This window comes from Salminus brasiliensis, chromosome 11 (assembly GCF_030463535.1).
Source record: "Salminus brasiliensis chromosome 11, fSalBra1.hap2, whole genome shotgun sequence".
In the NCBI taxonomy this organism is placed as follows: domain Eukaryota; kingdom Metazoa; phylum Chordata; class Actinopteri; order Characiformes; family Bryconidae; genus Salminus; species Salminus brasiliensis.
Window position 1 is genome coordinate 20,648,079 of NC_132888.1, and position 144,179 is coordinate 20,792,257.

The following is a 144,179-nucleotide window of genomic DNA, read 5'->3' on the forward strand; positions in this document are numbered from 1 at the left end:
TTGTTGTCTTCACGTCAACCTCAAAATGTGGGTGCTTCATTTACTGGAGTTGAAAAGCCTTGAGAACCCCTGTACAGTTCAGTTCTTCTCAGCCATGTTGAAAGATGAACCTTTTTTGTGGATACAGACTTGGTTGGCATCATTTATGAAGTGGTGGGAGGTATCTGAAGCGCTCATAATCATCATCATCAGCATCAATGCTAAAATAAAAGCATACGATTATTGTTTGCCAGCTTGTTAGAGGACCAGATGCCCACACTCTTCACTGCCATGACAGCTTAACTCTGTGACTCGAGTCTTCCTTGATTGATAAGAACACCGTCAATATTTCAGCCTCTGATATTACCAGTGTTTGCATGGCCTGTTCAACATGGGTATCTTCTGGTAGTTTGTGATTTCTCTTTAATCTACGGGCAACAGCTTGTACGTTTTGCTGACGTCTGCAGTTTGGCTTTCTCTGTACACTTCCCTTAATAATTCTTTTAAAACTGATCAGGCACTCCAAAAAATTGAGTAATGTTAGAAGAACCAGGTTTGGTTCCATTAAAAAAAACATTTTGGTAGAAAGATGTGGATGTGATGAACCTTTTAAGTATTTGTAGACCTTTTTAGATATTCTTCACGCTTCCACACATCTATTACAAAGGTCATGGTTCCTTATGACACCACAAGTGTTTCTAATGGCTTCTCTACGAAGGACCATTTGAAGCACCTTCATTTGAGCGTATGCAAGTGCGCTCAATCACGGCCGTCTTGGCCTGCACTAAAGTTTTGAATCAGGGATTGGGTAAAGGTTAGTTATTCTGTCAAGTCAGGGTAGAAAAAATATGACTGAAGGAAAAAAAAGATGCTGCTTGTTAACATAATCTCCATGATGAAGTGTATTCGTAAAAGCTCAGACTTGCAAATGAGCGTCGTCACCAAGTGTTAAGAATCTGCTCAGTCAGATTTTAACGCACAACTTCGCTTTGAGTCAAGTGATTTGTCTTAAACCTCACCAAAATAAAGGCGGTTTTATGGATTGTGTGGTTTATTGAAACTAAGGTTACTTATTGGTGCATCATTGTCATCACAGGCTCAATCTAAAGGCTACATACATACATCAACATATGACCAGAAATGCCAACAAAGTAGCGTACACCTTGCTACCTCAGTGATAGTCCTTGGGTAACATTGCTAATGCTGCATTCTCCTACCTGTCTAACACAATTACATGTAAGTCACTCTGGATAAGAGTGGCAGCCAAATCTTTAAGATGTAAGGAAGTTTCCAATAGGCCAGGTCTTGTCCTAATAATTAGTGAGGGAGCTCAGAGATTAGCTGGTCGATTTCCTGGCACTGGACTCATAAGCCCTTGTTAAAATCAGTAGCTGAATGTTCTGACCCAGTGAGTCAGGATTCAACTTCTGAAGCCTCAATCTGAAGTTTTCGTCAGAGCCTGTAGTCAAGTCAAAATTTGTTTAACGCTTTTAATAACTGTAACTTTAATAAATTTACATAATCAGTAATTAGTAAAAGTAAAATAAGTAACATAAAAAGACCTGGTAGGTGGAAGCTTGTCTGACGCAGGTAGAGGGGACCTTCGCGGGCAATCTTCCAGCAGGTCGGGCTAGGCCACCCTGCATTTACTCTGAGAAGGTAAAGAGACAGTTAGTTCTGAATGGATTTAAAGAGAGCAGAGGGTGTTGAGCAGTATCAAGAGTGTGTCTGATGAATCGGGCAGGTCTGACTATATTAGCCGAATTTAAAAGGAGAGAGCCAGAAGGTAACACAGACACGGGAACACCCTGAAACGCCAGAGTAGTCCCATCCCATGCCGTTGAAAAAATGAGAATGAATAAGCCTCCAGATCAGTATGTGTACAATAATAAGTTAGATTACTGTGGACCACTGTTCCCTGGCTGTCCCCCTGCACCCCTGCAGATTGTGCTAATGGCCATGTCCCATTACTCACACTTGCACCCTCATTTTGTGTGCACTTGCTAGGGGTGCAAGACAGTAGGGTGTCCCATTTTTTTAATTTATTTCGCCAATAAGGGTGTTCATGACTGTCCCCTATTGGCACTTGATGCGCCCCTCTAGTGAATCTGCATCAGGTCAACACTTTTGTGAAGGAAGTTACCCGCGTTCCACTTCAATCCTGCGAAATGGAGACTGAGTTTTAGTGATTTACTCTAGAATAATTAAATTTATACTGAAGTATTAATATCAGTATATGTACACTTCTTACATTTTTCCTGCTTCCAACACATCACTTCCAGAACTAACTGTTCACTTCCTGGCACCCCTTTATAGGTGCCATTTGAACCAGATATCATCAGTATTATTCACATCATCGGTCAGTGGTTTTATTATTATGACTGATCATTGTAGTAAATTAGCTGACTAATTGTAGCATGGTCAGTATGCTAAGATTACGTTGGTCTACAACAACTGGACATCTACTGAATTGTAAGGAGGATGGGTCCCCCTTTTAAGTCTTGGTTCCTCTCAAGGTGTCTTCCTCTCAACCCGAGGGAGTTTTACCTTGCCACTGTTGCCACTAGTTTGCTCTAAAAAGGCTTGGACCCAGATCTCTGTAAAGCTGCTTTGTGACAACATTCATTGTAAAAAGCTCTATATAAATACATTTTGGTTGGTTGATTGATTAATAATCAGAATTATATAATTTTATTTACATTTGATTTATTTTAGGCCACACCAAAACCTCTCAATGTTCTCAAATAACTAGGAAGAAGGCCTACTGGCATAGACCCTTATAGCAGAGGTCAGGCCAGTATGTTCAGCTTCTATATTTAACTAAACTGATAACATAACCAGTGCACTCAGCAGGTTAAAGGAGGTTGACAAACTCAAAGACAGAAGCAGCTTTAACAGCTTGCATCAGTGTTGCAAATTTAGAACAACAAATCACACTCTTCACCAAACTGCCTTCATGCTGAATAATGCACCCCAGGGACTCCATGATCAGCACCATAACTTGTGTAATGCAATTTTTTTTCGCTTGTGACTGCGGGGAATTCCCAGGCAATAACTTACCTTTTGTTCAGCAAATTGCTTTCGGACTATAATTAAAGGATTGGCTATGGAGTTTTTCAATTGCAATGGTTTACCATGGTCAGCTTTTCAACCGGGTATGAACCCACTGACTGAAAAAACACAATCTTACTGTTTAAAAGAATGGACTTATCTTTAGCGGACTAATCTAATCTAGAAAGAATGTTTATTTTTATTATTATTATTATTATTATTATTATATAAATGTTTATAGACCACTGAGAAGTTTTCAGGACTAGACAGTGGACAGTTCCTTTGTGGTCAAGTTACCTGATCTAAATTCCATGCTAGAATTCTTCCAGGCTAGAGGCTCTCACACATTAGCAGAAGCTGAAGCAGTTTTAACTCAATCTCTGATCTGAAATTTTCGACTGAGTGAAATGACAATGCAGAGAGTGTCATGTTTATTTTAATAAAAGTTTTCTTTCCTTTGTTCTTAATACAATTTCTATGCAACACTATTTACAGCCCTGTCCCTATTCATTCTATTTTTGCGTATTTGTCACATTCAAATGTTTCGGATCATCCAACAAATTTTAATAAAAGATAAAGACATGAGTAAACACACCAAGTTAGAGATTTATTCAAAAGCTATCCATGTACAAAAGAAAATGCACACCTAAACGTAACAACTTGTTGTGCCACACTTAGATGTAACAAGACAAATGTTTGCGATAACTGGCAATGAGGGTTTTTTTTTACATCTCTGAGGAACAATTTTGGGCCAGTATTCTGCAGAATTATTTTAATTGGGCTACATTGGACATTTTTTGTGCATCAACTGCCTGTTTAAGGATTAAGGCCATAGTATTCAAGTTCAAGTTCAAGTCAGAGCTAGGACTTATCTCCATTTTGTTTCTTTTGAGCCATTCAGAGGTGGTGGTGTTTGCATTCTTCAGATCATTGTCCTGCTGCATAACCCAACTGTGCTTGAGCTTTAGGTTACCAAATGACAGGCAGACATTCTTCTGGCAGTGATCGTGACTGGATGTGGCTTGTGAAACTAAAAACCCAATTGGTTGAATCAGTAGCCAACAGAGCAACTACTTTTCATTTAAAAGCTGTATTGTATGTTTACTCATGTTGTCTTTCTCTTATATTACAATTAGTTGAATGATCTAAAACATTTAAATGTGACAAAGAGGCAGAAATAGAAGACATTACTAAGGGGCAAATACTTCATATACACAACCAAGTCAAGTCAAGTCAAGTCAAGTGGGTTTATTGTCATTTCAACTACATACAGAGTACACAGTGAAACGAAACAACGTTCCTCCAGGACCATGGTGCAACATAGACAGTGCATACAAGACACAAGTGCAACACAAACAAACAAGTGCGGACAGACAACACAACACAGTACAGACAGAGGATAATAAATAATGACGGTAGTGTGCAAGTTGTGCAATGTGCAATAAATAGAGTCCAGTGAGGTAGTAAAGTTATTAGTGCAAATGCTTGTGCAAAAAATGCTTCCCATGTTATCTGGGGTAAATGGTTGGAAAGAGAGAGAGAGGGAGAGAGAGTGTGTACATGTACCAGAAAGATATCAGTTCAGAAGTTGAGTTGTGTTGAGGAGTCTGATGGCTTGGGGGAAGAAGCTATTGCAGAGTCTGGTCGTGTTGGACCGGATGCTGCGGTACCTTCTTCCTGATGGAGGGAGAACAGTCTGTGTGAAGGGTGGGTGGAGTCCTCCACAATGCTGGTTGCTTTGCGGATGCAGCGGGTGGTGTAAATGTCCATGACGGAGGGGAGAGAGACTCCGATGATCTTCTCAGCTGTCCTCACAATGCGTTGGAGGGACTTGTGAGGGACAGAGGCTGTGCAGGTCCCAAACCAGGCAGTGATGCAGCTGCTTAGGATGCTCTCTATGGTTCCCCTATAGAAGAGGGTGAGGATTAGTGGAGGGAGACGGGCCTTTCTCAGCTTCCGGAGGAAGTAGAGACGCTGTTGGGCTTTCTTGGCTGTAGAGCTGGTGTTCAGGGACCAGGTGAGGTTCTCCGCTAGGTGGACACCAAGGAACTTGGTGCTCTTAACGATCTCCACAGAGGAGCCGTTGATGTTAAGCGGAGAGTGGTCCGGTCTTGATTTCCTGAAGTCAACAACCATTTCCTTGGTCTTCTCTACATTCCAGTGAAGGTTGTTGACTGTACACCAGTCTGTCAGCTGCTGCACCTCCTCTCTGTATGCTGACTCTTCACCTTTGCTGATGAGACCCAGCACAGTTGTATCATCGGCGAACTTTATGATGCTGTTAGAACTGTGTTTCGCAACACAGTCATGTGTCAGCAGGGTGAACAGCAGAGGACTCAGTACACTGCCCTGAGGTGCCCCAGTGTTCATGGTGATGGTGCTGGAGCTGCTGTCCCCGAACTGGACTAACTGGGGCCTTCCTGTCAGGAAGTCCAGGATCCAGTTGCAGAGGGGGGTGTTGAGGCCCAGCAGGCTTAACTTCCTGGTGAGGTTCTGTGGGATGATGGTGTTGAATGCTGAACTGAAGTCTATGAACAGCATTCTGACGTAGGTGTCAATATTATTATTATAATCTTTCTTATTATTTATTTATTCATCTTTTTAACTGGTCTTTATTCTGTGTCTAATGCTATATACCATAGCAGGTGCTGTCTAATAGGGTCTAATAATGTGAGTGCTGTGTTGGCTTACACGTAATGGCAGCAGTACTACAGTATTTTGGCTTTCCATAGCAGAAGAAATGTTCAGAAGCCCAGTGTTCTCAAAGTTCAGGGACAGGCAAAAGTGGAGAAGTGGCGGATTTTCTCCTGTCTACAAGAACACCATGTATCTACTGGAAAACACCCATCATTAATACTCTACCTGCTACAGGACACGTAGGGCCTTGGATCTTTCCTGCTCTAGTTTTTCTTACAAATTACTTCAAAGAATATTAATAATAAAGAATTTAGTGTCTGTGCCTCTTGTGATCAGTTCTATCAACGGCAGAGCTAATTAGTAGATCTTCCTGTGGAATTCTGTGCGTTGCAAATATGTTTTTTCTTCTCATAAATAACGTCTTGTTTGTTGTTGGGATTTTCCTAACCTGATTACATCGATGTCACCCTACAAGGCTGTTAGTTCTGCCAGTACACACTAGCAAAACAATTCTGAAATAGAAATATGTACATTTTGTAATTTTCTGGTTCATTTTATGTGACAGCATGCAATTAAAATAGTCTGCCTGCCTCTTTATTGTGTATTCTTTTAGGAATAACCCAAACCAAGGACTGTGTGGAGCAGTTAAACATGACCCTACTGACACCATGCCCAAGGCCAGGCGTTGCCTAAAGGGATATAAAGGCCCCCAGCTTCATAGCTTTTGGGCTGACACAATCAAATCCTCACAGCAATACTCTGAAATCTAGTTGAAAGTCTGCCCTGAACAGCAGAGTCAGTTACTCCAGCAAAAGCAGGATAAACTCTTTTTTAACACTCTTCATTTCAGTAGAAACAATGAAAAAGTAGGTGTCCCAATACTTTTGTCCACATATTGTGTATGTTTATGTATACACACCAGATAATTTAAGAATAATGTTTCTGCAGAATTGTCTTACTGGAGGATCACTAATCTTAATGGTGTTAACAGGTGCTTCAGCACATCAGCATTCACCTGGGGACGGTATAAAGGGCTGAGAAAATACGTCTCATGTAAATCCAACAAATAACAGGTTTAGAGGGCTTTGTACAGTACACTGATCAACTGATCAACTGAATATGGCATATAACCTAATTAATGTACTACCCGGGGACACTTAGGGCCCCTCATTCAGTGTTGCATAAATGTCACATGGTGGGACAAGGCTCGCACTCAATATAAAACAGCCCCAACAGCACAGGGAGTTAACACAGCCTCTCTCAGGCATAGGTCTCAGCCGGCATCAACATGAAGACCAGCAAGCCAACCAGGAGCACCATGAAGAGTAGCAATCCGAGTGAGTTATAATTTGCTTCATTCACTTATCTTATCAACTTATCGCTCAAATTTGCACAGCAGCAGCCTGCAACAAACCCAATGATGCAAGGTCATATTTGCGGATCTTTGTCTTGTCTCGCCCATAGGCCAGACGAACACCAAGTCAAAGAAAGAGAAGCAGTATTTCACAGACGTGCATGGTTTGCCGTGCATTGAAAAGCTGGTGTGTTCTGTGGATGACACCCCACAGCCTATCTCCACCAAAATTAGAGGAACTATTCCTTCATGGATCCATGGAAACCTCCTCAGGAATGGACCTGGAAAGTTTGAGTTTGGGAACACCCAGTGAGTACGGATAATATTCTTCTGCAATCCCAGAATGATTACACCCTAAGGCCTTAAGACATTACAACCATGCAAATGAGCCGACACATTCTTACAGTATAGAGGTGTCTAATACATGTAGAATTGAACTTTCCTGATACACTATATAGACAAAAGTATTGGGACACCTGCTCCTTCCTTTTTTTTTCTTCCAAAATTAAGGGTATTAAAAAAGTAACAGTAACAGTCTCTACTGTCCAGGGAAGGCTGTCTAGGCATTGCTGGGGGGATCTGATTGCATTCAGCGACAAGACCGTTAGTAAGGTCAGGATGTTGGATGATCACAACCCCACCTCATCCCCAACTCCCCATCACATCCACAGGGGCTTTATACACCTCTAGTCCACAACTGGCATTAGGTTCATGTTAATCTGCTCCAGAGAGTCCTATTCTATTGGCAATACTGATCCACAGGGGTCAGACAAGCTGTGTGTGTGCATTTGCACATCTGCTTTAGCAATTTAAAATAGCTGAATGCATTCGTTAGAAGGGTTTTTTTGGACTTTTGGACAAACTGTGTAAATGGAACACCATCTCTGTCCCTCAGATTCAACCACTGGTTTGATGGAATGGCTCTTCTGCACCAGTTCAGAATCGAAGGAGGAACAGTGACCTACATGAGCCGCTTCTTGAATAGCGACTGCTACAAGACGAATGCTGAGAACAACCGCATTGTGGTGTCTGAATTTGGCACTCTCGCCATGCCAGACCCGTGCAAGAACTTCTTCCAGCGCTTCCTCTCACGCTTTGAAGTGCAAAGTAAGATCAGAATTGGAGGGGGGGGGGGGGGGGGTAGGTTGGTCCTGGAGGCACTGGTGCACATGACCAAAGCCTAGGGTTTTTTGAAAAAACTAAGCGTACAAACTTTGCTTCCAACAGAACCAACAGACAATGCAAGTGTGAGCTTCGTCCAGTATAAAGGAGACTACTACGTCAGCACAGAGACCAACTTCATGCACAGAATTGATCCTGAGACCCTGGAGACCAAGGAAAAGGTAAGTACCTCAATTGGTCTTTGGTTCAGTCTTGCCAAAACATTGCAAACCTCTGAGATTAAATGAGAACTGAAGATGTTGATGGTCAACTTGCTGAAATGGCTTCTTCTAAAAGGTGGACTGGAGTAAGTTTATAGCCGTCAATGGAGCGACAGCTCATCCTCATATAGATCCGGATGGAACTACATACAATATGGGCAATTCCTATACGTCTAAAGGTCAGTTCTGAGACTGAGGGTCCAGACTATACAGGACTATACATTGGCTTAAGTAAAAGCTCTGATTATTCAGAATAGGAAATGTCAGCAGAGGCCTTTTCTTTCCAGGTGCATCTTACAATATCATCAGAGTACCTCCAGAGAAAATCAGCCCAGATGAGACATTGGAGGGAGCTACTATTATATGCACTATCCCATCTGGGGATAAGACAAAGCCCTCGTACTACCACAGTTTTGGTGAGCCTTCAAACACTTACAAGGCTTTTCTAGAAGGCTAATGACCTCCTTCTCTTTGGCGCTGTGGACTAACCGGTTTCTACATGTTTAATTTCAGCCATGTCAGAGAACTATGTGGTGTTTATTGAGCAGCCCATCAAAATTGACCTGCTAAAGGTTGTGACTGGGAAGCTACGCGGGAAAGGCATCAGTGATGGGCTGTACTGGGACCCCAAACAGCAGACGGTTTTCCATTTGATCAACAAGCACACCGGCAAGGTACTGACTGGAAACTGACCGCAATTAGATTAGTAAATGTAGCAGTCCTGACAAAGACGGCACCTAGATTCATTCCCCTCCTCTCTTACAGCTGATTCCCATCAGATACTATGCCAAGCCACTGTCCACCTTTCATCAGATCAACTGTTATGAGGAAGATGGCTTCCTAATCATGGACATGTGCTGCTCTGATGATGGCAAAGCTATCAACAATTTCCTGATTCAGAATCTGAGGAAGTCTGGGGATGGCCTAGATGAGGTAAAACACCTGCTAAAATCAATAGTACTACACTTTACATAGGCTTAACTCTACAAACTGATCATTGATTATCTATTAACTTTCTGTTCTGTGGCAAGAATTTCAACTGAGTCTCTGCTGCACTTTCTCCAGGTTTACAACACAATTTGCAGAATATTTCCACGCAGATTTGTCTTACCGCTCAACGTAGGGAAGGACACACCCTGTGGGCAAAATCTGAACACCAGACCGGACAGCCCAGCAACTGCCATCAAGACAGGCAAAAACAAGGTTGGCTGATGTTCCTACAGACAAGAATTAGGCCTACAAACAAACAAAAAAGGCAGACGTAAACACATGTAAATGTTTTTGCAGGTGCGCTGTACACCTGAAGACCTCCATGATGATGAGCTCCATGAATACGGCGGCCTAGAGTTCCCACAGATTAACTACGCAAAGTGCAACACCCACCCCTACCGGTACTTCTATGCATGTGGTTTTAGGCACCTGGTTGGAGACTCCCTCATAAAGATGGACCTTCAAGACAAACACATGATGGTTAGTCATGGATATCCTTACATGTACAACCTCTAGTGGCGGCATGCTTTAGTATTTAGTGATTTGTCCACTAAATGGACATATGGACTGGTGGATAGCAGGGTGCGTTTCTGGCAACATTTTGTGCTTTTTGGCAGTAATCGGTCTGTTACTTCTCAGAAATCACCCTGAAGAGTGTACACACAGTGAGATCTAGCCAGGCTAAAGTAGTATAGCCTCCACACGACAGGGTTAGTTGTGGCAGAGTTACAACCAAGCCTCCCAAAGAACAAACTGAGAAAAGCCCACATATCTCGCATGTAAATTCAGAAAATGTCAATTTTTAAAGGATGTGTTTTCAATAGAAATGTGCTAATATTAGCTCTTTACTTTGAGGTCGGAATTGTACCATGTTTACCATGTTACCATGCAATGCTTGTGTTTAGGTTGAGAAGCTTCTCTTCTCTTCTCTCTCGTTTGGATGAAATTCTTTGTGCTTACATTATTTTAGCAGACTTTTTAGAGGCTGTAATAAATAGCCCCTCAGGCTGTACCAATGACCCCCACCTCTGGGGCTAGTTGTGACACTTTTACTCACAGACAGTAGGTTAAACAAAGTTTGCGTTCACTTGAAGCTGAGAGAGGTGTAGATTGTTTGCATATATAGCTTAAATAAAGGTAAAAAGGATAAAGGTGCACGTATTCGTCACTGTACAGTGTGGACTGTACAGCGAAATGTGTCCTCCGCATTTAACCCATCTGGTAGTGAACACACACTCACACACACACATGTGTTAGGGGCAGTGAGTACACACACACACCCAGAGCGGTGGGCAGCCAACTCCAGCGCCCGGGGAGCAGAGAGGGTAAAGGGCCTTGCTCAAGGGCCCAACAGTGGCAGCTTGCCGAGCCCGGGAATCGAACCCACAACCCTGTTATCGATATCCCGGCGCTCTAACCGCTGAGCCACCACTGCCCCATGCATTATTCAGCAAAAATCTAAATGCACATGGTTGTGTCCTGCTCTCCCTTACACCCTGAGAATCATTAGTCAGTCATTACAAGCGTGATGCTTCATGCTTCAGTTAAATGAGGAACCCATGTTTACTTACAGTAAAAAAAAAAAAAAACACACTGACTTGACGATCTTCTCCTAGGTTTGGCAGCAGGAAGGATATTACCCCTCAGAGCCGGTTTTTGTCCCTTCACCTAATGCTGTGCAGGAAGACGATGGAGTCGTTCTGTCAGTGGTCATAACCCCTAATAAGGTCAAGCATAATACATAGTGTATAAAATGAGTGTACTATATAAACATATACACTACTAAAGACTCATTATTCAGTTTAATACATCTCAACAGGACAACAGCACTTTCCTGTTGGTTCTGGATGCAAAGAACTTTGAGGAGCTGGGCCGAGCTGAGGTGCCTGTCAACATCCCATATGGCTTCCACGGAGCTTTTCAAGCTGGAATCTAAAGAACACAGACGGAACTCCACCCACACACAAACCAGGCTTTGCCTAGACACAAACAGGACTATATAAACACAGACGGGACTCCACCCACACAAACACAGGACTCCACACACACACCAATGGGACTCCACCCACACGCAAATGAGACTCAATCTGCACAATGGGACTTCACCCTCACACAGATGGGACTCAAGCCTCACACTGACAGGACTCCACCCACATACTGACATAGTTCCACCCACACACAGATGGGAATCGACCCTTACACTGACAGGACTCTGCGAACACACAGACGTGACTTGACCATCACACAGAGGGGACTCGACCCTCACACTGACAGGGCTAGACTCACACAAAGATGGGATTCAACTCTCACACACACAAAGACATAACTCCATGCCTACACGCAGACAGAACTCCACCTTCACAGTGACAGGGCTCCACCCATGCAAAGACATAACTCCATGCCTACACACAGACCGGACTCCACCCACACATATTCAGTGGGATTGCATCCACACACAAAAGGGACTGACCCGCATACAGATGGGGTTCCATCCACATTCAGACAGGACTCCACCCACATACTGACGGGCTTCCATTTATACACCGAGCGCTTTTCAGAATGACCAGTTCAATGTAAAGATTTGTCTGTAATATTGTCAGGGGGCTGGTAATGGTCTCAACGAGCAAAACATGGAAAAATGTTGTAACAATTAAGGCAGATAACCAGATCATGGTTCTGGAACTGCTCACATGTGTGCTGAATGCTTGAATGAACTGCTATTGAACAGATTCTACAGAAACTACAGAGTAAAACAACAGAACTGAGCTTTTATTTGCTTTCTATGTTGGAGGCTTTGACATATTTTACACTTGTATAAGATATGCTATACAAACACCTATACTGCAGTAGGCTAAATTAAATGTCTGTAGACACAGTGTCATCCTCTTGAAGATTACTGAAATTTGCCAGAACATCTCATTTTGTTTTCAAATGTTACTTTTCACAGAACATGCACAAGCTCAGAACTAAATATCATGGACAAAACACATTCAAGTGAAGTCAAGTGTTCAAAGCTGAAATCTACCCCTGCAGTTTGTCTGAGATGATGGCCAGAGATCGTCTCAGATGTTCTTTCTTCTCTTTAAGTTGTAACTCCAAACTCAAAGCCTCAGATAGAACACTCTCCAGCTGATCAACCTGTGCTGCATCCATCGCAGCTCTCTCTCTGAGGTGTGGACATTGGACAGGAACAACATAACAACTTATATATAACTTAATGATATATAAACAGTGTCATGTCAAACTGCATCATGGTTTTACACTTTTATTCTAAGGAAAGGCTAAACTTACACAATAAAAATATGGTAAATCCTAAAGTGTCTCCAAAACCACATACTTACATACTATATATAGTTTAGCAGCTTTAAGTTTCCTTGTACTACGGTAGTATTTTGGACGCAGCTCGGCTCACAAATTCATAATTCGCTCTGCCTGTTTGGGTACCAAATGGACCAGATACACAATATGTTCAAATCGTGGACACCACTTCTAATGAATGCAATCAGCTACTTTAAGTTGCACCCATTGCTGACACAGATGTGCAGAAATGCACACATAGAGTTTGCCTAGTCACTGTAGAGTACTGTAGAGTAGCAAAGTACTGCTAATAGAATAGGACTCTCTGCAGCAGATAAAAATGAACCAATTGGCACCATTCCTAACGGCAGGTGTGCGCTAGAGGGTTTAATTAAACCCAGGATTAAACTGTGAAGCAGTGGAACTGTGTTCCTGTGTTCTCTGGAATGAGGGTTTCTATCCCTGTAATCTATGGTTACTCTCTTGTCAGATTTAACTTACGCTCTAAGTTAGTCTTAACTACCACCTGTTTTCCACCTTTCTCTGATTTCTGCATGTACCACCTTTGCCTTGAGATTGATCTTGAACTATCACTGACCCTTGGCCTTTATAATGACTTGTCCTGCACTTGCATTTAGCTCCTCTGACTTATTGTATTACAGTTACTTCACTCTTAAAACTAAAGGTGCTTCACATGGTTCTTTGAGGGATGTCATACTGATGCCATACTGAGTTTTTCACTTTTTTTTAACAGCTGTCACTAATTGTAAGACTGACAGTCTCTGCATACTTACCGCAAGACCTCAGAGAACTTTGAAAAAAGAGCATTGATCTCCCTGACAGCATCTAAAAGAACGACAAAATAAATGCACGTTAGAGGTTGTACAGTTGTATGGGAAGGCTTGATCATCTTGACCAAATGGCACATTTTTCTATTAAGTCGTAAACACAGCTTCTGCAGCTTAACAAACACAGAACACAATATTTTTGACAGATTCTAATGCACAAACAATGTCTTTCGTGTCACAAAAAATAAGAAACCAAGATCACACTTATTTTTTAAGCAGCTCAAAGTCTCAGTTCTTGTAACTGGAATTTATCCCACTTGTCTCTGCAGAAGGACTCTAGTTCTGAGATATTGGCTGTATTTTACGGCCTTCCCCATCCTTGTGAGTATCGATCACTTTTGTTTTCACATCTTAAGATAGTTGCTAAGAGGAGCCTATGGTTGCTAAATGTTAGCACAAGGCTGGAAGAGTCAGAGAATTTATGAAGCTTGGAAATTTAAATTTTAATTACACTAATTACACTTGGTGACATTTGCTAAACAATCTAAGCATTTGAAATTGCTTAGTTTTTTTATCTAAACTTTTGCACAGGCCACATTAAGGATTGCAGTTGGGGTAACTGTGCATTAGTGTCACAGTTTGTAGGGGCTGGAGATGGAGATGGATGTGCACGAAGGATATTTATTAATAAATAAAAATTTAAAAAAAAAATTTTTACCAAATAAAACCATACAAGAATCACACAGAACCAAGTCAAGTCAACAAACCATAAAACAGATATGAAGAAGACCAGACAAACGAAGGCTGAAACAAAGGGGTACTTATAGGTAGACTAATGAACAACTCCTGGGAATGACAGGGGGGCGTGGTTACAAAGGAGATACATGAGGGAACACTAATGGACAGGCAGGGCTAGGACAGACAAGACAAACATGGGAGCACATGGCAACACAAAACAGAGGCAGACATGACAGAACAGGTGCAGGCATGACAATTAGGATAAAAAGAACATTTGTTTTTGTTTGTTTACTACTTCTCAATTAAAAATCAAAATGTGTGCCAAGGTTGCCCAAATGTTTGCATTCAATTGTATATTAAATGACTTGCCTAGCTGGTCTTTACATACCAAGACTGGAGCTGTATTTAATTCATAATAATTACATTAATTAATTCATTATAATATTGAATTTAAACACAATAAAGCTAAAACTGAACATACCTGCCCATGCTGTTTCAAAACCATCAGTCACATCTGCAGCTGATGGTTTTGTACACTGCAACTTTGTCTTCTTTGCAGGTGAATTATCAGAATATGGTATTGCAAGATCAACCTGAGAAACAACATCATCATATTCAGCACAAAAACACACACAGCTGAACTATTTAATATAACTGTAATTAGCAATATTAATGTCATCTTAAGACCATGTCATGCTGAAAGTAATTAAAAACCACAACACAAAATGAAATATCTCAGAACAAGAGTCCTTCTGCAAAAAGTGGTGCTCCATGGGCCTTTGATGCCAGCGGGGAACAACGACTCCCACAAGTGGTACAGAGTGATCGACATGCCGCTGTGGACCAGTTGACCTCTATAATGAACCCCTTTCCGTCATCTAATACAGCTATACCGCAATGTCTTGCCAAGGCTGTTTTTCACACTATTAGATAGGTGGGCATAATATTCTGATATGATTGTGTTTAATAGCATAATAATGCAATAACCCTTTTAAAGAGCAGTAAACCTTTTCATTATTAGGAATATTCAGACATATTCAGAAACTGGAATATAAATAAATGTTTAAATAATAAAATATCATAAATAAATAAAAGCTAAATAAAATAAAGACACATTTTTTTTAAAAAGTTGACATACCGACTCTTTTATGTTAACAGGCTCTCCTCACTAAGAAAACACAAAATGGTCATAATCGAGGTCAGGGAAAATAACTGGTCAGTGCCTAAAATAAGGTTATACACATATATTGCCCATACATTATTGTGACAGGCCTACATACTGCAAAAGAAAATCATTTTATAGTCTTACTTTTTTACATTTGGGATGCACCACATTTTCACCCACTGAAACATTTTAACTTTCGTTTTTTGTCTAAGGAAGAAAATACTTTGGCCAAAAAAAATAAAATAAAAAAATCATAAAAAATCTAATACAACAAAGTGCCAAAAGTTAGAAAGAAAATTGGGGCCTCAAGTGGTCCAGCAAAATAAGGCGCTGTCACTATGACCAGAAGATTGCTAGTTTGAATCCCCATTATGCTGTTAGCCATCAGCAACTGGGGCCCTGAGAGAGCACAATTGGCCTTGCTCTCTTCAGGATGGGTAGATGGCACTCCAGCGCGACGCTGACCGGCCAATGTATCAATGCTGGCATCTACCGGCCAATGCATCACAGCTTTTTCTTCTGAGAGTGTTGGGTGCATGGTAATGTTGCATTAGCAGTAGTTCGGAAAAAGAGGTGCTGGCTGGCTGCACAAGTGCCAGAGGAGGCGTGTGGCAGTCATCACACTCCCACTGTCGGAAGCAATACACGTAATCGAAAAAAAAAAAAGAGAGTGAGAGAATGAACATGAAAAAGAGTCATAGCAACTGAAAAATGCTGGGTGGTCCCTAACTCTCCACTGCCAGTCAGTGTAAACACTTTCAGACAGTTCAAACAGAACACCAGCAGATAAGCACTGGGGGGGAAAGTCTGACAGTTTCTACAAGGAACAACAGAGAAGCTGTTTGTCACAGAAGAGGATACAAGGCTCAAGAACCTCTCCACTACATGCTTAATCAAGATAAGCAGATCACGCTAAAGCAACAGAAACTGAAAGACACCATCTGCAGCCACTGGTTTTTAATTATAAAAACTAATGGAATTCATTTCATTGAATGGCAAAGCTGTCCTCTGTTGTCAGGGCACATGCTGGTCTTCATACTGTAATCACTTCATTTATTGTGAGCTCAGGTATTGTGAGCCCAGCTCTGCCCTTTCTACATCAGATCTGATCAATAATAAAAGTCTATTTTCTTCATTATCTTGTAGTCTCTAGTACATTTATTCAAAAGCATAAATAAAACAGCCAATTAAAAAAATAAAATAATGAATTCACTTTTGGACTAGTTTGAACACAGGCATAAGAAAAGACTTTAATTTGATAATAGACTTACGTCTGTCATCTTTTGTTTAGATCCTTTGACTTCTGTCCCCTTGAGAGTCATCGGCGAGCCTTTCCCAGTCATTGTTCTGTCTTTTGTCCTGTTCGACCAAAGGGATGCAAATGACAAATGCCAGCGTTGCTTCTTACAAACAAGGAAAACGGGTGAAATCAGTGTAATATCAAAGCAGCAACCGCTTTCATAAGAATATCATCAGACGTGAACAGCACAGCACCTGCCTCGTTTACTTTCATTTATACCTGAAAAAGAAAGACTGCACCTGAAGAAAGATTCGCTTCGATTAGATTCTTTATTATCCTCCAAAGAAGAGATCTGTTTTCACAGCCTGTACCAACATACAAAATCAGACATTAGAAAATTGTGCACTTTTGAATAAACACTATTCAAACCAAACACACTGTACAGGCAACAATACTCATTCATAGAGCACATGTAAGCACACAAGGCCTACACATCAGTTAGTTCCTTTAAAAGCAAGCATTCAAACATTTCTTTCAGCCTCCGAAATCTAAAGGAATGTTTACTCGGGTACATTTAGAGCCAGTTGCAATCTGTTGGTGATCGTAGCTGAACTGCTACACACGCCTCTCTTTTTGAAATTTAGCAATTAGTTTTACCACAGGAGTCCCAAAAAGTAGGACAGTGGCCAACAGACTTCAGTTCTTACAGATGCTGACAGATGCCTCTGCTGTTCTTTAGAAAACTTTTGTGAGTCGTGACTCGTTTTATGTACTTTTTGTATTTCCACTCAAGTCATTACTCCTAACTTAGCTATGTACACAACAATACTTATACTTGGGTTACCTACAGGTTAGTGAGGTATAATGCAGGGACCACATTACTATTCATACACATCTCCTAAGAGATGAGATGTTGAGATGTTTCAGTCAGTCTCATTGACACAGGTGTATAAAATCCAGCACCTAGCCATGCAGTCTACCTTTCCAGACATGCACAGTGAAGGAATGGGTGTTTCTAAAGAGCTCCACTGAACTCCACGTGGTTCTGTAATAGGAGCCACCGCTGCAACAACAAGTCAGTTGGTGTCATTTCTTCCCTCCTAGATATGAAGTGGAAGTGTTTATGAACCACAGCAGATCAGCCATGAAGCTGCAGACCACGTAAAAGTACAGAGCCGGGTCTCTGAGAGCTGAGCTCACAGCACAGTGCATAAAAGTTGCCAATGCTCTGCTGACTCATAGTTCTCTGCATAGTTTAAGCCTCCTTTAGCATTAACATTAGCACAAAATAGACAGCTGACTAACTGTGCTCATGTCCAGTGATTGATCTAGTTAGCTAGCTAGCTACCTGTTATAAAAATAAAAATAAAAACATAGCTAGTTAAAAAGCTAGCTAGATAGCTAGGACAAAAGATGTGTTACCTGAAAGTAAAGTCCTGGACTCTAGATATAGCTAGCTAAAGGCCTCGTGTAAAGGCAGGCAACTTTTAGCTAGCTAGCTAGCTAGCATCCAGTTTCTTCGTTAGTGCTAGCACTAGCAATTTAGCTAGCTAGTAAATAGCTAGTCGTTTAGCTCGCTATTTACTGTGCTGGAGGGATAGTTCGAGCTACAGAGAGGAGTGTTTGAGAGGAGAAGTGTATTAGTGAGTAGGTTAAATTAGTCTGGATACACAATCATCTAATATTACCACCAGGTAGTCTTCTTAACCTTAGCTAACTAGCTAGCTAGCTAGCGCTGTATACGCCTGTACAAATAGCTTGTTGCTATGCAACCAGGAAACGTTAACAAGGCCTGTGTGGATCATGTAAACACACACGAGGGTTCATGTTTAGCCAGATTATTGCCTGAAAGTGTCAAATGTAACACATAAAAATTGCCCTGTAAAAATGGCCAAGTATGTTCACACACACACACACACACACACAAAACATTTGTTTCCGGCTGTTAGTGTCTCTCTAGTATTAACAGCTACTATAATTTACAACAGTATCTATATTAAACAATATACAGAGAACAGTAGAACAATAGTAAACACAGTATACACAGACTATACCAGGACATTTCTGTACAGTGTGCTTTACAGTGTTATTGTTATTCACAGAACAGCAGTAAGCGACACTATACAGAATAAAGCACAGCAGTGTGAACATTAAATGAGTAATGGTGCAGTAGTGCAGTAACTGTAGGATACCAGTGATGATAGTTTATCAGTAGTATCTATGGCCTGTAGCTGATGATGGTGATCAGCTGCTGAGGAAGGTGATGGCCTGAGGGTAAAAACTGTTCTTGTGTCTGACAGTCTGAGTGGGCATAGTTCTGTAGTGTCTGCCAGACCGGAGCAGCTAAAAGAGGTTGTGACCATGCATACTTTTACATAATTTCTGTGGAGGTGCTGCTGTGTTTTTCTTAGCAATAAAAATGCAAAAAAGAAAAAAAACGTACTTTATTATTATTATGAAAGTCTGTATTTACCCTGTTTTTACAATAAAAATGCAAAAAAAGAAAAAAAAACGTACTTTATTATTATTATGAAAGTCTGTATTTACCCTGTTTTTACAATAAAAAGGCAAAAAAGAAAATAAAGCCTAGTTTTTACTCATTTTGTATGAAGGTCTGTAGCTTGTGTTTTCAATAAAAATGCAAAAAAAAAGAAAGAAAAGAAATTAAAGCCTTTTTTATTTTGATAAAAGTCTGTATTTAGCTTGTGTTTTAAATAAAAATAAAAAAAAAGAAAAGAAAATAAAGCCTAATCTAGTTACTCGTTTTTATTTTTTATAAAAATCTGTATTTAGCCTGTGTTTTCAATAAAATACAAAAACAGAAAATAAAGCATGATAAAGTCTTTTTATTGTTTTGTCTATGGAAATGGTATTTTGTAGCTATAAAAATAAAAAAACAACAACATTTCTTTACTCTTACTGAAACTTTCAAGGGACTGAAAGAAGCACTAGGTGGCGATGTTGATCACAAAGCTTAAAGGACATCATTTCAATTAGTCCATGGTAACTTTTAAATGTGGAGAAAGAAGATCAGGTGCTGGCTTTCCAAGAACAGATCATGCAGGAAAAATATTGTATATTTAAAAAATACCATTCCATACATACCATACCAACAGTTTTTTCTCTTGTTTTGTTATTGATTCCTGTTGTAATAGTTATGTTCACCATCCTTCTTATTTCCGACTCAAGCACATATTTACTTCTGCCCAATTAATAAGTTAGGATGATTTACTCCTTCTCAAACAACTACATGTATCATTGCATTTCTCCTTTGTGTGTGTGGTTATTTGACTGTATCTAAGTCATCTCTTCCTCTGCAGTGTAATGCCACCTCTTACTAACATGCCGCAGGCCGTGGATCCTGTGTTGGTCATCTCTTTCCATCTCTTATTCTTATGTGCAGCTTTTATGGGTTGCATAAAGAAAAGAAAGGAGACGTAGTGTCCTCCAGATCAGAAGCAGTTAAGGAAGGAGTGACTGATGTCCATATCAGCCATTGCTGGACAATTTCCCCTTACATATGGGTCACGTTATGTGTGATTCTCTGACAAACAATTGCTGCTCTGATACAGGGGCTAAAATGATGCATTAAAAGATAACTCCTGAACACACAGAGCTACTAGAACCCTTTTGATTTGCAGAATATCAGCTGTTAAACACTTGCAACTGTTGTTGAGTTTGATCCCTGGTGATGCCACAGCCATCCGTGGCCAGGACTTCATCACTCAGCATGATGCTAGTCTGCAAGGGCATCTGATAGCTGACGTATTAGGCTGACTGCTGACTGGCAGTTAGTGCTCTCCAACCCCGGCCATTAACGTGGGGTTAGCAGGAGTTTATAAAGAAGCAGCTGGCTGGTTTCACATGTCTCAGAGGAAGCATGTGCTGGCCTTACTAACCCAGAACTGGTGGCATCATGCGATTTTTGGGAGTGCTAGTGAGTGGGTGGGAATTAGCAATGATTAAACTGGAATACAGAAATAGAAATAACTATGAAGAGTTGAGCTGAATCAGACTAACAGCAGTTTCCCAGTGTGAGTTTGGTTCCTGACTGTGTTTTTCACAGCAAAGTCTCTTTTCTGAGTGTGCTAGAGATTCTCTGTCGACAGCGTAATTTAATCAGACTAGGCCCAAAGGTAAACAGTGCTGACCCTGCCACTCGGTTTTCAGTAAATCTTAAAAATGTACCAGGGTTTATTTCACCGTCCAGGCAACAGCTTCAAGAGTAAACAAGAACCTGAAAGTCACAATTAAATGTTTATTAATAAATAGATAGATAGAAAGATAGATAGATAGATAGATAGACCGACAGACAGACAGACACAGACAGACAGACAGACAGATAAAAAGAAATATAGATATACACATAGATAGACAGACAAATATATAGAAAGATAGATATACAGACAGACAGACAGACAGACTGTGTTCAATTGATGAATAAATGAATAAATAGATAGATGGATAGATAGATAGATAGATAGATAGATAGATAGATAGATAGATGGCTATATAGAAAGATAGAAAGATGGATAGACAGACAGACAGATAGAAAGAAATATAGATATACACATAGATAGACAGACAGACAAATATATAGAAAGATAGATATACAGACAGACTGTGTTTAATTAATTGATAGAATTGAATAAATAGATAGATAGATAGATAGATAGACAGACAGACAGACAGACAGATAGACAGATAGACAGACAGACACAGACATACAGACAGACAGATAGAAAGAAATATAGATATACACATAGATAGACAGACAGACAAATATATAGAAAGATAGATATACAGACAGACAGACAGACTGTGTTCAATTGATGAATAAATGAATAAATAGATAGATAGATAGATAGATAGACAGACTGGTTTATAGAAAGATTGGTAGACAGACATATAGATAGATAGATAGATAGATAGATAGATATTTAGTTAGACAGACAGACAGACAGACAGACTGTGTTCAATTGATGAATAAATGAATAAATAGATAGATGGATAGATAGATAGATAGATAGATAGATAGATATATAGACTGGTTTATAGAAAGATTGGTAGACAGACATATAGATAGATAGATAGATAGATAGATATTTAGTTAGACAGACAGACAGACAGACAGACAGATAACATTGAGTCCTGAATATTGCACTGAACTCCAGAGGTAATCTGAGAGCAACTGTCCTCAAGAGTAAATATAACAGACATAACCCAAATCACATTCAAAGCTAAGTGGACTCAGATGTTCCGCTGTGTGGTAAGCAGACACATAGCTTTGCAAAGTGTGAACGTAATGGACTGGATTAGATAAGACACAGAGAGAGTCAATAAGGAGGAGAGACGAGCAGAGCGAGCTCATATCAGACAGGCAGCAAACAAAAATAAGGAAAAGAAAAACGAAAAGAAACAAAAGATGAAATTAACCATATTAAACTAGCCTAAAATAAAACGAATCCAAATGAAGCTTCAACAAAGGTTTCGAGGGTCGGTTCCTGTGGTGGCCGCAGGCGGCGCTCTTCCTCACACAGCAAGAAGAAACACAAACATACACAAACATGGCGACAAAGCAGACGTGCAGGATGCTCTCTCTCCGCCGCTGTGCTGTTTTCCTCGTCCTGTGGTTCGTCCCCGGCTCCTTTTCCGTCACGCTTCGTCTTCACCAGGACCCCCGGTTCATGCTGCCCCAGGACAGGGGCTTTTCTCTGGTCAGCGCCTCCGGCCGGTTCTCGGAGAGCTCAGCGGGGGGAGCGGCTGGAGCATCAACCGAGCAGAGAACTCGCAGTCGGCGGAGCGCCGCCGAGAGCCCCGTGCCCAAGGTCTACGGACGGGTGAGTGCAGCGGTGCTCTTCTCTGTCCACCAAGAAAGCGACGACTGAAATGCCCCCCTTTACCGACCTCCACCAACCTCCACAGTTGTTCACCCCTTATCTAAATGCCAGCTGTTTTAGTGTGACCTGTTTGCCTTCTCGAAACGGTTTTCCCACGCCCCTTCACTACCACTGCAAATGACTGGGGATGCTGGTTTTAGCCTGTTCTGGTGAAAAGGTCAGCTGTGGATGCCCCCATATTCATTACCGTGTGGTTTACGAGTATTTCATCTAATAGATTGCACACAGGAGACGTGTAAACGCCAGGTCTCACCCAGCGTTGTCTTCTTCAGCTAAAACACCCAGCTCCAGGTAGCAGAACATACCTTTGCTTCGACTGGCCTTCATGGATTCCCCTTCTGTCTCAGCTTCCCTGAAGACAGCTGTCATTTAGGAAGCACCACAGTGAACCTGAAGCCACCTGTGTTCATTTCTGCACCAGTCCTCTGCAGATAGTTAAGCTTGAATAGGGGGTAAAAAGCTTGATGCTGCAAAATATACATATATAAATTATATATATATATATTATTTAAAAAAAATTATATATATATATATATTAATCGTCTGGGATCTTTTTTTTTTATTTGTTATTCTGGCCCCTTTGTCCTCTCGTTTGTGGTGCTCTGCTGATGTAACACGTCTGCGTGGTCTGAATGAACTGTACGTCTTCTGAGAGGAGCACACTTTGTACAAGAGGCATAGGTTAATAGACTGTGCTGTCTCTTCAGTGCAGAGGAACAGGACAGGTTGTATCTAGGCTAGATGAGTCAATAGGAACGGTTCTGCGGAAGTGTGTGGACCTCATCGGGCAATCAAGTTCCTCCTTGAGTTTGTCGGTATGAGATGAAAATGACATTGCAGATCAGAGTGTTTTTGTGTTGTTGTTGTTGTTGGTTTTTAGTGGGATTGAGGTTCTAGGCCTTCGTGAGCCATGTGTTACTCTAACCATGACTGTTGAGCAACGTATAATTCAGTGTCTCCGCTCTTGGACAGCAGGAAGGCCATAAGCAAGGTGTTTTTCGTCATCAGTGGTTGATCTGTAAATATTAATGAATGGTGGAATTGAGCAGACTGATTTGTCGTTGATGTCCTTGCTGATCTGGAACTCAAAAAAAACAGATGCTGTTCAGAATAACCCTGATGCTTCGCTTTAGCTGGTGTTGGCATTTAGACTGTTCGCATGTTTGCTAGCAGTTGTAAGAGGTGAAGGTCTTTAGCCGTATGCGGAAATTCCTCTATGATTGTTGGAAGAAAACGATTGTGTGGGACTAAGCTCAGATGGAATGGAAATCAGGGACCACTCTGTACAAGTTGTGGCAATCTGTGAACGAACAACACATCCAACCTTGTGGCAGATAGAGGACTACAACAGCAGGAGACCACATCGGGTTCCACCGCGGTCAGCCAAGAACAGAAAGCTGAGGCTGCAGTGGGCACAGGCTCACCAGAACTGTACAGCTGAAGACTGGAAAATGTAGCCTTGGCTGAAGGTCCTTGGTTTCTGCTGAGACACACAGATGGTAGGGTCAGATTTTGGCACCAACAGCATGAATCCATGGACCCAGCCGGCCTTGTGTCAGCAGTCGGCTGGTGGAGATGATGTAATGAAATGCTTAATGTCACAAAATCACAATAACGATGAATATCATCTCAGATATTAAAACAATTTCCCTTGAAAGGGAGTAGAGTGGAGTTTCCAAAAGCCTTATGAACATTTTAAAAAGCTTCTTTAGGAGCACCAACTACCAAAACATTGCTGTGGAAAGTGTGGGCTGAGGTCAATTAACAATAAATAGTGTATTGTGGTCTTTTAATGTGTTTTTTTATACGTTTTGGGGTTTAGAGGAATGGCAAAGCACACGATTTATTTATGTATAGCTGCGTATAAGACTAGCATGAAAAGGGTTGGAGCAGCCAAATGTAGACTAGGAGGAAATAGAGGAAATCCTCTATGAAGTGTTCTTAGAGGCCTGGCTAGAGGTCATGTCTGGTACTACTCTCTGAAGTATTGCGTTCCTCAGATGGACTAGTTAAGATTTCCGCTCTGTGTTGATCTCTCTTTCCTTTCTGTGAGCACTTGCTTGTTGTACCAGCATGAGCCGCAGATCAGTGAGAGATCTAGAGGTTCTACTGTTTCAGCTCGATGATAAGAATTAAGGAAGGGACACCAGTCGCTTGGTAGAAGAAGAACAACACTGCTATGAGAATGAAAGCATGCCGTCAGAGATAGTTCTGTTAGAAAGTGCTTAGAACTGTTAGTTTTTACTCAAAATGACTGTACAGCCAAGAAAACAGGAGTACTGATGATGGTCATGAATAAAATATCTCCATATTAACCAGCTCCACCCACAGTGGTGTACTCCTAAATGCTTATCAGCCAATCTGGAGTGTAAAATAATTGGAGCTGCTGGCTTTAAGCATGGGCCAGACCCTCTCCTGACATGAAGAGATTCGCGTTTACAGCCTAACCCAGCAGACGCCATTTCAGACATGCTCAAGACTCCAGACTGAGAAGCTTTCAGGACATCCACATGCACTTCTGTTTGATTGTTTCTGACAACCGATTGCTGTTTGCATGTGGGAAATTGATTGGAATTCAATGCTCTTGTCTCGAAGTTCATTTCAAGGCAGGAATGCCTACGCTGTGGGAGGGAGGAATAAAAAGCCTTTTTAATTCAGGCACCCTTTGTAAGCTTAGACCGATTTCATAAATCTTCGGCTACAATCAAGTCAGTGTCTAATCCCATTTTGTAATTACTTTCCGTTTTTCTCATTTTGCTCCATCTATCCTTTTTAGCCCTGGAAGAACTTCACGTTTATTAAGATTTCTGATTCCTCTGGAAACGGCTCCAGTCATAATTTCCCCCAGTTTCTCTCAAAGCTGTTTTCATTAGATTCGGAGTGGCTATTGATTTTGGATACAGGATCGGTTCAAAGCAAGCAGCTCCTGGAGGCTCATGAATACTAATGAGTAAAAGGCCTTCTCAGAATGTCGAAATGAGGGATTCGGGAATGCGCACCACTCTGCGATGAAGACAAGGAATTTGTCATGTTTATTGAAAACTTTAGGCTACTTTGTCTGGCGTGCCTTTACTCGCGTTATAGTGAGTTCTGTTTACACTGGGTTTTTTTCATTTTCAGCAGAGGTATTTGAAGCAGTGCTCCTTCCAAGAACAAGAACAAGGCTGGGTTCTTGCTTTCCCTGCTTTTAGAACAGGCCTGAATTTGATTAGAGAACTGCTGGCATCTAGGTTTTGCACTAAATAAGAAATCAGAAAATTTGCAGATCTGGTCTGCTGCTTGACCTGAGCACGACTGACAAAATCTGGGCATTAGGGGCGGTTTACGTGTGTGATCTGGCCTGGGTCAGCCTCAGGTTGGTTTTCTGAGAACTGTTTTTAGGTAGTTTTGTCATTTAGCATTTATTGGAGGATCGTGCCATTCATGCATTCTCTCGCTTTCTCTTTCATGTGCTCTCTCACACACTCGCGCACTTTCTCTCTCGCTGTCTGTCTCGCAACCGTTAAGCCTGTTGCTGCATTCTGAGTAGCGGATTGGGATCTGGTTTCAGATTTAGTGGTACCACTCGGGCCTGGTCGTTTCGGCTAAGTGTATGGGTCTGGTTTGGGGCTTAAATTTCTGTTCCAGTTTGTTTGAGGTTAAAGTATTAGACCAATTAACGAGCAGATCATGCTTTTTTAGGGATGTAATGATCCAGTCAGCCCACAGTTGCTGTATAGACACTAATGAGACTAAGGCTGGAAGGAGTGTGGCACATGGCACTGCTAACATGGAACGGGTTGTTTGTAAACTGTGGACTGTGGTGTTCAGGCAATGCAGCTGCTTTAGGTATGGTAAGTGCTGTAGCTGTCTAAGCGTTGGGCCGGTCATTGGTACATTGCAGATTCAACCCCAGTGATGCCACGGCCATCTGTGGCTGGGTATCCCAGAGAGCCTTGTCCTCACTTTTTCTGGGTGGGGAGGATGGCTCTTCATCTCCTGTGAAGTGTGTAAAGGCTCTGATGTAACAGAACTAGCAGTTAGTTCACTCCTTTAAGCGTGTTTAGCTGGTGGAGCTTAATGAAATGACTCAGAGGGAGAACATGCTAGCTTTCCAATAGGGGGAGAACGGGCTAGCGGGTGAGGATTGGCCGTGACTAGGATAAATAATTTTTTTTTTTACTTGGTTTTCCTTACCCAGTTCACTTTTAGGACCCCCCCCCCCCCCCCCAACCCCACATTCATATGTACTGCTTCTGTCACTACGAGGGTAAGAGCTGGCACACCAGCCAACGCCTCTGTTCGAGCTGCCTCTGAGGCAACGCCAACAAGGCTACCAACGTGCCAGGTACCCAGCCAGAGAGGGTTTAAGTTACCACTCACGCAAGCAAACCACACTACACCCAATACGAGTCCTTGTTCAAGACTACCTTCTCCAACGTGTGTATCATAATTCCATCAAAAGTCATTCTGAATAAGAGCATCAGAAAGGTGCCATCAGTGTAAATCTAGAAAGTAGTGGGAATGTGCTAATGTGTGTCTCGTACTCATTTAGCCTAGACAGTATGAGGTTCAGGTTAATAAGCTGTCCAGTAAAACAGCCATCAGACAATTTGCTTGTAAATAAATTGGCCATAAAAAAAGTCATGGTCAGTGCATTCTTACTGTGGATGCTTTATGCCTGCTTTAGTGTTTTGCAGCATTTCGGCCAAGTTGGAAATCCGTTTGCGAAAGAGGGAGGGCTGCAGAGGAAGACATCCAGAGTGAAAAAAAGCACGAGGATGGATAGCACCAATAATAATCCGAAGGTGGGCGGGAGGTGGGGAGGCTTTTATTGAATTCACGCTGGGAAGTGTGAGAGGAACCTGTCTGAGCAGTCTGCTGGCTCACGCTCGCTCAAGACGAGGCCGCTCGTCCCTGCAGGTACGAGCCGTCAGCCAGAACAGGCCGTGAGTCACCGCTACAACAGAAGCCGCGTGTGCCTTGTAGGCCCGCGGTGCGTCTTCACGACGTTTCCTACCTGCCCTCACATCAGTAACAGAAGGCACGTCTCTGTGACTGATTCACGGCAGTAATACCCAGCACGCAGCTGTCATTAACACGGAAACGGCTCCCCGGTGTCCGAGCGGTTAAGTGTTTACCAATGCCACTAAACGATATTAAATGGGCGGTTTTTATTTATTTATGGAAATGGGGGAGTGTTTTTTTGGTTGCACGCCAGTCATAAAACCGGTAGATTGCATGCTAATTGAAGCGCTGGCCCTGGTGCCCGTGCTGCAGGGATGATGTCATTGTTTAAGGTCTCCACCGGCAAAGTGCTTGCAGTGGCGGCAGAAGCTGCACTGGCCCTGTCTTTCCCTTGCGCTCGCTCTCTCTCTCTCTCTCTCTCTCTCTCTCTCTCTCTCTTTCTCTCTCTTTCTCTCTTTCTCTCTCTCTCGCTCTCACACTTCCTGCTGTGTTGAATAAAATACAGTGGCGTGAATCATTGTAAACACGCACTTCTCTTTTAATACCCCCCATTCCCTCATTTTCATTGGCCGCCAGCTCACGGTCACACTTGCAGCTGCTGCAAGGTCAGCTAGTTGTTCCTCATATATGGCAATGTGGAGTGGCCCTGCTCGTTTCACAGAGCTTTCCGGACTGTCCGCAAGCATAACAGCCAGAAATGTAACAGCCGGCATGTGATTGGCTCGTATTGTTTTGGCAGGAGGAGATGAAGGCTGCGGCGACCTTTTCGCACTTTCACAACGTTGGCAGATGATTCTGAGGCGCAAGCTCCGCAACATTCAGGCTGCGACCCCCTGATTGAGAGCAGCTTTTCTCTGCTGAAGTGCAGCATGTCAGCGGGGCATGGAGAGGGAAGAAAGCAGTGATTTCCTCATTTCGGAGCACAAGTGTCCTTATTCAGCAGCCAGAACGTTCCAGCTCCTAGACCGCAGAACAAGGCGGCTCTGAAAGCCAGCCGCTGTTCACTTATGGTAATGAGGGCCCTGGTATAATGACGCGTGAATGGTGGGAATAGAGGAGAAGTCTTGAGCTTTGGAAAGCATGCTTTTTCGTCAACAGGGAGGAAAGACGGCCTAATTAATTATTTATCGTAATGAACCGAATTTGACTTTCATGGACTATTGCAAATAAAATTCCTCTTTTAATATTTAATGACATGAAGACACACAGTTTCCCCCTCTAGTAGTTCCTTCTTCTTACATTCAGACCCAGAAGCAGTTATCTAGATCTGAAACCTGCCTCCAAACACGAAGCAGCCGGACCAAGTTGAACTTCCGAACTCGTTAATGAATGTGTAGAAAACATCTGTGAAAGCAAGACCCTAGGCCGAACGTCTTGCACTAGGACATTGCAATGAAGCATCGAGCCAGAGCTCTCCGTCTTAATGGGCTCCATCAGTCTGCGTGGAGCTGTGTCAGTGGAGCTGTTCTGGAACACTGCTCGTGCATTGCAGGCGCTCAGGCTTAAAAGCTTGGGAGATTTACTGCAGAGTCATGGCCCATTCAGATAGGCCTCTGTGTTTGGGAAGCGCGAGTTGAGCGGAGGGAGATTGAGCATGTGTGGTTACAGTGTATCCAGTCCAGTTTGGATCATAATTGATGAGATTTAAGGCTCGCGTACTGCTTTATCGCCTGATCAGGTTTTTCTAGGGCCTTGTTCCAGTTCACCATGGAAGTGTACTTTTCTTTAGTGGTAGGGGTGTCTCATTTAGAGTGACTGACTGATTTAGAGTCAATTACTTGATTAAAAAAAAAAAACCAAAGAAAGCCATTCAGGATGAGCCAGCAGTGATTAATTGGCAGATTGATGATGAGGGTGATGGTGTGTTATTTAAGCACAGCCTGAGAGACACACTCAGGGGTGGCTGATCAGTCTTGATAGGTTGTTTTGTTTTTTCTGACATTATAAGTTGGAATGGGTAGAAAAGGACCCGTGAGGCTCAGTTAACCAAATAATATGAACATGTCGGTGCAGTGATTGTGCTTCAGGGTTTTACAGGGTGCTGTAGGGTGGTGCTGTAATGCATTGTAACTAGGGATGCACCGATCCGATCTGATGTTTGTGGTTCCCATAGATAGATACGATACATAAACTTTGCGTATCTGTACCAATCTGATACCGTTGTTGAATTAATAAACCATATATCTATAACCATATATATAAACCATAAGGTATCAGGATCGACCTGAACGTTACTTGCTGTAACTTTGTAAAACAAACTTTAATAAGGTGACACACATTTAAATAATCCTAATTGCTGTTTAATTTTCACTAAAATAAATAAAAATAGTGGTGCTGGACGTTGATGCAGTGTTGTCTGGTCTCTGTGAGACAAAAAAAAAAGGATAGCAGCTCCTCCCTTCTCGGTTCTACCTTCTTGGAAGACCACCTGTGGCAGTGATGTCATTACCCCCTTCTTCCTTGCTCTCTGCTGTCTTACATTACAGGCACAAGCAAAGCTGTGGCTTTTAAAAACGGCGCCAGGGAATTTACCTCTGGAATTGATTGATTTTTCCTGAAAAAACATGTGATATGTTGATTTCGGACACTTCCGGGACTCAAAACGTAGTGTTCGGACATGTTACCTGAATGTGTACATGTGTCTGTGAGAGATCCCCCGCTGGCTAATTCAAATTCAGTGGAAAAACAATACATTTACAGACATTTTCTTTAACGTTGCATAATTAAGCCATGTCCTCATTAACTCACCACAGTACAGTATCTGACACTGTAAGTATTAAGCTGTGTATGATCGCTATGGCTCGTGGCAGCTATGTGATTTGGGTTTGAGGTTTGGGTTCCTCTAAGTGTCTGAATGGCACTGAGTCGCTCGCTGTCTTGAAGCACAGACTGAAGACCCACCTCTTCCAAGACTACTTGGGTGAAGTGTGGTGCAGAGTGTTGTGGTCTTCATGCTGATTTTTTTTAAATATTTTTTTTTTATGTAGTAGCGTCTAAGCTTAGAGGATCTTTTGGGTCCTACTCTACACGAAATAGCAGTGAAGCACTTTTGTAAGGCGCTCTGGGTCTGCTAAATGCCTTCAATGTAAATGTCATGTAGTGCACCCGAACGTTTGCTGACAGGAGCCTGGTGCGGCCTGCCTTCACCACATGTTTTTCTTTGTTGAGGTGGAATATCAGTCTTTTATCAGTGATTTTGGCTGTCCCTTTATTAACGCCTGGTGGTCGTTGTTAGATTTACAGGTGAGTACGGCAGAGCAGTGTTTGGGGTTATATTGTGGTTATAGTGAGATACCTCTCAGCCAATCACACTGCAAGGTTGGAGCTAACTGTGGTATAATGATTCAATGTTGGCTGCTTTTCCACTGCAGGGCCGAGCAGTTCTGAGCACGGAGGGTAAGCGTTCCACATGGAAAGAGTTCGGCATGGAACGTACTTGGGGCCACAGAACCGCTCAGTTGGAGGGCTTAGGGATCCGCTGATTGGTTCAAGATCCTGGGTGTATATGGTTCCTAAGAAGTACAAGAACGTTTGTTCCATTTTAGCATCTCTTCATTCATGTGGTGACAAGTACACTTTAGCACACTGTAGCATAATGAAGTTTAGCATACTTGAGTCGGCTGTGGCCTCATCCAGCATCGCTAGGGCGGCATTAGCAAGGCCCAGCTGACGGCAAGTCTAGCAGCGCTACCGCACAGGCCCTGTTCTGGGCTTATGAATCATCAGCTAGTATTAGACAAACACTTGAAAGGGAACTGCAGGGTTTCTGTGTTCATGACTTTGTGACTGGTCTTATATGTCAGGACCATAAGTGGATTCCAACACTATTCGGAATCCTACGTCTATAAAACGTCTCTCCTTGGCGTGGTTCGAGACGACTGTGATTTATGCATGCGGGTTACGGCATGCTAACCGACGGATCACGGCCTCTCTGAGTTAATCGGTTAATCATCACGGTAGTGGAGATTACTCAATTACTAAAATAACTGGTGGTGACAGCTCTAATTATGTGTACTCTTTCTGGCACTAATTGGAGGAGAATACGCCGAGAAAAGGAGGGAAAGCCTTCACAAAGGGAGAGGCTGATGGTTTGTAATATTTTGCTTTAACGCCTTGGAAGGCATATCAGAGGAGCACTCATCTAAAAGGTTCATAGTCCCCTCAGAGTTGTGAATTAAAGATGAGCGAGGCTGCGAGGCTCGGAGCGCCGAGCACGAGGAGAGGAAATGAAAAGTTGACACACTTTTCTCCTTCTTCCTCTGCCGCTCGCTGAGCCGTAGCTAGCGCCTGCTTCTCTCTCTCTCTCTCTGTTTTTATAAGAGGTTTATGGGTGGTTTACGTTCTTGCGTAAGGTCAGGTTGCTAAGCAGGAGTCTGGGCTGATGTATCACCTGCATGTCTGCAACAGGAGCGAACTGAGCAGGTGTTGGGGATGAGCGCTCCGATAGGCATTGTGTGTTTAGCATTTGTAATGGTGCCGTTTAGTTACGTTGAGAGGAGGGGAATTCAGTGGACGGCGTCTACGAAAGCCCTCAAAGTTTGTGATAATATACACTATATGGACAAAAGTATTAGAACACCTGCTTCCTAATTTGTTGGGTTTTTTTCCAAAATCAAGGGTATAAAAAAAACAACATTTTTTGGAGCATTGCTGTGAGGATGTGATTGCATTCAGCTAGTTAGTAAGAGCGTTAGTAAGGTCCGGATGTTGAATGATCACTACTTCGCCAGGACTTTGCCTCGACTCAAAAGTATTGGATGGAGCACCAGCCATCATTCCAGAGAACACCATTCCACTGCTTCACAGCTCAATGCTATGGGCCTTATTCCCCTCTAGCCCACGCCTGGCATTAGGCATGCTGCCAGTAGGTTCATGTTTATGTTCTCCAGGGATTCCTATTCTAATGGCAGTACTTCTCCTCAGAGATGAAACGATCTGTGTGTGTTTATTTGCGCATCTGTGTCAGCAATGTGTGCAGCCTAAAGTAGCTGAATACATTCATTACAGTGTGTGCAGAATTATTAGGCAAGTTGTATTTGAGAGGATTCTTTTTATTATTAAACAATAATGATGTTCCCAATCAACCCAAAAGACTCATAAATATCAAAGCTTAATATTTTTGGAAGTTGGAGTGTTTTTTTTTTAGATTTGGAGATCTTAGGAGAATATCTGTTTGTGCAGGTAACTATTACTGTGCAGAATTATTAGGCAACTTAATAAAAAACAAATATATACCCATCTCACTTCTTTTTCACCAGGTAAACCAATAAAACACACAATTTAGAAATAAATGTCTGACATTCAAAAACAAAACCAAAAACAAATCAGTGACTAATATAGCCACCTTTCTTTACGATGACACTCAAAAGCCTTCCATCCATAGATTCTGTCAGTTGCTTGATCTGTTTACGATCAACATTGCGTGCAGCAGACACCACAGCCTCCCAGACACTGTTCAGAGAGGTGTACTGTTTTCCCTCCCTGTAGAGCTCACATTTCATGAGGGACCACAGGTTCTCTATGGGGTTCAGATCAGGTGAACAAGGGGGCCATGTCATAATTCTTTCTTCTTTTAGACCCTTACTGGCCAGCCATGCTGTGGAGTATTTGGATGCATGTGATGGAGCATTATCCTGCATGAAAATCATGGTTTTCTTGAACGATACCGACTTCTTTCTGTACCACTGCTTGAAGAAGGTGTCTTCCAGAAACTGGCAGTAAGTCTGGGAGTTGAGTTTCACTTCATCCTCAACCCAAAAAGGTCCCACAAGTTCATCTTAGATGATACCATCCCATACCAGTATCCCACCTCCACCTTGCTGGCGTCTGAGTCGGAGTGGAGCTCTCTGCCCCTTACCTATCCAGCCTCGGGCCCATCCATCTGGCCCATCAAGAGTCACTTGCATTTCATCAGTCCATAAAACCTTAAGATATTTCTTGGCCCTGTCTTGATGTTTTATCTGATGTTTCTTGTTCAAAGGTGGTCGTTTTTCAGCCTTCCAAAAGTTTGGCAATTTCAAGACTGCTGCATCCCTCTGCAAGACATCTCACAATTTTTGACTTTTTAGAGTCCGTCAAATCTCTCTTCTAACCCATTTTGCCAAAGGAAAGGAAGTTGCCTAATAAATAAGCACACCTTATATAGGGTGTTGATGTCATTAGACCACACCCCTTCTCATTACAGAGATGCACATCACCTGATTTACTTGATTGGTAGTTGGCTTTCAAGCCTATATAGCTTGGAGTAGGACCACATGTATAAAAAGGATGATGTGATCAAAATACTCATTTGCCTAATAATTCTGCACACAGTGTAGAAGGGGTGTCCACAAACATTTGGTCGTAGAGTGTATGTAACTTGAGACCCGAGTCCCAATAAGCAGTCTGTAAATAGTGTTTGTGCCATTGGTTCTTTGTTCATTTGAATCCAGTTAAATGACACTTGTGTTTCTATCTGCAGGCCAACCTGAATGATTCACATAACCAGATGGTCGTCCACTGGGCCGGAGAGAAGAGCAATGTCATCGTAGCTTTGGCCAGAGACAGCGTTGGAGCAGCTGACCCCAAGAGCAGCTCGGTGAGCCGACATGTCATGCGCTTTTTTACCACATCCTATTTATTGTAACTGAAGAGCTTGACATTTCCTGCGACTGCTCCCCGGAGTCTAATGACACTCTCTCAGCCCGCCGTGTCCAGTCTTCTGTTTAACTGATTGCCATTTATTTAAGTCAATATTAATGACTTGGTAGTCGCGAGAGAATTTTGTGGCCATATGGAACTTGAAATTCAGATGGAGCAGAGCCTTATCTACAGCAGGTGGTACCAAAAAGCATGAACATGCCAGAACATGGCAGTGACAGCTGGAGCCATTGTGACCAATGTGTGTCTCATTTAATGCAGGGGCTCATATTCAGTTATTATTTGCGTGGCATTAACCACATGTTTCATGTCATGTCCCAGCATTTCAATAGGGTTTAGGTGGGGACGTTGATTAGGCCATTCTCTTGAAGAATTCTGTTATTAGTTATTCATCACCCCGTCAGGAATTCTCTCTGCCTACATGATCATCAGAGAACATGTTAAACGTTTAAGACCCATATTCTATGGTTTTACAAAGCATTATTAGTAAGTACGAGCCTGCCTTTGTTCCTGAAATACTGTACTCGGCCTGTAAGTAAAACCCATTCCCAACCAGCACTCCAGGCACCACATCTCACTGTATGACAAGAATGGCAACGCTGCACTTGAGCGTCAGACTGAAGACACCTCGTGCTCATGGTGTTCCGCTGCTCTCGGAAAATAAAAAGCTCCATCTGTTCCTCACAGCTCTGTGCACAGCTCTGCCTTTGATTATATCATCCTAATTCCCGTCAGACAATCAGCAGCGCGCGATCACCTCTCCAGAAGTACCATGTGCTGTTAAGCCCTGTTTTCTATCAGGTCTACAGGAAGCATCATGTTCAGCTGTTGATGTGGAGCGTCGTTTAATGCAGGCGCAGAAGCCTGGCGATGTTGGTGAAGGTATATTCATACAAGAACAAGTTTAGTTAGGAGTAGATTGATTGGTGTATTTACTCAGTCCTATTCCTTCAGTGTATTCAGAATTGCTCAGAGTAGCTCAGGGCTCTAATGCAGTCACAAGGTCGAATCCCGAGCCATGCCACTTTGCCATCAGAGGCCAGAGTCTGAGAGAGCACAATTGGCTCTCTCCCCTAATCACTCTTAAGCAATGTTGGCCAACACCGGTGGAGGCATCTGTTAGCTGGTAGCTTTCCTCTGAGCCTGTCAGATGCATTGGATTCCTTTCCCCACCTAGTGTTGGGAACATTGCATGTGCTCGGGCAGTTATGAACAGGTGGGTTAATTGGCAGAACCAAATTGGGAGAAAATGGGAAAAATGTAATATAATAATAATAAAAAAAGGTAGCCTGCATTGTTTTTGATGCATCACTCTCCAGAGCGAGTCACTTTTCACAGGCTTCTTTACATGAGTAAGCATTTCCCCTTTACAATAAACGAAAGGGTTTGGGAGGAAGTGGTGTATTTCCAGTCAACTAATTATACCAGAAGTCTCCAGTGAGTTGAGTATTCCCAAGATTCCAGAGGTTGTGAGTGAAAGGGGAGTCACAGTCACAGAACACAACAGTCTGGATGCACAACCAACGTTCAGAGGAGTAACATGACCTCCTATTCATTTTATTCTGGTTTCTTGTTGACATTGGCAGTCCATTATTATCAGCATAGATCTTACTGTTTGCTTCAGTACAGTACATTGGACAGGACACATGGTTAGCCTGAGCAATCATTCTATGAGGTATTATAATTTGTTTATTTATTAATTGAATGCAGGGCTCTTTTATGCATGTGTGCTATTTGTGCAGAACATATTAGCTATCACTTATTTAAGCTGCTTGTGGTTCTGCCTACTACTGCCTTCCCCCTTAGGAAATTAGAGCAGAGGGTGGCAAGTACATTTGAGGTAAGAGGCTACATTACACGCAGTCCAGTGTCAAAAGTAACGCCCGCTACTGTCCAGGGAAGAAGGCTTTCTACTAGATTTTGGAGCATTGCTGTAAGGATTTGATTGCGTTTAGCTACAAGAGTGTCAGTAAGGTCAGGATGTTGAATGGTCACTACTTCCCCTCGTCCCCTATCCCCCGAACTCATCCCAAAAGTATTGGATGAAGCACCAGCCATCATTCCAGAGAACACACTTCTACTGCTCCACATCTCAATGATTGGGGGCTTTATCCCCCTCTAGCCCACGCCTGGCATAAGGCATGGTGCCAGTAGGTTGATGGCTGGTTTATCTCGCTAACATCTCTGGAGAGGGTCAGTTCTTATCTCAGTGAGGTAGCAGTATAAAATGCTGTGATGGACGTTTAGTAAATTCCACACACTGTGAAACACCAACTGTGATGAGATGTATGAATATTTAGCTGGGGCAGTTCTCGCTGGATCAGAGCTTGCACTGGTTTTACTTTTTGGGAGAAGTCCTGCCCCTCCCTGAAATGAAGATTCTGATTGGTTCTCCCTCTAAATTTGGTTCTCTGTTGTCCCACATCCATTTGATATGGAGATTCCGATTGGTTGTGCTGCTGTGTTTGACTTTGTTGTCCCATCCCCAGCTGAAATGGAGATGCTAATTGGCTTTGTCTTAGCGTTTGACAGTCTGTTGTCCCTCCCCCAGCAGAAATGAAGATTCTGATTGGTTTTGCCTTGGCGATGTCACACTACCCAACTGAAATGAACATTCTGATTGGTTCTGTCCCACCCCCAATTGAAATGGAGATTTTGATTGGATCTTCTACTGACTTGTCTGTCTGTTAATCCCAGAGACCGCAGACTTTAAAGAGAAAGACATCTTTGAGAATGCGGATTCTAAATTTATTTAAAGAGCCGTCTCTGCCCCGTGGGCTGAGTATTTCCCACCCATTTGTTAGAAGATCTCTCAAAAAATGGCTTGAGTAAACTTGAGCACCTTCCGATGGTCAGTTTATTTTTCAGTTTTAAGAGACCTTCTTTAACAAAAGCAGCAGATACGACTTCCTCAGCTAAGACAGAGGAAAGATCATTTACCAGCAGAATAACACTGTTTACACTCTCGGGATCAGGTGTAGGTGTGAGAAGACGCAGCACATAATTTACTGTGCCGCAGTCTGTGTTCACAGTCCGTGTAGCTGGAGAAGAATTACACCCCTGTAGAGTCTTGTGGTGGGAAGCGTTCATTTATTAGCACTGGTATTTCTTGGCTGCTGAACTTTCATTTTCTGTTTTGTTTGTTTTAGCTTGTTAAGGGCCACGCCTTTTAAAGCCTGAGGCTTGGGAGCGTGACGCCAGAAGGCAGGGATCTGTGGTTGCGTAAACACATCTTAAGGCTTGTTCGTGCATTTGGCTCCCAGTGCTTCATTCGATCTATTCCCATCTATAATGTTGCTTTCTTCTGATAAGTGTAGAACGCAGTCTTGGAGACCCAATCACCCTGTTCACCCTTTTCAACTACCATGTGGTTTGAAAGGCTTCTTGGAGCTTGTTGCAACACATTTGCCTTAAGCCCTTGAACTGCAAGGGCCTGTATGTGAGGCCGCACTTTAGACCCATTCAGTTCAGCTCCTCGTTCCTCACTTATGTAAGTTCTTATGTAGCTTGCGCATGAACTTCACAGTACTTACCTAATAATCTGTAATCTGTAAATAAAAAAACTCATCTGACCTGAATGATAAGCCTGTTGTTTGAGGAATAATCGTACGTCTTCAACAGGTCTACGTGTCCTATGACTATGGAACCACCTTCAGCCATATTTCGGAGATGTTTAAGCTGTCTGGTGGGAAGGAGAACAGCAAGCAGGTGATCTCCCAGTTCTACCACAGTCCTGCCGACAACAAGCGGGTGAGTATTTCCCTCTTCCCATTCCCTTTAAAATAAACGTATTCATGGGCCAAAGTCTCTGTGTCGTTGACGCACATCTGCTGCAGTGGCCTGTCTGTCAGGGCCCTGTCAGAGTGGCTCTTAAGCTCTCTGCAGTTCTACTTGTGTGTGTGTGTGTGTGTGTGTGTGTGTGTGTGTGTATGTGTGTGTGTTTCTGTGTGGGAGCTGCTCTCATAAGACCCGGCGCGACGGGCTGAGTAATAGCCCAGTGCTGTCGCCCTTGGCACCCGGTGTAATTGTCTACTCTAGGGAGGAGCTGCCAGGTGCAGAGGCGCATGGGAGTTGTAGTACTGTTTTGAGAGGATACTGCAGTACAGCAGCGTGACTCTTCAGGCAGGGAGAACGCGGCAGCGCTGCAGGAGGACCATCCAGCAAAAGGACTTCACGCCGCGCAGCACTAGCGCTGTTATTTGAAAGGCAAACATCCTGATTGAATCAGCAGAGAGCTATGCGGTTGTGTTTGCATGGATGAATTGCCCTAGATTAGAAAAGCTGACAAACTGGTTGTATAAAGAACGACCGAACACCCACACTTAATGCAGAACGAAGATGCAGACACCCCACTAAGACTCAGGCCTGACTGTTCGTGGTCTCTTCTTCCTGTAATAGCAGCTTCGCTTGTAAGCTGTGGGTCCCTGTGGAGACATTCTGTCTTAAAGCACCTATAGAAGAAGCCCAGTAGAAATTATAATTCATCTTAAGAGCCCTTGCCACACTCTTACCCTCCAGTAGCGATTTTATTCCCCAAACCCTCATCAGATGGTTTGGTTTCTAGTGTTTTGCTCTGTGGAGCCTTTGTTTTGGAGTAACCCCGCTTCCAAATCCAGGCCACTGAGAGCAGAGAGAGGTTATGAGGAAGGCACATGGATATAGGATCAAACAGAATATGCAGACAGAGAATTAGGACTGCGTAATTGCTTCATAAGAATGGCTATTTCTCTCTTGAATATAGCTTAAGGACATGGTTTTCTATGGCTAGAGCGTTTGATGTTTCTCTTACATCATCATGTAAAAAGAAAAAAAAAAACAAGAAGCCCTGCAATGAGATCTTTATAAATGTGGTTCAACTGTACTGAATCGTTGTGTTCTGTTCTTCCTCCCTTTCCCTTTTAGTACCTTTTTGCGGACACCACAAACAGTTACCTGTGGAACACCTTTGACTTCTGCAAGACAGTGCAAGGCTTCTCCATCCCGTTCAAGCCCACGGATCTGCTCCTGCACAGCAAGAGCCCCAACCTGGTCCTGGGCTACGACAGTTCCCATCCTAATAAGCAGGTTTGTCAGAGACAATGGCTTAGAGCTTTGTGTCACTCTCCATCTTTTGTAGTGAGGGTTCTTAGGGAAATAGCTGCTGCTTCCAATTAAGACTCTAGATTCTGGTGTTTTAGTATTCTGACTCAGTAGTGAGTGTACCCTTTTAAATTTTGCATTAAACACGCTTAGGAAGATATTGGACTGTCAGCAGTTATCCAAAACCTGCACCGCTGATTCATCAGTGTAGAAACTTCTTTTGCGAACCCCCCCTCCCCTCCCATAACAATGTAGTGGCTTTTCTGAGGTTTGTACTAGTTTCTCATTCTTGTACCCTGTTTCCTATTCTTTCAAAGCTCTGGAAGTCAGATGACTTTGGTGAGACATGGGTGCTGATTCAAGAACATGTCAAGTCCTACTTCTGGTAAGATCTGTGACTACATGTGTTGATGCAAATCAAACACCCCACACACTTTCAGATCCTCTAAGAGCGTCTCCATTAAGCCCTGTAGTCTCTGAATGCAAGATTGTGTGTATGTGAATTAGATTCTGTTGGACACAACACTGTGTTTCAATGTGATGCATTTTTCTATACAATACGTTAAGCTGTATCTTTTAGGATTCGGTTCAACTGTCAAGCCTGAGGCCTAAGTATGGTTTAATTTTTGATAGTTTGACCTTCATACTTCTTTAACTATGCCTGTAGTTAAAAAGACAGCATAACCCCTTAAAATCAACAGCATACGCCCTAAAATCACAACCTCTAGAGTTTAGAATTGTTTTTTTTAAAAGCCTAGAAATTTGAGCATGTGTCCCTCCCCCTCACTGCCCACTTTACTCTGATTGGTTGCACTCAAATGCATAATTAACAGTGGTGTTCACAAAAGGTGTCGCATAAGAGACCCTCAGAGAGACAGAGGGCTATATCTTTCAAATTCATTGTAATTGTGGGAGCATGTGCACGTGTTTATACTAAAGTGGACCGTGAGTGGATGCACAAGGTGGGTGTTTCTAAAAACAAAGTGGCCAGTGCTTGAAGTATGGTGTTATAAGGCACATCTGGATATTTTAAAAAACAACAACAACAAACAAAAAAAACGGAGCTTTCCCTCCTTCCGTTTCTGAAAATATTTCTGTCTACACAGATATGAAAAAGCATGCTAGTCTGGTATGGGGCAAAAGTCTGGTATGGGGCAAAAGTGACTCGCAGAGAGAAACATCAAACCACTACAAAGAAGGAATGAAACACTTCCTTCCTGAGGTTAAATCCCAAATTACACACTACTCCCTTTGTAGTGTATTAAGCAAGTCATGAAATGATGGATTCATAATCGAAATGGAGCATTATATATCTGTAGTAGAACAGTTTTTAGATTTGTTCATATGTTTTATGACTTATGTTTTATGACACTATGTAGACAGTAAGGAGGTATTCCAGGAAGCCAGAAACATGCACAAGTTATAAGTGTGCTTGCTTTTTTACTTGGGGTCATCTTTAGCTTGTAAGGTAGGCTGGTTTTAAATATACTTCTAACTAGATTCTGCTAACACTCTTGTCTTAAGGTTAACATAGAAGCTTGGTGCTCACTAGTTGATTGAGGTGCTGATTCAGGTGTAGTTTCAGGCCAGCTAGAAGTGTGAATTGCAGAGGAGGAGCCAAGTGCCTCCAATCTTGATAAATTAGGTGTTGATTGGCTGAATGAGGTGTGTTTGAGTTTGCTAAGGTAGCTCCCAGGAGAAGAGTTTGGAAACCTCTGTTATAAACACTATACCTGTGTGTCTGTGTTAAAGCTGCTGACCATTGTTTGGATTTCTTTCACTGGCAGAAATGTAAAAAAAGCCAGGAGATGATTGTGAGGCAAAAAAGTTGTGGTGTATTCTTGATGTTGTCCTCTCTGCTGCAAGAGTGGGATCTTCTCAGTTCTTCTCGGTTATAACCACACTTACATATTTATGTAATTTACATAGCAGGGGTCAGGGGTTGAGCAAGGCCTTCCTGGGTGTGTGGTTCTTTAACAGATCTAAGACAAGTTGTTCTTCTGAAGTTCCCTGATATGCCTGGGGGAAACTCTAGGAACCTGATCACCCCAACACCTCTGTTACTGGTTAAACGGTGCCTATTGTGAGTGGCCCAAGGACTAACCCCCTGTGACCAAGCAAACCATTTGGTGCAATGTGACGTTCGATTGTAAGAAAACCGTAAAGGAAGGAGAACTGAAACTAAGATGCCAAGCCCTGTAATTAAACCTCAGGGCCAGGGCTCAGTATGTGGGCGTCAGATATACTGTGATATCTGCTCAAGATCTTTGTGGTGTTTTAGTTAGTTGGTGCTTAGTAGAAGCCTGTAGCTCTACATCTTCTCTTCCTCATTCTAAAGAGAAGCAGGAGATTCCGCTTTAGAGCTCGGCCAGTCTTTCCATTCTTGCTGGGAACACTGATGTGGTGCTAGGGGAAGTCAGACTGATTTCTGAGCTCTTGATTCTGTTTCCAGAACAACACCACACTATTTCACTAGCTTGTTTGGGTGGCAGTGCCTCTCACACCCTGAGAGCCCATCAGAGATATTTAGGTGGTTGTCAGGAAATCAGGACCCTGGAGTGCCGCGTTTCTGACAGCATTACATCACGTTGTGTTATTCCGACCTGATTACTGTGCTTAAAACTTTAATAAGGCTTATTGATCCAGCCCTGTGGGTTGAAGCAGTCTTAGTGAGCGTGCTCTAGGAACCAATCCCCTGGCTGTTCTTACCCGTTTATGGTGTGTGCTGAATTACTAGCAGTGTTACTGAGCTGCCAGTGTTGCTCTGCTTTACGGACCCTTCTTCTAAGCTTTCCGCAGTTGCTGTAGATTGTAAGGGATAAGCCGATGACTGTGTAGAAAGGCTACGCTTGTTTGTATGCAGTGCACTGATCACGGTACTTGAGCAGACGTTTGGAGCGGTGGGCGTCTTCACTGCCTCCCTCTGATAGATGTCTGGCTGGACTGGGTTAACATCATGTCCTGGAGTGGCATGCAGAGAGTGTGAGAGTGTGCGAGACAGTGTTGCACAGCAGAGGCGTGTGGCTAATGACTCTCGAGCGCAAAAGCCTCTTCTCTCGCAATGCTGATAAACCTTATGTCTGGCTCAGCAGCAAGGCAGTGTGAAATTGATTGTGGTCGTGCTTTGCATGACACACTAGGAGCCCATTCTTACACCCTTCCGCCTGCATCATTCATTGGCAGTGAATTGTCAACACGGGCCCATGCCCAACACGTACACCTCAGATTTGCACCATTAAAATAGCAATCCGCCAAAGTCCGAGTGCATCTAAAGGGAATGGTAAGTGACGATGATGATTGGTAAGTGATGATTGGTTCTTTGCACGTTACGCCCAAAACACACCCATGATTAATGCCTTTTGCGCATTTCGAGCCACGCAATGTGTACTTTTCCCATCGTTACGATAGCAGAGACACACTGACCCGCCCTAAATCAAGCTGTGCGGTGCTCAATAGACAGCTTGCCAAAATATGTATTAAATGGGACCCTGGGTAGCTTTTATATAGAGCTGTGCTACTGGGGAATTTGGTAGTTCCAGCTGACCCACTCGTTCTTTCGTAGCTCCCCCCTTAGCACTAGCAATGCTCCCGACACTAGCAAAACACTAGCAAAGCCAGCCACTGACTGTTTTCGAACTGCTGCCGATGTGGCATCACCAGGCAGCCGGCACGTGTGGAGGAGGGCCCCAGGTCCCCATCTGCAACGCACACCTGTGCTGACCACCATCGCTTTTAGAGTGATGAGGGAAAAGAGCATGGCCGATTGTGCTCTTTTGGGCTCCGGACGCTGATGGCAAAACAGCGTGTCACAGGCATGTGCTGTGGCTGCCCATCGCTCCGGGTGTGTGTCTTCACTGTCCCAGGTCTCTAGTGTACGTATGTATGTGTGTGTGTGTGTATTCAAAGCCATGGATGGGTTAAATGCAGAGCTGGGCAACTACATTACAATACAGCAATAAGAGTCATTTGGGAAGACTCCTGCATTCACCTGCCTTAGTGATGTAAGTCAAACGAAAATAATGAGGAGCGTCAGCCAAGTTCAGACGTCTTATCATCTATGCCAGTAGTTTGCCGGCTCCCCACTGTATGAAGCCTCTTAAGTGTTGATACTTTTTTTTTCTGTTGTTGATCTTCTGAGAAGGCACGCTTTAGCCTGGAGCGCCGCTTTAGGCTGGTTGAGGGTTCCGTAAGCCATAAGCTTTTGTCTGCTCGACATCCCATTGTTGAATGAGTTTGTCCCTGTCCCTGTCCTGATTTATTTATTTTTTTATTTTTTATTTTTTGTGGGGGGGGTTGCATATATATATATATATATAATGATTTTTTTCCCCTCACTCTAATCCTTTTATCCTTCTGTTAGAAGCTTCAAGTGCCAGTCTCAACAAACAGCCCAGTATGTTTACAGAAGGAGGAGGCAGGCCTTTGTGCCAAGGAGCTTGGGAGTAAATCCCCAGGCCTCCAGGCCCTCTAAAGCTACAGCCCATACTCTCCTCTCTTCCAGGCTGTGAAGCCCTAAAGCCCAAATTGCTAAATCATTTAAAACGAAGAAGCTTCATGTCACCTCCATTTTGGTTGCCAGTGTGTTGCAGCATGGAGAGCAGTGTAGAAAGCTGGTCCTGAAGGGAAAGTAGTGGCGAGTAGCTTCAGTGTCTGTGGAGGATTTCTATAATCCCATAGTGTGCTCTTGCAACTTTTGCTTGTTGTTTGCTCTGTAGATTCAATGTCTGGATACGGATCTTTTGGTGGATGTGGGGTGTGCGAGTAATGTTGATTTCTGTGTGTGTGTGTGTGTGTGTGTGTGTGTGTGTGTGTGTGTGTGTGTGTGTGTGTGTGTGTGTTCTCTCAGGGGCGTGGAGCCATATGACAGCCCCACCACAGTGCTCGTCCAGAGGAACGAGCCCCAGGGCATCTCCAGCATCCTCAGCAGCACCGACTTTTTCCAGAGCGAGCAGAACCGCCGCATCATCCTGGAGAGGGTGGACAGCTTTCAGCTAAGAGACAAGTACATGTTTGCCACGACCACCAGGGTAAGACTCTGATTTTGAGTGCCTATTCCTTTAAATGATAATGAGCCACTACTCGCGATGCTGTAAACGATGCCCTCCACTCCACACCCCCAATCATTTTTCACTTTTCCTGGCCACACAAAGTTAGTCTAATTTCTCTCTGCTTGCACTAGCCTGCTAACATTTACTTCACCTTGAGTTCACATCTCTCTCTCACACAACATTATAGTCTATAGCTGCATTCAAAGTAGCAGGTTCAGGTTTCAAATGGACCTGTACCAGTCTGTCCCTATCCGGTTGGGTCTCAAACCTGTGAGTTCCGATTGGTTTCAGGCTTCGCTTTCATGACCATGTAAAATTACAATGATATAACAATGATAGTGAAATGTCAGGGTTTTGGCTCATTTAATGACATACAGATGGGTCCAAAACTGTGAGACCACTTTGAGAAGCTGGGATTTTTTAATTTGTATATTTTTTTCATTTTAATAATTATTCATGAAAATTGATAATACCATTTCAGATATTGGGTGAAGTGGAATTGACCGTGGTAGCGCCTGTGTATAATAAGATCATATTGTTTTTTGAGTCTTATCCCTGACACTGGAGCTTGTGTTTTGATGACTCTCAGGTGGAACCAATCTGCTCATCAAAAGGCTTTTACACAAGCTAGTGGAGTCGTTTCAGCTTGTGTACACAATATCATTAAAGTGAAAGTAGGACACATTGCCAAGATTCAACTTTTTGCTTACATTGTTGAACTGATAACATGTTTTTAAAGACAAATATGTGGAAGATTAAAAAGGAATGCCAAAATGAAGCATGTTCTGTAGCTGTCTCAGACTTTTGGACCACATCGAATGTACAGATAATAGAAAAACTGACTAAACTGGTCATTTTCATTGGGGAAATTGCATTGCAAATCACAGGTTATTGAAGCAAAAGCATTGCTATATAGGGTGAATAAAAGTCACCATACTTTGTAAATTGTTGACGAGAATGAGCTGATGGTAACAACCTACCATCCGCTCGCGGTTTCCTCTCATCTCTCTTCATTTGAATGTTTAACTCTTTCACAGCTGACCACTGCAGCTGATCTAGCATACTCAAATGGTCATCAAAGCTACAGGAACCATCTGTAGGACATCTGGGACATATAGACTGCCATCTGATGTCTGACTGTTGACTCTGCTATGGCAAACTGAAGGCTAGGCTACAGTGGCCAATACCGACTGCCCCCCGTAAATCAACCCCCAATTAAAAACCTTTTGAGTACTAGCCTGTGAATTTTTATGTAGAACCCATGCACTGTTTAGCTTACAGTGGGATCAGTATCCCATGTTTTTCACAGCTGCATTGGATATGATTCCTTTAGCTTTCCGACTGTTGCTGCTGTACTTTCTGTACTGGTCAAAAGTTGTCTGCCCAGTTTGCTGGCTTTTTTAGTGTCGTTAGTGGACTGAAAATCTGCCGATATCCATACACCTCTATATCAATCTTTCCATCTGTTGTAGTAAACCCTAACCACCCCATTTTTTTTTTTTTTTTTTTTTTTTGTATTTTCTGCCACTGGCTTCTTTCCTTTAATCAAGTCCTTGTTTCTGTTAAGGCTTCATTGTTTATCTTTTTCAATAATGCACTGTATCTTGGAGTCTTTGCATTCCAGAAGGTTAAACATTTATTTTTAATGACTGAGTGAATGTCGAAGAAATGACTTGCGCTCAGCGGTGTGTAACGGGGCTCAAGGAGCCCTGTCAGTTGCTGAAAGCCTGTGTCCTTGACCACAGAAAAAAGACTGGGTATGTAACCGGTGATGGATGATAAACTCTCCAAGTGATGCTTTTAGCTGTTGTGCTGTGTGGGTTACATTTTCTTGCAGTTTTGAAGACAAGGCATTAGCATTAGCATTTGCCTGGAATGAAACTCTGGCATTTTTGGGTTGCAGCAGAATTGAATTTGAGTCATTCTTCATGATGCGTACAGTATCAGGCATGTTATGTTATTTTGAATGGTTCATTTTAGTCACTGCATCATGGCTCAGCCTTGTGTGCTACCTATTTGTTGTTAAAGGGACCATCTCATAAAGCTCATAGCTTAACTGTATTGTCTTTTTTTTTTCTCCCCTACAGTCCACATAAGATAAAAATCTAAAATCACTCACAATTCATTTTGTGTCTGTTAAAACCAGAACCAGAACCAGGGCAGTGGCAGTGGTGGCTGAGTGGTTCGAGCACCTGGCTGGGTTTAATACCCGTGCTTGACAAGCTGCCACTGTTGTGCCCTTGAGCAAGGCCCTTAACCCTTCCTGCTCCCTGGCTGCCAACCGCTCCGGGCTTGTGTGCTCAATTTCACTGTATGTGTTTGATTGCTTGTGTGTGTATGTGTGTTTACTGCACTGATAGATTTAAAGGTGGAGTCCAAACTCCATCTGTGTCTAAATAATCAAGTAGTGAAGATGGTTGGCTTGTGGCTTGTTCCCCCCCCCCCCCCCCCCCAAAGGCATAATACCTACCCAGATTTATGTAAACAGGCAGATAGCGATCTATCGGAGTATGGCAGGATGATGTTTTACGATACTATATTGATTTTTAATGAATAGTTTACATGTAAAGACTGGTGGTTCATTTTGTGGTTAAACTCTGACTGTTAGATTGCATCTGTGTATCGGATTGGATTAAAAAAAATCTGATTTTATGATTATAATGGTGTGTTTTTGATACTATGAAAATGCTTTCCTAAAGTTACATTTTTAAAATCCACCGTGATTTTATGATTTAGAATAAGTTGGAAATGGGCCAGAAAGTCAGTGAAGTACTTGGTCATTATAAAGGACTTCTTCTACAGAGCAGTGAAATAGTGAAAACACAGTCAATGCACCAATAAACGAAAGAGAGCTGCAGTGACAAAGATAGAAGAGGGGAAGGGGGGGGGGGGGGGCAACAAAACTACAGTTACCATAGCAGTTCCCACATTACCATGCAAATCCCAAACTTCACTTGCTAACAGCCTACAGGTTAAGGGTGGAACTCCTTATTCTTCATTCACCGTGTGGACATTTCATTTATATCTTACCTTGTATCACATGTTCCCTGTACATCTGCATACACTGAACCGTGGTGTCCGTACCGTGGCAGTTGGCTCTGAATACGCGTAGCGATATTCCCCTGGTTGATGCTGTTGATACTGCATCACTGTTTAAGACCAGGCTGTGAGTGTGTGAAGGGTTAAGTGTCCAGAAGACTTGTTCTCTTTAGAGGGAACATTATGAATGGGTGTAAATTTCAGAAGGAGTGCTGTCAGAATGAGGCTTTATTGTCCAGATAAATAAGCAAGAGAAATGTGGCTTCGGTTACACAGCAGCTCACAATGCAGAGGAGCTAGCATTCGACTGTGTTTGTAACTGCCACTGTGTTTGTGATGGATGTATTTAAAAAGCTGTATTGAAATAAGTGGATTGAAGATTTTTTGGGGGAAAAATGACTTGCACTCAACTGTAGATTCAGAGTCCCCATTATTATTCTCATAGCCTGAGGGTGAAAGAGCAGGCCTGAGTCAATAGATTGTCATAATAGACATGTATTGTATGTATCCTGTCAGTTTGGGTTGTGTGTGTGTGTGTGTGTGTGTGTGTGTGTGTGTGTGTGTGTGTGTGTGTGTGTGTGTTTATTTATTTATTTTTTGTAAATGTTCAGACTATTTGTCCCAGCCTGTGCTGGTGTCCTTGGCCTGACAACATCAAGTACCCAGCTGGGGTTGTTGTGTGGAGCAGCTCAGAAACAGGCTTTAAGAAAGTTATTTATAAATAAACAAATAAATAAATAATAAAAAGGTCAAGAACATTTCATATCTGTATTTAATTAGTCGTTGCTGACCTTGTATACTTTACCTCTGACTCTGACTGATTTTAGGCATTAAGGGAAGCTGACATTCCACTGGAATTTACAGCGATGAACTTTGGAGTAGAACAATTGGGTTTTGTTTTGTTCACAACTGCGGGATTGCAGGTCACTTTGTTAGCATTACCGGAATTCAGCCTGCAAGTGTTTATTCATCTCCAGGTTTCAGCTGTCTGTCATTCCCTTCTGTGTGTTCTGGCTCTTAACCAAGCTTGACCCGCAGCAAATGTTTGGACTGCTAAAATAAATCTTGAACACTCGACTGTCAAACCCTGTGCACCGTTGGCTGGTCCAGCCGTTTATGTTGGAAAGGCAGTGAGGTCTCTGACCTTGGTAGTGAGTGATTTAAACAGTATTTAATGAATGGCATTGTAGTACTAGGACCACAAGACTTATCGGATAGTTTTCCATGCCAGTGGAATGAATCTTTTCTTAAAGTAAAGTTTTAATGGGATGTATGCTGACAGATATGTAATTTTACTGTCCTCAAATTTGAAAATGCGCCTTCAAAATCAATTTGGAATTTAAAATATGGAGAGAAAAAAAACCTCAAACATGCTGTGTGGGATGTAGGACAGGAGTGTTCGTACTGAGCCTCCTCATTTTCTAGGTACAGATGGGGATTAATTAGCTATGAATCGGCATAGTGCTTTTTTTTTTTTTTTTTTTTTTTTTTAATATATCAGCAATTGACCGATATTTCTCTACTTGGCTGACCGTGAGAGCTGATCAACCATATCTGTGAGTTAAGGATTATAGCCCATTGAATTCAGTGTTGTAGTAAACTCTGTGTCCTGGATTCACGAACTCGCATATTGTGTAAAACTAAAGTGTCTCAAGGAGGAAGCAGAGTAAAGGCTTTTAACAACACAGCAGAGGTAACTGAACCACGAAGCACACAAAACAGCAACCAATGCAGACCACATTTAACCACGACCCAAAGTACAGCAGCAGCAGTCGGAAAGCTACAGGGATCTGTACAGGAGTTTTTAGTGCTAGATAAGTAGCCCTTTTGGGTTGCGTTTCCACTATGAGCTTTACAGTGCAGTTCTGCACGGGGCTTCACGGACAATCCACACTGTTTAAAATGTGATTGATCCAAAAAGTAGTGACGATGCAGGAAAATTACAAAAGCCATATAAGATAAAAAGGTTACTGAGGCAACCAGCTCCACCCTCAATCAATATCGGCAAGCAAGGCGATCGGCGTTCGGAATCGGCACCAAAAACACTGATCTGAACGCTGGTCCATCTCTAATTCAACTGTCCTTTTAGTTTGTGCTGTTGTGAGTGAATGGCTAGACTTCTTCTTGAATGGCTGCTTGCTGTTTGGCCATGCGTTCAGGTAGACTGCCGGCTGCATCATGGACGTAACTGTTCACATACTTGCCTATGTGCTACGCGGGTTCCTGAAGACTTCCACTAGACGGCAGATCAGAGAGCACTGGCCAGTTTTCCGCATCCACTTTTAAAGTAGTACTGATATCTCGCCTGCTGTTCCGACAAGCGTGTTTGTCATTGTGCAGCGGCCAGGACCTGTCATATGGACAAAGGTGACTGCGGACTTGGTCACACAGCCTTTCTTTACAACAGCAAGTACATCTATTGCTTTACCTGTCTAAAGCAGTGTCCCAAATCTCAACAAACCCTTTTGTAGTGCCCTTGTTTTAAAGAGTGTAGCTTATGCGTCCTCCAGCTACTGTATGTTATCAAACTGCCACTAACAGCAGTGTCTTTGGACATGTGTTTGGAGGACAACGCTAACTTTTATAATTATTATTGTAATGAATTGCTATTGAAGTGGACGAAGGAGGGGCAGCTCATCTGACATCGCAGGTCCACAGCCTCTTAATGAACTTGCGGCTTTCTCTCCCTGGGGTGTTCTAACCACTCATGCATCACTTAGCCTCGTTCCAGTGGCCCGTGCCGCCATATGCTGGTGCTGTCAGTGCTATTCTCCACAGCGCTCATGCCGAGGAGTGCGCGTTGCGTACACACATACACAGAAGCGCTTGTGCGGAATTTCGTAACTGTTCTTTTGTGTTGGGCCTGTTGTGCACTGGTTCATAGTGGAGGATCTGTTGCCAGCTGTAGTTGTGGGTTGTTCAAAGGTTTTGAGGGTTGGTTTGTCCGTCTGTCTTCTCCGGAGCAGAACTGTTGAGACTTCTTTAAAAAGCACATGAAAACATGCCGATATGCTGCCCAGTTCCAAAATGCGTCACTGGTTTTCCTCCGAGAGCCTTCGCTTTTCTCGCGATTTTGCACTAAAAATCTTTATTGGCTTGATTATCTCTCTTCATGACCTTATAGACTTCCAATGGGATAATCACAGCGGGAGTTTATTGACCACACATGTCCCTGCGGTGCCTGGCGTTCCTATTTCAACAAGATAATGTCACAATGACTAGGGATATTAGGTCTCCGACGGGGCCCAGTAGACAAACAAGAGCAGCCTGGCGCAAACAGCTTTGTGGGGTTGGAGGCCTTTCAGCGGGGCTGGCAGGAGATGTCTCTTTGCTGGAGGGGGATGCGTGCTGACAGACTTGCTGAAGTCTTGAAGGAACTCTGATCCGTGGGTGGCCTGCTGCTGACCCCGCCAGCCCTTACCCGACCAGTCCTGCTCTCTCTCTGTCTCACTCTCTCCCCTCCCCTCTTTTGGCAGCTTCAGAGCAATTTCACAGTCAGTCAAGACTGGAAAGAGTCACTCACCAATCAGAGTGCATCAGTGTCTCTGAGGAATCCTCTCTCTCTCTCTCTCTCTCTCTTTCTCTCTCTCTCTCTCTCTATCTCTCTTTCTCATTCCCTTGCTTTCCCACTCTCACTCTCTCCAGTTTCCCCACTAGTCCCTCTATCTTCCACCCCGCTAATAGGATTAGCATAATGAATATCACAAGCACGAGAAGCTTCTTAGGCTAATTAAAGCTCCGGAAATGGAGGTTCCTCTCGTCGGAGGGCTTTCTCCAGCGAATGGCATCACGATCCACGATGATCATTAGGTTCGGTCTTTACTGCTCTACAGTCCTTCTCAATGATAAGCTGCCTTTTGAGTGTAATATCATGAAGAAGTCCTCTCACACCACAGTTTGGGTTTCTACCTCTGACCTCTTCCTCGTGTTGCGGTGCCAAAGAGATAGATACAGAGATTGGTCGGGAACGTTAATTGTGCTGCATGTTTTGCGCTCGTTTTTGCTACCAGGACAGCTACATTGAGACACAGCTCTGCTAATTGAACTGGCACGTCTCCGCTCCCCTACACACACACATTTTTTCACACACCCCAACCATGCTGCAGAGTAAATCTACAAGCCAAAGGTTCTGCTTGTGAGTCAGGCCTGCTGAAAGATGGCAGAGATTTCCAGCACAGTAAGGCTCTTGTTTTCCCAGATAAATGCCTCACACCCCCTCTCGCCCCCCTCCAACGAAAGGGAAAGTGCCTCCAAGAGCCAAATATGCATAAAGCCTGCAAGAATCGGCTCCATTCATGCTGGCAGGCTGGTCGGAATTCAAAGGAAATTTCACATGGGCTGGCTGCCGTGCTAGATAGTAGATTTGTGCCACGCCCATGTTCACACATGCCTCTGTAGGGGTGCAAAAGCAGACTGTGTGCTGTCTGAGTGCGGTAAACCAGGTGGACAGTCAAGAGCGCTAAGAGAAGGTCAGATAAACATGTTTGTCGGCTGGGTGCTAATGGATCTTATCCCTTGGTAACCCTACACCCCCCTCCTCCTCCCCCTATCCCTCAACTCCCCCCTTAGCACAAGAAACACTGTTACGAAATGCTTTGGAACTGCACACTGCTGTTGAACTCATTGCAGACATGATGTGGTGAACAGAAAAGGCAACAGGCCCTTTTTTTAAAGAAGTATTTTAAACTGTTCTTTCAAAACAGTCGGAAGCATGAAATGAAATATGAAACTTTGTTATTGTCAGTCTTAAAAAGGCAAATCCCCCCATTTGTCAAAGTTTCTACATAATTTAATTAGGTGTAAATAATGAATTCATTCAGATTGGTTTGATGTGAAATAATTCTTTATTGTATTTCAGTGGTGGTGGAGAACCTGAGCCATTATAATAGCCAGATTATAGCCATTTTATTTAGTATTAAGAGTGCCCAGCGAACCTCCATCTCCATATCCACAACATGTTTTGGGCTGGCAGACAGTTGACAAGCGCTTGATCGTAGGTACAAGTTATTGGAATGTGTGTCCACTTTGCCAAGGTCTGGAAGAAGGCCCACACTGTCACCCTTTAGCTGAGAGAACAGTCAGTACCGACCAAAGAGTCACCAAGGCAAACCCAGTGAACAGGGATCTGCTTGAAACACCAGTGTTACTGTCAGCAAGTTCTACATCGCCTCTCTACATACCCGACCCACTCGTTAGTACTCTTCCCCCTATCACACGTAATGCTCCCGACACTGGAAGGATGAGGACACATGCACAACCAGCCACCGCCTCTTTCCAAACTGCCACCAATTCAAAGTCACCAGGCAACCGATGCACCCAGAGGAATACGTCGGGTACCCGACTCTGATTCATCGGCTATGTCGTGATTCATCGGCTATGTCCGTGCTGGCCAGCCTGACACTGTAGACACACAAGTAATGTGGGGAGGGAGGAAGAAGTCTACCCACCCGGAGAAAGCAAGACCAATTGTGGGCCAGCAGCTGCTGCGATAGTGATGCTAATGGTGTGATAGCGATGCTGGACAAGGCAGCATATTCAGCTGTTTAGCATAAAAACATTTGGTGGCATTAAAAGCTTCAGACGTCCCTTCATGTGTTTGACTCAGCAAGTCTTAGATGCCCTAGATGTTAGTAAATGGATTAATGAATTCAAATCCTGCAGGTTTTCCCAAAACTAACCTTAAACCCAAAATCTATCCTTAACAGTAAGCCTGACTTACAATAAGCTGATAATCAGCTGATTGTAAGCGGACAGCAGCTGAGCTGGAGGGGACAATCAGAAACAAAAGTGTGAGTGAAACAGGAAGGGTGGAGGAACACTAAACCATAGTGTCTCTCTCAGCAGTCTCTTGGCAACCCATAGCTGTATCAGTTTTGCATATTGAAAACCAGCCCGCTGCCTTTGTCTCTCCCTTGGCTCTGGACTGAGCCGTTGTCACCACGCAGCCGGCTCTTTCTCTCCAGTTCTCTCGGCAACGGCGGCCCGTTCCAGAAACACTTCTCCCGCTCTTGCTGCGCTCCTCCGGCCAGATTGTGTTTTGGCTGCCTGCGACACCACTGCAGTCTGTTCCTGGAGCCGGCTGTTAACGGGCAGCTAAATCAATACAATGGACGGCGCGCGTCAGGCCCCAGAGAGCGGCGACGCTGTGTGCCGCCAGAGAACAGGAAGTGCTTCGCTGGCTCATCAGGGAAAATTCATTGACGCAAGGCTGACAGTTCGCAGCCTGTTAAGCTTATGGCTTTGCGCATAAGGGAGAGAAATCTTACCCCACCTCCCCCTGCAGCGTTTGTTTGTGTTCCTTGGCTAGGGTCTTCTCTACCATGTTGTGGGACTTTTTTTTTTTTTTTTAAGGCTTTTGCTGCTAATCAGGGGCGATGCAATAAACCCAGTTAATCGCTGAGAACAAGCTACTGATACCCTGACTCTATCGCTCTGTGCGCCGTGCTGCTGCTGCTTTACTGTCCACAACCTCTTTGACCATCTGGCCTCTTCCTTTATTACGCAGGGATAATGAGGTATCATTGTAATCCCTCGTTTGGCCGCTTTTTAATCCAGCGCAATTCTCCAACACCGTTATCTTCTGTTTACCACTAATGCTATCAAAGCCAGACTCCCATCAGTTCAGTCCGTGTGGCTGAGTCTGCCATATTTGTTGTGGTGGGAAGTGTCTGATCTAGGCATCGCTGCCTGCCGCATTTACCACAAGGTCCAACCCGCAGATTGTATCTGCTGGAGGTTGTAGTACAAGAAAAAGACTGCTGTTCATCTAAGAAGGAGTTTGGGGAAAGAGGGTGTGGGAGAGTTCTGAGAGGGCGAGCTAGAGCTTAGACATTGATACAGACAGCTCAGAGCTACCGGGACAAGGAAGGACATGGCCAAGCCGATGTCCTGGAGCTCACACTTGTACCATGTAAAGGACTAATTCCCTTTCTTTTCATCTTGCGATCAGCCTTACAAATCAGCCTGAGACGTGGGTTATTTTCTCCACACTCTCTCTTTTACTCCTAAGCCCTGGCATTCATTATTACAAATCACTCCAACCTGCAGTAGATATAGGACCCTAGCGGATACACCGGGCTGCAAAAACACGCTTACTCTCTCTGCTGATATTGGCTGGCTGTCCTGCATCGTTTATGGTGATAATCTATGCTAGTTTGTGGTGCCCTTCAATATGACTGTAATGATGAAGTGTTCAGAGAACTGAATGGGTATGAAATTCTCTCATGTGGCCCCTTTAATTGTAAGCAGTCATAAACGTGTTCATTCCTCCAGTCTTCTGTGATTTTTACTGGCTAATATCAGAGGGGGAACAGTACATTTCCTGTAGCTGTAAAACCCAGATGCTGGCCTACAAATCCAAACATGGGCCAGCCCCTCCAAACCTGATGGTAGTGGTCAAAACCTGATCTGTACCAAGAGACTTTTGTGGGTGGTAGTATCTAAGCTTGGAGGTATCCTTGGATTCTAGCCTATTCACACAAGCTAGAGATATTGTCTGATTTATAAGTGTCTGCTATAAGCCATAACTGTGCATTAGGAGGAGTTCTGATTTGCCTGAGCTTAATGAAGCTTTGCGTGTTCACACAGAGTCTGCTGGGAAGCCATGAGCCGCAGTCTGTCCAGCTCTGGGTCTCCTACAACCGGCAGGCAATGAGAGCAGCCCAGTTTAACACCCGCCACCCTATCACAGTGAGTACTGCAACTCTACCTAACTTATAAGGTCGTTGTTGCGTTATGTTTTTTCTGTGCACGATTTATACATAATTTGTTGTGTAATTAAAAAAATAATACATAATAAGCTTATTAGCCAATGAGTTTTAGAAGAGCGTAACATTAATATTACAGAGGAAAAATGGGCTAATACAATGCCACTAATTAAAGAATATGGACAGAATTTGAATGGAAGAAACAGACTCTGTATAAATAGCCACCTGAACTAAATAGCAAGCACATTGGGCACCACCAACCATGTTGATGGAGGTGTGTGGAGGACTGTATACTACAGTCATTTTAGGAGAAACTATAGGATGGTATCAAAGACATTCTGGGGTACTGAATTCCCAAACGTTGCAAAGTTATGTATCTTGGGCATTATTAATAACTAGGTTTTGACAGTGATAGCAAAAAAAAGCTGTAAAGCAAAATTGGTGTAAGATGAGCTTCCTACTGTTAAACAACTGGTAGAAAGTGTTATATAAAATAATAAGAATAAGAATTTTTATATTTATTAATATGGTAGTATTCTACCACATTCTCAGTATTACTGTTGTTATTATTATTATTATTATTATGAATCATCTTTTGTTATTTTCTTTTGTTTTCTAAATATGCTCATGCATATTGTGGAAGCAACCAATTATTTAAAAAAATTATATATCAAAATACAAACATTGTATTTACGCTTTATTTTATTTTATATTTTTTTATTAAATGGCATGAAATACATCATTTAGATGCATTTATCATGTGCACAATTTCCTTCTGTCTACAAACTGCCACACAAATCTATAAAGAAAATGCTAAAAATTAAAGGCAAGGGCTCTGAATGCACCTCTCTGCCCTCTTTGCAGGGATGTAGAGGAGGATTTAGATCAATTTCTGAGGCTTTTGGCTCCAGTAGGTTTCACTACAGCAGTGAGTCTTATTTAGAGGTGTGAGGAACACAGCTGCTTGTTTGCACTCTGGCAGAGAAGAACAGTGAATTTAAATGTTTTATGACTGACAGGAGAAACTTTAGTCTGGTTGGTTTTGTGATTGAACACTGTAGTCCTCCTGCAGCTGAGACCATATACCAAACCCTAATTACAGATGTACAACACTAGAGTTACAACCAATAGAAAAGGAAGATGTGAATTAGGCTCATCTAATGGTAAAATATAAAGTAAAATATTTTATCTGTAATGATGTCTATCCCTTTACCCAAAGCAAGCTGCATTCATGTAATGGCCAAAGTGGAGTTGAAGCGCAGCACGTTTAGGTACTGATGGAAATTGGAAGTAAAAAGCTCCTCGTCTGGGCAGTAATGGTTTACTTTGTCAGTAAAACACTAGCAGTACAGTCAGTTTTTATCACTGCTATATTTTGTTTAGTTTTGTTCATCAGTACCTTATGTTGAAGTATTGTGCTGGTAAGTGAATTTAACGATTTAACAGTTCTGGAGGCCTCCAGGAGAAGTCTGGAACCAAGCTGTACTCTTAAAAGCTTACAGATACAGACAGTACAGGGCAGTACCCCCTGAAAACCGTGCAGGCAGTGTAGCCAGTACTTTAAGTGAAACACAACCATTGCTGTATGGTCATGCAGACTAATCTCACAGAGAAAAAGTCCACATTTCTCGTTTGTTTTGACTCTTCAAATCTAACGTCACTGTAACGAAACATAAATTACACAACTTTGAGCTTAATCTGAACCCATATTCTAAACCCTTATTCTAACATTAACCACATTGAACTGATAACAGCAAGAGTTTCAGCAACACAATCTTCTAGCTCTGTTTTATTCATGCACGTGTGTCTGGATTTTGCTCAACAGCACTACTAGTGGATCGGTGGGGTGAGATCATGTTGGGACACCGTTTTTCAGCTGTTTACTTCACTGCTGCTTTCGTCTTTTTTTTGTAGTAAATACGTTATCATGACCTTCTCCACCATCACCATTTAGTTTTCTTTCCAATGCTTTTTGAACTGCCTTCTAGTGGATGCATTGCTTAAAATCCATGCCGGAATAAGGATGTATAGAAGTATGTTGGCAGTGATGGTTTAATCATTACATCAGAGTTGTCTGTAATTTCTGTACATCGAGTAAAAATGAGCCTTAATGCTATAAAGAATTCTTTCAAAAATCTAACAAACATGGTTAATCTTTGATACCAGATGCAGTTAATTAAACAAGACGTTTACTGACTGACGTGTGCTTCTTTCGTTTAGTGATTGCAAGGCAATCACCAATCTCAATTTCTTTAAATAAACACCAAAAATGACACACATCAAAAATGAATCAAAAAGCTTTGTGCATGAATATTTGAGCTAGAATTGGAACAGTTACTCAACATGACCACCCCACCGCTCTGTGAAGAAGTGTGTTTTTTTTTTATTTTTTTTATTTATTTTTTTTTTAATGAGTCCTGAAAAAGTCCGGAACCAGACAGATGAAGATCTGGATGTATTTTAAGCAGACTTAGAGACAATATTTGGGTTTATAGTTTCAGAGATGAAATTGGTGACCATCCAAATTCAGTGAGGGTTAGCAACATTAGCCTAGCATGACCCATTCCATAATTAAAGAAGCAAACTTCAGATACCAAACAGGTCTTGGCTGGTTGACTGCATCTGGGGTAAGCGAGCAATCATGTACTTGGATTTTTTACCAAACTGTTCCTTTAAATGGGTTTGAATAATGACTTTTGCCCAGTACTGTGTGTGTGTGTGGGAAAGCGTGGCTTATGTCTGTTGGGTCACCCTCTGTCTCCCGCATCCTCCTTTACAGGAGTACTACATAGCGGACGCCTCAGAGGATCAAGTGTTTGTGTGCGTGAACCACAACAACAACGTCACGCACCTGTACATCTCGGACACGCAGGGCCTGGCCTTCTCTCTCTCGCTGGAGAACGTTCTGTATTACAGCCCTGAGGGCTCAGGGAGCAACACCCTAATCAGGTACTGCAGCTGCGTGTGTGTGTGTGTGTGTGTGTGAGATCATTCTCATTTCTCATTTCTGTTCATATTTAAGTGTCAAACACTTCGATTCAACGTTCAGAATGTCTCACTGAGCTCATTTCATTGAGCTATATTAATATTGAGTCTGGCCCTTTAACCGCTACGTCCGAAGTCTAAAGGCTTTGAGAGCCTTATCCCGCTGCATTTCCCGCCTTACACTTTTCACGAGGTCGATTCATTCCTGGAGAAAATGTTCTGTTCACCAGTGTGTTGCTTAGACGTAGGCTTTGCCTCGGCATGACTCTCGCCATAAGTAGCTTATAAATGGGTTTGTATGGTCTCTGAGGATTCTAGTGCTTGTGCCTGTAGCCTGCACTCTCTTCTTCATGGTCCCGGCACAAAGCAATCCTTCATCCCTGCTCCGCTGCCACACTGTTCCCCTGCAGCAGAGAGAAGAAGCTCGCACTGGGCCAAGCCCCTGATCTCCGGCACGGCCGCCCCACTGCAGCACCTCTATGCAGATGAGCTGGCTGCGCTGGGCCAGCAGTGGTGACATTTTCAAAGTGCAGCAGCACTGAATTTCTCTGTGTAAAAAGATGTGCGTCCCAATTATGTACTGGTTAATGATACTAACTAGTTTTTGAGTATGTAGTTTAGATAAAAGTGTTAAAGTTGCTTAAAAATCTGCCGTGCTTACTTAGAACCAGTCGTCTTTTTTCCGGTATGGTTTCTATTGTCCCACAATACAATGCAATGCAAAGCGGAAAGGGAGAAGCCACTAACATCTTTAAAAATTGATGAAAAAAAAAAAGGCAGATAGTGTGAGTGCCCCTGGAGCATAGCAACGCTTTATTATGTCCTGTTAGTACGAAACAAATTACTATATTAAAGGCACTGTATACGATTTCAATATAGGACACTTTTTGCAAAATTCAGAGCGTTTCCTCACGGTTCACTACGTTTTTGGTCTGTTTGCGTGCTCAGATGTTCGTATTCCATGCTGGCTCTGTAAAAATTAAGCAAACAAAGTGGCTTAGACCGAGAAACACAACACTATTCCAGCCCATCAGCAAAGAGGTGTTGTTGCTCCAGCACGGGACTGGGGAAGAGAAAGGGCAGGGCTGAAGACATGTATAAACGTTGGTGAAGCGCTTGGACAACAGGGAGAATGTTGAAAGTCATGAAAAGGGATGAGAATGTTGCTTTATTCCGGCTAAATAGGTGGGTAACGGGACTTGCAGATTCACAGAAATGGACCAGTGTTGTTTTTTTTCAGATTGCAAATGTTTGCGATAGATAATCACAACTGCATGTAGCATGTCTGCTAACCCGCAATGTGCATTCATTTGGAGCAAGTTCTAAAGAATCATTAAATAGAGAGGTTGAGTTTAAATATCAACAGTCGTTCTCCAGAATTGTGTACAGCACCTTTAATATTTTGTGTACTAACCTGACAACCCACACTATTAAGATTAGCATATAGTGAATATACCCTATAGTATGTCGTTTTCAAACGTTTTGACTCGCCACTCAAAAGTCCACTACTCAAGTACCACCCAAATACCCTGCACCAAAATGTTTCAAGTACTTTTACAGAAGCATATTTTCTTTTTTATGGGGGGGTGCACTTTCTTTTTGGGGTACTCAAGATCATTGAATGTAATAAAAGCCTTAAGAGGAGCTCAATGCCGCTTTAGTAGAAAATCACCCACTTAGTTCTGAAAATATGTATATTTTATTTATTTTTTTTCCTCCGTCCACATGAGAATGCAAAAATGGCCCTGTGTGTACAAGCCAGCACACAAAGTTTTTCAAAATTCATTAAAGAAAAAAATCATAACAGAGCGTAACAGCCAAAACAGACCTAAATACAGTGCAAAGCTCAGTACATTCATCTGCTTGAGGCAAAACTCTTTTCCGACGCGGTGTTTAGTCAGCAGGTCTCCGTGGAGGATTCCACAGGATCCACACATTCCTCATCAGGCAGAGAAACTGTATCTTTGTAACTTTTTAAAAAAATTTATATGTAAAGTCAGCAACAACCATTCTAAAGCCTGTAAACCGTGTGATGTCACTTTTTAAAAAAATATTTAGGCCTGCTAATTCCTACACAGCCCCGCAGATGCTAACTGACACATTATTTGACATAGTCTGGTCACAGATAAATAATATTCTGCTGAAGTAACATTGAGATTGTGGCCATCGGGCCTGTTTACTTCTATTGTGACATAGCTTATCCACAGGCTATTCCCAGTAAACACGAAGCAAGAATTAAACCACGGCTTGTTTATTTTTGGTAGACTGCACGCAGCTATGGCTCACTCCTTTCGCCTACGCCGGTGTCTCCCAAACCACACACTTGCACTACATACGCTAATGAATGCACTTTTACAGATACCATCTAGTTAGAGAGTAGATTGTAGTAGTGTGGTTTGGGACACAGCCCACAAGAATGCAGTTCATTAATTTGCAGGCTTTCTGTACATGTGCATGCTGCACGGCTTCCAACCGCACGCTTTGACCGCTTGCCCTGTGCCGCATCGTATTTTGTTGTTTGGGAACGTCAGCAGAATTTCCACTAAGTCACTTAGTGAGTGTCCAGTGGCAAATGCTGCCATAGGTTCTTCTCACAGCTAAAACAGGGATTGCTTTTATTATGGGAAAAGACAGAGGGTCCTACAGTTAGGTTTGGAATGCTAGCTCTAACAGTAGTCACACTCTGGTGCAGACCAAAACTACCACACCGAGACCCTTGAGAAGAGGTAGACTCTGGAGCGGTTTGTTGGTGGGGAGAACGTGATCTGACCTTGAGCTGACCCAACTACCAAGAATACTCAAATACTACAATACTGCAAATTTGTATATATATTTTTTATTACTACAGCTATGAACAAATGCAATCTCTGCTCCATGTTAAACTGCACAGAAATATGCGCTAATCCAGAACACAGGACCTTCTTCCTGGATTTACTTTCTTGCCCCTGCCCCAGACAGGCCTGGCCAGTAAGTGAAGAGAGCGTTCACATGGTTTGTTGGGATGCATTTTGATGCATAAGTGTGAAACCAAACCAAGTAGAAACGAGACTCTTTAACAGATTCGGACCAAAGCAAATGAACTTTTGGTGTGAACATGGCCTAAAATGACAGTTGGTCATCCTGCCTGCCTAACTAATGTAGCGTTTAATGAATAGCACCATGTCTCAGCAGCAAGCTAAGCATGCCTGTGGCAATGACCGAAAAAAGCTGTATGCAGTTGTCACAGTAATACACCTGAGATTGTGCTGTGCTGTACTGTGAGATCTGGGCATGGTCGTGCTGATCTCTGCCTCCAGCCTTATGCTTAAGTCCGCAGAACACAGGTGGCGGTATTTCGCTGTGGAGCACTCCCTCTTTTGTATATCTACATAAATAAAATGCACATTCGGAATTTCAGAAATGATGATCGAACTATAAAAGAAATAACTGTAAATAGATGATATAGTATATTGTTTCATTTAACACGCACATGATCGCTTCCCATTGGAGGAGAATATTTGAATCTACACTGTACAGTTTGTTACGAAATAATGATAATATTATTAGAGTTTATTATTATTCATGTGAAGAGTGGTTTGGATATGTGTGTGTGTGTTTTCTAGGTACTTTGCCAATGAGCCCTTTGCCGACCTGCACCGCGTGGAGGGCTTGCGGGGTGTGTTCGTGGCTACGCTCATAAATGGTTCAGTCAGCGAAGACAACATGCGTTCAGTCATCACCTTTGACAAGGGGGGGACCTGGGAGCTGCTGCAACCCCCTGCTGCTGACAGCCTCGGAGGAACCATTAATTGCCAGGTAGCCCATCTCAAAACTTACTCAATGTGTCTTTCAGTTCTCATTTGGGGGATTTTTGCAAAAAATGGTAGTCCATAGTTGATTTTGACCGATGGTGAGATGTTTGCTTCTATAATCTAATTAAATCCAGGTTATTCTACCAGTGAAATGTTGCCCACGCCACAGGCTGTGACGCACACCCTAAGCATTACCAATCCGCCCCCTGAAATGCTTTCCGAATGCATCAGGCTGATTTTGATGTTTCTTTGAAAACGTCTGATGCTGCTGCTTTTGGGAAGGACACGAGGAAGGTCTTCGTTCTGATGACTCTTCCGTGAAGGGCGTATTAGCGCAGATGTTGCTGCACAGTAGAGCAGTGCGTCTCCACTCCAGAGTTCGCTAAATCTTCCTAAAGGGTTGTAATTTGCCTTCCTAGCAGTCCTACAAACATTTCAGGGGTTCCTTGTTTATCCGGATCTCAATTTGACCTTCCACTGTCCCTGTGAACTGCCATTTCTTTACATCGTTACATTACGATTGCTCTTCTTCGAACCTTCTACTGCTTTGTGGCAGTATTAAGCAGTATTCGGCAGCAATGCTGCTGATTGTTGGGACAGGGTTTGAGGAGTCATTGCATTCATAAAGCTTTGCAATTTGCTGGATTTTACATCCTCTGGCAGAGCGCAAATGATGCACTAATCTTGTTTCATATTTTTAAATTGTTCACAGTAGCAGAATTTTCCCTTGGGTGCCAAAACGTTTGCATGCCACTCCACAGTCTGTAAGGCTTATGTTTTGCTGTTGGCTAGAAAACAACCGCTGCTAGTTATGGAAGGTTTAACTAACAGATAATTGTAGGAGAGTAGCAGTGCATGAAAACATTCAGAACCTATTGAGATGCATGATGCACCTTCATGTGGTGCCACGCTCCTCCCCAGAGCTCCCCAGCTCTAGTCTCATTAGCAGATTAAACATTTCTTCATGTAAAATTCTGGTGAAAATATTATGAGAATATTAAACTGTGAACCTGTGGCATTATGGCCTAGGTGAATGGGTGTACATTCCTGGATGGTCTTAAATAATGCCTCATGCATAGAGCAGTCATACTGTACACTCCTTTACTTTTTCATATCTAATAGTGAGGAATAGTACAGGCTTATAAACAGCTCTTCTTCACCCATCAGATGAAGACATGGTGAAGGTTGTGCTGACAGTGCAGAGCAGCTCTAGAAAGAGACTTGTAGAACTGGTGGTGTGAGTGTGTGGTTTGGTGTGTTGAAGCTTGTGCCTGTGTGTGGGTGTTTTTGCTGTGGGAGGAAGTGGTGGAGGTGTTTGTATACGGGTTTTTCTGGGTGTGCAGTAAGCCCAGTTTAATTTGCAGACAGTTCAAGCTTTTCCTGAAGAATCCCGGCTAAATCACTCAAGTTAAGCTCAGTCTGAGAGCGTCAGTCAGAGTGCTGTTAGTGTGGCGGAATAACTTTTATCCTGCTCTTTCTCTCCCTCTCTTTCTCTCTTTCTCTCTCCCTCTCTCTGCGGCACCCCCCACCCCCCTCTCTATGGCCCTCTCTGTGGCCCTCTCTCTCTATCTATCTATCTATTTATCTGTCTCTGTCTCTCTCTCTTTCTCTCTCTCTCTTCTCTCTCTCTCTTTCTCGTTCTTTCTCTGCCTATTTGTCTGTATCTGTCTTTATCTCTCTCTCTCTGTCTGTCTGTCTGTATGTCTCCCTCTATTTTTCTCTCTCTCTCTCTCTCCCCCTGCCCACCTGTCTGTCTCTCTCTTTCACTCTCTTTCTCCCTCTCCCTCTCTCTCTCTCTCTCTCTCTCTCTCTCTCTCTCTCTCTCTCTCTCTCAGATCTCTAAGGGTTGTTCTCTGCACCTGGCTCAGCGCTGGAGTCAGCTGTTGAATATTCAGCTGCGCAGGATGCCCATTCTGTCCAAAGAGTCGGCACCTGGCCTCATCATGGCAACAGGTGAGTCACGTGACCCGTCAGCCCTTCCTCTCTCGGTTCACACATCCTCCTCAAGCGTGCATGTGCGTCTGCTCTGTGAAAGCTTGCAATCTAACTGTTGTGGCTTCCATTTCCTTCTTATCAAGACATGCTTCAGCACTGAACCCAGAAGTGTGTAAACATGCATGTGTGTGTGTGCACATTTTGAGCCCAGACCCCCACTGAGACCCTAATACTCCCCCCATGCAGCATGTAATGATAGAAGGCAAGCCTGGGTTGCTTCGGAGCGCGCCTCCTTTGGCTCGCCTCTTCACACTTGCTGGAAAACATTGATTTTCTTCTCCGCCAGTGTCTGGAAGGCACGCTCGTCCTTTCCGCTCTCTCTTCTCTTCTGCTTTCGTCTGTCAGTTGCAGCCAGCCCTTTAATTAAATGATTATTAGGTAACGGGCAGCGAGGGGAGAGGAGAGGAGCAGGTTTTGTGAAGATGTCGGCCCACTTTGGGCGCTATCGCTGCAACACAGATGTGCTAATTATTGCTGTTTCAGCCACCGGCTAATTAGCACACATATTCACACTTGCGGAGTGTCAGACACACACTGACACACACTTCTTTCCCTCCAGAAAGCATTCCGCTGAGTCTAAGCAGAAAGTATAGCTCTGTACACGTCAGAACTCACGCACAAGCCGTCACCTAATCAGTAATATACACAGCTGTACATGCCCATGTCATAACAGCACCTCCACCATGTTCGACAGAGGATGCTGTCAAATGGCAGAGGACTTACATATCTGTTCTGATTGGCTGCCTTGTATTATGTCTCGTTCAGGAAGCAGTCTAGGCTGAAACACTCTTTAGGGAGAGTGGGTGGAGCTAAACTGCTGTAGACTGAGTATCTGTGCAGGATGGACCTACAGTCCAGTCCATAAGTCCACTTGCCTCCGTACAGGAATGCAGTCAAGATGTGATTGAAGTACGACATTAACTTTTTAAAAACTATTTCAAGAATTGCAGCCATTTTTACAATTTTCACACAGCTCAAAAGTAATTGGACAAACTAACATGCGTATAAATAAAAGAATTATTATTATTATTATTTGTTTTTTTATTTATTCATAACATAAATTATCCTTCCCAATTTTAGATCGCTAATTACCCAACCAAATGGTTAATCCTCTTCCCGTGTCATGTATAATGTAATGCTTCTAACGCTGCCTGTGCAGTATCACTGGGCACCGTTGCAGCGATTACCCAGCTGTAAAGCATCAGCTAGCAGGCTCCCGTGCCGGCCAGCATCACAGTGAAGTGAGGTGGGGGGGGCGGGGGGGTTGAGATCTACCCACCTGGAGAGAGCAAGGTCTGTTGTGCTCCCTCAGGCTCTGGCTGCTGATTACGGGCAGCATTTTATTTTTAACACTTTAAAGCAAATCCTTTGAGGCTAATGACCTCTCAATATCTGGAACCCATGCACCGCACACCAGTAAGTGAAAAGCTACTTCATTGGGTCTCTATACACTTAAGAATTCATCCTGCTGCTGCTTCTTTTGCTGTTTCTTCAACGGCCACATCAACGCCAGTGACTCAGTTCCATTGGCAGCTGTATATGCCCGCACCGTAACAGTGCATCCACCATGTTTGACAGTTGGTGATGATGTATTGCTTCAGATCATGAACCCTCCGTTTTCCTCTGTGTACTCAAGCTCATTTTGGTTTTGAAGTCCAAAAGAATCCTAATGCAAAATTGATCAGGCTTTTGTAGATGGTTTCTGCTCTTGATTGTTGCCAGTGCTTGGCGTCTCAAAGTAAACCCTCTGTGTTTGCTTTCATGAAGGCGTCTGTTGGTTGTAGACTTTGATTGTCGACGGTGATACGCCTGATACGAGTGTTCTTTGCTTAACTTGACTAGATGTTGTGGAGGGTATTCTGCGATCATCTACTTTTAGATGGTCTTCCAATTTTTGTGGTGTAGCTGAGCTCACTGCTGCATTGCTTCTTTTTAAGAATGTGTCAAATAGTTAGTTTTCCCAATCCTAAAGTTCCTGTTTTTCTTCTGAGAGGCTTTTGTATTTTCGGTCTGGTGCTGATGATGGCCTGCTCCACTTGCATCAACACCTCTTTAGAGGAAGTTCTTCTTCTTTCTTGTTGAAAGTTCCTATTATCAGCTACCACATGTAAACACCTGAGAGGCCTTCCTGACCTATTATCAGATAGCATATAACAGTTAATATGACCCTGCTTATTGGTCAGTTGTCCAAATGATTTGAGCCTGTAAAAATGGCTGTAATCCCTACATGGTTAATGCAGTATTTTAGTTAAACCTAATACCTTCATTTTGGTCACATGACAGGATGTTCGAGATGTATTCACAATTGAGAGCTAACAAGTTGGACGATTTAAATGTCAGGAAATGTGCAGTCTGAAGCACAGAGGGAAAGAGGATGTGTTTTGTAACCTGTATTTTTTTATTGTCATTATTATTTTATTAGATTTTTTTTTTTTATGTGTATCGATTGTCGTTCTTCAGTTCTGAAAAGTTGGCCTGGTTTTCTCAGCATGATTAGCAAACCGTACTTTGGAAAGGCGTAATGGCATGGGGATCTGCTGATAAGCTTCATATTTCCATCAGCTTTGTGCTGCAAGATCTCAGTTTTATAAAGAACGGTCATATTATTCATTTTACTAGAGCTGTAAATGAACAAGACTGGAACTGGGCTTCATTTAGCTCAGCGGGAACTTAAGGTCTTAAAAAAAAACAGTGTCCATCTGCCAGTTGTAAAGAAATCGGAATTGGCTATAAAAAAAAAAGAACGAAAGAACTGTGCAGAAAGCCCAGATTCTATTTCAGAAGCAGTGCAGTTTGGCCCCAGTGAGAGTGTGCTGGAGGGGTCCCGGGGGAAGTGGAGGATCAAGCGTTTCTCAGGCCATACAGATCGAAGTGGAGAGTAGCTGTGGAACGAATGAGCATCTTGCAGATCGCTCTTAGGGCAGGCGGTGACTGGAAGTACCTGAGTTTGTGTGAAGGAGAGTGTGAGTGTGAAGGATATGTTTTCTAGAGAGCTCTGGCTTCCTCTCTCTCTCTGTGTGTGTGTGTGTGTGTGTGTGTGTGTGTGTGTGTGTGTGTGTGTGTGTGTGTGTGTGTGTGTGTGTGTGTGCGCTGCTGCTGCTGCTGCTGTTGTCTGTCTGTTTCCTGTCTGTGTTGTGCCAAAGGTTCCTCTCAGCAGAGCAGAAGTGTGTGTTTTGAGTGTATGACTACACACAGTGTGAATGCTGACTGCTCTCTGCCTTTTTCTTTCGTTGTGTTTTTTTTGTAGCTCTGTTGGTCCTCTTTCTTCTTCCCTTCCTTCATTTCTGTTTCCTTTTCACCATTTCTTTTCTTTCTTACTCATGTTCTTTCTGGTTTTACTTCTTCCTCTGCTCTCAGGATCTGTGGGGAAGAACTTGGCCAACAAGCCCAATGTGTATGTGTCCAGCAGTGCAGGAGTCAGGTGGAGAGAGGTACAGAAACACTCCCTGACCACAACACACACACACACACACACACACACACACACACACACAGTAAATAAGTCATCCTGACCTCGGCAGAGCTCAAGCTGGATCTTCACTGCACCAACTTAGACTGTTTAGCCCTTCACACATAAGGGTGTGTCATCACAGTTGGTTATTACAGCTGATATTAGTAGCATGTTGATTGGCAGATATCACAGCCGGTTATAACAGCTGATCTACTATTATCAGCTGCAACAACTGTGTATCAATATGTTACTAATATGTTACTAATATTTGTTACAAAATATTAATAGTATATTGAAGGGCAATTATTACAGGCAGTACAGTTGATATTATATTGTTTGGCAGTTCTTACAGTTAGTTATTACAGCTGAAATTAATAGTAAACTGATTGACAGGTATTACAGTCAGTTATTACAGCTGATATTAATAGTATATTAATTGGCAATTTATTACAGTTGGTTTTTACAGCTGATAATAGCATATTGAAAAGCAATTACAGTTAGTACAGATGATATTAATAGTATATTGAAGGGCAATTATTACAGTCAGTACAGATGATATTAATATTATATTGAAGGGCAATTATTACAGTCAGTACAGTTGATATTAATATATTGATGGGCAAGTATTACAGTGAGTTATTACAGTTGATATAAATAGTATATTAATTGGCAATTTATTGCAGTTGGTTTTTACAGCTGATATTAATATTATATTGAAGGGCAATTATTACAGTCAGTACAGTTGATATTAATATATTGATTGGCAGTTATTACTGCTGATATTAATAGTATATTAATTGGCAATTTATTACAGTTGGTTTTTACAGTTGATATTAATAGCATATTGAATGGCAATTATTACAGTCAGTACAGTTGATATTAATAGTATTGATGGGCAGGTATTACAGTCAGGTATTACTGCTGGTATTACTCAGCAGACAAAATGTTCAACTTGGGTAAACTAATAATTGGTTTAGTGGTTGCAATAATGCACAATGCACACTTGTTTAAGACTCTGCTGTGCTAATTATGTAGTGCTGTTTATTCTTTAATTAATGGTAAGTATAATCTGTAGTACCTGAAACTCGCGTTACACAACATGCAATCTGGACCGATGTTAGGTTCAACCTTTTCTTAGAACTAAATGCTCATAAATCGTCTTTATGGAAAACATACTGGCACAGTTTTTTGTGTAGTTCCTGCATTTGTGAAGCAGATTGACTCATTAAATACTTATTCTGTGCTTTTCAGTCTCTAATTAGTGATGATTAGCTCCTCAGTTTAGAACATGGACCACTTTGTGATGTTAGTGACTAATTAAACTCTTATCAACTCTAAAGCTGCCATAAACCTGGCACTTTCTAGAGCCCACATGAGTCAGCTTTTAGTAAAACGTACTAATGTAAATGCAGGTAATGAAGGTAAACTTTATGCCTAATAACTTGCATAGCAGTATTTTAATAAAGTGGTTCTTTTGCAGCTAATAATATTACCACTGACCTTCGGATATGTTCTAATAAAGTTCATGATGAATAAAGCTTAATGTACAGTCAGTAAGTAGTTGTCAAGTTGTAAACCCCCTTACAGTCATAGGAAGCCTGGGTGCTCTCACAAAATATGCTGCCAAAATTGCCAACAAATTACCCATGTATCACTTGGACGTCTTTTTTGTCCCTTATCCAAACCTTGCTGGGTGTTTCATTTAATGTAATTTAATATTGTACAAACATGTCTACTGAATTTATTACTACAGGCTCTGGCTGGTCCTCACTTTTACACCTGGGGGGACCACGGAGGCATACTGATGGCCATCGCTCAGGGCGGCTCCACCAAAACACTCAAGTGAGTCATTATTTGCGGTTCTTATTTACCACTTCTGATGTGCCTGCAGTGTTTGCGTAGGGATAACGCTGTCAATTCTGGCTTTGACAACTTGTTCAGCTCCTCAAATGACACTCTTCAGGATAAATTAGGTGTGGCAGGTCAGGGAGGACACAGATCAGCAGTGCTGTTCATTGAGAATTTGATCTGAACGTTACAGTCAGACCTTATTAGACGTAATGTGTGCCGGTATATTCCAGGTTCAGCACCAATGAGGGTGAGACGTGGACAGAGTTCCAGTTTTCTGAGCAGGAGGTCTACGTGTACCAGCTGCTGACCGAGCCGGGCGAGAAGAGCACCATCTTCACCATCTTCGGCTCCTATGCTGACCAGAAACACAGCTGGCTCATCCTGCAAGTCAATGCCAGCGATGTGCTTGGTGAGACTTTACAGCTTTACTATGAATTATTACAATAATTTATACAATATAATACATTTGTATTTGTAATATACAGTGATAATTTGTAGAGTGAACATTCACATATAATAACACATTTTTTAAAAATATGTTTGTGAGCATCAATAATTAGTTATTATTTCTTTATTAGTTATTGTTAATTTATGATAAATAAATAGAAAGTGAAAGCCCCAAGACCACGTACCACAAAGGCCCATATTGTTACATATTAGGATGTGGAGGGACTTTTCGTTTACAATCAGTTTTGTTTGGGTACTTTTAATATACTGTTTAGTCAGTGCTTTTAATCTGCTGTTTAGTCAGTACTTTTAATCTGCTGTTTAGTCAGTACTTTTAATATACTGTTTAGTCAGTACTTTTAATATACTGTTTAGTCAGTGCTTTTAATCTGCAGTTTAGTCAATGCTTTTAATATACTGTTTAGTCAGTGCTTTTAATCTGCAGTTTAGTCAATGCTTTTAATATACTGTTTAGTCAGTGCTTTTAATATACTGTTTAGTCAGTGCTTTTAATATACTGTTTAGTCAGTGCTTTTAATATACTGTTTAGTCAGTGCTTTTAATATACTGTTTAGTCAGTGCTTTTAATCTGCTGTTTAGTCAGTACCTTTAATATACTTTTTAGTCAGTACTTTTTATCTGCTGTTTAGTCAGTACTTTTAATATACTGTTTAGTCAGTACTTTTAATATACTGTTTAGTCAGTGCTTTTAATATACTGTTTAGTCAGTGCTTTTAATATACTGTTTAGTCAGTGCTTTTAATCTGCTGTTTAGTCAGTACCTTTAATATACTTTTTAGTCAGTACTTTTTATCTGCTGTTTAGTCAGTGCTTTTAATATACTTAGTCAGTGCTTTTAATATACTTTTTAGTCAGTGCTTTTAATATACTTTTTAGTCAGTGCTTTTTATCTGCTGTTTAGTCAGTACTTTTAATCTGCAGTTTAGTCATTACTTTTTATCTGCAGTTTAGTCAGTACTTTTAATATACTGTTTAGTCAGTGCTTTTAATGTACTGTTTAGTCAGTACTTTTTATCTGCTGTTTAGTCAGTACTTTTAGTCTGCAGCTCTGTCAGTACTGTCTAATCATCTCTACTATCTAATTATCGAGGGCGCCAATCCCTGTGATAGAGAAGATCCGGAATGTATTTTAATAAATCATATAAAACTTGATTATGTAGAAATAGTAATTAAGGTTTCATTTTTTTCAAGATATTTGTGTAAAACTTAAAAACTCATTTAGTTTAGCCCTGAGATTTGATTAGCACTTTAGATCTAATTATTATTGCTTTTTCATTTTTCATTACAGCTTCCTGTCATTTGCTCTGTTCATTCATCTTTCTTCATTTTCTTTCTTTCGTGTTTGTTTACAGCTTCCTACTTATTCTTTGATTTCCGAGCAGAACAGTGGTTTACATTATCCTGTCACATTACCTGTGCCTTCACACTCCTCTTAGTTATTTTTATTTCGTTGCTTTCACCGGGCATGCTGTGACTTGTTCTGTGTCAATACAGGCCATGGTGTGTGTTCATGAGAAGGAGTGAAGATTTAAGCGCTGTGTGTGTGTGTGTGTGTGTGTGTGTGTGTGTGTGTGTGTGTGTGTGTGTGTGTGTGTGTGTTTGTGTGTTTGTTCAATATGTCCAGGCGTGCCATGCTCTGATGGTGACTACAAACACTGGTCCCCGTCTGATGAGCGTGGGAACGGCTGTCTGCTAGGCCGTGAGCTGGTCTACAAGCGTCGCACGCCCCATGCCACCTGCTTCAATGGCGAGGACTTCGACCGGCCCGTCAGTCTGTCCAACTGCTCCTGCACTCGGCAGGACTATGAGTGGTGAGAGTGGAAATCTCCTCTATTAACCTCTATCTCTCTTCTCTCAGACCAACGTTAAATACTGGTCCTGACAGGGTTTCCCAGTCCCGAAGAAGCCCTGCCCCATAACCCCCCCCTGCTGTAACACACCCATATTAAGCTGAAGGGCTGGTTAATTAGCTGATGAGTCAGGTGTGTTGAGTACGGAGAAAACACCAGAATGGTAATTGCCAGGGTACTTGAGAACCAGGGCTGGGAAACACTTCTCTAAATTGAAAACAGCCTCAATGGCAACATATACTTGCAGCTAGAGGATATTTAAAGGAGGACTACTCTTGAAATTTACAATTACAGGTCCTAATCTGAAAACTACAGACCTAATGCTACTTACAGTCCCGGCAGATGTACCTGCAGTTGGCCTGTATTTTCCAATCCCAGAATCATCATGTCACACAACTACCAACCCCAGCTAATCTACAGTACTGTGCAATAGTCAGAGAGCATCTTTTATTTATTTCATTTCTACCCAAACTCTTGTTTTTCAGTTTCAGGATGGGGAAAAAGGCAAAACCAAACATTGCACAGAAGCCTCAATATCTAAATCAGATATCTGATTATTTAAATATCAGATGATTCAGTGCTTAGAGTGTCCATACTTTACCTTTATTACAGCGATCGTCTACAGGGAGATGTAGGGGAATTCACCTCCAACGTTCAGTCTAAGAGCCTAGAAGGAGCATTTTCTGCTTCTCGCCATCAATCATTCAGTTATCTCAACCACATTCAATTCTGATGAGATCTGACCTGTCAGTCTATTGTCCTGAGAATAGCAGACGTGTGTGCATTGAGTCATCTCTGAGAAAAATGGTGGCTTGTATGGTGGCTCTGTGGTTATCTAGGGTTATCAATTTAGCAATGTCTTGTGCCGTAGAATGACTTTCCCTGGCTTTCTAAGATGAAATATGCAAAGAGAGCAATTGTGGTGTATTGTAATAAGTGTGGAGTTATGCTCTCAATGACTGTCGTTTATCTGATCTGAGAAACATCTCCTGGAAATAAAATAAAGAAATAAATGGTGCTTTCTTGACTTGGAAGTTTCAATTTCTTTCTTTTTTTTAATGCAGTGCTCATATTCTCTTGCTTTATTTTTCAGCGATTACGGCTTCAAGCTGAGCGAGGACCTGTCTCTGCAAGTGTGTGTGCCCGACCCAGAGTTTTTGGGCAACCTGTATGCCCCTCCTGTGCCCTGCCCGGTGGGCACGACCTACCGCCGCAGCAAAGGGTGAGAGAACATTAGCAAGGCCATAATGGTTCCACGGTCTCAGCATTGGTAATGTCTTTACGGCTTCAGGCAGTAAGCCGAGCATCAGTAGTCCATCAGCAGCTGGGGTTATTAGATCTGCCAGCACAGTGCGGTGCTGCATCACTCACTGCTGATTACCTGCAGTGGCTAGAGGGGAGAAATTTCTAGCGCCTGTTTTTAGTCTGGGATTTAAAGATTGAACAGATGGAAGTGTTTATATCTGTAGACCTGTATCTATTCGTGGCTAAAATCAAATAAGACTAGTGCTGATATTTACAGGAAGTGCCTTGTGCATGGCGGCTCTTACATGGTGAGGGTTGAAGGTTGTTTTTCATATAATAGAGCTACATTTTGGACTTGTAACATCTTTGCAATAGTGAGAAAGATATGATGTCATTTCAGAGCAGCCAAGATATTGTTCTTGAACAATAGCATCCCCTAGTGTCAAAATGTGGGGAAAAAGCTTGAGGAGTTCATAATTGCTCATAATCACCAAGCACATTCTTAAAGAATCCATTTTCTGGAACTGCAGTTGTGTTTTCTGTGACCACAGGTACAGGAAGGTGCCTGGGGACAGCTGCAGTGGTGGAGATGTGGAAGCCAGGCTGGACGGAGAGATGCTGCCATGTCCTGTTGGAGGTCAGAATCCCTACGTTGGCTCTGTTTCACTGACCAGGGTTCTCTGTGTGCCTGCTAAGTGTTCACAAAACAGATCTCATTATTTAATAAAGGGGCCAGATGGGTTCTGTTTAGCGATGCATTTGCATTTGCATTTGCATTTACATTTAAGGCATGATGCTCTTATCCAGAGCCACTTACAAAAGTGCTTTGCTGTTTACCCGAGAATAACCTCAGCTAGTTTAAATAAGCTAGGAATTTAAAGATACCTCCAAGTTTAGACACTACTAAACACAAGTCAATAAGGTGACCATAGTACTCTACTATTCGCCCAAGAACTCTCAGAAGAGGAGGGTCTTCAGTCTGCGTTTGAAGACAGTGAGCGACTCTGCTGTTCGGACACCCAGGGGAAGTTCGTACCACCACTTTGGTGCAGGACAGAAAAAAGCCTGGACGCTTGTCTTCAGTTGATTTTAAGGGATGGCGGGTCAAGCAGAGCCGTACTTGAAGCTGGAAGGGCTCTTTGTGTGAATCGGCTTTTGACCATTGTCATCAAGTATGGAGGGGCTGGTCCGTTTTTGGCTTTGTAGGCCAGGGTCAAGGTTTTGAATTGATGCCATAAAAGGAGCATTATAGGTTTCCCACAAGAAAGGTTTCTGTGGATTGTTGTTTAGAGACACATTTTTATAAATAAGGTGAGGGAGTGTGAAGAACATTTTTAACAATTGAAGGTTCTAGGAAGAGTCGTTCGTTTATATGAAACCTTTGTGTCATGGGCAGGTTCTTTTCTTTACCATTATATTCATTGAAAGGTTTGTGAAGGAGCCAAAAGTAATTCTGTAGCAAGGCTCCAAAGAGCACGTTCACAAATTCACAAACGTGATTGTCGTCATAAGAAATCCTTGTTTATTGAAGCAGTGATGTGAGAAGTGGTAAAGAAGGATCATCAAATGACCTATTATATTTCTTGTCCACAAGTTAACACAAGATCCCTGGGGTGTGTGTGATGTGAAAAACATCTGTGACATGCTCTACAGAACCCTTCTTACCCTGTCTGAACAGCCCTGTTCAAAACAGCCAGTTTGAGTATCTTTTTCTTTCTTTTATATTAAATTAATTATTTCATATAATTGAATTAATGCATTATTAACTAATTGTATATTAAATGAGCCACTACATGCCCCCGTCCCCCATTACTCTTCCTGGCTACAGAAAATCTGAGACCACAATGCAAATTCTTATTTGTTCCTGTTTACTTACATTTACTTCACCTTGAGTTCACATTTGTCATTTCCGCAATATGTCAGTGAAGATTGAGCACTAAGGGTTAATCTATGTTGATTCTGTAGCCATGAAAAACTAGTGCAAAGGAAGAGGACTACGAACCAAATAGCAGCAGTGCAGTTTGCAGTTCTAGCATACAATTCGTTGCAGTCATGTTTGTCTATGAACAGCTTCTATAAAGTGAGCAGTCAGTGTCCCGGTCGCTGGCGGTAATGTAAGTCTATGATTGTGACGATAGTGACGATAGTGTTTTAAGAATACACTACTGCTTGTTCAGCAACCTGATAGCCTGCAGGTAGAAGCTGTTAAGCTTACTTTAGCTTAGTTAGCTTAGTTGTCCTTGGCTGGACGCTCCAGTATCACCTCCCAGGCGCTGGGTGACTGCAGTTCACAGTGATTTAATGAGCTTTCGTTCAAATCTTCGTCAGATAAGCATCAAAAACCTGCAACGTCAGTCCGTCACATGGTGTATGGGCCCCATGTTGAGCTGCTTTCGTACGGCATTGGCGCTGCAGGTTGCTTCTCGTCTGCCCCCCTGAGATAACACTGCCCTTTCTCACACTGTGAGGCTGGGGGCAGGTGATTGAGTGCCACTCTGACAGTTCTTTCAGCAGGTATTCTCTGACCCGGGGAGGAGAGATAAGGCACTTACCCTCACTGCCCTCTTCCTCATACAACCCACAACCAAACATTTAAGTAAAAAGCCAGTGGGCTCGTTGTCGTCGTGCTGGGAACATTAAATTGACAATCAAACTGAAATCAAGTGATTGAAATTACAGGCTGACCGAGGGTGAAAATCATCAGATCATTTTAATTGGGAGTAATGTACTAATGGAAGCACTGACTATTAAATAATAAGTCCTTGTTTTTTTTTTTCTTTATTATCTTGTAGATGTTTAGGCCAGCTCTTGATTTTTACCGCAGATGTTTGACCCAGTATGTCTCTCTAAAGTGTTTTCTAATCTTTTGGTGTTTTTGGGTTCTTTAGGATCTTTGTTTTAGTGTAAATGTGCCAACAATGCTTTTATTGAGTATGTTGTTCATTGATGTCTAAATAGTCAGTAATAGTAATAGTTAGTGCTGTATGTGACTGAGTGGGGCCAAAAATTGCTCAGATGCAGTTTTACAAGCCTATTGTAAACCCTGCTATTTTCTCGGCACAGGGGAAAGCTTACCGAATCCTCGTGTTATTGTGTAGTTTTAACACTGTAACAAAAATACTGTTTAATTATTCCTGTATCACTTGCAGGATAGTGATGCTGTCCTCTCATTGTGTCCTCTCAGTGCGGTGTGATGTTAGCAAGCGTTAACTTTTAGCTTTGCCCCCACATGCTTGCCCAACTTTGACTTTCTCAAGTCTTAGTAGTTAAAAAATAATAAGCCGGCGCTTTCCCTTTTGTGCTAAGCTCCAGTTTGGTCCAGTGTGTTTATAAGGAAAGAGACGATAGATGGCAGAGATGGTAGACAAGCCATTCTTAAGCTAGGCTAATGGATCCCTGTTGGTTCCCATCTGCGGGCACTGGCACAGGAAAAGCCACGGTCACAAGGCCTGGTTTGACATAGCAACCCATATTCCTATAACTAGCAAGTCTAAGTCTAGGCTGGTGCTGCTGAACTGCTCATTTGAACCAGATTTGGCTAGGGCTTTAACTAGTGGACCGGGTGTGTGTTTATTTTGAGGGCATAAACATCACAAAGCCTTTCAGCTCTGTTTTGATAATGCCCTAGGAGGACCCAGCAGAGCTTGAGGTTCATGGTGTGTCAGTACCATGTGCCAAATTCTCATTATTCAACTGTACCAAAGTAAATGCAGTTTGACGTTGTAGGGCACCTTTAATTTTGCTTTCTTGTAGATGTATTTATGTGTACATTCTTAATGCCCTTTTTTGTGTCCTTCTCCTGCAGAGAGTAATGAGTTCATCCTCTATGCGGTGAGGAACTCCATCCACCGGTATGATCTCGCCACGGGTGCTGACCAGCCCCTGCCTCTCTCTGGCCTCCACGAGGCAGTGGCTCTGGACTTCGACTACGAGAAGAACTGCCTCTACTGGGCCGACATTTCATTGGACACCATTCAGGTATGAGCACTTCTTCTACCAAGCCGAGGAAATCACACGATTCCAAATCGCACTCATTGACACTGGCTTCTCCATCTGCGTCTCTGTAGAGGCTTTGTTTGAATGGCAGTTCTGGGCAGGAAGTGATCATTAGGAAAGACCTGCAGAACGTAGAGGCCCTGACCTTTGATCCCATCAGCAGACTGCTGTACTGGGTGGACGCTGGTGCTCAGAAGATTGAGGTAAACCTGGCCTGAAAGAGCAGTTTGTCACATACAAAGTCTGAGTCTGATTTTTGTTGAATGAAGCCAATCACAAGCCGGCTTTCTCACATTCAGGTATCAAACCCTGATGGGGACCTGAGGCGCACTCTGGTGAACTCCTCTGTGCTGGAGCATCCTCGAGCTTTGGCCTTATTGCCTGGAGAGAGGTACTGGTTTATGCTCAGTCTAAATTTTATTAATTAAACTAAACATTCCCACTCACTGAAGGGAGTGACCCTGTGATCTGTACTGGATATTTAGCACAAGTACATTAATATTTAGATGTTGGTGAACAAATTCTTAAAATGCATTTGTTGAACATCTTAAATTGTTCTTTGAGAAATAAGAAGTATGTATGTGACACAGTTTAACAAGCATATTTACAACTCTGTTATTTTGCATTTGGATTTTTAAATCTCCTTTCATGGTGCCCTCAATGCTAAGCTCTGCTTTTATTGGCTGGTTTACGTAATTAAGACAGCACATAGTAGCTGCACAGCCTATCCTTAATTTAACTTATTTTAGCCTAGCGTTGTTTTGTTGTTGTTGTTGTTTTTAAAGCTGTAACGGAGCTTATAATTATATTTGTAATAAATGTCTGGAATGTCATTACGCACATAATAAAACATGACATGAATATGATCAGAATGCTAATTGCTTGTTTCCCTCGGTTAGCCGTGTTAATTTCCATGTTTGTCTGAAGTATTGTTTCCTAATTACTCAATTCATGTCGTCCCCGCTAGTCTGATGTTTTGGACGGATTGGGGTGACCAGGCAGCAGGAGTGTATCGCAGCTGGATGGACGGCTCCAGCGTGAACCGCATCGTGTCGGAGGGTGTACGTTGGCCCAATGGCATCACAGCTGATGACCACTGGCTGTACTGGACCGAGGCGTATGGAGATCGCATCGAGAGAGCTGACTTCAGTGGGGGACAGCGCACTGTGCTGATGGAGGGCCTGCCTCATCCCTACGCTATAGCTGTCTTCAAGGTAGCTTTGTCTACACCTGAAATATAGCTGTGTTAAAGGTACTCCTGGTACCGTACCGTCTGTTCAGCCCTTTAAGTTATAGATGTCTTTACAGCAGACCTACCTTGCCCCTAATGTTTTGCCAATTTTTTTTTAAGGCACACCTACCGCTACCTTTTATCATCGTTGTAGTTAAATGAATAAAAAATAATTTCATTAAAGGCAAGTGCTTTCCACGTCCAGGCAGTTGCTAGGCTGTTGCTACATGGTCACTAGCATGAAACAGTTTTTGCTAGGTGGTTGCCTTGCTTTTATATGATTGCTTTAGTGTTGCTTCAGTGGTTGCTAGGTGTGTTGCTACAGTATCACAGGTGGTTGCTGTGGTATTGCTATGGTGTTGCCTGTTGCTAGGTTGTCATATGGTGTTGCTAGGTGGTTCCTGTAGGATCACTGGATGGTGCATGATATTGCTAAGTGGATATCTAGGTGGTTGCTATTGTTGGTTTTTGCTGTTGTATCCCATGTTGCAAAAAGGTTGCTGTGGTGTTGCTAAATGGTTTCTAGATCATTCTTATGGTGTTGCTGGGTGGATGCTGTGATTTTAGATGATCCCTATAGTGTTGCTTGAGTGGTTGCTTGGTGGTTGTTATTATGTTGTTAGCTTATCGCTATGGGATGCCAGGTGTTTTTTATGTAAAAATGCTAAGTGGTTGCAGTTGTATTCCAGGTTATTGCTATTGATTTGCTAAGTGGTTGCTAGAAGGGTGCTGTAGTTTTCCATGGTGGTTACTGTGGTATGTGTCAACATTACCGTCTTATCTTTTTAGAACGACCTGTACTGGGATGACTGGTCCAGAATGGGTATCTTCAAGGCCCCTAAATCAGGCTCCCCAAACAGCGAGCTGCTAGTGGGCAGACTGACTGGCGTGATGGATCTTAAGATCTTCTACAAGGGCAAAACCAGAGGTGAGTCACCAAAGAGGTTTTGTATTTACTGTGGTATAAACCCCCAGTAAACAGTCGTTCTGAAGATGAAAGTGTGTGTGTGTCTGTGCCACAGGTCACAACGCATGTGCAGACCAGCCGTGTACCCTGCTGTGCCTGCCGCAGCCTAGCCACAGACATAGCTGTGTGTGTCCGGACGGAGTGGCCTCCACCACGCTGCCCTCAGGAGAGCTTCAGTGCCAGTGTCCCACTGGGTATCAGCTCCGTAACAACAGCTGTGTGAAGACTGGTGAGAACATGGCCATTAGTGTTAGTTGGAGAAGTTTATTTTTCTGCCCAGTTTCGAATTCTTACTATATTTCTCGGTGTGCTCACTGCTCATCAGAACACACGTGCCTGCCGAATCAGTACCGCTGCTCCAACGGCAAGTGCATCAGCAGCATCTGGAAGTGCGACAGCGACAACGACTGTGGAGACATGAGTGACGAGCAGGAGTGTCGTAAGTGACAGCAGCTGCGAAAGCCCCGGGCTCTGCCATCCTACTGCTTAGATACACTTGTCTGCTCCCCTGTATCTGTATCTGATGATTGATCTGAGCTTCTCCTTCTTCCTTCTGACTTTCTCTCTTCCTCGCTCTCCTTCCTTCCCTGCAGCCACCACCTCGTGTGACCCTGCTGTGCAGTTTCGTTGCGTCCGTTCAGGCTCCTGCATCCCGCTGGCCTTCAAGTGCGACCACGAGGACGACTGCGGCGACAACAGTGATGAGGACCACTGCGGTAAGAGAGAGTTTGTTTCTCTAGTTTTTTGACTCCACCTTTTTCTTGTTAGTTTTGAGTGTTTGCCTGATAATTTCAGACATAATCGCTGAACATGGCATGAATTAGAAACGCAATACACTGGGTTTGGCCTCCTGTCTTTTTTTGTTATGCTGTTGCTAGGTGAATGCTGTGATTTTAGATGATTGCTATGGCATTGCTAAGTGGTTGCTAGACGGGTGTGATTATGTTGCTCGCCTATTTCTGTTGGATCCCAAGTGTTTGTATGTTATTGCTAAGTGATTGCTAGGTGGTTGCTGTGATTTTAGGTGATTGCTATAGTGTTGCTTAGGTGGTTGCTAGGTGGGTGCTGTAGTGTTGCAAAGTGGTTGCTATGGCATTGATAAGTGCTTATTGCTATTGGATGCCAGGTGTTTTTATGGTGTTGCTAGGTGAATGCTGTGATTTTAGATGATTGCTATGGCATTGCTAAGTGGTTGCTAGATGGGTGCTATAGTGTTGCAAGATCGTTGCTTTGGCATTGTTAAGCGGTTGCTAGGTGGTTGCTATTATGTTGCCAGCTTATTGCTGTTGGATCCCATGTGTTTTTATGACATTGCTAAGTGGGTGATATGGGGTTGCTAGGTGGTTGCTGTGATTTAGATATATAATGTGGCTTAAGTGGTTGCTAGATGGGTACTTTGGTGTTGCAAGGTGGTTGCTATGGCATTGCTAGGTGGTTGCTATTATGTTGCTGGCTTATTGTTATTGGATTCCGGATGTTTTATGATGCCCCTAAGTGGTTGCTATGGTTTTGCTTGGTGGTTGCTGTGATTTTAGATAAATGCTGTAGAGTTGCTTAAGTGGTTGCTAGATGGGTGTGATTATGCTATAATTGTTGCTGCTGTGATTTTAGATGATTGCTGTGGTATTGCTAAGTGGTTGCTAAATGGGTGCTATAGTGTTGCAAGGCCATTGCTGTGGCATTGCTAAGGGATTGCTAGGTGGTTGCTTTGATTTTAGATTATTGCTATAGTGTTGCTTAAGTGGGTGCTGGGTTGCTATGGTCTTGCTGAGTGCTTTTTGCTATTGGATGCCAGGTGTTTTTTTTTTTTTTTTTTTAGGAACGCTTTACTAAAACTGGGTAAGGCCTCCTATTGCTCTCAGAACGGCCTCAGTTCTTCATGGCATGAACTTCACAAGATGTTGGACACGTTCCTTTGAGACTCTAGTCCGTGTTGACATGACTGCATCACACACTGCCTGCAGATTGTAGATTGTTTTTCACGTGTATGCTGCAGATTTCCTGTTCTACCACATCCCAAAGCTTCTCTGTTAGATTCAGATCCGGTGGCCATGAAGGCCACTGAAGAACTAAGACAAATTTTGCTTTCGATATGGTGCATCATCATGCTGTAGGTAGCCATTAGAAGATGTTCGGTTGTGGTCCTGAAAGGATGCACACGGTCAGCAACACTACTCAAGTAGGATATGGTAATCAAGCAATGATTGATTGGTATTAACGGACCCAAAGTGTGCCAAGAAAATCTTTCCCACAGCATAACACCACCTCTACCAGCAGAGGCTGTTGATACAAGGCAGGTTGGGTCCATGGATTCATGCTGTTGTCACCAGATTCTGACCCTACCATCTGTGTGCTAAGTGTGCTAAGCTAAGTTTCTCTGGTCCTTAGCTGTCTAGTTTGCAGATCACTGGATATTATTTTGTTGCATATTTCTGACTTCTCTGGATCTGCTTCTTTGCAGAGTCTCACCAGTGTGGACCAGGAGAGTTCACGTGTGCAAGAGGTGTGTGTATCCGTGACGCCTGGCGCTGCGATGGTGATAACGACTGCAGGGACTGGTCAGACGAGGCCAACTGCACTGGTGAGAACACGGGTGCACCTACTGTATTTCTAATGGATACACTTCCCAGCTATTGGTTCTTATGGAATGACGATAAACTTTACCCAACAGTTATTCTACCATCCTAACTTCCCTCCTTCTCTCTTTCTGTCCATCAGTGGGCCACCACACATGCGAGAGTAGCAGTTTCCAGTGTCACACTGGCCACTGCATTCCACAGCGCTGGGTCTGTGACGGTGATGACGACTGTCAGGACGGCTCTGATGAGGAACCCAGTCATTGCGGTCAGTGGCATGGCACTTCACAGTCAGTGGCACACAGAACACACAGACCATTAACCTGTTTTGTATAGCAGACACAGCCTGTGGTAGCTTTTCTGTGTAGAGCGTCATATCAGGTGAAAGAAGCAAGAATATACAGTTACAAATTAGTGAAAGAAGAAACTCCTGCTTTTGTGGAATCATGGATGTAACATGATGCTGAGGGTCACTCTAGTAGCTAATCTGTGTTTGAAAACAAGTGTACAGCAAAACGTATGAGCTGATGCGTAGATTTTAAGGGCTGAAGCATGGAGTGTATGGGCGGATATGTAGATTTTTTAGGTGTATACATGCCGCTTGTGGGCTGAAGCATGGAACGTATGGGCTGGAGCGTATGGGCTGATACATAGATTTTATGGGCGAATACATGCCGCTTATGGGCTTAAGCATGGAGTGTATGAGCAAATACATGACGCTTATGGGGCAGTGGTGGCTCAGCGGTTAGAGCGCCGGGATATCGATTCCCGGGCTCGGCAAGCTGCCACTGTTGGGCCCTTGAGCAAGGCCCTTTACCCTCTCTGCTCCCCGGGCGCTGGAGTTGGCTGCCCACCGCTCTGGGTGTGTGTGTACTCACTGCCCCTAACACACGTGTGTGTGTGAGTGTGTGTTCACTACCAGATGGGTTAGATGCGGAGGACACATTTTGCTGTACAGTGTACACTGTACAGTGACAAATATGTGCACCTTTATTATTTATGTATTTATTTTAAGCGTGGAGCGTATGGGCGAATACATGCCGCTTATGGGCTGAAGCGTGGAGCATATGGGCGAATACATGCCGCTTATGGGCTGAAGCGTGGAGCGTATGGGCTGAAGCGTGGAGCGTATGGGCTGAAGCGTGGAGCTTATGGGCTGAAGCGTGGAGCGTATGGGCGAATACATGCCACTTAGGGGCTGAAGCGTGGAGCGTATGGGCGAATACATGCCAATTATGGGCTGAAGTGTGGAGTGTATGAGCGAATACATACCGCTTATGGGCTGAAGCGTATGGGCTGAAGCGTGGAGCATATGGGCGAATACATGCTGCTTATGGGCTGAAGCGTATGGGCTGAAGCGTATGGGCTGAAGCGTATGGGCTGAAGCGTGGAGCGTATGGGCGAATACATGCTGCTTATGGGCTGAAGCGTATGGGCTGAAGCGTGGAGCGAATGGGCGAATATATGCCGCTTATGGGCTGAAGCGTGGAGCGTATGGGCGAATATATGCCGCTTATGGGCTGAAGCGTGGAGCGTATATGGCTGAAGCGTGGAGCGAATGGGCTGAAGCGTGGAGCGTATGGGCGAATACATGCCTCTTATGAGCTGACACATAGATTTTATGGGCGTATACATGCTGCTTATGGACTGAAGCGTGTAGCGTATGGGCTGATGCGTAGATTTTATGGGCGAATGCATGGCATGTATGGGCCGAAACGTGGCTCTTATGGCCCGAAGCGTGGAGAGCATGGGCTGATGCTTAGATCTTATGGGTTGAAGCATAAACCATATGGGCTGAAGCCTACAAGCCCTGCTTAGTGCAGTAGTTGCCAAACAATAAGCTACTTTAGATTCAGGCTGTTATTTTACACCTCCAGAGGGTGAACATTGTAACGGCTTCCTGTGTTCCAACGGCACCTGTCTGCCGGCCAGCGCCCACTGCAACGGTCTGGAGGACTGCCCAGGGGGCACCGACGAGCAACACTGCGGTAAGTGTCTGAAGTGTGAATGCAGACGGCAAGGTTGTGAGTTATGTCGTGCTGGGTGTAAGACGTAAACTCTGAATGTGTGTTGGTGCAGATCCACTGTGCACGCGCTACATGGAGTTTGTGTGTAAGAACCGAGCTCAGTGCCTCTTCCAGTCGCTGGTGTGCGACGGCACAAAGCACTGCGCTGATGGTTCGGATGAGGACGCCACTTACGCAGGATGCTGTGAGTCTGCTTTTCCGGCTTTTAGTCTAATTTCTCTGCGTGTCCTATTGGCAGTAACAAACAGGACACAGTGTTTCACACTTGACCACAGCTCTCTTCACTGTCCTCCACCAGCCACCCATCCTGAGTTTGAGAAGAAGTGCGATGCCTACAACTTCCAGTGCGCCAACGGCGTGTGTGTGAGCCTGGACTGGAAATGTGATGGCATGGACGACTGTGGTGACTACTCGGATGAGGCCAACTGTGGTGAGTCCTTTAATCTTAATCAATCTCTGTTACTAGCTGTGTGTGCGTGCGTGTGTGTGTGTGTTTTGACTGTGTGCTCTGTGCTGTCTCCTAGTTTCGCCCACAGAGGAGCCAGGCTGCTGGAGATACTTCCAGTTTGCGTGCAAGAATGGCCGCTGTGTGCCCACCTGGTGGAAATGTGATGGGGAGAACGACTGTGGAGACTGGTCTGATGAAGCTCAGTGCTCAGGTACTAGCCTCACGGCACGGCCTGCTTTAGCTTGTGCTGGGGAGGTCCCAGTGCATTCTGAAAGATCTGCATCAGAGCCAGTCCCTCAATTTATAATGCATCATTGATGGCTTTCTCCACTGTTTTGAGTTTTTATGATAGTGAGAGCCTTTTTTAGACAGTGTGGAACTTTAAAGGTGTCCTAGAATAGAAAACATCATCAACAGAGACTAGGCCAATTCCAAAACACCAAAACTGTTACTTAACAGTCTTGACTCTTTGTGTTCACACCCCTAAAATTTACATAAACTAATGCCTTTTCACATCTAAAGCTGTGAAACGCACACAGCTCCACGCAACACTCCCTTTGGGACAATATGGTGTTGTTGATCCTGTTAGTTAGTCTTTCCTCAGGATGTGCCTTACTAATGCTGGAGAGCAGCCAAGGCTCATCACCACCAGGCTCTGCTATTATAGAAATATGGGTTGCTACTTGAACTAGGCCTTGTGACCACAGCTTTTCCTGTAGCGGTGTCCACAAAAGGGGAATCGAAGCAAAAGCCTGGAAAGCAAGCGGATATGATGCTAGGCTAAAAGCTAATTGTAGCCAGCCATCTCTGTAGCTAGCTAACCACATACCGTACTGAGAGGATAGCAGCACCATTCAGTAAAACTTGCCCATAAGTCCAGAAAAAAATTCAGTGCTAATAAGCAAATCTATGCTATGCTATAAATGCATTCCATGATCCCTTTTAATTTTTGATTTTCAACAAAAATCCAAATCTGTGCGTTTCCAGATGGAATCTCACCCCATACGTCATCTCCTGGCCCCGTCTCCTGTGCTCCCAACCGCTTCCCCTGCGGCTCTGGAGCTTGCATAGTGAATAACTGGGTGTGTGACGGCTATGCAGACTGCCCCGATGGCAGTGACGAAGTGGGCTGTCCCACAGGTACAACTGAGCCCATATACACACTTGCACACCACTGCCAACACATTGTCTCCTCCTTATACCTCATCATCTGTACCTATCTATCACCCAGAGAATGTGTGTGTCTGTGTGTCTGTTAGCCTCCAACAGCTCTGTGACTCGCTCTCCCCTGTCCACGGTTGCACCTGAGCCGCCAGGCCGCTGCACCAGGGGACAGTTCCGTTGCCGAAAGCCCCCAACATGCATTCCAGACTGGCAGCGATGCGACGGACGCCGCCACTGCCAAGACGGCTCGGATGAGGCCAGTTGTCGTAAGTGTCTGTGCATGCACACACACACACACACACACTGGACACACTGAATTGAAGCATGCTCGATATTAACATGACAGTCATGTCCACGATAAGTGTATGTAAACTTCTGACCATGACTGCATGTGGGCTGTAACACAGTGATTCATTAAGGGATGTCCTTAACCCAGTTCTCAGCTGCTTTAGGAGATGTAGCACCACAAATGACACAGAGTACTCCTTTAGTCTTTTGTCAAAAGGTTCTAGTTGCTAAGACACAGCCAGTCTATCAGCTCAGTTGTTGCCATGTCAACACTTAAGCCAGCTGTGATCTGTTGAGTTTGTTGTTCTTGCCATGCGAATTTTACAAAAAGTGTGTACACAGAAAAGTTTCTCTTCTCTGCAGCCACCCATGGACCTCTAACATGTGTGAACGGCACTCTGTGTGCTGACGGGGAGGCGTGCGTGATGGACAGCGAGAGATGTGACGGCTTCTTGGACTGTTCGGACCACAGCGACGAAGATAACTGCACCGGTGAGAGCCTCTGCGCCTCTGTCGTGTCTCTCCCACACCAAACCCATCCTGTCAACCACACACCCACACACCCCCACACACCCGTCAAACACACACCCACACCCCGGACCAGAAAAGCCAACCTCACTCTGTACTCTCTGTCTTGGAGTCCTTCCTGCTGTTCCTGCGTGTGTTAATCCTACGCTGGATTTCTCCTCCGCAGCTGACTCACTGGTCTATAAAGTCCAGAACCTGCAGTGGAGCGCTGACTTCTCTGGCGCTGTCACACTCACCTGGTCTCGGCCCAAAAACATGCCACCTTCCACCTGCTCCTTCATCATCTACTACAGGTAAGCTCCTTTCACCACATACCTCATGCTCACATTTAAAAAAAATAAAATACACAGTGTTCCTAGTAAAGCATCAGGTTGGAAGTAAGTGTGGGATTTTAGCCATTTTTGTTGCGTCAGTATCCATAGTTGTATTCATATATAAAGTGGAAACCGAACTGACAGTTGTACGGTTTCTGCTTAGCAACAGATTATTTACTTTTTTTTTTTTCATTTATTAGGTAGGAAAAATTCAGGTCTTTTTTATGTCATGATGATACAAATACACGTGTAACACCCATCCAAGCATGGGGTACCATAGTAACCATTTGGAAACATGCCATCAACTACCTCTAACACCATAGCAATGATTTGGGATACCTAAGCAACACCTAAGCTTTTGACCCCATAGCAACCTCTTAGCAACCTCCCGAGACTCTTGCAGCACCCTAGCAACACCAGATAAGCCAACTAGATACTGCCTAGAAACACCTTTGGATACTAGAGCAACTGCCCAGCAGCACCCTAAAACCATTTAGCAAGAGCATAGTAATCACTTGGGATACCTTTAGAACATACTAGCAAGCCTATAGCAACCATCTAGTAACATGACAGCTGTCACCAAGCAACCACTTGTCAACTCCGTAGCAACGTCCTAGTAACACCATATCAGCCATCTAGCAACACGATAGCAATCATCTAGCAACCACCTAGCAACACCATATCAACCACTTACACCCTCCAGCGAGTGTAGCACTGGCTTTTCATCGCTTCAGTCGCTGGATTTGCTGCCCCGCTCTGTACTCACACCGGTGCTTACCTAGTCCTCAGCTCTTTGGGTTGGGATTTTCCGAAACCATAGGGTGTCGTTACCCTTTAACTCTCATCCTTTAGGGAGATATATTTTCTCTTACTGTAAACCAGTAGATTCACAGATTTCCACCAGTTTCCTTCTGCAGTTTGTATGCTACACCATCCATTGATGGTCTGCACAAATAAAGGGACCCGAATGGGGTACTTTGTAATCTGTTGTGCTAGACTTTACTGATGATATGTGACCTCAGCTGTTATTACCTACTGCACCTCCTGCATTTGACATTGTATTGTAATGTATTGAATCAGCTGTATCAGTTACCAATGCTGCGTTTTGCTCTCAGGCTGGTGGGGGCTCAGCAGTGGACCACCATGGACACGCACAGCAACAAGAGCAGCTACACGCTGACCGTTCTGAGGCCCGACACCACCTACCAGATGAAAGTGGTGACGCAGTGTCTCAGCAGGCAGCACAAGACCAACGAGGTGCTGACACTCCGCACTCCTGAGGGCTGTGAGTCACACACCTGCCACATCACATGGACACACTGCATAACTGCACCAGAAAAAAAAGAGTGTGAGTTCTCACTGCCATTTTTATATGTGTGTGCGTTCTGCAGTGCCAGATCCTCCTCAGGGGCTGCAGCTGAGTTGTGATAAAGCAGAGGACGGGACTGTGCTATGCTCCTGGAGTCCCCCGGATAATGCCCACGGCCTCATTAGAGAGTACATTGTGAGTTGAGTGCTTTGGCATCTGCAGCCCTGACTGCGGTCACTAAATCAATGCTGTGGCCCTATGATGTGTGTAAAAATATGTATCTATAGTGGTGGTATGGTGGTGATATATCTATGGTAACGGCTGTATTAATTATTTAAGTATATCAAATAATTTATTTATATTAGAATTGTTTAATAAATTGCAGTAATTACTAAATCAATGAATTATGTAATAATTACATTAATATTCAGTCATTTTTTGTTTGTTTGACCCTCCAAGGCATGCATTCTTCCAGAATGAAGCCTGGCTGCTACAATTGCAGCCCTTCCTTTCAGCTACTGACTTTTAAAGCAGCATTATATGAGAATTGGTAGTTTTGGGCTACTGGGCTCCCCCTACAGGTATGGAGTGTAATGTAGAGCCCTCCCTCATAGACCACTGTAAAAGTTAAGGATGCAGAAGTAATAGAAGCATTCAGGCTGACAGGCCAGAGTAATTTTACAGGACTTTACACAAATATCTCCTTACACAGAGACGTACTGTGCAGCTCCATCACTCCTTTAAGTTACAGAGTGCAGTAGCAGTAGTCCAGATGCCATTCTCCTTCTTATAGTCCGTGTACCAACAACTTAATTTTGAAAGGTGAAATTTTGAATTACAATTACTGCATACTACAAGTTCCTTTAATGTCTTCAGCAGACTATGCTGGACAGTGCTTGTGGCTAAATGATGGATAATTTAGTGAGCCAACAAAAGCAACAGCAAAGCTGAGGATTTGGAGCTGTTGGCTGCAGGTATAATATATGGGATAAATGCAGTCATTGTTGGGATTATCAAGCTACTGTTGCAGTCACTGGATGTTGGTGATGAACACTGGACTGAACACACAAGCTGTGTGTTCACCCTGTGGATTTCACATGATTCTTTCATCAATGTTTACAAGATTTGCATTGATTTGTTATTCAGTTAGTGAAAGGAATAAACACATTCTGAGGACACATTCCCAGGACCTGGTTAATGTGGTTTGTGTCTAACGCCACAGTACCGATGCTGGGTGAGGATGGCAGCAATGCGATAGTAATGCTAATGCCGCAGTAGCAATGCTGGGAGAGACAGACGACCTGCATAGTAACAGCACAGTATCGCTGCTGGGGTTGGCTGACAGCCATGTTGGTGATGCTGAGTCGACATGCAGTTGCTACGGACTTTGACATACACATTAATACCACAGTACCTCTTTGCACCCCTTCCTTTACAATAACATTTCAAGCAAGGAGACCCAACCTTAGCCCAAATGGTCCTTGCATACGTGCAATTCAGCAAGGTCCGACAGTCAGTTACTCAGCCATTTAGTTAGCAAAATTGCCTCTTCTAGGCTGGCCTGCTAGGTGGTTGAGCAAAAAAAAAAATGTACTGCTAAATAAAAATGAAAAAATAAAATATAGTTTGGAGACAAGTTAATTTGAACATACAGGAAATGTGTGATTAATCCCTGTTATTTTGTATGGTTTGGCTTGTAGTTGTAAAGCCTTTGTAAAGATAAAAAAAAAAAAGTTTAGTAAAAGAAGTATATTACTTTTATTGTTTGTGACCCAGTTCAGTGTCAGTTCAGCTGTCTAAGTGATTGGTCCAACAAAAGCCATTTTATTCTGATCATTTTTAACAGTACTTTTGCTGTTTTTCCCGGCTATAGCGCCCCCAAGTGGTTCTACTGCGTCTATAACTGCGCTTTAGTTGATGATGAAATACGTAGAGGCCGCTGCGGCGATGTCTGAAACAGAAAAGCTGCTTGGCTGCTCACTAAGCCCCGTCTCTGCATGCTTGTCATCAACCCACTGACGTGTATTTTTCAAATGTGCCGAGACGGCATCTTTGTGAGATCAGGTAGAAACACCCATAGGCCCTGTGGTCACTGTTTACCGTGTGTGTTGACCAGGTGGAGTACAGTGAAAAGGGCAGTTCTGAGTGGTTTTCTCAGAGAAGCACCAGCACCAGTACGGCAGTGAAGAGCCTTCAGCCCAGCTCCCTCTACAAGTTCAGGGTGAGCTCCACATCCCCTTAGCCTCAGTCTCCAACATCTTCAGTCCCTTCTACAGCAGTGACTCACCTGTTCACCTGCACCTGATCTTCTCTTTCTCTCAGGTGGCTGCAGTGACCAGTAGAGGAGTAGGGAACTGGACCGAGATCAAGTCCATCGTCCCTCAGAGAGGTATGCAGCTGTAACTGGTCAGCAGGTGCCTGTGGTTCCCTCTGCTGGCTGCTTGTAGGTACTTCAAAGCATCACGATTTGGCTGTACTCACTCCCCTCTCGCTTTCAGCTCTGGCACCTCCTGCTACAAAGATCATCAACATCATGGAAGACTCACTGGTCATGTCCATCAGCTCTGAATATAAAGTAAGTAAACCAAGTCAATAGTGTGTGTGTGTGTGTGTGTGTGTCAGAGCTGCATCTGTTTAGCCTCTGTGATGATTTTAAGCCCACTATTCTGTTTATCAGGTTAAGTACTATGTGGCGGTCCTCACCTGGGTCTTCGAGAAGCATGTGAAAGAAAGCAGGAACTATACTGTGTCAGACACTTTGAAGGGTATGTTCACATTCTTTGGTGCCTTCATTCTTTTGGAGTCATTTTTTTTGGTGTAGAACAGCAGAACACATCTATAGATTAAAGCAATTACTTGAATAAAAACGTCCACAAACATCTTCTCCGCATAGCTGAACAATGGGGCGGCAATTTTAAATAACCATTCCAGTTCAGCTTAAATGTGTGAATACAGCCTGTCCATGTCATTTTACTTACATTAAGATTTTGTTGTGTACTTGCAGAGACCTAAGATTGGTGACAGTCCAAGCCCAGTGTTTCTTAGCAATGTTAGCCTAGCATCTCTCATTCTAAACTAAAGAAGCACTATCTGTAAATACTAATTATGTTTTAGCAGATTGACAGCATCTGGGTCAGTGATCAGTCGTGTTAATTAGATTTTTTTGGCCAAACTGTTCTTCAATAATCTGTCACTGCTGATTTTAGTACCCGTAATCCCTCAGTCTCTCTTCAATACACTTTGTTAAATGTGCAGGTTTGGACAAACCTTTGACTTGTATGTGTATGTTTATGGTGTTATTTTTTGTCATCTTCATCTTTCTGGTAGCCACCAATCTCACAGCTGGGACATTATATGAGGTGGCTGTGTGGGCCCACACCGCTGACGGAGACAGCCCCACTGCCCTGTCCCGTCTGCAGACTACAGGCAGTCAACCAGCTCAGCCCTTGTTGAAGGCCCGCGCTCTTAATCAGACTGCTGTGGACTGCAGCTGGACTGGGCCTCAGGCACAGGTACCCTACCCCACAAACTCGGTGCCATTCCATAACCAAACCAAGATCATGGATAATAAAAATAGCTGTCTTTGGGCTCGCGAATGCAGTAATGGGGTACATTTAAGCGGTAGCTTGGATGTGTGGGGCTGTAAGTTAATCTGCCTTTTTAATGTATCAGTTTATCGCTGCTGTCTGTCAAAAACGTTGTCTTATCTCCAATATGGCAACTTTATAGGAAAAGGAAAAAATCTCAACTTTCAGTCAGACTTGTTGGGGATTCCAAGCTACTTTTGGTTCAGGGAGGAGTCAGAATGCTTTATTAATTAAACAGTCATGAAAGGCTAAAACTAGGTGCTCCAGCTGAATCCTGTGCCATGCTGCTTTGCCATTAGTGGCGGGAGTCAGCTGTGCTGGTGGACAGAGGGTGGGTAGAGGACGCTTTCTCTCCTCATCACTCTTAAGAGATGTTGGTGCGGCGGAGCTGGGGACCTGGCGCTTTCCTCCAAGCGTGTCGGCTGTCCAGCGATGCCATACGATGAATGGGTGGCTTATTTGGCATCACCAAATTGAGAAGAAAAAGGGAAAAAAATTACAAGCACATATAATTCATAAAAAAATAAGCTAGGTTTTTAAAATGCAAAATCTGTGGCATTATATATTCTCATACCTAAGAACCTGAGATCCCTGAACATGATATTCCACCAGAGGGCAATGTAGAACCTGCATCTTAAGTTTCGGTCATTTTTCTTCACTCTGTCCAAAACTAGTAAAGAAAAGCCAGCCTTTAGTCAGATGAAGGTGGCTGTACCAGAAGCTCCACAAGTATTTTACAAGAACAAGCATGGTTCTTTAGGAAACCAAAAGTGGATCTTCTGTGGCATCCCTCAAAGAACCTTTTAAAGCAGGGTAATGTAATGCAGGCTGGAATCACCACACGCGTGTCACGAAGTAAACAAAGCGTCAACAGTAAAGCGTCATGTTTTGTGTTTGAACGCAGATGTATGGTGTGTTCTATGCCACCTCCTTCCTGGACCTTTACCGCCGGCCACACAGCGTGAACAGCAGCGGCAGCCTGATCGTCACTGTGGAGAATGATGAGCAGTACCTCTTCCTCGTATGAGACCACCTTCCTCACACCTAACCTAGAAGTGAGTCAGAACACTGCCTTTGCAGGTATGCTGATGATTGCTTGCTTTTCAGGTGCGGGTAATCGCGCCATATCTGGGCCCTCCGTCCGAGTCAGTCGTGGTGAAGATGATTCCCAATGAGAGACTGCCCCCACGGAACCTGCATAAAGTTCGAGTGGACAAGACCATGGCCACGCTAAAGTGGCAGCCACCGTACGACACCCCTGGCGCTCCTCTGGTAACAACCCTGATTAATTTTTGTGTACACTGTGGGCAATTGGCAATGAAAAGAACTACATTCATGTTGTGGCTCAGCATTCAGGAAAGCTCGTTTCCATGCTTATGTCCAGACTTACGTGGTGCACCTGAGGGACACGGTGAGGAAGACCGAGCACGATTATAAAGTGACCTCTCAGAACAACACAGTGGAGTACTGTCTGAAGGGCCTGGAGCCCGGTGGCCGCTACAGCATTACCGTCCGGCTGCGCAACATGAGCAAGGAGGCCACCTACACTCTCAACACAGGTACAACGGCCTCATCAGGCGTTAGAACCCAACACGGCCCTCTTTTTTTCTTGTTTTAGCTTACGAAGCTCTTCATGTCTGAGCCCAGCACGCTCTTCAATATCTGTTGAAGCCAAACACAGCCCTCCATGTCTGTTATAGTCCTCAAATAGTTCTCAACACTTGATTGAGTCCAGCACTATTGCCCTTAAACGCCCTTTAGAGCCCGATACAGCCCTTTATGCCACTTGCCGCTCTCAACACATCCCCATAACGCTTGTTAAGCTCTTTTCACTCATGCACTTTTACATAGGAATTTAACAGTGCTTGTAAATGAGAAAGGGGTTAATATATGAACAGAAGCCACAGTTAAATCGCAGTGAGACAATATAGCAATAATAAAGCTTATTTCTGGGGCAGAATGAGTATACAACATACATCTTTCATACACATACAGCACAACTGATATTCAGGCAGCCACTTTTGGCAGTCATCAACAAGCTCCTGGCAGAAATCGGATGAAGTTTTGACCACTTTTCTTGGCTGAATTGGTAAAGTCCTAGCATAGTCCACAAATTTTTAATAGGGTTGAGGTCAGGATTTTGGGAAGGCCAATCCAAAAGCTTTAGCCAGCTTTATTCATTCCGCAACCATCTTTAATGTGTGTTTGGTGTCTTTGTGCTGTTGCACAAGTTTTCCATGATCTAGCTGATGGTTTGAGGTTATGCTTAAGAATTCTGAGGTAGTCCTCCTCCACTACCTCCTCCTACTTCCACTGGCAGCAACTCAGCACCAGAGTGTGAAGCTACCGTCACCATGCTTTACAGATGGCACAATGTTCTTGGGGTTAGAAGCCTCCAAGAATTCACTCCTCCAAACTTAAGTGATGTTTGAAGGTGTCTTTTTTAGAGAGGGGGCTTCTTTCTTTAATGGCAGCCCCTCCGTCTGTGTTGATAAAAACACTGGCTTGAGTGTAGCCAGTTCCAGCAGCATTCAGTTCATTGCAGCTATGTGCTTTGGTGGTTCTTCACTAATAGGAAGTTTAGAGGCTGTAGCAGGCTTAAGTCATTTTGGCTCTTTCAGCAAAACTGGGTGGGTTTATGTTTATGTTCACATTTTGTTTGCATTTTATTTCAGAAATTCCCACCAGATTCTTGTTTTTTTGCTAATAAAGATTGTAGTTCATGACATTATATTCACATTCATGATGAATGCATGTTATATTCCAATCAGTTCAGCTTTACTTAACTTTCCCATTAATATATTTGCTTGTGTCCATGCAGGGACTCTGACATTACTTTCCTGGTAATCTGTCAACTTTATCATACTGCTGTATCTGATGTTTCTGTGGTGTTTTCATTTTTACAGTTTTTCTTTTTGCATATTACAGCTGGTAGTGTAAATGAAACCCTGCCTAAATCTTAGCAGTAAAGGTAAAATGCTAGTACTCGACTGGGATCTGTGTGAGAAAAGAGCTTTGGAGTCTAGTACAGCACTTAGTACGAACCTGCTGCTGCTGGAGAACGTGTGTGTGATTCTGGGACAGTGCATAGACAATCCTTTGTGGTAAACCCGAAGACATGCTGACTGAGGATTACGGTTTATTTGTCCCATTCAGTCCAGTGATGAGTGACATAAACGGCGAGCCTTCCATTTTACTGTTATTACTGACCTCTTATCTGCCAACTCTGTCACAGTTCCTCTGCCACCACCTGAAGCTCTCAAGATCCTTGCAGAGAATGACCGCGTGTTCCTCTTCTGGAAGAGCCTGGCCGTCAAGGAGAAAAGCTTCAACGAGAGTCGGGTAAGAACCCCTACCGCACACACTGCTCCTCCCAAATGATCTCCTTCCCGTGATGCTGATGGTCTTTCTGGCCTCCGCAGGGCTATGAGATTTATGTGCACGACAGCGTGAGCAACTCCACCACACGGCTTGGGAACACCACAGAGACATTTTTCTGGATCAGCAACCTACTGCTGGGCCACAACTACACGTTCTCGGTGCGGGCCAGCTGCCTGGTGAGCAACCAGCTGTGCGGGGAGGCTGCAGTGTTGCTGTACGATGAGCTAGGGGCCGGAGCAGCAGGTACACACGTGCATTCACTTCTGAGCCACTGCTGCAGTTGCTGAAAGGGTGATATATTTGCGGGTGATAGAGGGTCCATACCAGAATAGTGGAGGCGGAGTGGCCAAGCTGAAATGCAGTGGCCACGGTGTTGTGTCTGTTGAGGGCTACAGACTTTCTTCTCTTTACTTTAGCAATTCAGCATGATTTTAGGACTGTGATGATGATTTTAGACTTCTCTCTATTACATCCAAGTTAGAACATCAGAATCCCTTCGTTGTGGTATGTCACAGGTACAAGGGGTTTGTCCTGGTGAGTGCACATGAAATGTACGTTAACAGACCAGGCAGGACACTGTAGTACATATTTAGTAGAAAATGCAGATGTTAACTAAGGGATTATATATATATATATATATATAGAGAGAGAGAGAGAGAGAGAGAGAGAAGATTTAATGTAAAAGGTTCCAAAAGAGATTACACTACTGTCAAAAGTTTTAGAACACCCCCATTTTTTCCAGTGTCGCACAACCCAGGCAGTCCTGCTTTTCTTATTTTGCCATCTTGCTAAAAACGTTCTTACTGCCACTCCACCTGTCGAACCTGCAGCTCTTAAGTCTTCCCTTTACAGCTGAAACTAAGACTTGGTCCAGTGTTAAGCTGAGCTACAAGCTCTTGTCAAGTGAGCTGCTTATCACATAAGATGTTGACTGTCAAAAACTTGTCTGGTGCTGTTGTGGATTTTAGTCTGTCTGACCTCTTCCTCTTCCTGTACGAGACCTCTTCAGTTTCCAGAGTCTTTTAATGGTGTAGGAAACTGTACTCACAACACTCTGACTGTATTATTTATGAATTCCTCTAAAGGAAAGAGCTACACTTAGAAGAGTTATAATGCCCTGTCTGTGTTTCTTTATTAAGTGTCTTTTTCTAGACATTATGCTCGCAGCTCCAGACGTGCAGTGTTGTGTAAATACTGCGGTAGAGAGTGCACACTGTATTTAGACAGTTAAAATGTTTGTAAATTGCCTTCCATTGCTACAGACTAGCTGTAATGCGTTCAATAATGCCCTGTTCCGTAAAAAGGCCCTTTTTTCCCCTTTTACAATTCAAATTGTTTTTCAGTTTTTAGGTAATGTTTTTTCTCCTCAAAAGCCCTGTTGCTTGCTTAGCTTTGTACCATTTAAGGACACTGTAGCATCTTTATTCTTAAGAGTGAACAGCACTCCTGCATCTATTGTATATACATATTCACATACACTACAATCAAAAGTTTCAGAAAATCCCTAAAATGTCCAAGGGGATCTTTGAGAGGTGCCATAGAAGAACCACTACTGGTTGCATAAAGAACCGTCTTCATAGAACAAATAAGTGAGCGCGACTGAGAAGTGCTTCTTCTATGATGTTGCTCAAAGGATTCTGAGTAGGAACGTGGAGCTAGACTCTAAAAAAAAAAAAAAAAAAAAAAAAAAAGAAAGAAACAAATTTCAAGCCCCAACAGTTCTTAGCTAACCATCATTTGCACAATAGGGAAAATAAATGTAAATGTATTAAATGAAAGTATTAAACAATAGGGGTATAACTCTAAACTGATGATTAAGGGTCGGGCAGACTGTGTTGTTATACCCCTTAATTAACAATAATTCTTCATGTTGCTGTTTTGTTTATTTGTGTGCAGGTCCTAACGACCCAGCAGCTCATTCAGCCCGTTCTGGAGACATGGCAGCAGTGGTGGTCCCAGTCTTGTTCATCCTCTTGCTGGGCGTCTGTGGGGGTCTGGTGGCCTTGTACGTACGGCACCGCCGGCTGCAGCACAGCTTTACCGCCTTCGCCAACAGCCACTACAACTCGCGCCTAGGCTCTGCCATCTTCTCCTCAGGAGATGAGCTGGGTAAGAGCAGTCCTTCTACAGTCCGAATACACTCACACAGCAGTGACGTGCCATTACTCCCTCTCAGCAACACCGCTTTCCTATTTTAAATGGAACTAGGGCTGTAACTACCAATTAATACACAAGAGGGAGTGCTGTACTGTGAGAGATTGGCATACACCAGTGCTGGTGTCTCATGGAGTACCACTACAATAAAGTAAAGGACACTTATTGTCATTATAGGCTTGTAGAGCACAACAGAATTCTGTTCTCAGAAAGCTGGAGTCTGAGTGCAGTGTCAACCATGCTAAGGCACCCCTGGAGCACTGCTGGTTAGATTTCTGGTGTTTTTGTTTGATTTTAAAACCATGACACAAAACCAATTAACAAGAAATGTTATTTACACTCTGCTGAGGAAGGGTCATGCAGCTCTCTTTTCTCTTTTACATGGATTTGGATTAAAGCAGCAGTATATGACTTGGTATTTTCTGGACGTCAGGGCTCCCCTCAGAGTTGAGGAGTGTAATTCACTTTTACACCACTTCTATAAATACTAATCATGCTTTGAGCTCCCCCTTAGGGATAGTATTAAATGTGCTTTTGTTGACAAGCTGAAAGACACAGAACCAGCATCAGAGTAGAGAATTAAAACTGGGCTTTTCAACTACAGTTCCGGGTTGTTTAAATGAGCGCAATCTGTTCAGAATGATGTTAATGAACAGTGCAACACGGAAGAAGCATAGGCCTATTATTTAAGAATTTAAAGTTTATTAAGAATAGAACGTCATATGATTAAAACACCAACAGTGCAAACAGTGATCCACAGACCTAAACATTGGCAAAATAGGCTGCAAGAACAATGTCTGAATGACTTTCCTCTAATACAATTTAACAAGATTTAAGAATATAAAATACTTTCTGAATAAACCAACATTTTTGTATGAAGTGTCCAGCCTAAGCGCAAACACTGCAATAAGGTTATGTAATTATTACTCATTAAACTGCAATAGGCCAATAACAATATCATCATTTACATGAAAAATAAACAAAGATCATCTGATATTCTTTAAATAATAAAGGCCTATAATAGCCTATCAAACAAACTGTAATCCAATCAGAGTGAATTAAACAGGCTGATGCAAATGCTCGGGTGGCTGCAAACGGATAACGCTATTGCACACATTCATTTAGGTTACAACATAAGATTAAAAAATAAATTACAAACGTTTAGCAGGCTACACGCAGCGCTGGACAGGTGGAGAAGCTCATGATTATAGCATTCTAACTTGTGTAACTTTTTTAGGATCACCATGTGATTTGTTACTTTGCTATATTGTGATTAGCACACCACAGCTTTATACAAAATAAAAAATATATATAAAAAAACATAGGCCCGACCCGACAGGGCCAGAGGAAAATGGTGGGAAATGTCGACCCAGCAGAATCTTAACTCTAATCAGAAGTGAAAGAACTAGGCGCCAGATACCAAAGTCCCTACTACAAGTCTGTGTACCATCCAAAAGATTTTGAAGCTGTTATCTTAATCTGAAATTGCTACTTAATGTTGCTTTGAATGATGTCTTCATCTAGCTTTTGGCTAGCTTGCCTTCATTTGTGCTGAGGTGGAACATCAGTTTGCTGTGACGCAACCAGTCAATAACAAAAATGCAGAGACTGTCAAAAACTGCTGTTTAAAAAGATGGTAGTTCAGTGAAGCTAACCGTTAATTCTCATTCGAACCCACTCCCATAGGTGCCACCACCTTTTAAAGTTTCATCTATTCAGCTCAATTCAGCCGTTTTCTACTTTCCAGACACTAGAAGCTGGAATGAGCACTTCTAGTTCATTGTATGTGGTGCTAGGATTCAGTCCTGTGAGCTCACAGGTGTTTTTCTTCCATTTGAAGGTGATGACGATGAGGATGCACCCATGATCAGTGGCTTTTCAGACGACGTTCCCATGGTGATAGCATAGTGGTGCCGCCGGTTTCTTTTCCCGAAGATCACTCTCTCTCTCTGTCTCTCTCTCTCTCTCTCTCTATCTATCTCTTTTCCCTTCCCTCCCTTTCCCCATCTCACCTTGTTCTTCGCGTGTGTCCCTCCCGGCACACCGCCCCGACCCCTCCCGCTTAGGAATTCAGGATCCAGAGGAAGAAAGGAGAAAACAAAGCGAAAGAGATATTTTTTAAATCTAAGATGCACTTTTTTTGGATGCGCAATAACTTATTTTTTTATAGATATTATACTGTTTGTGGGTGAGAGGGCGGGGAAAAGAAACAAGAAAACGGAAGCAAGCTGTGAAGAAGTTGGTCAGATGGGCTCAATGGACAGGGACAAAAGACCCTATAGTATCACCAACTCACAAACACACCGGACCATTGCGTGTCTTAAAAAGCCAAAATGAGCACCTATCCACAGGATCATCCAGTGCAAAAAACAAACAGAAAAGGCAAGAATATATATATATATATATAAATAAATAAATCACAGATGTACAAATGGAAATAAATGGACCAATGAATACTGATTTTATTAAAAAATAACAAAGGGAAATAGGTACTTGGGCTGTTGACAGTGAATTGCACAGAATTTGATTGTTATGTATTATTTTGTTGTGTCACTTTGTCAGTAGATCTGTATATTTGCCTATGTTATCTTGTTAACTTTTTTTTTCTTCTTCTTTTTTTTTTTTTTATAAATAACCGTCTGCTCAACATATCGCTTCAGAACCTGTACAGGTGTATTCGTCTGCTTGTTGAAAATGTGAATTCACCAGTTTGTGTTTTATACTACAGTCAGTTTGCCATATTTACTGGCTATAATGCTGAATCACTGTAAGGCATGAAAGAATGACTTGCAGATTCTTCACTTTCTCTCAGTCTCTGTTTGTCTCTCTTCAGTAATCGTTCCCTGGCTTTAGTTAAGAGTGGCCATATTGAGAAGTCATACTGCACTCCTCTAAATGGCACTGTGTACTTTTTGTTTTAGCCGTTGGTTTATTGTTTTATCTTTTTTTTTTTTCTTTCATCACTTAAGTCATGCTGACACTGTATGAAGCTCCCATTAGCTGTTGTTGTGTCAGTCTTTTGATGCTCTCAGGGAACCGGGTATGTGTGTGTTTGTGTATATGTGTGTACAGCACTAGGGCATGGTACCAGCGTTTGCAGCCTGTACGGTGGTGTTTGGTGTGTGTTTCTCTCTGAGGCTTTCATGCAGTACAGTGGCTTGGTGTAAGCACCATGTCTGTGCACCTCAGCCAAGACCTTCATCGTAGCGTCTCGTGCCAAACAGACAGGAAAGCAGAGGGTACAGCGCAGCCTTTCAGAGACCGTCGTGAAGAGGTGCATTTGAATGGAGATGTGTTCTAAGACGTTCCACCAATAGCTGTCTTTATGTCCCAGGCCTTCATTTTTTTAAAAGAATACAGTCAAACACAGAAGGTTACATGTTTTAACGCATAATTACTGTTTACTTCTCTACTTCTCTGCCGTGTGTAAGTTTGTTTCAGATTGTTCTGTGGCAGAAATTCGTGGTGTCCAAACTTTTGCATTGTTAGGTAATTTAACCACTTCGCATGTACAGATCCATCCGTAGGATCTGATCATTCAGCTTGTAATGTTACTTAACTGTCTGCTTTAATTTGATTGATCAACCCCCTCCAAATATTAGTCTTTCCACAACATACAGCGCATCCCGAAAAACACAAGGATCAGAAGTGTTACAGATGTGCAGCAACGCTCATGCTAAGAGAACTCACTTTGGTAGCCAGAACTTGGTTGCAAAAGTGTTAAAGTAGCCATACAAATAGTGTTTCTCCACAATGCCATATTTCCTCTTTAGGATTCGACTTTGGCAAATTCTGTATGTGTACAACCCTGTTACCTGGTTCTCCAGCTAAAGGCAGTGTGAAAGCAGTATGTAGCTTAAATTGAAATTCTTCAAGACCCTTTCTCACAGCATGGCAGGTTTCAATTATTAATAAACTCCACAGAGTAGAAACGGGTAAAAAGGCTGAACTCACATTATGGGACACAGTTCCATGAGTGCATAATTAATATACTTGAAGCAAATAATGCAAATTAATGCTTTAGCCCTTAAAGGACACAAACTATACATAAAATAAACCCTACATGGGGCTTAAGGTGAACAAAAGTTGTGTATTATCACTGTTACACACATTCTTGTATCTCCAAAATGGCAACCTTACAGGATATGAAGAAAAAAACATAACTTTCAATGGAAAGCAATGTAAAAAGAATTTATTCCAAGCTATTTGGGGCATTTCTATTGATCCATTTGTCATGAAAAGTAAAGAACTGCCAGATTTAAATTATGTCGAAAAGTAGAGAAGGGTTTTAAGTGAAAACGACACATATATATTTATGTATTTGTGTGTGTGTGTGTGTGTGTGTGTGTGTGTGTGTGTGTGTGTGTGTGTGTGTGTGTGTGTGTGGTCTTCGTTTTACGTATTCTTTGAAATTGAATGGCAGTGGAACTGGAATTAAAACCCATAGGCCTCAGCTACTGCTCACATGGTTCGTTCTTGAATGTATTTTATGTAGTCATTTTTAATTTGTATTTTTTTATTATTATTGTTAGTGTTGGAAGTAATGTGGATATTGAAGATCACACTGATCATGGAACCCATATCCCTCTCCCCTGCATGCCAGAATGTCTTTCTTCCATGCTTCACCACGTCCAGTCATTCAGAACAGAGTCAGGTATGTCTGCTAGGAGTAGGTCAATTCACTGGCACCCTGCCTGCACAACCCCCCCCACCCCCTCCCCCCCAGGCTCAGTTCCGACGTCACTCAACCTGCACACTTTAGTAATGACCTCACACATAAATAATGACCTCACATTTTAGTAGTCGTTCCACATCTTGCTGCAAGCTCATAAACTAGCCTCCTCTGTAAGATGCCGGAGTTTGCTGCGCTTTTTTACTTCATGTTTTTGTGTTTGGGGGAGGGGCCATGGACTGGACTGTACAGTAACAGTAGTAACGGCAGTAGTTTCCTATGATCTTGTCTCACTTCTCACTTCTGTCTGCCATGTATGCCTTATTAGAATCAGCTTGAGTCATGTAGGCCTGTCAACAGTGGACACGTCGGTGGAATCATACTTGTTCATGCTCATGGAAAACTAAAAACATGGAACTGTATAGTCACACCTGCTTCATACATTCTGTGTTGCAGTCAGGCTCCAGGTGAATTTTTTTTAAATTTTTTTTTAATTAACGGTTTTCACTCAAGCAGTCTGTGCATTTCTGTGTGTAATATGTCCCATGTCTATACCCACTGTCTCGTTGTAAAAAAGGATGTTTACTTTTTTTTTTTTCTTTTTTTTTTTGGCTTTTTGGCACAGTAATGACATTCGACACGGCCATATATTTTAGTTTGATCTCGCTTGCTTATGGAGGGTTTTACAGACATGAATCTTGTGAAGAGGTACAGTCAGAGGTGTTTTAAGAACCACTTATACTAAAATAAACATGTTGAAACTGTTGAAACGGGCTGTTCTGGCTCTGCATGCATAACGGATTATATTCTCATAGGCACTTCACCCCAGGCCTCTGCCAGCGCACGGGCCTCATCATTAACAAGTCCAGACCGATCACTACTGCTGCCTCGCTCAACTCGTCTCGACGCCTCAGCCTGACTCAGCAGTCAGCTGTCGCCCCAGCACCCTCCACTCCACCTGCAGCAGCTTGAAGGAGTCTGTGAAGAGTAGCTGCAGTACACAGAACACATTTTTTATGTTGGCTACTAAAGTAATAGTGTCACTTTTAGTGTAATTTGGCTTTACGCATTGTGCAGATTTCCTGACATCTTGTAAAACCTCCACATCACATTTCCAGCAGATGCAGGTAAATATAGGTGCAGTAAAGGAAACAAGAATTTCTCATTTTGAAGAAAGTAGTTGAGATCATCTGAGCTAGTCTGAAGAACAAAGGTTGGGTGTGGATGTGTTCAATTCCATCTCCAGCTCTGATTTACCAAACCAGATGTACAAATAATACTAGACTACCATGGAGAGAGCTTTAAAGATGTTTGAATGAACACACAGATGTAAAATCAGGACAGTCTGCATGAATGTGATTAGTATTTATTTCATATTTCATATTTTACTGATATTTCACTAAACACTTACTGCCTAGATAAGGAGCTTTTTCACTCATGTTTAGAGGTATGCTGTTAATGCTAAGAAATGCTAATAATGCATAATTTTAAATCCATTTCAATTCCGTTAAATGACATTTCTCTCTTTATCTGTTACTGTTACCATTTCGGAACTTTTTAATCCAGACAGAGACGATATAGTGTTAATTACTTTCCTTAGGCCTCTCTAGTTTCCAGTTCTGAACAAGTGTGGTGCTGAACAACCACAGACTAAACGTAGCTCAGTGGCAGCATGTACTCAGGTACAGGAGCTGTTGAGTATTTTAGCCTCTAACTAAACAATAAAATGTTTAGCTGTTGATAGCCTGTCTTCTGCGCTTGAGAGGGAGGAGGCTGTGGTGGTTGTTCTATATGCCAGTGCTTTCTCCTTGCAGTTGAACAACACTGCAAAGCAAAGGGTAAAATATATATATATATATATTATTATATTATATATTAGTTACCAAATTCATCGTTTTTATTCATATATTTTTCTGATGGATGTTTGTCGTCTTAACTCATCCTGCAGGCTTGCTTTTTCCTTAGACATACAGTTTCCACATGACTGATTTATAACTGGGTTTAACAAAAAAAAAAAAAAAAAAGGATGCAAAACGTCCTATTCCTATTACAATGATACAACTACACTAGTAACACCCTAGCAACCACTTGAAATACTATAGCATCTGCCATCACAACCATCTATACCGTCTATACAAACTAGCTAAGGGTATTTTCGGTGAAGCACTTTTGCAAGTCACTCTGGATGAGGATTTCTACCAAATGCCTTAAATGTAAGTGTAAACCACCAGGAAAACACCTTAGCAACCACTTGAAGTTGCTATGAAACCACCAAAAACCACCATGGCAACATCAAAATAACCACCTGAAAGACCGCTGCATCTGCCTGGCAACAACCTAACACCTAGTTAGCAAAAACCACTTTACCCTAGTGACCACATAGCAACAGCCCAGCATCTTTCTGGATGAGAGAACCACTCTACTTTAGTTTATTCTTCAGGAAATGAACCTCTTCTAGACCTAATTAGTTCCTAAAGGCAATTCTAATGTTCTGATATTTGTCCTGTTGAAGTCCATCTTTTCCGTATCTTACAGGCGAAACATTTGTGAATTTATTGATTTATATTTAAGGAAGAGTTTTGGACTGCCCCTTTTGAGATGTGTGTCTTCCAATCACTGGAAGGGGAAAAGGCCCAGATGAGAGGGAAGGCAAAGCAAGCAGACGTTATTTGGGTGTTTGAAGAAGCAGATCGGGTGGCTCATGTTTATTCACGAGGTGGCTTTGCTTGGGTTGCAGTTCGACATGTTTAGAGAGGGACTGGCCTCCTGCTGTACAGCCTGTTCCTGTGTCTGTTTATTTAAACTCATCCGCCTTTATTTATTCTCACGTCTCGCTCTCCCACCCAGAGCCCAGAGATGCAGCTTATGCTCATGCCACCACACGGACAGCTCAATCAGATGGGAGTCTGTCAGTCAACAGCGCAGCCTCTGTAAATAAATCCTGTCACATTCTGCCACACTCCTCCTATGAGGAGAGTATTAGGTGGGATTACATATGAATGGGCAGCAATGGTGCTGAAAGGCAGACTGAGGCAGTGAGAGATAACCTGTATGTGGGATTGGAACCTGACGTTCAAAATGGGACATGCGCTCGCTGATGAATGAGCTTGTTGGTTGGACTGGTTCACAGTTTGGATGCTTGCTGTCTGTTTATTACAAAATCTAATTATGCATGTCTCCCTTACATGCAAATGAGCTCCAGCTGTGGAGCGGCCCGAAGCCGCCAGCAGAGGGCTCTCGTGTGCTAAGATGCTTCCTCCTCGCTTGAGCCGACATTTTCACCTTCCTTTCTCTGGCTTTTGCTGTTGGCGGGAAGAGCACCTCAGAAAAGGCGTGCAGAAGACCGCACTGAATGGTGGGAAGGGCAGACAGCGGTCTGGCGTACTGTACTTCTGTAGGACCAGTCTTACTGCATATACCGGATGCAGAATAGGTTGCAGTTCAGCCAGATTCAACCTTAAATGGTCCACTAAATTACCATTTCAGTAGCTCACCATAACTCTCTTCAGTAATAAATGACCCACAAGGAGTTCACCAACTTATTCATCTAGTATAATAATAACAATAATCTTAACAATCATTTTTAATAGCATACTTTTAGCCTCTTTAGGTCACTTGCTTACAATAATTATGAATACAGATCATATCTTATACACACAGAAATAGGTCTGAGGTGGGCTAATACTAGCCTACTTCATGATCTTGTTTATAAACTTGATTTATGGGTAGAAAGCACTTTAAGAAAGAATTCACTGCTCCTAGAAGAGAATTTGAACTAATCTATATACTGATATATAGATATATCTGATCATCTTTGACATCATTACATTTGGGCTAGAAGGCCACTTGTTGCTTTACAGTGAACGTGATGTAACGTATTCTGTGATGAAGCTGTAACACAAAAACTTAAGACAACTTTACAGGACAAGAAAAAAACTTCTTAACTTCCAGTGGAAGTCAATGTAAAAAAATTATATTGTTCCTTTCATCATGAAAGTTCATACAATATAAAGAACCACTGCCAGATTCATATTATGTCACAAAATTAAACAATGGAGATACAAGGTTTCTTGCGTGATATACTTGCACTACATACTGAAAACTGAAAACCATGGCTATGTTAATCCAGGCTACCCATACAACTAATAGCAGTGTTTTGTTATTTATTAGTACTGAATCATTAGTCTTTTATTAGTTATCTCTATTTTAAGTTTATAGACACATAAAATTATGTTTTACATTGTGCCAATTCAGTAATGATAATAACTTGTATCTCCATCTTTGCCACTTTTTGACTTCTTGAAATCTGGCAGTTTTTCCTTACATTGTCCCAAACTTTCATGTTGAACGGACCAATAGAAATGCTCCAAAAAGGCTTAGAATAAAAATCGTTCTATATCGAGTTCCATTAAAAGTTAAGGAGCTTTTTTTCTCCTTCTGTAAAGCTGATATGTTGGAGATACAGGCTTTTTCTGTCACGGCAATGATTTCCTGTATGATACTTATATAACACTTTTCAAAATCCCAAAGGACATGGTCGAGATGTGATGTATGTGAGGGGGGGGCAGATTTAGGCCTGTGGTAGGCTGTAGGCAAGAAGGGATTTGAGATTTGACTTAAATAAAAAAAGAAAGAGAAAAAAAATGAGACTTCAGTAGATTTTAAGGTGAGAGGACGGTAAATGTTCTAGGTCATTTTCATTGGGCATTTTAACATGGCCCCTTTTCACCCTATACCCACTGTACCCTTGATCATCCCTTTTTCCTGTCTTTGTGAAATCCTCTCAGCAGACGTTTTACGCTGCTTGGGCATGTGCTTTAGTTCATGCATAGGACCTGCTATCCAACAGAGGGCTGTAGTGTGCATGAGGAAGCGTGCCGTCTTTGTACAGACGAAAGCTGGGTTTTTAGGCTCTGTACATTGGACCCTGATGGCACTCTAAAGGGATTGCAGTCTCCTAGCTGAGTCATAGCCGTCCTGCATTCGTGTCACTGTAATAAAGAGCCTTCTTTTGATCTGTGTAATGGCTAAGTAATTGATGCTAGCTGTCCAGTCAGTGCAGATAAGGTCAATTAGGTTTTACAACCCCGAAGCTGCATTGGGGCAAACTGTAATTAGGGGAGGTCAATGTGGTAATGCTTCAGCGTTTGCAGGAAAAGTGAGGGGGGGGTAAAAAGGTGCCACAAAGAGGAATGCGTCTTAATGTGCAGAGTTAAAACGGCCTAATTGCTCCATCCTTCTTGGTCACCTATTTCTTAAGAACTGTATAGAAATGGTGCTGCTGGACAGAAAGAAACATTATTGGAGTGAAGGAAGCATGAAGAAGCGTTTGGGCTTTCAGGGAGATGTCCATGAATGTGACAATGCACAGTGAGGTTATGGAGGTTACAGAGTAAGGAGGAGCATCATTATTTCTTAAGAACAAAAGCGCTGTCAAACCTGGTGAAGGTTGTGCCTGAAGGGCCGTAAAATGTCTCGATGAGTAATTATGCCAGTTCTAATTGAAGGGTCAGCTGCTGAAACTAAAAGCCACTTTTTTAGTATGTTGATGCGTCTAGTAAGTGAGGAAAACGCATGTGCGATAAACAGCAACCAAAACTGCTGTGAATAGAGAGGCTGAGTTTTGGAATGAATTTATTAATTTTTTTTTTTTTTGGGGCTTGCCATTGTTTAAAATCCAACAATCTGTTCGAGAGCACATGGTACATTTCTACAAAGAAATAAAACAGAGCACCAGCTGGTTAGCACCAACTGCAAAATATGGACAGACAAATGTAGAAAAGTCTTTGTTTTTTGTAGTTAGTAGTTTTAGTTGTACACGTGAATGTCTGCATTTATAAAAATATTTTATTTATTTATTTATTTATTTATTTTATTTATTTATTTTTTACATTTTGTTTGTTGAATGTTTTCTCTTTTTTTCTCCCAGTTTGGCGCTGATAGTTAACCCACTCGCTCGTAGCTTCCCCTAGCACTAACAATACCCCTAACACCAGGAGAGAAAGGACCTCTGATACGTGCGAACCCATCGCCGGGCAGTCGACACACTCCACAGAACGCTCCAGGTCCCCAGCTCCACCACTCCAGCTAACAGACATCACTTAAAAGCATTGGTCAGTTGTGCTCTCTCAGACTCTGGCTGCGAATGGTGAGGGTTGAAGGATTGAGGATTGAGGATTGAACTGAGCCACTTGGAGCCCTGTGAGCATAGTGTTAGCAGGGGATGGCGCATCCCTGGAGAAGCTTTCACTGAGGAAGATTTCAATCCAGCCACTTTACCACACAAACTAATGCTTACTAGAAAAGATAATAAATGTATAAATGAATCTGACAGATAAGAGATTAAGAAAAGCTGGTAATAGATCAGTAAACAAATCAGTTAAAGCAGGACAGAAGACTAAGAGGCTGAGAGTAAAAAAAAAAATGTTAAAAATAGTGAAAGTAAATCTAAAGAAGAAACCAGGCCAAAGAAAGGAGATATTTTAGTTTCTTCTTAAATGTGTCAAAAGTCTCCGCTGATGTTATCAGGACCTCTGGGAGATGGTTTCAGAATAATTTCATTGATCACAGGAATGCTGACATCTGCAAAGAAGCTCCAGCTTTCCATTTTCTTCATCAGCGAACATGCGCCGCCGACACTCTGCTACATCAACAACACGAAGAGGAAAAGCTTTGAACTCGTGAGGATCACAACGCCTTTTCATACAGAAGCTTCAAGCGAAACATTTACTGGATACACCAAAGACAGTCTTTCTCTCTCTCTCTCTCTCTCTCTCTCTCTCTCTCTCTGTTTGGCAGCTGCTGGAACGTCTGTGGTGGGACAGCGTTGACCATAAGGTTGCTGGTTCAGGTCCCAGCAGTGGTGAAGGGTAGATGTGATCAGCATCCAGAGAATTGCTGGTGTCAAAATCCTGCTCTGCCAATACACCCCCAAGCGAGGCACTTGACCCACAACTTAGCTGACCCTGGCTTTAACCCCAGCATGTCCGCATGTGTCTGCAGAGCTGCTGGACATGCAAAAAGGCAGGTTTCCAAGATACCAGGCAATGAGCTTGTCTGAAAACTGTGCTGAGGGCAGAGAGCTGACCCCGGTTACAACAGAGCATTTGCAACTGTCTGTAAAGGTGCTGGACGTGCAAAAGGTCATGTTAAAGGAAACTGGACAACAAAATTGAAAGAAAAAAAACAGTCTGAGTTGGGGCTGTCGGTTCTGAACTATGTTTTACGTCTTTTGGGCTTCTGTATTCTTGACTTTCGAAACAGTAAGCCGATGGTCTGAAGGGTTAACCCTCAAGCAGCTACTAGTGCAGTCAGAGGTCCTCTAGTGTTAACATATTTCCAGCCATTTGTAAACTGACAAGGACAAGATTATAAATAATACTGAATGCTGAAATACTTAAATATGGGGGGGAAAGTAACTTAAGGAAGATTATAGAAGTTTGCTGAGTTACTGTTCAGTAAGAAGAGCCGAAGCTAATTTAGCTAAGATTAGTTAGCTAGCCATCTAATTGCTTCTTCAGGTTGGGAGTCGTGAGATTTGTCATATTTTTATACTCTTAACAGTTTCTTAAAATGAAAACACCCATGTTTATATGTGTTAGAAATAAACTAGAGCGAGTGTGAGCACAGGTAAAAGACTGCCTTAGCTTAGCAGATGCTAATTGCTAACTTTCCACCTCCTAGTCGTCTTTACCCTTTACCTAGTCGCTTCCAGTAGCTTGTCTAATTCCTTCTTTCTAATCCGCTGTTAATGTGATCTTTACCTACAATCAGTGCTTTGGATTTGCTCAGGCCTCCACTAGTTCTCTTCAAGACTAAGTCTTATATTTATTAGACTATTAGACTATTTATTATTAAGTCTAGAATTATTAATTTTGTTTTGCTGCTTAAAAATGTAATTACGTAGTTAGATTATTATTTGATTTGAAACTGTGTGGGCCGGATTGAGTCTGTAGCTCTGACTTTTTGCTTTTGGTTTGATGTTTTGACGTATATATATATACATTTATTTATGTATTAAATAGTTTTATTATTTATTATTGACTTATTAAAATGTAATTAAATTGTTTTGGCAAAACAAGAACTTTCTCACATTCATATAATAATAAAATATCTTCTCTTTAAGATTTTCTTATGCCTCTTGTGCCGTCTGCACGAATCACCACATTTACTTGGCATCCAGTATTGTGTTGGATGGCTAACAAACTTTGCTGTTTTTAAGCCCCGGAGCAGCCGAGGTGCTGCTTTGGCAGGCCGCATGCGAGACTTCAGGCAGAATATTGCGACTCAATGAGAGACTGCACCCGAGGAATCTGCTCATGACGTTCATTTAGCTCCAATGTCACAGCCGATCCTCACCCACACACAAACACAGAGAGACGCCAGGGCTGTAGAGAGCGTGGCGTGTGTGGGAGTGTGCTTGTGTGATCAGCCACCAGAACAGCAGGGTCAGCCCAAATTACTCGGCAACATCAAGAGCTTCCTGACCCTCTGATGACGCTGAGGCCAGAGGTCAACTGGCTGGCCACAGCATGAGGTCAAGGCCATATCTGGCAGGCAGAGAAATCAGCTTAGGAAAAAGAGGTGTTCAAAGGAAGTGCGGTCAAAAATCAACTGCACATCTATACAGTGTCTTGCAAGAGGTGTCCTTTGTGTGGTGAGGGTTCTGGTCTTCGGGCCACGATGGTCCTAATGGTGACAGGAAGGTAAGGAGTTTTTGAGGCTGCAGAGTGCTCTCGGAAGTAGGAGCGCTTCGACAGGTTAGTTTTTCGATATCTCCAGAGAAGTATCTTGGCTAGCAGATGTTTCAGCATGATGAACATGAATATTTCATATGCGCTTCTCTGTAAGCTCACAACAGTGTCCAAAATCACATTGCGTACAACGTGACCTCGCCCGTCCACGCAAATAAACCAGCATCCAGATCTGAAGCTTGCCAACAAACCATTCCTCTGAAACTTTGTCCCTAAACTCTGCTAATCGGATCTGGATAGTCAGCACTGTCCTAGAGCACCACACAATTTTATTGGGTAATCGTGCAGGTCCTTGTAGCCAATGGAAGAGAATGGTGCTGTTCCTCTCCTAGCAACAGGACTCCTAAGCAGTGCAATGCAGTCAGACAACTGACACCCCAAATATTACATCCCAAATGAAGGGAACTTAGCAGTTCCCCAGAAAAAGAGGTGGCACATAACCCCTTAACCCGTCTCCCGCTCTCCCCTTTCACTCCTGATAACACCCACTGATTTTGGCAAATGCATGCCAAACAAAGCTAGCCAGCCCAGACAGCAGTGCTGTCGGCATGACCTTGTGATTACCTCCCTGCTGACGGCCCGTAGTTGACCACTATTGATTAATATGTATATTTGCTCTGGACGAGGGAAGACAGCCTGGTTCATGTCTTTTGAGAAATCTGCTTTTTCTCCCTGCTTCTTCTGGCCTCTCCAACATATGGCAAGCTCTGGCAGCAAACACAGAGCCTCTCTGTCTCTCGTTACACACGGCCCTGCTCAGGTTGCTATGTTTAGCTTAAGAGAGGTGTCACCGTGTCTCCGTCAGCACCAGCCAAATGGCCACACGCGCAAACATTCACACACACACACACACACACACACACATATATATATATACACATACACGCTGGCCGCAGCTCAGCTGGTTTACCACCCCTCCCCCAGTGCCTGGCGGTGCAGGTACAAGACCCACAGTGACAAGATCAGAGAAGATCATTGGTGCCTCAATGACCCATCACATGTTTCTGCCGTCTTCTGACCTTCTGAGGAACAAGGAACTACTCAGAAGTTCAGATTTTTTCTGAACGATTAATAGAACAAGTACACAAAGGTTTGACCCCGAAGTGATGGATGGGTCATTTGTCCTTCAAAAGAATTATTCCTTGGGTTCTGCTACACTCTTTGGATAAAACTGTGGAATTACATGTTGAATAACGCCAATTAGTTATTTACATGCGATTTACTTTCCCTATCGACACGTTAAAGTTCTGCAATTCTCATGTTTTTCCCTGTTTCAGGACAAAAACTGGTCCAAAGGTAAACAGTGGTTTTCCTTTTGGCAAAAATAAAAGATACATAAAACAATAACTTTTCCTCTAATTCAGATCCTAATAGAAAACCTCCTCATCTACTTCCAAACAAAAATTATAAATGAAATTATTGCTCCTTTTCAAATTAGAGATGTTTTTTTTTAATGGATGTTTTTCATTTCAATATTTAAATTTCTGTTTCTTTGCTGAATTGAACATATTGAACAAGACAGGGACGGGTTCTGCTGCCATGAGTTCGAATCCCAAACTATGCTGCTTTGCCATCAGTGAACAGGGTCTAAGAGAGCACAAATGACCGTGCTCTCTCTTGGTGAGTAGATGGCGCTCTTTCTCCTTTTGACTCTTAAAGTGATATTGGCTGGCACAGGTGTCTGTTAGCTGGTGTGGTGGAGCTGGAAACCCTGCGCCTTCCTGCCTGGCAGCAGTTTAAAAAGAGGTGGTGTCTGGCTTTCCGTGTATCTGAGGATACCTTAAGTCCTTACTTACCCTCTGAGTGTCAGAAGCATTGCGAGTGCTAGGAGGGCTATGAACAGGTGGGTTAATTGACAGTGCCAAATTGGGGAAAAAGAGAAAAAGTAAAATAACGTCGAACTGCTCCATTCCTCTAGCAACGGCAGGAAGGAACCCTTAGGTACTTCTAAGGGTTAAAGCAGCTCCAGTCTGATCCCATTCCATTCTGTTGCAAAGTCAAACTACACAGGACCACACTGTGGACTCAGGACTACGGTCAACATTATCCAGCTGTCAAGAGCAGAATGCATCCTCGCTGTGCGCCCCACCGTGTACATACATGCTTCATCTGTATCTTCACGAGGAGGATCCAGACCGATTTCAAGATGAAAGAGCTGGACAAATGGGCCTGGCTCTAAGTTCAGTCCACTGAGCAAGGCAAACATTGTCACCAGTCCACTGTTGTGAGTGCGTGCGTGAGTGTGTGTGTGTGTGTGTGTGTGAGAAAGACAAACTCGCTTTTCACCGTCTCAGGCCTCGAACAAGGCAAACAAAAGCAAAGGGTGTCAGGCTTATAAGGCAGCTTCCAGACATCATTCATTCCACTCTTTTTGATCAGGGGCACATCCCCAGCAAACCAGCCAACCGAGTACAGCTCTTTCGCGCTTCCAAGACACCCCCCAGACTTGTTCAGGTACCGATCTCCTTACGCCAGGCTGTCTATGTGGGTCTTACTACAATTTTTTTTTTATTAATTGTAAATATTTACAGAGGAGTGCTGGCAGACGCAAGTATAGTTTACACCTCTTTAACACTCTTAGTGAGGATGTAGCCTAGTGCCAAAAATACCCCACATACTCATAGCCTCTTGCTGCCCATATTCGAGACGCATGTGGCAAACTCGACACTCCGAGAATGTGCGCTGTTGATTCCTCCTATTCAATCCTCCATCGTTTACCATGTTTTTTTAACTATTTTCATTCTTCAATCACACTCTAATTGTACACAGATGCCTGAGAATGATAGACGATGGGGTAGAAAATGGTACACCAGGCCTATAGACCTGCAAAGCTAACACAGTGGCCCTGGTCCCAGTTCTGTCTGCAATGCATGAAAGGGCACACAAATAAAAGCCCCTGCATGACTCTGGTATGTTTAATTAGCTTCATATCTCCTGGTTCTGCAGAGCCAGCGAGGATGGCCGCTTTCTCCGAGACGCGACCCTGTCTGTCAGTGTTGCGGCGTGGTGGCGCCTGGCTCAGCTCTGCTGCCGCTGCCGGGGACAGTGCAGATATTGTCGTTTCCTCGCTGATTGACCCCCTCCCTCCCTATTCCCCCTCCCAGCAAACGGCACCCTCTCCACATAAAAGGCACATTTGTTTTGAACCTTGTGGCACGGACCGCCATTGTTCTGCGGCTACCGTTAATATCTGTCCCAAATCTGCTTATTTTCAGATTCCATCAAAACTGCCACACAAAGGGATGGCTATTGCACCAAGCAGGAGAGGAGAGAGAAGGAGGAGAAAGCGCATTCGCTCTCGCTTGGCCAGACTCTACGGGCATTACAATGGCAGCAGTGTGTAACTGCAGTGTGATTGATAAGGATCATGTACAGCAGCAGGGGGGGATGGGTCTGTCTCACCACCAGAAGAGAAAAGGGTTAAACTTAGGCCTCGTCTAGCCAGATCTCATCTCTGGCTCTTGCAGAAGGTCACAGAGCTGATGCAAGATATCTCTGACTGGATTGCTGATATAAAGCCAGCTTCGATGCTCATATTGATGTTGGCCCAAGCTGTAGCCTTGGAGAATTTATCCTCCCTTCGTCCTCTAAGAAAGTACAGTATCTGTACCATCTACAGGAACAGCAGCACTTGATCTGGAAAAGGTAGCCTCTGCAGTAAGCTTACATGCTCTCTGGCATTCCACTACTAGGTTCTAAATCAGGGGCGAAAAAGAGGGATTTGATCAATGCATGCTCTGCCTACTAATGAGTTCATCATTTGCAGGTTGCAGCAAAAGTTTTATAAGATGTTACAAAAACTCAGATTCGACCTGGTGAGAGACTGCAACCCTTACATTCATCATATCAATTGATACTTGTTTCATTTCACTTGAATATTAACATTTCATACTTATATACCACATAAGCTGTCTCCATCAACGTTCTTCACAAATTCCAAATCATATGTGAGCAAAATGTGTTCACCTCTAATTTCTCAATTTTTAACGTTGACCTTTCCATCGACTACTTAGTTTGAATGTCCTACTCATTGCACCTGTTAAGCGAGAGCTCTCGTTTCTCTGTCGTATAGAGAAATACTCTGTCATATGGTTTCGGACCAAACCTAGGTTGTTAAGGGTATAACTTGTTTACAATCATTGTTAGGAAAGTTCAGATTATGCTAATTTCAAAGCTTGTTCCAACAATCAGCAGCCATGGGCTCCTCTAAACAGCTCATATTGAGGCCCACAAGTCAGATAAAAACATGTAGGTTCCTTTCCACATCACTCCTAGTGTGATGTTGGTCAGCTGTTGTATCAGAGCCAGGGATCCACACTTTCCTTTCAAGGCACTGGCTAACTAGCAAGGCTACAACAGCGGCATTTGGGAAAGAGGCCGTGGCTGGCTTCGCAAGGCATTGCTAGCTATCTAGGGAGTTTATATGAACAAGGGATTGGGTAATTGGCTTTCCAAGGACTCTCCTAGTATATTCAGTTATATTATATTCAGGGGATAACACCTCAATTCTCACTGTTGCAGTCCAGTGTCACAAACATTATTCAAAGAGGGTTTTTACCAGCAAGCTTGTCCAACCTAGATATATACAAATGCATATGTGGGTGGAGCACAGATAAGCAAAACTGCCTTCACAGCTACCAGTTCAGACATACAGTGCTGTCGGTGTGGATGGGAGTAGAACAGGGGAGCACTGTGCATTTCAGAAAGAGAGCGACCTGAAAGCAGTGCTGTCTGAGTGCGTGCCAACTTCCGATGGCATTAATGCAACAAACTGAGCCCCTCACTCAGCACTGGCCACTCTGGGGGCCTGAGAGAGGAGAGAGTGATAGTCGACATGTGAGTCTCTCTTCAGCGTTGCCATACAGACCTACAGTCTGCTGGCCAGACTTCCAGTTGCCACATGAATGGGTACACAGTGGCACTAAAGCAAAGCCCCCACTCCGACATGGCAAAGCTGCTGGTGAATGCTTTTAGATGGCCACTTGGCAAAGGAAAGTGGCTCTTTGGATAGCATTACGCACAATAAAATGAAAGAGGGATTATGCAACGCTAAAACTGGGCCGTGACAAAACTCTCCTCCGAGACCAGAAAAGAATGTCGCAGGCGATATGTTGTTTTAACATCAGACCAGATTCTGGAGCTTTCTTGTGGTGGTTAGCGGCCACAGAACACTTTGCATGTAGATGTGCCGCAGCAAATACGAGAGACGTCGGGATACACAGAATGAACCTCTTGCAGAAGAGACATAAAATAGGACTTTTTCATTTGCAGCACAGGTGTTGCCTTTGATCTCATATATTAACCAACAGGATGTGCTGAAAATAACTGGGTCCATAACACAGTCCAGCATCTAGTCCACGGAATGATAATCAGTAGTGTGCTTGAAGAGCACCTTGCTGATAACCCTACAGATCTGAGGCTTGTGCAGTACATTCAATTAGTCCAGTGAAATAAACACTATATAGGGCTGAAGTGTAAACAGAGGGACTTTTGGTCATGTCCAGACTGGTTTTGCCCTCCCTGGTTAACCTTGCTTTTGGCTCCCTCTCCGGCTGTGCACCTGATACAGGCTCACCTCTAAGTGGGCTCTTCCTGTGGCCTGGCGCTGCTGTTTACTTTTATCTTTCTTCCACTCTTTGCTTCATGGATCAACTTGCAAAGAGAAAAAGCCACCTAACCCCAAAGCTGTCCCCTCCCCTTTCCTGCTACTAACCGAGGGAAGGATTCTGTCCCTACCAATTAGTCCCTAGCAGTCCATGCAAAGCAGTCACTGACCTGCTTTTCTATATTTGACTTACTGGGAAAACAGTATTTCTAAAGTAGCAGCTGCATATAAGTCAGCTATTCAGGGCAATTTTAATTATCTTGTATTATTGTATTATATTATTTTGGGGTATTAGTTCTCAACTTTCACTAATTTCAACCTATCTTTTCTGTGCCTGGCAGATGAACCTGTTGCTCTTTGTGCCAAAAAAGTCAGCATACCATGGAATAGTTTTACAGCATCTTTCATGAGTAATTCCTCACCTGTATGGCAGGTGGCACTGTATATTCCTCTCCAGAGTAAATTTTTCTTATCTGCGTTTGGATTGTTGGGGTGGATGGGGGGTACTTGTTCACGCTGAGTTTGTTTACTTCCTGCTGTGTAAAATGCAACTTTTAGAAGAGGTTTGTATCTTACCAAATCTGCCCTGGGCTAAGAGGTATAGGTATAGCTATGTTACAATTCCGGGCATGCAAAGACTAGAGATGACATTTTAGTTGTCTCTGAGGACTGTCGTTCTTCCATTTATTTTTTACTACTGCAACAAAAAGATCCAAATGTGTGCTTCCTAAATCAACTAGCCACAACCAATATCAATAAACCAAGAAACTAGTATTTCTAACACCAAGCTACTAGCATTTCCACAATTAAGGAACTAGCACCTCCATAAGTCAAGTATCTAGCGTTCCTAAAATAATAAAAAAATTTAATCAAAGACCTAGCATTGAAGAAATCAAAGAAATATTTTTTCCAAAATTCTAAGAAATTGATTTTGAGACTCAGGGAAATAGCTTTTTTTAAATAAGGAAACAGCTTTTCCGAAATTCAAGGAAACTGCGCTTCCAAACTCAAGGAAATAGCTTTTCTTTTCATAAATCAAGGAAATGGATTTTTCAGACTCAGGGAAATAGTTTATGTTATTTATTTTATTTTTTTAAAAAAGGAAATATCTTTTCCAGACTTAAGGAAATGGCTTTTTTCAAAAATCAAGGAAATGTTTTTTTCTAAAAATCAAGGAAATATCTTTTCCAGACTCAGGGAAATAGCTTTTCAGAAAATTAAGGAAATGGCTTCTCCAAAACGCAAGGAAAATATTTAATAACTAGCAAAACCAAAGTTCTCGTCCAAGGAACTGGCTTTTCCAAAAACAAGTAACTAGCATTTCAAAATCAAGCATTTTTCACTATTAATTCAACAACTGTAAAACGAAGTTTCTATCACCTCATTGCTTGTGTGTAACATGCAATCCCCAAAGCCTGGCAACAGCAGTATCAGCAATAAAGTATCAGTCACTGCTGGAATCTATCAGTGTTCTCAATCAGTTTCATCTGGATTTCTTAGCAAAGCTGAACGCTGGAAGAAAAGTATGTTCGTTACAAAGCTTCAGAGACTGCGCGTCCTCCAGTATGAACTCGATGGAGCTGCTTGCTGGGCTGTGTGTAATGGGGGGGGAAAAGGCAGCGAGGGGCCAGGTGTTGCTAGATTTGGCTTCTCAATGTCGTTGGTGATGTGAAAGGACAAAGGCAGTATTGAGGGCCCAGGCAGTGGGCTGGGAGCAGTGGGATAGTTTTACAGAAAAGCTAGTGTTTGTGCCAAGCCTGCACTCATACACAACAGACACTGTGTTCTGCTGCTCCGCTCCCAGCTTTGTCCCTGTGCGCCACCCCCCCCCCCCACCCCTTCTTTTTTTTTTTTTTTTTGTTTCTGAACAGGTAGCAATGGCGCTTGCATCTAGGGCGCAGATGAGAGAGACAGATAGCTGACTGTTAAGAACACAGTTTGGCATTCTAGACCAACTCCCGACATCCCACACAAAGACCTGGAGCCAGAGAGAAACACGATAAAGCCATGCTCCATCTCACTCATGGAGCAGACCAACCGCCGACGCCCCTCCCTCACTCACTTTCTTCCTCTGGCTCTCGGGAAGTCTCACGTCGTCAGACATCATTTGTCCGTGTGCGTTTACCTGCTGCGAATTGCGGCGCAGAGCTCCGGCGCCTGTTTCAAAAGCTTAGCTTGCATTTGTGGAGGTCTTTCTCTTCACATATCCCACAGTGAAGCAAGACGTCATGAGAGGCTGCGTCTTACAGGGATTTTACCACAATTAGAATGTGACATTGCACACAATGTGAACCAGAGTAGTTATTTAACAGTAGGTAATAGCTGCTAAGCAGCATGCGCATCAAAGATTATTTACGATTATTTCACAGTGAATTCTGGGTTAGATATTTTATAATGGCTTCAACTGTGGCTCAGTCATCAGATTAGGTACATTTCAGATTAGTACATTTCTGATTTTCCTATATTTTGAACTGCCTGATAGCTAAGATATTGTTTTTAATCTAAAACATGCAGAGGGTTAAAAGCTGATGTCACACAAAAGCCCTGTATCTCCAAAATATCAACCCTACAGGAGAAAGAAAGAACCTTCTTAACTTTCAATAGAAGTCAAAATATGTTATTAATAGTGATTTTTGGAGCATTTCTATTGGTCTGTTCATTTTGAAATATATCATGAGATTCTAATTATTAAACAAAATGAAAAACAGCAAAAATGGAGAATTTGACAAGGTTTCTGCAGGACAGTGATGATAGCATTTAAAACTCTGAAGGTTTCCTGGTCGTTTTGGACAGTTAGTAGAAGTATAGCAGAACTCTAACATCTAAAAGACGTGAGCCACAGTGAGCCAGCTAGTTTGCCATGGGAATAAATGTGCAACGTCGAGAGAGGAAATGAATGATGCCACACCAACACATACATACACACACACACACACCGCCCTTTGCGCCCAGCCTGTGTGTGTGTGTGTGTTTATGTGAGGCGGGTTTGATCCTCTCGCAGGGGTGTGAGCTGCCTGCTGGATGAAAACAGAGAAAGATGACACTGATGTGATAATGAGGCCCAGCCCAGCAGCCCAGCAGCCCAGACAAACAGCCTGTCCTTCCTTAACTCGCATGCCATGAGGAAGCAGCAGCAACGTCAGTGCGGGTTCCAGCTCCAGTGGCTCTCCTGCAGCTCGGCCTGCGTCTCATTAGTGCCCCCGGGCGTCTGCAGGCAGTCCGCACCTGCCCCCCTCGCTCACTGCCCACCCAGCTTCCGCTTTCATCCTGTCCACTTCACATACTCCATATCAAAGCCTGTGTTTCCTTTACAGGCCTGAATCATGTAGATCAGACTGTAACCATTTCATATGTGTGCAGCAGTCCTCACAGACGAACTTCGGTCATACCAAGGAGCTCAGTGACCTACACGTCACTGTCACAGGACAACCTACCAACAAGTCGGTTAGTCAAATGTCTGCCCTGCTAGAGCTGCCCCGCCCAACTGTAAGTACTGTTACTTTAACACAGAAATGTCCAAGATGTATACAGATAGTCTGACCTTGCTTGCAACAAACTTACTCTGGAAGTAACGGCAGCAAAAAATACACATGGATTGGGTTTCCGTGGCCAAGCAGTCACACCTTGAATAATGGTGCGACACTGAGGCACTGAAAACGTTCTATGGTGGGATGAATGTGATTTTAGCTGATACAGAAGAGCACAACCTGCTCAAATGCTTGAGTGCTGACTAACTTTGGTGGGAGAGGAATAATGGTGCTGTCTGGGGCAGTTGGTCATGGTTTGGGTCTCTTTATTTTCTAAGGAAAATCGTAATGTAAACACACAGTATTGTGCTCTGTAGTGACAGAATACATACATATTCAATTCCTTCAGACTACTAGTTAGTAAAATCAACCTTTGCTGCAATAACGGCATACTTGTTTTAGCAGGCCCCCTGGTGCCCATTCTGTTGGTGGAATGGAAAATCACAGGTTTCAATCTCATCTTAAATAGCTGACTAATGGGGCATGCAGGACACATCCCCATCTGTGAAAGTGAAACTTATCAGTGGGGATAATCAGAGATTTCTGTGAGCTACCGCATTTCTATCAATGTATAAACAGTCTATAAGGCTCCAGGTATTGCTGGATGTACTGTGATTGAGGGTGCGTTTGCGGATCAGTAAACACTGTTTATTGTCTTTCTCAACCGAAGAAACAATAAAACGTAAATTCTTGTTTAAAATGAGTTTCTGGCACAAAAAAAAAAACAATCTGTCACTGCTCAGCTTTGATGGGACACGTTGATTACACGTTACGCAAATGCAGCTACTCAAGTGAGAGCTCGCATTACTATAGAGGGAAATAGATTAACAATCAGACACTTGTGGACTGCAAAACGGGTTAAGTATGTTCGGGTAACTTTCTGCCAGAGATGTTCAGCTCCTGTTCCTTGCTTCTGATTTTTTAATTTGGACGAATGACACTTGTGGACTCAGATTCTCGTTTGAATTAAGAGCTGGACTTTGGATAAAAAAAAAGGATAAAGGTGCACGTATTCGTCACTGTACAGTGTGGACTGTACAGCGAAATGTGTCCTCCGCATTTAACCCATCTGGTAGTGAACACACACTCACACACACACACACGTGTTAGGGGCAGTGAGTACACACACACACCCAGAGCGGTGGGCAGCCAACTCCAGCGCCCGGGGAGCAGAGAGGGTAAAGGGCCTTGCTCAAGGGCCCAACAGTGGCAGCTTGCCGAGCCCGGGAATCGAACCCACAACCCTGTTATCGATATCCCAGCGCTCTAACCGCTGAGCCACCACTGCCCCTATCTTTGCTGAATGTAACTTGTTGTTGCTCATCCACTCCTGTGTTATTTTGGCCCTTTGCTTGGAAATGCTGTCCTGCTTAGAGGTTATGATTTAGCTTTCCTTCAATTAACACACAATGCCCAGTCCCATTTAGAAAAAACATCCTCACAACATGATGCTTCCACCACCATGCTTCACTGTTGGGCAGTTATAGGCTTTTTGAATTTGGATCCAAAGGCACAATTTTTTGAGATATCTGATCACAAAAGCTTTTCCCACTGGCAAACTCCAGACGTGCTTTGATGTGTTTTTCTTCAGTAATGGCTTGTTCTAGTCACAGTTTTATGCAGAGCTCTTGATATAGTGGGTAGATAAATTAGGGGGGTCTTTTATCTTACAAGCTGAATTTTTTAATGATTTTCAGGTAGAGCCCTATTTTAAGCTGAATGTGTGCTCGTTAGGCCAATAGCCTTCATCTATGTAAACCTGGAGCTTCCACAGCACCGGTGTTGAATACGAACAGCACTTTTCCTTTATTAATTAAATATCACTTAAAACCAATATCACTTTTACTCCATTTATTTAGTGGGTCAAGGGTTTCGAATATTAAAGTGCCATTTATAATCCATTAATAATCCGACGACTTTTAAAGGGGTTGAACACATTTGGAAGGCACTGTATATAGTTAACCCAAAATTTAAATGATGCTGTCACCTGTAAAAGCAAAAAGGAAAAAGGCTAAAAGGGCCAAGAAGTTCTGAACCACAGTCCCATTTTGCCTTACTTTCACTTTTGTTTCACTGAAAATGTGAAGAAAAGGAATGTGGGGGGAGGTGTCCCGTCTGTGTTTGTTGGTAGCACATGGGAGCAAGCAATCGAGGTGGCACCAGTGCTAATGTTGCCAGATATCAGAATGACTTCACTTGTGTTGTTATGAATGATGAATCAACTGGTATAATAAAGCATTATCCTGCCCTGTGTTTCAGGATTAAATGTTACAGTGATGAAATAATACACTTAAATCTTTAAATGTGATGTTTTTAAAAGTGGAGAACTTTAACATGTAATAACCTGGTTTCTGATAGAAATATAAATATCAATATATCAATTTATAAAAAGAGTTAAAAGATGCAAAATATTAAAGTGCAGATTGAAACTTTTGACATGTTCTACTATTATACAAACGAAATATTTGCACTTATCTATTTACAATCTTTCCACATTGAATTAAAAAATCAATCAGTCTAACTTTATTGGAATCTAACACTGTCAGTTACAATGTAGCTAAGCAATAATTACAACACGAGATTAAATACAACCAATAAAACTACTATGAAAGTAACATAGTTGGCTATGAGGTAACAATTTTAAAATGCAAAGGGAGATTTTTGTTTTTATTATAATTATTGTAAAACCAATCAGACTATCCACACATCCTAAATGAATTTTAAAGAAAGTTGGATCTATCTTTCCAGGGCCATTATGTAATAACTAACCACCCCTGCCCCTCGAGTTCCCCTTCCTTGCCTCAGCCAAGTGAGCGTGATCGGCTTTTCTCAAATGTACAGTGTGCTGTGCAAACCTCTGGCCAGTAAGTCTTTATTAGAAGAAATGCAAATACACAAATACACTGCTGATTTTTAATTTTCTCAATGTTCACTTAACCACCTCCAAACCAGTACATACCGTTACCATCCAACACCTAGTTTATCTAATCAGTCCTTCATTAAAGTCAATCAGAAAAGCTGCTGGTTGAACTGAACTACTCCATACAGTCTCTGGAGTTCACAGAGAAGTCAGCAACCACACCTTCTACTGTTCTTCTAGCCAACATATCAGTTACTCTACTGGAGACATCATCATCTTCTTTACCAATTACTTAATATAGAAGAATATATGTATAACTTTACAGTCCTTGGACATCAGTACAGAGCAGTATGTAGAAGCACATGGCCATGCGATCGGAATGACAACAGATTGGGATTCATGTTGTTTTTAACATCACACATCATCATCCAGTGTCTTCAGTGTATAAGCAGCAGCTAGGGATAATGATTAGAAAATGCCAGTGTGAGTCCTTTCAGGGCACAGGTGTGTTGGCACTAATGAGAGATATAAGTGATCTTACAAACACAAAGCAGAAAGATCAGGTCTGAGGAGAACTGAGCAATAATGGCCAATAATGTCAACACAACACTGCCAGTGTCAGGTCTGCATCACATACACACACCATACACACCAGTCAGCCTGAACATGAACACCACTGACAGATGAAGTGAATAGCATTGACTATTTTCACAAGAGTCAAATTGTGACGGCTAGACACCTGAGTGAGAGCATCTACAAAACATCAGGCAGGTCTTGTAGGGCTTTCCTGGTGTGCAGTGGTCAGTACCTACCAGAAGTGCTGGTGCTGGTGAACCAGCAACACAATCATGAGGGCTCAAGGCTCATGGATGCAATCAACAGAGGCCCCACCTTACAATGTATAGGACTTACTGCTAATGTCTTAGTGCCAGTGCAATGTTAGGCAGGTAGTTCTATTGTTATGGCGGATGGTGTATGTCTGTGTAATGGCAGATGCTTCTTGGGTGGCTTACTGTACTGCTTACATTGCAGATACAGTTAATTGTTTGGGTTTTGGCGCAGAAGGGCAGGGGATGTGAAACAGTCAACCATCCGTAGAAGCGTATCATTCGACTATTGTCTGTTTTCCAGGCTGAGGGAAACAAGGAAGAAAAAAAGGGAAATGCTGATGAGCCCTGCTCAAGTCACTCTGCTCTCTTTTCTTCTTCCTCTGGAGACAGTTATTCATTAGTTATGTTAATCAATTCTCCTTCCTCTCACAGCCGAAGACCACCGCGGCAACGACACGGCCCTACCAGCTTGGCCGGACCCCCTCACCTCTAAGATGGCAGCCCACCAACCTCTCTGATGCCACCAGCAGACCAGTTGCCTTTCCAGAGGAATTCTGACGATGGTTTTTTTAATATTCCACGCCGCTTTGCGCCTTCAGATTTCACGCTGCAACATTAACACGAGCTGACACTGGGGATTAGTGGCAGACAGCTGGAATGCCCGGCTCTTTTGTGCCGCGTGGATCTCAGCCAAAAGCCTTCTCACCGAGGCCAAGAGAGACCTGGGAAAAAGACTTCTCCTTGGAAATAAACACAAGACTGGCCAAGGGGAAGGAATGTGCCACCAGTGGACAAAACGCGGCGGGGACTGTGCAGTGACCGGACAGCGCTGGGGTGCGCAGGAGGCTGAGCAGCAAAAACAAGCTGTCCAAGACCCACAACCTGTAGAGCTCGGAGCTAGCAAGAGCCATTTTGTTTTCCTGCCTCAAGCCAGTGAGCGTTACTCTCAGTAAACGGCTGGTTACGGATGTTATTGTGAACCTGAAGGAGAAAAAAAATTTTGTCGGAATGTCTTTTTGGCTCTGATCTAACAAACCAACAAAGAAATAAATGGAATAATAATAATAAGTCAGATCTATGTAGAGGAAGTCTTTGAAGTCTGTATAGATCAAGCGACTAAAATGAATAAAACAATTAATAAAAGTGGGAAAAAATATCAGTGCTGTCCTGCAAAAACCTTGTATCTCTGTTTTTGTCATTTTTCACTTTTTAATATAATGTGAATCTGGCAGTTGATCTTTATATTGTATCATTATGAATTTCATGATGAATGGACTAATAGAAATGTTCTAAAATGACCGGAAATAAATAATTTTACATTGACCTCCATTAAAAGTTAAGAATGTTTTCCTTCATCTGTAGAGAATCCATTTTGTAGATACAAGGTTTTTGTCTGACAGCGATAATATAATTAATGATGCAAAATGAAAAGCGATTACAAGACTGGCTTAATAACCTTTAATACTCATAATAAATGACCTATAACTTAATGAAATACTGACATTGTAACCAAATCTTTCTCAAATTTCAGTTCTATACAATAAATGTGATAAAATCAGCTAAACTTTTACTTCAGTCAGTCACTGTGTTAATATTTTGATACAGTTCACAATTAATAATCCTTATATCAGCAACTCATACAGTAAATATATTGCACACATTACAGCAAGTGATTTGCGCTCCCACAAATGACTTGTCCTTCAGGGGCTTCAGCTTGGTGCAGTAATGACGGGGAAATTATGTTATAGGAGTTTGATGCCGTTGAGGCGGCTTGGTGGGTGTTTCCATGGCAACTCATGAGTCTGGTCACACCTCATTAGAGGACACAGCGTGTTTGCATAGCCCGGATAGTTCCGGAATTTACTCTCTCCATGCTAATTGCCTTTGGATGCCATTGGCTGGCCGCACACAGCAGCGTCGCACGTCCAAGATGATACTCTTCTCTGGCAGCAGACTTCCTCTCTTCATGGCACAGATCGTATTCGTTAAGATCAGGCAATTCTGGGCCTCAGATAATTACCGCATGCTTGCTCTGCTGTAGACTAACTGAGAAATCATGTCCAATCAGATCTCATAAAAATATAATTAGTTAAAAGCCTCTGTGATTAAGAGCACGGCTTTGATTTGCAGTTCAGAAGACACCACAAGGCTTGTGATGCTTCTGCAGTTATCATTTAAATATCCAGCACAATATGGCTTTAGCTGAGAGGATAACGTTGACGCTGAGTTCAGGAGCTAGTAGCAGATCTGGTGCTTTAGAGCCCACTCCTTAATTCATGAAAGTCTATAAAGCTGGAACAGCTGTAAACAGAGCTGCCTGCTTGTCTGATGAGTTTAAAAATGACTAATAAAAATAGTAAACAGGATTATTAGCGTATGACTATGTGATTAATGAGGCCTCAAACATCTGCCCATCAAAAAAATCAATACAATGATTATGACTGAAGAAGACAACAATTATTTCATGATCATCACATTTTTGTGTGAGGAAAAGTATTAATTAGGGGAAATTAAACCCAACAAGGTCAAAGCCAGTTGCCCCTATAGTAGCGCTGTATGCAGGGAAAGTATGGAAGGGGGGTTTGGGGGTGGGAGGGGTGGGGTGGGGTGTTGGACAGTCAACTTTTGCGAGAGTTGCGACTGCCAGGCTGTGCTCAAGTAATGAAGTTATGAAGTAATGAATGTGGGGAATGCAAGACAGATTCTCAGAATTAGAATAGAAGAGCACTTCCAAAAAAAAAAAAAAAAAACACAGCTTGAGCTTAGAAAGAGTGTCGGGGGGTGGGGGTGGGGGGTGCAGAAGAGGAAGTTCAGACGAGAGCAGTGGGCGAGGAGGACGGGAGAGAGACTTTAAAGTGGGGGGCCAGTGAAAGGAGAGAAGTAGCAGAAGGGGGATGGGATGTGGGAGGGGGGCTTCGCCTGGACAGAAGAAGCCAGCCTTCAGAGAAAAGAAGCTGAATGAAGAAACTGGCATGAACTCTGTAACCTGTACACTGATTGGTTCTCTAATGGATTGTGTAAAAAAATAATTGTGTATATATAAATATAAATATATATATATAAATATATAATATTAACTGTAGCTCAACCATTGTTTATTTAGGACGATCTAAACAAGCCAGGATAAACGGTTTAGGTTAATTAAACGAAATCAGGATGAGTTTAGGAGACAGGTTTAGGTTCATTTAAAGAAATTTGAATAATTTAGGACTACTCAACCAAGTCAAGATAACATGTTTCAGTTCATTCCAGCAAGTAAGTTTGGATAACAAGTTTTCCTTAATTTAAACATAGGGACAACACCTTAAGGGTATTTCAAACAATTCAGGAATCAAGTTCAGGTCAGTCTAAGCGAGACAGGATTGTCAACCTAACTGAAAAAACCTGGGAAGAGTCTTCGACCCAGCGCAGGTGGTGGGAGACAGGATGGTGATAGCCAAGCTGGCATCCATGATACAGAACAGCTCCCACCCCATGCATGAGACTTTGGCAGCACTGGGCAAGTGTGTGAAGGAGCGGTATCGCAGGTCCTTCCTTCCTGCTGCCGTCAGACTCTACAACCAGTGCTGCTCCCAGCGGACCACATAAACTCTGCACACTTACTGGAAATAGAGCTCCTTCAAAATGACATTAAAATATGCAATTATCTGCAAATAATATTTAAATAGTATTGTTTTTTTCAGTTTTGTTATTATATATATATATTTATATATATATATTTTTTTCCATCATACTGTGAATTTCCCCACTGTGGGACTAATAATGGGTCATCTTATCTTATCTATACAAGTCAGGATAGGTCTAATCGAGTCAGGATAACAAGTTAAGGTCAATTCAGCCGACTCATCCTGCTTTCACGCTCATGGTCCCAACACATATCAATGTATGTGCTTGTACCAAAACAATAAACAGCAATGATCAGCACAAACAGCCTCCTGCATATATGCTGGCTAACATTCCTCTGAGGTGCTATTCCAGATTTCTCTCTTTCCGCATTCCCATGGGGATTCTGGTTGTGTTACTGTTGCACGAGCATCCCGTACAGCAGGCAGTGTTTATGCACAGCACTTGTGGTTCCACTGTTTTCATGCCTGCGGTGTGCGGGCACAGGCCCGGCCGATACGGCCGCCGCACTTGTACTTATCTCCACGGGGACGGGTTGAAAGGAAGAGGGAGCTGCATACGGTGGGGATAATGACTCCAACCCCTGTAGGCAAAGGCACTGTTTATGTAGTTCTATCCAATTTGATCTAAATAACCTGTAATATGAGTGCCTCCGATGGCGTTTGTGTAATTGCCCTGGCTTGTGGCATACAAAGTGATGTTATCAAGCTGTGGCATTCACACACACTAACAGACACACACTTGCACACACACACACACACAAAAATAACATTACACAGCCAGTGAAACACTTCCCTGCGTTTCGCTCAAAACATTATCCTGCCGGGAGCTAGACCTCTGCATTGAAATAAGAGGAGCTCCCCCCCCCCCTTCGTAAATCTCCTCAAATCATAATTCATCCTCACTATCAGGTTAATACACGATTAGGTGGAAATGGCTTTTAAATGAGTGCCATGAACGTGTGCAGGTAGCCTATGCAACGGCAGCATAAATATAAGCCGACGTATGGGGGGCTATTTTCAGAGGAAGAAAAAAAAAACTCATTTCGGAATCCCCTGTATAATGCATGGCTGGCACCTGCGAAGTGAATGAACCAATAATCTTCCGGCTGGTGGCGTCCGTGCTGCTTGAGTGGGCTTCAGGAGCCTTCAGGCCAGGCTTTTCACTGGCTCCTTTCAGGTCCTTTTGGATATGACCAGAAGTGGACGAAAAGGGGGCGGGGGGGAGGGGGGGGTTGTAGGGGGTCGGATGATTGGGAATTGGGACGTATTGCACAGCATCAGTGAGAAGGCTAATGATGCGAACAATGGTCCTTAGCCATGTGCCTGTGACTGATGGGCTACTATGCTTATGGCTCTCCTAATGAGCAAGGGGGCTCCGCTCGCCCCAGAGATGTACGGGCACATATCCTTGTATTACAAAGTAGTTTATTGTCATTTATGTCACCATTAATGGCACGGGGAAGCGCTGCGCTCATGCTTACATTGACTCAGGTTTCTGCCGCCCATTGTCTACCTGCATTGGCCATCTCAATTAAACCCTCCCACGAGTAGGTAATGGGCTTTCATGGGCCACTTGAGAAGCTGTGTGCAAACTGGGAGAGGTTTGAATGAGAGCAAGGGTCCTCTCTGTCTCTCTCTCTCTCTCTCTTGCTCGCTCTCCTGTCTGAGAACTACCGCCCAGTGTGCTCTCATCTCCCAGAAACTTCTCAGGGCCTATTCACCTGATGGTATTCCCCAACAATCCCTGGGGCTTTCCAGGCCTCTGTGCTGATTCGGAGCAGTGGCAATTCTATCAGATAACTTTTCGCCCCCCCTTGTCCTTTCTTCCTTTCTTAGGGCGACATCTGGCATTTTACATCTGAGGGTGCTCAGTGCCTCCGAACACAACCCAGCTCACACCCCTCCACTGGCCCTGGTCTGTGATGTGCCGCCCTACTACAGATTGCAGGCCGTGTGGGGCGAGGTAGGGCACGGTGTGGGCAGTGGCGGTGTGGGCAGTGGCAGAGGGGTGCGGCCGCCGGACCGTTTGAAGTCCGCCGTGGTCCGGTCACGCCTGTCTGCTCGGCTCACAGCTCAGGAGACTCCGTGGGACTCCACAAGCTTCTTTCAGAGTGAGCCGGTTTGAAGTGAGGGACCCCCTGCCGCACACAATGAATGGTCACATACCTAGCTGACGGCCGTTTGTGCAGTGGGCCGGGAGGGGCTGAAAGAATGGCAGGAAGGGGGAGGGGTGGAAGAAATGTGCACTTGAACTTGGCTGATACCATCTGCAATTTCCTCTCTACCCCCACCACCCTGCCCTTACCCTCCTTCTTTTCTGCATCAGCACTAGAGCCCCAATATCACTTCTGCTGCAAATCTGGAATCATGAAGGACAACACAAGAAAGCCAGGACATTTAGGATTCTGCACGATATACACGGGAAACAATAGTGTGTAAAGTTCCAGGTTTTCCAGATTTTCCAGGATGCATAGGAACCCTGCACAAAGTTGCACTTTTTTCAGTATAGCATGCTGAAACAAACACACACACACACAGAAAGGCATGTGCTGCTAATGTCACATTCAATTCTGCATGTGAGCATCTTCCAGCATGATAGCCTCCCGTTAGCGTCTCCTGATTCCCTCCAGACGTTGACTTCCAGCAGAGTAAAATGGTTCCCCTCAGGCTACTCACTCGCTACTCAGACAGCACTGCCTCGCATGGCTAACTCATTGTTCTGCGTGTGGGAACCTGCTTCCTATATTAATAAACAGCAGAACCTTCCCTGCTCTGTCTCTCTCTCCCATTCTCCACAATTTCTGCCAACAGACCAAAGACTCATAATAGGAGCGAGGAGAGAAAGAAAAGGAAGAAAAGAGGAAGAGAGTTGCACACTCTTAACACTTCAATAGAACCCCCCCCCCCCCGCCAAACACACACACACACCCCACACACTCTCTCTCTCTCTCAGACTACTTCTGACAAAGGACAAGGGAAATGGACAGATCAAAGGCGCACAGCCGCTACCACACACAGCACTCCCACCCTAGTGTGTGTGTGTGTGTGTGCACATGCACAAAGCTCTCAAATACCCACAAGGATCTGCAGGTGAGGGGGGCGTTCATTCTTCAGAGAAATGAGAGAACAACACGCTTCTGACTGTGGACTGGATCTATAAATCACTCAGACAGACAGCAGTAAAAAAGAGGAAACTCCACTGAAACAGACAAGCAGAAGCTCTCGTAATATTGATGCAGCTGAACATGAAGGTTTTTATAGTTTAATAAGTTTATTTAATAAGTGATTTTGTTGATGCCATCTTAAACTGCTGTTTAACATTCTTTAATATTAGCAACAAAACATTTGGTTTTAAATCACAATAGTTTGGATATCTAACCCACAAGTACAAATACAAGTAATTCCAAAACATGTACAACTACAAGAAACACAAATATACCACAAGTACAAGAAACGCAAATATACCACAAGTACAAGAAACACAAATATACCACAAGTACAAGAAACTAATTTACTGCAAGTACAAGAAACACAAAAATACAACAGGAACAAGAAACAAAATTATACTGCAAGTACAAGAAACACAAATATACTACAGGTACAAGAAACACAAATATACCACAAGTACAAGAAACAAATATACTGCAAGTATAAGAAACACAAATATAATGTAAGTACAAGAAACACAAATATACTGCAAGTATAAGAAACAAATATACTGTAAGTACAAGAAACACAAATATACCACAAGTACAAGAAACACAAATATACCACAAGTACAAGAAACAAATATACTGCAAGTACAAGAAACAAAAATATACTGTAAGTACAAGAAACACAAATATACCACAAGTACAAGAAACAAATGTACTGCAAGAACAAATAACACAAAAATACAACAGGAACAAGAAACAAAATTATACTGCAAGTACAAGAAACACAAATATACTACAGGTACAAGAAACACAAATATACCACAAGTACAAGAAACAAATTTACTGCAAGTACAAGAAACAAATATACTGTAAGTACAAGAAACACAAATATACTGCAAGTATAAGAAACAAATATACTGTAAGTACAAGAAACACAAATATACCACAAGTACAAGAAACACAAATATACTGCAAGTACAAGAAACAAATGTACTGCAAGTACAAGAAACACAAAAATACAACAGGAACAAGAAACAAAATTATACTGCAAGTACAAGAAACACAAATATACCACAAGTACAAGAAACAAATATACTGCAAGTACAAGAAACACAAATATACCACAAGTACAACAAACAAATATACTGCAAGTACAAGAAACACAAATATACTACAAGTACAAGAAACAAATGTACTGCAGGTACAAGAAACACAAATATACCACAAGTACAACAAACAAATTTACTGCAAGTACAAAAAACACAAATATACTGCAAGTACAAGTGAACTTTATTAGAGAGAAGCTTGATAAAACGTTAAAATAATGGATGGAACTTCTTATTGGGGTGGTGTCTTCAGTATATTTAGTTAGAGAAGATAACTGCACCAATAACGTGTTCCATAGCAATTATTTTTAAGTTGCATTAAATCTTTATTGTCCATGGTTTTAGTTTATTCTATTTTTTATAAAACAATTTTTTTGAATGCTTGTTTTGTACCATTTGTAAACTATACATACATACAGTATAACAGTAATTAGAACAGCATTCTTATTAACATAATTGGAATTGCAATCAAAGTAATTCAAGTAAATCAGTTGTACATCTACCTCTACACCTGCACTCAAGTCAAACTCTCACCAAGAGTTAGTTTAAATGGTGACGTATTGGTTGCATATTTTCTGTTACATGGAAAGTGCTCAGAGGCTTTGAGCCCAATTCCGGCGAACCTATTTCTGGCTCTGGAAAGAGCTGTTATCCGCTATTTATAGTCACACACAGAAAACACATTCAGATTCCTCCCAGACGCATGAAATCACACCACCACACTTCACATCAGTCGGGCGTGTGACGTCACTGTCTCCAACTAACACGGCACAGTTCCACCCTTATAACCCCATAAAGACCTTCTGTAAAATAGCATTTTAGCATTACAATCATATATGCTGTGCTTTTACATTCGTTTTACAGTAGATTACCTCCAGTGTATGTGGTAATATTTTCTGGGAAAATTCCTAAAGAGATGGATGTGTGAAAGAGGGAGATTTTCTGTTGTCAATGGATTTTTATGCATTTAGAAATGGGGCTGGAGGTTTTTGCGAGCAGTTGAAGAACGAAGAAAGCAGGATACTACAAACTGGGAAAAACAAAACAAAACATAAAAACAAAAGAGTAATTATGATGAAGTTACCAGAAAAGTCAGTTCTGCTGTCTCTAGTGATTATGTCCTGTTTTTTAAACACTGCTCAATTTAAGTCATTCAGATGAATATCTCACAGAGACTGGATGTCCACTGTACTGGAGCATTTGAACATTGCAGTTTTTTTCGTTTGATTTATGCTTTTCTGAGGTGAACCACAATAAATGTGGGAAGGGTTTTCAATGCATCGTTCATTAGTATTAAGAATTCTGAAACACATTTGTTTGTTACACCTAAAAATGTATAAGTCAACTAACCTTAACTTAAAAAAACAAAAAAAACAATCCTACATTAACCCAAAACCTAACCCTAAATTCAACAAAAAAATTACCAAACCAAACCATAAAACCCAAACAAAACACTACTCAAAATAACCTTAACCATAATTTAAAACCTGCAAATGCTAACCTTAACCCTAATCCACAATCTAAAAAAACCTTAACCTCAATTCAAAACCTAAAAAACTAACCATAATGTAAATCCAAAGCCTAAAATAATACTAAACCTAAACTCAAACCATATTAAAACTAACCTTAACCTCAACTTAAAACCTAAATAACTAACCATAATGTAAAAACAAAGTCTAAAATAATACTAAACCTAAACTCAAACCATATTAAAACTAACCTTAAACTCAACTTAAAACCTAAAAAAATAACCATGATGTAAATCCAAAGCCTAAAATAAATACTAAACCTAAACTCAAACCATATTAAAACTAACCTTAACCTCAACTCAAAACCTAAAAAACTAACCTTAATGTAAATCCAAAGCCTAAAATAAATACTAAACCTAAACTCAAACCATATTAAAACTAACCTTAACCTCAACTTATAACCTAAATAACTAACCTTAATGTAAATCCAAAGCCTAAAATAATACTAAACCTAAACGCAAACCATATTAAAACTAACCTTAAACTCAACTTAAAACCTAAATAACTAACCATAATGTAAATCCAAAGCCTAAAATAAATACTAAACCTAAACTCAAACCATATTAAAACTAACCTTAACCTCAACTCAAAACCTAAAAAACTAACCTTAATGTAAATCCAAAGCCTAAAATAAATACTAAACCTAAACTCAAACCATATTAAAACTAACCTTAACCTCAACTTATAACCTAAATAACTAACCTTAATGTAAATCCAAAGCCTAAAATAATACTAAACCTAAACGCAAACCATATTAAAACTAACCTTAAACTCAACTTAAAACCTAAATAACTAACCATAATGTAAATCCAAAGCCTAAAATAAATACTAAACCTAAACTCAAACCATATTAAAACTAACCTTAACCTCAACTCAAAACCTAAAAAACTAACCTTAATGTAAATCCAAAGCCTAAAATAATACTAAACCTAAACTCAAACCATATTAAAACTAACCTTAACCTCAACTTAAAACCTAAATAACTAACCTTAATGTAAATCCAAAGCCTAAAATAATACTAAACCTAAACTCAAACCATATTAAAACTAACCTTAAACTCAACTTAAAACCTAAATAACTAACCATAATGTAAATCCAAAGCCTAAAATAAATACTAAACCTAAACTCAAACCATATTAAAACTAACCTTAACCTCAACTCAAAACCTAAAAAACTAACCTTAATGTAAATCCAAAGCCTAAAATAATACTAAACCTAAACTCAAACCATATTAAAACTAACCTTAACCTCAACTTAAAACCTAAATAACTAACCTTAATGTAAATCCAAAGCCTAAAATAATACTAAACCTAAACTCAAACCATATTAAAACTAACCTTAACCTCAACTTAAAACCTAAATAACTAACCATAATGTAAATCCAAAGCCTAAAATAATACTAAACCTAAACTCAAACCATATTAAAATTAACCTTAACCTCAACTTAAAACCTAAATAACTAACCATAATGTAAATCCAAAGCCTAAAATAATACTAAACCTAAACTCAAACCATATTAAAACTAACCTTAACCTCAACTTAAAACCTAAATAACTAACCATAATGTAAATCCAAAGCCTAAAATAATACTAAACCTAAACTCAAACCATATTAAAACTAACCTTAACCTCAACTCAAAACCTAAAAAAATAACCATAATGTAAATCCAAAGCCTAAAAAACCAATTAAACCTGTACTTAAAACCAAAAAAACTACCCATACCCTCATTTCAAAACCTAATCCTAAAACTATCCTTGACCTCAACTAAAAACACATGGTCATAACATGTAGAAAGTTATCAGAAGACTCAGCTCTGTTATTTTTAGCACCATCTCTAGTTTTTGTCTCCTGTATTTCCGGAAGAGTTTTTAAACATGGCTGAATTTATGTAATTCAGATGAATAATATATGGTGTCTAACATCACAGAGACTGGAAGTCAGCTGCGCTGGAGGATTTGAAGATTGCAGTTGTATTCGTTTGATCTCTGTCTTCCTGAGGGAAACGCCGTCAACGTGGGAAAGAAGTGTTTTCAAAGTAATTGAGATTTATTATTAAGACATTTAAAACACATTTGTTAGTGTTACACCTAAAGATGACATTTCAGGATCTGTTCATTGTAAAGTGATTTAGGTCATTACGCTGGTCATCAACACCAATTGAGTACGCCAGCCGACCAAAACAGCTCTTAATTATTAGACAATGTAGTATGGGAAACCGTGACAAAGGAGGGTGATAAAAAAAACTAAAACACGAAGAGGAGGCACAGCTGGCCAAGAAGCAGTTAATTGTGTCGAGCGCCCAGCTCCTTTTAGCTGGAGAAAGCGCACGGTCATGGAGAGGCAGTGAGAAGAGACGCTGCACCAATATAAATAGCCTCCGTGAGAGCATGTATACTGACAGATTAAAACATCTTTGAAGTCTGCAGTACATCACTTGAAACTCCCATCTTGGTTTTAAACCTAATAAGCTTAAATCTTCCAACAGTCAAAGCTGTTCCTCCACGAATTTTTAATCCTGGCTTTGATGATACGTTAGGCTACGTCCTGGAAAAAATTAAAGTTCTACTGAAACTTCTAAAGTTACACTGGTCCTGTGTGTGGTAAAAAAAAAAAAAAAAAAGACAAAAAAAAAAACTAGGCACTGTTCTTTTGCAGACTGATAAAGGAAAAAGGAACAGGAGACAGAAGAAAAAAAAGGCGAAGAGAGAGAGTAGCAGATGGCACATTTTACCTCTGACAGGGTGGACTTTAAGATCCCACCTGAACAAGCTGCAGTGCTAACTACTTTAGGGTTTCTATGGCAACCCTGGTGAAAAGCCATTAATTACATATGGGGAAAAAAGGCTAATACGCTGTGAGAAAATGGGGAAAAATAAAAAAGAAAATGAGTTGTAATTAATTGAGAGGAATAATTAATCAGAAATATAGGTAACGCTTTCTTTTGCCCATTGTAGAGGCTTTGTTGGTGCTCAGCTTTTCTTTTTCCACCATTCAATTAATTAAATAAATCTGTTTGAATTACATTAGTTTATCAGGGGGATGCCCATAATAAGAAATGTACACGTCTCCCCAGTGATAAAATGGGAATAAATGTGAACATCACCAAATGAAAAGCAGATTTCTAGTACCTGAAGATTTTCAGCGGGTGGCCACATGATCACACTCCATTCAGGATGTTGGCATCTTACTGGTTTTATTATTTTGATCCCCTTTTTATAAGGTAATAAAGCATGGAGTCAAAGTTTTACCATCCATAGCAAGTATAAAATTTAGTTACTCTTAGAAAACACAAATTGTCATTCTGAGATTCAATAAGTGTTTAATATCTACAAGAGAATCTCAGAGACCACATACGACCAAATCCCCAAATTTTCCCATTGCGAGGTGACAAAAAATAACCTTAATTAAAAGCCTAAACTAATCTTAATAAAATCTTAAAAACTAAGAAACCTCATATTTTCTCCAATGCGAGGTGACAGAAAACAAACCTTTACCTTAATCAAAACCCTAAAAACAAACCTTCACCTCAACCTAAAACCTAATAGACTGATCGTACCCTTTACCAAAAGCCTGATTCCAAAACTATCCTTAACCAAAACATAAAAACTAACCTTAACTAAAAACTAACCTAAACCCAAAACCTAAAAAAATAACATTTACCTCAACCCAAAACCTAAAAAACTAACCTTGACCTCAACCCAAAACCTAAAAAACTAACCTTGATCTAAACCCAAAAAACTAAACTTGACCTCAACCCAAAACCTTACAAAAACAAATGTTAACTTTAACTTAAACCTAAAGAACTAACCATAACCTTAGCCCTAAACCTAAAACACAAATGCTTACCTCAACCCAAAACCTAAAACAAATATTGACCTCAACCTAAAAACTAAAACAAATGTTTACCTCAACCTTAAACCTAAAAAAGTAACCTTAACCCTTAACCCAAAATCTAAAAAACTAACCTTAACCTCAACCCTAAACCTAAAAAAACTAACCTTAACCTAATCCCAAAAACCTAACCTTAACCCTCAATCCAAAACCTAAAAAACAAATGTTAACCTCAACCTTAAACCTAAAACACAAATGTTAACCTCAATCCAAAACCTAAAAAACTAACCTTGACCTCAACAATAAACCTAAAAAACTAACCTTGACCTCAATCCAAAATCTAAAAGACTAACCTTGACTTCAACCAAAATGTAATCAAAACCAAGCCTAAACTTGAATTCAACTCAAAGCAAAAACCTAATCCTAATCTGTTGTTTAGTGATCAATTCTTCAGCCACCATGTTGATCCAGAAACATAAAATGTGAAAGTTACTATTTTGTGGGTGGGTGGATTATATGTGCAGATAAACAGATGTGTACCCATCAGAAAGAATGATATGGTCAACAATGTGCCCTGTTAAAGTGGATCATTTTAAAAGTGATGTGTAAAATATTGGACCATAAATCACACACACACACACACACACACACAGGAGTTCAACATACACAAGTAGCAGAAGTAGTTACCATATGCTATACAACACTACATGCAATCATATGTGGACGAAAGCCATGTATGTTTGTACAACTGTTTCCAATTTTACAGGTATTTTAGCCAGTGACAAATTCCAGGAATTGAAGTTTCTGGTGAAAAAAAACACAAGGACAGCCCTTCCAGTGCAGCTTTAAACAGAATAACAGCCTCAGTGTTATCCTTAATGTAAAATCTGCAACTCTGCCACAACCCTATACATAGTGCTGTGCAGGAGTTGAGTCAAAACTGTTTAATGACATTAAGGACATGAAAAGAGGTATGACTGTAGGTGTAAATTAATCTGCAGTACGGCACCAAGGTGTCTAATGTTAAAACTCTGCCCACTGAATACGTTAAATGTATATCAGAAACATGCAGCAAAACACTCTCTGCTGCAAAATGTAGTACAGTAGCTTTTTTTATTTGTAAAATAACGCTGAGTTTTCCTCTGCTTGCGTCCCCTGTTGGGAAGATGCACTGTTCAGTGAACGCTCCTCTAAACACCAACCAAAGGTGGAAATGATTATGGAGCAGGAAGCGGCCGTTTCAATTCGAAATGGATAGCATTACCTTTCCTCTACGCAGGAGGAAAAAAAGCCCCTCCTCCAACACTACCACTGCACACACTTAGCTACCCACCGCCCGCCCGCTGAGCCCACCAACCTGACCTCAGCCTCACTGCCTCATCATCTGCACTGGCCCTAAAGACAAAGGAATGGCTCAGGAACAAAGGATTTTTTTAAATATCTGTCTGCACTGGAGTGTAAGTGCCACAGAGCTGAGAAAAGGTGAGGTGACGGCAGCCAGAGAGAGAGAGAGAGAGAGAGAACCTGAAGTGAAAGTGGGAGTGAGAGAGATGGAAAGGAAAGAAAGGACATAATAAATGTATCAAGATAAAAAAAAGGCATGAAAAAATCATTGGGAAGATGGGAAGTAAGGAAGTAATGAAGGAAAGCAAAAACAACAACTGTATAATTACAAAGAAAGAAATAGTTGTAAAAAAGAAATATATATATATATGAGAAAGAGAGAGAGAAAGAAAGAAAGAAAGAAAGATAAAGGGTAAGAAACAGAAAGACAAAAGAGACAGGAAGGTGAGAAAGGGGTAAATAGAAAAGAACGATAGAAATGAAAAAAGAAAGAAAGATAAAGATAGAAATAAAAGAACAAAGTAAATAAGAAAAGAAAAAGGAAGATAGAGAAGAAAGACAGAAAAAGGAAGATAGAGAAGAAAGAAAGAAAGAAAGAAAAAGGAAGATGGAGAAGGAAAAGGAAGATAGAAAAGAAAAAGGAAGATAGAGAAGAAAGAAAGAAAGACAGAAAAGGAAGATAGAAAAGAAAAAGAAAGAAAGAAAGAAAAAGGAAGATAGAAAAGAAAAAGAAATAAAGAAAGAAAAAGGAAGATAGAAAAGAAAGAAAGAAAGAAAAAGGAAGATAGAAAAGAAAGAAAGAAAGAAAGAAAGAAAAAGGAAGATAGAAAAGAAAAAGAAAGAAAGAAAGAAAAAGGAAGATGGAAAAGAAAAAGAAAGAAAGAAAGAAAGAAAAAGGAAGATAGAAAAGAAAAAGAAAGAAAGAAAGAAAGAAAGAAAGAAAGAAAGAAAGAAAGAAAAAGGAAGATAGAAAAGAAAGAAAGAAAGAAAAAGGAAGATAGAAAAGAAAAAGAAAGAAAGAAAGAAAGAAAGAAAAAGGAAGATTGAGAAGAAAAAGGAAGATAGAAAAGAAAGAAAGAAAGAAAGAAAAAGGAAGATGGAGAAGAAAAAGGAAGATAGAAAAGAAAGAAAGAAAGAAAGAAAGAAAAAAAGAAAAAGGAAGATAGAAAAGAAAAAGAAAGAAAGAAAGAAAGAAAAAGGAAGATAGAAAAGAAAAAGAAAGAAAGAAAGAAAGAAAGAAAAAGGAAGATAGAAAAGAAAGAAAGAAAGAAAAAGGAAGATAGAAAAGAAAAAGAAAGAAAGAAAGAAAGAAAAAGGAAGATAGAAAAGAAAAAGAAAGAAAGAAAGAAAGAAAGAAAAAGGAAGATAGAAAAGAAAGAAAGAAAGAAAAAGGAAGATAGAAAAGAAAAAGAAAAAAAAAAAGAAAAAGAAAGATAGAAAAGAAAGAAAGAAAGAAAGAAAAAGGAAGATAGAAAAGAAAAAGAAAGAAAGAAAGAAAGAAAAGGAAGACAGACGAAAAAGGAAGATAGAAAAGAAAAAGAAAGAAAGAAAGAAAGAAAGAAAGAAAAGGAAGACCGACGAAAAAGGAAGATAGAAAAGAAAGAAAGAAAGAAAGAGGAAGATAGAAAAGAAAAAGAAAGAAAGAAAGAAAGAAAGAAAGAAAGAAAGAAAGAAAAGGAAGACAGAGAAGAAAGAAAGAAAGAAAAAGAAAAGGAAGACAGAAGAAAAAGGTAGATAGAAAAGAAAAAGAAAGAAAGAAAGAAAGAAAGAAAAGGAAGACAGAGAAGAAAGAAAGAAAGAAAAAGAAAAGGAAGACAGAGAAGAAAAAGGAAGAAGGAGAAGAAAAAGGAAGATAGAAAAGAAAGAAAGAAAGAAAAAGAAAAGGAAGACAGAGACGAAAAAGGAAGATAGAAAAGAAAAAGAAAGAAAGAAAAAGAAAGAAAGAAAGAAAGAAAGAAAAGGAAGACAGAAAAGAAAGAAAGAAAGAAAGAAAAAGGAAGAGAGAAAGAAAATGATAGAGTAAGAAAAAAGGAAGAACAAAAGAAGAAAGAAAGTCAGAAAAGGAAGGACAGAAAGAAAAGAGAAAGAAAGAAAGACAGAAGAAAATAGAGTAAGAAAAAGGAAGAAGAAAAGAAAGTGAAAGAAAAGAGTAAGAAAAACAAAGCAAGAACAGAAGGAAAAGGGAGAGAGGGAGAGGGAGTGAGAGAGAGTGTTGTTTAAGTGAAGCCCCCGTGTGCAGCCCCTAGAAGGGGCTCATTACAGGCATGCCATGCCTGCGCAGGGTCAGCGGGTTTAAGCACAAACTCTCCTTATGGAGCTCTTACTGTAGCAGGACTGAAAATCTAACACCCATCTGCTACACCACTGTCCAGGCTCTAGCTCAGCTCGCTGACCGCCACCCGGCCTAAAATTAGTGAGGAGGAAATCAGCGCTCAGGCAGACCCTGTTCAACATCAGCCTTCAGGAATGTTTAAATACAGCTTAAACGTGCGGAGGAGGAGCCCTGCAGATTTACAGGCCTCTTATCCTACAGTTTCAAAGATTTGTGAGCTCAACAAGAAGAAATACGTGACGTTGAACATGAGGAGCCGATGCTGCAGGACAGTTCAGCAGCCATCCTTTAACGATGGGTTCATTTTTGGCGTATATGTGGAGATGATGCTGCTGATACCTGCGAGGCTTCAGCCCAGCTAGTCCTTTTCTCCCCAACACTCTCATATACTTAGCATATATTGCTAATATCTCGTGCTAAACGAAGAGCTGAGCGGCAGCGGCAGTGGCGGCACAAACAGGGTTAAATTCGTCTCCTTGTGTGTAAAATTTCGCTGGACGCTCTTAAAAACATTAGGCAGCACAAACATTTGTGCTGAGCTCTGGAAGGAGCGCTGAGCCAAGAGTGGATTTGGAGTTTTGCAGCCCATCTCTCGACAAATCCATGTGATGCAGTCTCTCTTTCTCTCTCACACACACACACACACTCCCTCTCACACTAGCCTGGCGCTACGGTAAGTAGGCCAAAAGCCATGCGAGGACAGAATTTGGAGAGCGCCTACGAGCAAAGAGACGCAAATTAAAATGAAACATATAGAGCTAAAAAGGAAACGGAGATAGACGTGCACACATCGAACGAGAGAGCGAAAACAAACAAGGGAAAAAGGAAAGAGAGAATGGGCATGATGCTATTTTCTGTGCTGTCAGCTAGAGGGTAATCTGCAGAAGCTTTCCTCGGCACGATGGCAAGCTAAGACCAGGCTAAGTCACTGAGCCATCTCTCGAACGCTTCACAACAGCTTACACAACCTCACCACATACCTGAAATAGGGCACAAAAGCCCCCGCGCAGCAGCTCGCTGCACTGAGCGCCGCTTCAGCACACTCAGATAACGAGGAAAGTCGCTATCATATGAGTATTTTTAACGGCAAATCAGGTGAACTCAATCAGTTCAAGCTGTGATTCTCCATTTTTCAGATGTTCTTTACCTTGTGTCCAAATCTTAGGACGAACGGACCAATAGAAATGCACCAAAAGGACTTTGAATAAAATATTTTTAAATTCACTTCTATTAAGATACATTTTTCCTCTTCTGTTAAAGTTGCATTTTGCAGATCCAAAGATTTTGTGTGACTGCGCCAATATATAAACAAAGACACAATCAATTTCAAGCCAAAGTGGAGCTAGACCTAATGCTCAATACCACAATATTTCCCAATCTCACCAGTACCATAGTATTATGATATCAGATGATATAGGAGTTCATATTGATAAAGATAATGAACCCATGCTACCTCAGCTTTCCTTAAGTGTTACCATTGCTTTACTTAAGGACAGTCAGATTTCATAAGGCTACATAAGCTTGTAACCACAACTGATACAGTATGATCAACACATTTACTTTTTGAAATTTACAGTTCAAGAACTGGCATATTTTGTAACGATCATGCAAAAACAACAAAAAAACAAAACAAAACAAAAAAACTTTTATATTCCTTTATATTATATATTTATATTATTTTATATTATACTTTTATAATAATGTGAATCCTTTATTTATATACACTTCATGATGAATGAACCAATAAAAAAAAGCTCCAAAATGATTTACTATATAATCTTGTTGCAATGACTTTTATTAAAAGCTAATAGGTTTTTTTCCTTCTCCTGTAAAGCTGCATTTTGGAGATACGAGGTTATGTTTCTACGTGATCGGGCCAAAGTACAAACAAAGACACAAAAGCAAATGTTTAGGTCAATTTCAAGCCTGAAGCTAGGCTAAAGCTAGTGCTCAATATCACAACATTTTCCAAACATACCACACATATTATAGTATCAGACGATACGAGTAGTTTCCTCCAGCTCTCCCAGGTGACCACATAGATCTTCAATTTACAGCTCAAGTACTGCATATATCGTCACTGTCATGCAAAAGCCTTGTATCTTCATTTTTGCAGTTTTTCACTTTTTGACCAAATGTGAATCTTCCAGTTGTTCTTTATTTGCACTGCATGATGAATGGACCAAGAAAAATGCTGAATGGTAAGAAGGCTTTTTCCTTCTCCTGTAAAGTTGCCATTTTGGAGATACAAGGTTATGTTTTTGCGTGACAACAACAACATAAAACAAAGACACAGAAACAAATGTTTAGGTCAAGGTGCGGCTCGAGCTAGTGCTCAATATCACAACATTTTAAGTATTAATTAAGTTACTGAACTCATGCTACCTCAGCTTTCCATTAAAAACAGGGGGTAACACCAGTCAGTGTTCATACGGCACAGCAAAACACATATTTTTACATTAAGTTAATGTACCTTAGGAATAAAATAGCTGTCATGCAAAAACCTTGTATCTCAATTTTTATTGTTTTTTGAGTCAAAATGTCATAATAAATGGACGAAAAGAAATAAAATAAAATCTTTGACGGCCACTTTAGTTGCCATTTTGGAGGTTTTGCGTGATAGTGATGACGTGTACAAAAACAACACAAGAACAAATGTTTAGGTTCATTTCAGGACAAAGAGGGGCTACAATTATTTTCCAAATATATCACAGTATCATGGCAGATGATATATAAGGTCTAAATAAACTTCAGCTTTCCTTAGAAAACAATGGGTAACAGTCAACAGAAGAGCGGTCAGTGTTCATAAAGCTACACAAGCTTTTCATGACAACTAACATACACCTTTACAGACATTTCTAAAGGCTTATTCCAACTAGCATCAGTGGCCATGACGTGTCAGTGGACAAATGCTGCCTTTATCACAACGTCAAGGCGTATGTTGAAATAAGCCTTTATAAATGTTTATGTAGGTTTATGTCAGCTGTCATGAACGCCTTAAAAATGCAGCCCTACAGTAAAGTGTTACTGAACATGTTTAACAAACATACGCACATTACTTGTTTTTACTGGACTGCTCTGTTTTCATTTCTTAAAATGACTACAAAGGTAACCCCCGACAACCTTTTGTAGAATCAGCATCAACTACATTTATTTGAACTGTTCTTTTACAATCGACTTTTACAAACTCACCTACCTTGCCGGTGAGTTTATGTTATGTACTATTACCAATAGGCAAAAACCTCACATCTCCAAAATGGCAACTTTACAAGAGAAGGAAAAAACCTCCTTGGAAGTCAATGAAAGAAGATTTTATTTATATAAGTCATTTTGGTGCATTTCTATTGGTCCGTTCATCATGGATGTTTGACACAATGAAAAGATCAACTGCCAGATGCAATGTATGTCAAACAGTGAAAAAATCTGACATCCAAGTGTTTTTTTTTTTTTTTGCAAAACAGTGACAATATACTGCTGTAGGACACAAGCATCAGTATACTGGTTTAGAGGACACATGACCCAGCAGTAAATCTGAATAACAGCCAGTTAAACTCAACTGTCTTCCTCCCTCCTCTGGTCCACTGTGCACCGAGTGACACAAAGAAAACAGAAGATTTCTGTTGCCTGTTTGGTTTGAGATTGCATCTGATTTCTCTGCGGAAGAGGCCAAGAGGACAGTGGTGTCCATTGTGATGTGAAAGCCATCGCTTCCGGTCCTCCTCCGTTTAAAGGCTGAGGGCAACAAGAACCCACTTTGCTCCGTCGTAACGCTCAGGACTGCCAGAGGCAGAGGACCATATCCTGAGACCCGACACCAAGGTCCAGCTGCCACTCAGCGAGGACCCAAACAGCCTCTTCAGACCCCACAACTATTGTAAGGGGCAACCAAAAAGTTGGGTACACACTCCCGAGTTTAATTTACGGAAAGGGAAATGAAGTGGAAAATCACGTTACGCAGTTACAGCACCGAAAGCAGCACCAGCAGTACGGTCCTGTGTACAGTGCTGTATTACTGTGCTACAAATGGATTAATCAGCATTTAGCCTACTTTTGCACTGTAATTCTGCTGAACGTGTCATTAGTTTGAGAAATAACAGTACGCTGTGCTATTTTAGGAGTAGACACTGAGATTATAGGCAAATGATGTGTGCAAATCTGCAGAAGCTTGGATTAGCCAGTGCTTATTATATAGGTCTGTGTGTACTCTGATAACAATCTGTTAAAAAGTCATAATTACACAAATGACATATACAGCTGCTGTCCCACAATCCACAATCCCGTTACACACGAGAAAAAAAAATACAGTTATATAAGAAATAAGCAAGATTTTCCCGTTCTTTTTAATGGATTGTTTAAAAACAATGAAATAAATGCAGCAAATAAATAAATAAATACACAAATAAACAAAACACAGATGATGTAAT

General features: G+C 42.2%; 3 protein-coding genes across 4 annotated transcripts in view; all 3 read left to right on the top strand.

Annotated features, from left to right (window-relative positions):
• sdhdb (succinate dehydrogenase complex, subunit D, integral membrane protein b) overlaps window positions 1-1,021 on the top strand; it is a 7,792-nt gene extending 6,771 nt beyond the window's left edge. For both annotated transcript variants that reach the window (XM_072691192.1, XM_072691193.1), the window contains exon 4: window positions 1-1,021. This exon is cut by the window's left edge and continues 518 nt beyond it. The gene's annotated coding sequence lies outside the window, so the exon portion shown is untranslated.
• Window positions 1,022-6,955: 5,934 nt separating this feature from the next.
• Window positions 6,956-11,329, top strand: bco2b (beta-carotene oxygenase 2b). The gene is made up of 12 exons (XM_072691195.1): window positions 6,956-7,004; window positions 7,132-7,330; window positions 7,917-8,128; window positions 8,249-8,364; window positions 8,480-8,582; window positions 8,691-8,819; window positions 8,917-9,077; window positions 9,169-9,336; window positions 9,469-9,606; window positions 9,691-9,873; window positions 11,010-11,120; window positions 11,213-11,329. The coding sequence occupies exons 1-12, from the start codon at window positions 6,956-6,958 to the stop codon at window positions 11,327-11,329; spliced, it is 1,686 nt and encodes a 561-aa protein (XP_072547296.1).
• A 10,835-nt stretch (window positions 11,330-22,164) lies between these two features.
• Window positions 22,165-102,027, top strand: sorl1 (sortilin-related receptor, L(DLR class) A repeats containing). The gene is made up of 48 exons (XM_072692140.1): window positions 22,165-22,461; window positions 33,929-34,045; window positions 37,729-37,857; window positions 39,010-39,171; window positions 39,504-39,571; window positions 44,033-44,213; window positions 54,861-54,962; window positions 57,759-57,928; window positions 61,567-61,759; window positions 63,591-63,708; window positions 67,108-67,181; window positions 68,955-69,043; window positions 69,283-69,461; window positions 71,145-71,331; window positions 72,464-72,592; window positions 73,167-73,252; window positions 76,421-76,593; window positions 76,683-76,814; window positions 76,911-77,002; window positions 77,579-77,825; window positions 78,632-78,770; window positions 78,865-79,038; window positions 79,135-79,248; window positions 79,403-79,525; window positions 81,271-81,390; window positions 81,528-81,653; window positions 83,263-83,373; window positions 83,465-83,596; window positions 83,711-83,842; window positions 83,937-84,071; window positions 84,848-85,000; window positions 85,120-85,290; window positions 85,676-85,804; window positions 86,007-86,133; window positions 87,270-87,439; window positions 87,546-87,658; window positions 89,580-89,684; window positions 89,786-89,852; window positions 89,962-90,038; window positions 90,141-90,228; window positions 90,791-90,975; window positions 91,955-92,071; window positions 92,158-92,322; window positions 92,435-92,609; window positions 94,286-94,392; window positions 94,473-94,674; window positions 96,328-96,540; window positions 98,426-102,027. Exons 1-48 carry the CDS (start codon window positions 22,189-22,191, stop codon window positions 98,491-98,493), a joined length of 6,639 nt encoding a protein of 2,212 aa, XP_072548241.1. The 5' UTR covers window positions 22,165-22,188; the 3' UTR covers window positions 98,494-102,027.
• The last annotated feature ends 42,152 nt before the right edge of the window (window positions 102,028-144,179 follow it).

What these genes read in the sequence shown, in the direction of transcription:
- bco2b (XM_072691195.1), top strand. Translation starts at nt 6,956, where the DNA reads ATGAAGACCAGCAAGCCAACCAGGAGCACCATGAAGAGTAGCAATCCG. An exon ending in TTCAAGACAAACACATGATG is followed by an intron (nt 9,874 to 11,009) that starts GTTAGTCATGGA and finishes ATCTTCTCCTAG; the next exon opens with GTTTGGCAGCAGGAAGGATA. An exon ending in TGGTCATAACCCCTAATAAG is followed by an intron (nt 11,121 to 11,212) that starts GTCAAGCATAAT and finishes ACATCTCAACAG; the next exon opens with GACAACAGCACTTTCCTGTT.
- sorl1 (XM_072692140.1), top strand. Translation starts at nt 22,189, where the DNA reads ATGGCGACAAAGCAGACGTGCAGGATGCTCTCTCTCCGCCGCTGTGCT. An exon ending in ACGCTATAGCTGTCTTCAAG is followed by an intron (nt 77,826 to 78,631) that starts GTAGCTTTGTCT and finishes TTATCTTTTTAG; the next exon opens with AACGACCTGTACTGGGATGA. An exon ending in ATGAGCAGTACCTCTTCCTC is followed by an intron (nt 92,072 to 92,157) that starts GTATGAGACCAC and finishes CTTGCTTTTCAG; the next exon opens with GTGCGGGTAATCGCGCCATA.